Source organism: Manis pentadactyla, chromosome 6 (genome assembly GCF_030020395.1).
Source record: "Manis pentadactyla isolate mManPen7 chromosome 6, mManPen7.hap1, whole genome shotgun sequence".
NCBI classification, from domain to species: Eukaryota; Metazoa; Chordata; class Mammalia; order Pholidota; family Manidae; genus Manis; species Manis pentadactyla.
In genome coordinates, this window is record NC_080024.1 from 8,445,900 (window position 1) to 8,565,449 (window position 119,550).

Genomic DNA, 119,550 nt, shown 5'->3' on the forward strand with positions numbered 1-119,550 from the left:
GAAAGTCCCTCCATTAGTCACCACCAGCAGAGAGCAGGAGCTGTCAGCAGGGCTTACGAGTTGTTTGAGAAGCTCATCTTGCCTTAGAAGGCACTGGAACTGGTTTGAGAGGCGAGGAGCAGTGTGGGGCACTGTGTGAGTGGGTGCGGGGTAGGTGGGCAGTAGGCAGCCCAGCCCGGTGGTGGTGGCAGGAGTGGGGATTGGGGAGCTGGGCAGCCTCCTCTGTGTCCCTCCTTCCCTTCCCCACGCAGGGCCCATCCCCACATCACACACCCAGCAGTGTGGTTACTCATATGGGCTGACTTATGTCCCCAAAATGTTGGACTCCTAACCCCCAGGACCTCAGCATATGGCTGTATTTGAAAATGGGGTCTTTAAAGAGGTGATGATGTTAAAATGTAGGTGGGCTCTAATCAACATGACTAGTGTCTTTATAAGAAGATGAGATTTGGACAAAGACGGGGGGCAACTCTGTAAGGATGCAAGGGGAAGGCCCCAGCTGCAGGCTAAGAAGAAACCAACCTCACTAACTTGCTCTCGGACTTCCAGCCTCCAGGACCATGAGAAAATAAATGTCAGTTGTTTGAAGCCCCCAGTGTGCAGTGCTTGTGATGGCAGCCCTGGCTGACTGACGCCGGGGCCTCTCTCCAAAATGCTCTGTCTTCTCATCTGCCTCCAATCTGGGGTCTTTTCTCCTGGGTCCCCACCTCCAGCTTCCACGTGGCTCTAAGAATTCACAAATGCCACCTCTGGTCACGAAGTCTCCTGATCTACAGCTCTGCTAGAAGCTTCTGGAGAACGGAGCACTACTGAGTGCGGGCAGGAGGGCCCAAGAAGTCTTCCTGTGAAGGTGTGATGACAGCAAGCCCGTAACACCCTGTTATGAACTGAGCCATCCCTACACCCTGTTAGGCATTCCATGTGCCTGACAGTATCATGTATTGAAATATTAACTTGGGGTTCCTCTCTGCATGCCTGCTTTCACCCCATCTCCAGCAACGTCTTGGCCTTGGGGATGAGTGGTACCTAGAACAGCCTGTCTCCCAAAGACTTTGAAGGGTGGCAGACTGGCCAGGATTCCCTAGGAATCATAATAAACCTGGCAAGAAACCCCACTCCCCAGCTTCACATCCCTCCTTTGGCTACGTGGAAGGGGAAAACCTGAGAGAGCAGCAAGGAGGGGCAGTCGCCATCTCTCGCCCCCTTTGGCCCCAGCTCGGTGCCAGGGAGCCCCCAGGTGAGTGTGAGATGAGAATGCCACCATCTGCGAAAAGGAAGGCTGCAGAATGCTGGTGCACGGGGCCCTGTCTCTGAAATGACAGGGAGGGTCCGTGGTTAGAGAAGGGAAAAATCTACCCACCCTTGGCCTGCCCACAGCCCCTCCAGACTCAAGCCGCCAGCTCTGCCCCTCTCAGTTCTGGACTCTCCTGCCAGTCCTGGGGCCCTGGCTGCTGGTGGCAGTGGTCCTGGGTCAGGCTTTTGGCTCCGTGCTGGCCTCACCAGGGGTCTGATGTGCCACCTCCCCTTGCTGTACTGAGCTCGGCTGAGAGCGGCATTCTAGGTGCCTACCCGACGACTGCTTTCCCCTTTTTCCTACTAGCAGGACCCTGACTTGGGGTCCTGCTAATGCCCAGCTAAAATACTTCCTCAGATCCTTTGTAGCTAGTGGCGGCCATGTTGACCATCTCTGTCTGGTGGAAGGAGGGGAAGTCAGTGGGTGGATACTGAAAAAGGAACCGACTCAACTGGCATGTTCATCAGCTCTTTACCTCTGATTGCTGACTTCATCCTTTCTCCTTGCTACCTTCCTAGAAGATAGGTTAGATGCCTGGAGGTACAGCAGCCATCTTTCAAACAGGAGGATAAAAGCCAGGTGCTAAGTATGGTGCAGGAAGAAGATAAGGAGGGGTCTGGCTGGCACCCTTACACAGTGGCACTGGCCTTTGACTGCCAACTGTGAACTTGTTTTCTGTATGACATTAAAAAGAAAAAAATCCCTGCTTTGTTTAAGCCCTTGTTACTCTAGTTTTTAGTTATTTGCAGCTGAACATGGTCCTAACTGATACACAGCCTCCCTACGCAAAGTCCGGAAGCTCCTCTGAAATCTCAGCAGCTGCCCGAGCCAGCCTGGCTCCTGGATGGCTGTGCCTCTGTCCTGACCCCACCACCTAGAGGTGATGGCCCAGAAGAGTACAGCCTGTGGGGGCAGAGGCCCAGAGAGGTCCAGTGACTTGCCCTATATCACACAGCTAGTAAAGAGCAGAGTAAAGCATCAGGGATGTGGGGGTTCACAGCCCAATGAGTCTGATATGACCCTCTGGGAATAAGAACAGCAGCAACAGTATTAATAGATCAAAGCTTCACTGAAGGCTTTGTTAAATGTGGCCTCAGTGGGGCCTACTTTGACCACTGTATTCAAAATGCCAACCCCTGTCTCCTGAGTCCCCTTCCCTTGCTCTATTTTTCATCGCCTTCTAGCATTCTACATACTCTGCTTTTATTGTATTGGCTGTGTGATATCTGTCACTCCTCTCTCCACCCTCAGAGTAAGCCCCACGCAGGTAAGGGTCTTGCTCTGCTCTGGTCATTAATGCGTTCTAGCAGCCTAGGATGATGCTGGTATGAGGAAGGTGTCTGTTGAACTGAATTAAATAGTGATGTTTCCTGAGCACCAATTGTTATGGGCTGGCTTGTGTCTCCCCCCAATTCCTATGCCATAGTCCTAACCTCTGGTACCTCAAAATGTGACTGTATTTGGAGATGGGGCCTTTGAAGAGGTACTTAAGTTAAAATAGGTCATTGGGGTGGGCTTTAATCCAATGTGTCTGGTGTCCTCCCAAGAGAAGATCAGGACACAAACAGGGAGGACCACGTGAGGCCACAGGGAAAGGACAGCTGACTGCAGCCGAGGAGAGAGGCCTCAGAAGGAACCAGCCCTGCTGATGCCTTGATCTCGGACTTCTAGCTTCTAGAAGCATGAGAAAATTAATTTCTGTAGCTTGAGCCAGCCAGCCTGCGGTCCTATGTCATGGCAGCCCAAGCAAAGGAGTACAGCAGCCATGCCGCGCTCTGTTTGAAGGGTTTTGCGTGGGTGCCTCATTTGATCTTAACCACAACCCTAAGAGGTAAGTACTGACTTCTCGGATGCAGAAGCTGAGGCCCAGGAAGTGCCGAGGAAGGGGCCTGGGAAAGGCTACATCCTGGGGAGCTAGGCCCCACGGGGCGGGGGGACGAGGCAGCACTGGGTCCCCTCCTTACTGGAGTCCTGTGGGCCATCGGGCCATCCTCCGTCTGCCTGTTCCCACCCCCCACCCCAGCGGGCCTAGGCTGGGTCCCTTGCACACCAACTGCTCTACCAGCAGCTCAGGATCCTGTCTGACTCCAGTGCTGCTTCTCTACCGTAAGTGGCGCTGGCTGTATACCCGGCCACGTGCTGCCTTAGGCTATAGTCCCTGGAGAATGTTCCCCAGGCTCCTTGCGCTGGGCAGAGAACTAGGAAGGAAATCCGTGGGGAAGAGATGGAAATGCTGGCAGCAGCGTGACCGTGATGTGCAGTCCGAGTGGGTGGCCGGAAACCTCCCCCACTGATGGCTCTGCCTGGGCGCTGAGGGCGTCCCTCTGTCCGGCTCTTCCCCCATCAGGGCCACCCCGTGCTCCTCTCAGCCAGGTTCGCGGGGGAGGCAGTGGTGCCCCTTGCCAGCAGCTCCCCGTCATAGGCCGGTGGTTGTGAAGCACCCTAGCCAGTCCGCAGCAGAGGAGGGGAGGGAGTTTCCCACGGCTGGAATAGCCCAGGCCCTTCTAGGAGAATCAGCGCAGCCTGGGGACAGGTCCCAAGCGAACCTGTGGGCCCGGGCTGGTGGGCTGCTGTGCTCTGCCCTCAGAACCCCTTCCCTCTGGCCTCCAGGGCCCACATTCTTTTCCTCCTCAGCGACACTGCAGCCATTCCCCTTGGCGCGGAAAGAGCCCTGAGGAGGGGCTTTCTGAGGCCTTTGACCACCTGCTGTGTAAGCCCGGCTTCAAGCTTCAGAGCCTGGGACCCTCTGCAGGGTAGCATCTGGGTGCTGGTGAACCAGGGAGGGCCCTTCCCTCCTTCCACAGGCCCAGAGGGCAGTTGCCTGTGACCCAGCACTTCTTCTGGGGGTGAGAGTGGCAGCTTGGTGGGGGTGGCATGCCCTCCGTGTCTGATGTGCCTGCTTAGGGGTGGAGTGCATGTCGTCTGCTACTGTGCCTGTGCCCCTCCCCCCTTCCCCCGCCTCCAGGCCCTGTCACTGGTCCCTGGGTGGCTGACAGGAAGGCACTTGGTACAGGAAGAGGGCAGTGGTGTCAAGGGGCCGGGACACAGAGGCAGGTGGACTGGATGGCCTTGGTGGGAAGCCAGAGGGCATGAGGCGGCTGCATGAGGCCACGCCCACCTGCCTGAGTCTGAGGAAGTGGCAGGGCCCGGGCTCCAGGTACCCGCCAACCGCCTGGGCAAAGGCTGGCTGCACATCCGGGGCCTCTCAACCCGCGCCTGTGGGGGGCTGGGCTTGGCACCAGTGGCTGGAGCTGGGCCACAAGGAGGGCGAGTTCCTTATCCTCCTTTATGGGCTTAATGGGACCATACTTATCCTCCTTTGGAGGCTGGTTTCTGGGCTCTTCTTCAGAACAAGTCGTTTAACTGCCTTCCCTTCTGACCCCCCATAACCTACAACCCTTTGAAACCCCTATCTTTACCTATCAGACACCCAACACCCTGTTTCTCATTTTCTGGATGACTCTGCAGGTTTAGAAATTAGAATCTGCTGTGTTCTGAGAAGGAGTTTTCTGCCTTCCCTGGGAAGTGGGTGACATGTACCTTGTGACTCCATGGGTCACCTCTGGCTACTTAGAGCTAAAAGGGGTAAAATGAGAGGCCCCAGGGCCTGAACTCCTGCAGGCTGGGTTTCCTGGGACTGCTGGGCTGGGAGGGGCAGCAGGAGAGCTCGGGAGGGGAGCACTGGTAGTTTCTGGCTGGGCTTGGAGAGGCAGGTGCGGAGGGCAGGGAGATGGGGGAAGGGGGAGTGTAGCAGGGACAGCAGCAGAGGTCTGGCTACAGATGCTGGGGACACACCAGGCCAGGCAGAGATCCCTCACTGGGAGCTGGAGTGTGGGGCAGGTTCCAGGGCAGGGCTCTCCTGGGGGCCGTGGTCACCAGGGCTGTGGCCGAGGTGCCCAGGGCCACACCTGTGACTGCATATGAAAGGCCTGCTCAGAGCAGCTGCTGTTTGCTCCACGTCAGGACTGTTTAAGGGATCACTGGAGGCCTGGGCGGAAGCAAGTGGCCTGAGCCTCTACCTGTCATGCAAGTTTGCAGGTCAGGGTGCGGTCAGACAGGAGGATGAGGAACTTCCTTCTGGAAGGGCCTCAAGAAAGCAGGGCTGCTGCAGAGGCCCTGAAGCTGTGGCTGGGTGCTACGCCCAGAGTGAGGCTGGCGACCAGGGGAGGGGCTTCCAGCACTTCCAGGAAAGGGTCTCTGCAGGCCTTGTGCCATCCGGTCACCAAAAGGCTATGGCAGAGAATGTGGTTTGGACACAACACCACTGAGAGGTCAGCTGCCCCATCTGGGGAGCAGAGGCTATACCCACCCACTATTCCCTTTTGGGGACCCCTACCCAGCTGCAGGGCTTGAAGCAGCTCCTTCCAGATGCCTGCAAAGAACCTGAGATGTGCAAGACACCTTGTAGAGAAAGGTGAACAAGGCAGGACCCTGGTTTTGAGCCCCAACAAAAAGCAGAAAGGTCCAGGCACCCAAGCAAGTCTTTTTTTTAAAAAGACTCAGAGTGGGGACTCCCGAGTGGGGCCAGCCCGGTGGCCTGGGGCCAGGGAGCAAGTGGCCTGAACTTGGCCTCCAGGGCTGTATGGGCCACAGACAGGGAGACAGGGACAAGGATGAGGGCATGTGTCTGTGTGAATGGCTTGCGGAGTCACAATTAAAGTGACTAGAAGTAATTAGGGATTAGTAATTGTGCCCCCCGTCACTATGGGCTTGACACCAGAAGCTAAGTGCTGGCTCCCAGTAAGTGGTACTATCTCTACCGGACACAGCCCCCAGCAAACTGGGAAAGGTAGCCTGAGTTTTGAGCGTTAGCCTATTTTAGAGACAACCCGGGTGCCCTCCAACCCCTCCCCTGCCCCAGGCAGCCCTGGCCCCGCCCTCTTTAGCCCAGTTCTTCGGGGCTGAGGCCCAGGTGGTGGTGCAGCAGCCCCATTGCCTTGCCTGGTCCTCTCCCTCTCCGTCCTCCGGATGCCGCCAGCGTGGCCTCTGGAGAAATGACTTCACTGCCCTGGAGGGGGACCCTTTCCCGTTACTCCAATGGCAGCCCGAGAGACTCTGGACCGTGTTCCAGAACAGAGATGAAAACCCCCCACCTCACCTTCGCCCGGAGAAGTCAGGGCATCATTGCAACGATCAGCTGTGCCTCACAACCTGCTCTGCATCCGGGATGCGGCCCGTCACCCACCCAGCTCACCTCCTCTCCCCTCGCGACAAGCCTCCCGCATAGGTCCAGCTGACCTCCGTTCATCTGACCCTTTGGCCCGCTCGGTCCTTCCTCCAGCCATTCTCTCGCCAGCCTCTCCCTCCCAGGTCCTCCTCCAAAGAGCCAAACAAGAAACTTGTAGAAATCCAAGTGCCCCTGCCAGAGTTTCCTTTAATGGCTTTTAATTACCTTCTAGATAAAACCCAAATTCCATAGCAAACACCGCCCCCCGCCCTGTGGTTGGCCCCCCATCTCCTTCCCGCTTGTCCAGGTCTCTGACCTCAAGCTGGGGTCTAGTCCCATTGAATGTCCATCTGAAGCCCTGGGACCTGGCCCCATTCCTCAGCACCTGCTCCCTCCGCCTGGGACAACCCGACTCCTCCTCCCTCACCCTGACGCTCACCCGGGCACTTTTCTCGTGGGCAACCTGGAGCCTCCGATGAGCACGTCTGTTCTTGTCCCCTGATTTTTTATCCTCAGTACCCAGCAGATCCTGAATTATATTGAGTGCTTAATGAAGATATTTTAAAAAATACCTTGAGTTCGTATAGCAGCAAATCCTATTTCAAAGCTATAGACCCAAGCATGTGACTTAACAAAATAGTTTAATTACTCAACAACTCAACTTAGTCTCTATCTCCAGCCCCTTTCTGCCTCATGGTAGGTTCTTTAGCCAGTTCCAGGAAATCCACCGCTTCTGTGACTCCTTCCCCAGCAGTCCAGTTTATGCTTGATTTATTCCTTTTTCTCCTCCTAATTTCTGTAGCAGAGTGCCTCTCTGAAGTGTCCAGATGCTGGGGGGAAGAGGTGGGTCCTTGGGGGGCATTCTGAAGCCTAATTGGCATCAGCTCTGCCTTTTGTCTTGCAGTTGGCCTTTGTCCCCTGGCTTTTGCTGAGATGCATTCTCAGCATGTCGCAAAAGACTGAAGGGGATGACCACTGAGTCTGGGGTGAGAGAGAGAGTGCAGGGGCAGACTGGTGGCTTCATTCATATTAAAGAGCCCTTTCCCCTTGCAATTCCCAAATCTGCAGAGAATACCTATCTTGAGAAATAGTGCCTTATCGGTGGATATGCAGTAGTAATGTATCCATCCACTGTACACCTCCTTTCTCAAAAGTGGGGAGGGGCTGGAAGAGAGGGTGAGACTTGGAGAAGGTGCCCAATTATCTGGAAAAGCATGGTAATGACTGTTTGAATATGCAAAAGACCCTCTGAGGCCCAGGTTAGTGGTAGGAATTCCTTAGCAGGGAATTGCTCTGCATGATAAAGTGGGAAGGAACGTTTTGGAGTTGGAGCTGGTGTGGGGTTTGTGGTGGCAAAGGGGGGCAGCGGGGAGGGGAGAACACTGCAGGCGGAATGGCCAGGGGCTTTGTCACTGCAGTGCTGGAGGCCCCTGGCTTGTCACTTCAAACTCAGAAAGTGGGCTGCACCTAAATTGTAGAGTTCACCCTGGAAAGCGAAGGGAGGCTCTTTCCATCCCAAGTTCAGACTCCCCGCTCTCCCCTGCCCTTGGGGAAGCCCTAGGGGTGGTAGCCACAGTTATTACCCTGGAGGCTTCGACCCTAGTGTGACTGCAGCCAAGTGATCAGTGCCCCATGGAGCAGACAGTTCTGGGAAGGGGACACCTTTGAGGTCACCTGTGATGAGAGGGGTCACTTGGACAAACCTGGGGTGTGGAGGAGTCAACTCCCCACCCTCTTCTATGAGCATATTTGGCTCTTTAATCAGCACCTGGGGAGATTTTTTTGTTTGTCAGCAATCTGTAGAAGAAAAATTGTCCCTGAACAGGTCTGAGATAGAACTTTTTTTGTGTAATTAGCAATCAGCAATTTCCTTCTGGGAAGAAACCAGCAGTCCTGATGAAATGTAGAAGCAAATTTCTGATGAACTTCAGTGGAATTAAGGCTGGTGGGAACCAGTGCCCTGCCCACCCTACTACCCTGAGCGAGGCGGCGGGAAGTGGTCATGTCTGTGTGGCTGTGAGGAGACGTGGAAATAGCTCTTTCCCTACCTCTTCCACTAAGAGAGGCTGTCACACAAAAACATGTCCTAAGACAACAGTAAAGTATGTGGTAGGTTTCCTGGAGTCTAACCGGGACTCATGGGGATCTGTGACGTCAGGGATCCTGGAGGGGACACCGCACCCTGAGGGATGAGGGAGCCAAACACTGTGACCATTTGTCCACAGAGATGACAGTTGCCCTGCTTCCCTCTCTCAAAGGCTGGATGATCAACTGGGATAAAGGTTAGATGGGAACGTAGTTGGAAAAGAAGGCCGCTTATAAATCAGGGATTTATGATTATTCTCATCTAATTCAGAGATAATCTGCTCCAAGCCAGAAAACCTCAAGATGCAGGTGCTACGTTGGTCTCCCTAAAGAGACCTGCTTTTCAATGGCATTCAACTCCCCCATCACCCACCTTCTTTTCTAACTCCGATTGCTCCGGTTGTGAAGCCTTCCGAGGTGCATGGCTTCCTTCCTCTCTGTAAGAGCTTCCTGACTCCTCCCTGCGGCCTCCCACCCAGGCTCCCCTACACCAGGACCCGCACGGGCGCTCCCCAGCCCGCCACCACTGCTTCATTCTCAGCGAAGCCAAGGCTGCCAGGGTTGGTATCAGAGGGCAGGGCGAGTCCCCTTCCCAGCCTGGGGCTGTCCTACCCAGCCTTTCCCCGCCCCCAGCATAGGCACATCCCGTCTGTCTCTCTGCTGATGATGAGACGGCTCTTGGCTGTTAGGTCAGCTTGAATAAGCTCTTTTGTCCTGGAGATTTTTCCCATGTCAAACATTTAGTCTGTTGTGTTATGGGTCAGTGAGCAAGGAGATCAGTCTGAATTCTTAAACAACTTTGTGAACGCAAGACATCTGTCTGAAAGGGCAATTAAACAGCATATGTCACGCTGTCCCCCACTTTCAAGACCCTTTCTTAAAAGTAAATCTTATTTTGTTTTAGATCTAGAGAAATCCATTTTTGTTTAAAAATTTAAATGTCACAGAAATATATACTTTGGGAGATGAATCCCTCATAGATCTGCTCCTCCTTCACCCCACCCCCCAATGCCAGAAAACTATTGTAAATACTTTGGTGTATATTGCTCAGATTTTTTTCTCTGCACCTACTAACATAGATAATAGTTTTATTATCACCATCCTTTTCTTCATTGTGCCATAGATATTGTTTTGCAACTTGTTTTTTGACTTAACATTTCTTGAGGTTCTTTTCAGTATTAGGATCTCATTTTTTAAACAAGTGTACAGCATTCGATCGTGCCCATGAATACTCATTTACTGAATGAGTTTCCTAATGACAGATATTTGGAATTCAACCCCTTGCAACACAGTTTTTCTTTTACATGAACAATACTTCATCCTTGCACATGTTTTTGGAAAGCTGTGAGAGTGTCATAGTGTATCTAATGAATAGAGGATAGATTTCTAGAAGCAGAAATGCTGGGGCAAAGGTATAAACACTTAAAACTTAGTAGGCATTGTCAAATTGACTAGGCAAGCATGGTTCATTTTGTGAATTTCTTGAAGGTAGAATATGCCATGGGCACCTAGAGGGATCAGTGCCAGCTACAAGAGGAAGTGGCAGTTCATCTTGGGTACACCCAAGAGAGTGTTGCCCCAGCTGCCTGCAAGACTTTACAGCCTCTGTGCATGCGAGGACTAACCCAGGAGAGGACAGAGGCATGAACTATTGGTCGACAAAGAACCGCAGTCATCAGTTGAGTGAATTCCAGGAAAGGTGGGACCTGATTGAAGGGACATGTATGAAATTGTCTGTCAAGCACCCACCTGTCCTTTGGAAACAGCACAGCTCTTTGGCAGAGACTTCCTCCCACTCCTCAGCGCCAACCATTGGGTTCTAGTAGGGGATGCCTGTGCTATTGTTTGCCAGCCTATCCACGGGTCAGTAAGTACAATCACTGGCCAGTTAGAAGCCTTCCTTAGCATTTTTTGAATGGGAAAGAGAGGTCTTGATCAGGTGAAGTGGGTTGGAAATATGGGTCCCTCTGAGTACCACAGTTTCTGTGCTGTGGAGAATGACATTTGAGAGACTGGAGCTGAGTTTTAAATACAAGCTGAGATATGAGGAAAGGAAACTCCAGAGCCCAAGTAGTGTCAGGTCCTGATTCCTGCCATACCCAAGCCAAGGGCTTCCAGGCCCTTCCCAGACTTGTGATATGGCCAGAAATGAGCTTGGCCTGTTTTCAACCTTTGTATAAATGGAATCATACAATTTGTACCCATTTGTCCTGGTTTCTTTGAGACAACAATACATTAGTGAGATTTATTCATTTTGTCGCCAGTCGTGGTCATTTTTTCACGTTAACTGCTTTCTAGTTTTCTAAAGCTTTTGAGAGCATACCCATGAGAAGAATTTTGGGGCCACGTGCTGACTTCATGTTAACTTTTTGAGGAACTGCCCAATCATTTTAAGTGCCCAAAAGTAAAGTGCGAGAGTTCCAATTTCTCCACATTTACACCAATACTTGTTACTGTCTTTTTGGTTACAGCCATCCTAGCAGGCATGAAGTGGTGTCCCAACATGGTTTTGATTTGCATTTCCCTGATGGCTAATGATGCTGAGCAAACTTATTGTGCTTATTGGCCATTTGTATGTCTTCTTTGCAAAGAAGTCTATTCAAACACTTTGCCATTTTAAAATTAGGTATTTGTCTTTTTTATTGATGACTTTTAAGAGTTCTTTAAATAGTCTATACATTAAACCCTTATCACATACAGGAGTTACATATATTTTCTCCCTTTCTGGGGCTGACTTGTCTTTTCAGAAGATCACTGTGGTTATTATTTTGACAGCAGATTGTGGGCAGGGGGCAGAGCTGGGAGCTAGGAGAACAGATAAGAGGCTAATGCAGTCATCCAGACAAGTGCTGATGGTGGTCAAAATAAATTTTGACTTGATGTTTTGAGGCAGAACCATGGGTTGGCTCTAAAATCTCTATCTGTTCTGGCCCTGGCACTGTCTTTGACTCCCCCTGGCTCTGACCCATTTATTTATTTTTTACCTAGTTTTGCTTACCCCTGTCTGACTTCTGATATATCCACGTCCCCATTTTCCCTTCAATTTCCTTATATATTAATTTCATCTTGCCAAATTGTAGGCAGTTTTGTAAATCACCTCATATCCCCTTCCTAATGAGCCTAAAGCGTGGGAAAATCAAGAGGTAGATAGGGAGATGAGTGGACAGACTCAGGGCTTCTGTGGACTCACAGAGGCTAGGCTCCTGCTCCTGCTTGCCTTTCCCCAGTATTTATCTGGCCCTGATTTCTGGTTCCACCTCCTGGATTCCCAGTTGCCAAAGATGCACTGGGAGCCTGGTATGTGACTCGGAAGTGGAGGGATGCCGTAGATAAGAGAGCTTTGGGGGAGAGTCCACAAATCCCTGAAAGCACAGACATGACCCTCTTTTTCAGTCTGTGGGGCAGCCCCTTCTGCAGCTGTGTGTCCCTGAGCTCTTTCAGGCAGGAGTTAGCAAGGGTGCCCCACACTCCTCTCTGGGAGGTAAGCATCAGGGCCACAGAGGTGGCTGGATACAAAGTCAGTATGCAAGTTTGAAGTGAATTTTTATGTATATGAAACAAATTAGTAGAAACAAAGATTTTAAAGAAGCGTCACGTAGAACAGCCAGAGTTGGTTTGGGGTGGGGCTAAGCAGCATCAGGGTGTAGAATTTAAGGAATCACTCACTCACTCTCCTCTGCTCTTACTTCATTCTAGTCCTGACCTTAGGAAAGTATCAGAAAATATCAAATAGGGTGGACTCCATCTAATGAAAGACATTCAGTATTTCAACAGTGAATGCACTGAAAATTACTGAGAGAATTTAAGGAAGGACAAAATCAATGAAGATCTATACCTTGTTTATGGATCGGAGGAGTAAATATCGTTAAGAACTAGTTGTGTTGGTTCTTCCTAAATTCACCAGTGGATTTAGAGCCATCCCAGTAAAGAGCCCAGCTGGTTACTTTGTGGCAATTGAGAAGAAGATTCTAACATTTAAATGGAAATTCAAAGGATGTACAGTAGCTCAGGCAATTCTGAATAAAGACAGAGCTGGAGGACTTACACTACTTCATTTTAAGTCTTTCTATAAAGCTACAGTAATCAAGACAGTCTGGCAGTGGTGTGCGAATAGACAAATAGACTGATGGAATGGAAGAGAGTCACAAAACTGTCCTCACGTATATGATAGCTGGATTTATAGCAAAAGCTCTATGGCAAGTCAGAAAGGAGGGGATGTTTTTCAATAAATAATGTCGATCAACTGAACATCCATATGGAAAAAACTAATTTTGGCCTCTACCTTACACAGTGCACAGTAGTTAATTTGAGATAGATTGTAGTCCTAAATGTGAAAATTTAAACAATAAGCAGGATGGAATATTTTACCCTGATGATAATTATTTGACAGTATGACTTGTTAAAAGTGTCCACTTTGTGACAATTCATCCAGATACACACAAGTACACACATGCACACATACACATTTTGTGCTCTGTTAATCTGTTAATTATACTTCACTATAAAAATTTATTTAAAAAAGCAAAAAGGAAGTGACAGACCTCTACGTGAAAATGATTGACTTTTTCTATGTAGATTACACTTTAATAAGAAAGTGGGAAAACAAAGTAAGTAAGGCTTTTGGACTGTTGGGAGCAAGCTACCCTGACATAAATCAGCCACCAGTCCTAACTTCATGGTATTTGCCTTATGTGAGCTCCACCTGCCCCCATCCGTGTGCAGTTCATCCCATTCGAAGGACATCATGGGAGGAAGTGGAAAGTTCAATTGGCAGGAGGAAGTCAGAAAGTTCTGTGATGAGTATCTGACTCTATTTAGATTCAATTTCAAGATGTGATGAACATGCAGAGTAGAATGGGAAATCCCGCTGCCTCAGGTCCCCAGGTTTTAGGCAGGACACTTCTTCGTTATGAGTAAAACCAGAATGCCTGTGTGATTGACGTGTTGAATGGACAAGCTGCAAGGAACCATCTTTTCTTCTAATGCCAACTCCAACCTGCTCTTTGAAATCATCTTATTTTTTCCTGGTGTACTGGTTTGTGTTTCACCAGAAAAAAAGCCAGAGCCAGGAAGATGAGTGTAAGTAGTTTATATGGAGGTAATTTCAGGACCCTTGGGTTGAGGGGTGAGGAAGTGAGATGGGAAAGGCAGCAAGCTGGTCAAGAGCAAGTTTTCGGGCCAGATATCCCAGAGCTATCCCAGTTGGGGGGCCAGGAGCTGTGGCCCAGTCTCCTGTCCCTCATCGGTTGAGGACTGTCCTGGTACTTGAGCTCTGCTGCACTTCTCCTTGGCCCTGCTGCAGGGCTGGGCACCCTCCCTGGCCAAATAAAAGCCCTCAGCCAAGTTGCAGGTATTGGCAACACACAGCCTTCCTCCTTGGGGTTAGTGCTAAGGGACATGGGCATGACAGTGTCCTCTAAAACTGCTTAAAATCTGGGGAGGGCCTGTAGTTTTTCCAGTAGATTTTTTTAATCACAAGAAAAAACTCCTTTTAATAATCAGAAGTCTCATCTGCTCTAATATTTGATATTGTATCATACTTAAATCCTTCTGCCTGATGTTGGCTGCTTTAGTCTAGGGACCAGCAGGAAAATGATCTGACTGTTCTTCTTTCTGACTCAAACTTTTTCCTCCTTTACTACCTGTACTTCTTGGTCTACAGGGCTGAGCGTGCAGGGGAGGGGAGGTAAGGGACAGGGAAGGCTTTGCGTGATTCGTTCCATTGTAATTTGCCCCCAGTGGTCTCTGCATGGGTCAGATGCCCAGTTGCTAGATTATTTTCTCAGGGAGCATTTTTTGGAGGGCTGGTTGATGATTCTGCCATTGCTGGGTATCTTGCACCTACATTTCCCTCAAAGTGGGCATTGACTCCTCTTGCTTGGCCAACTGATTTCCAGCACAAGACTCCCATTTCCAGCACAAGGCCCCCTTTTCTGCTTTCTGATTCATTCCCTTGCTCTACTTCATGTGGTTCTGCAGGGCAGAGCCTCCCTTCAAGAAGATCTGGCCCAGCTCCCTTCAGCAAGCCCATCTCTGGCCTTTCAAAGATGCACATCCGTCCTTGTCCTGTCAGGCTCTCAGAGGGCAGGCCACTCCCACCGCAGCCATGTCTCTTTCTCCAGCTGCCAGCTTCCTGCGACTCATGGGATAAGTTCTAGCCACAGCCTCCTCCAGCTTTTAGATTCTGTGGGTGTGGTTCCAGCCCTGTGTCCTTCCTGTCTAATTCTCCAAGGGATTCTCTTAAAGCCCTTCTCACTGGCTTAAAGTGATGCATATGCCATGCGATGTCAGCCTCACGGCTAGGAAGCTTTGGGTTGCAAGGAATGCTAAATGCAAGTCAAACTCTTTAAACTGCAAAGCCTTTAACTGAAGATTGATTTGTTTCAGGGCAAACTCATCTAGTGCTTTAAAGATGGTTCCAAGGACCCAAGGCCTTTGCTTTTTTGTGCTCTCTTGCTCCCTCTGTTGGTTGATTTGAAGATGGCTGTTGGCAGATGACAATTCAGGCTTCGTATGTTTTGGTACATATCCGGTGGATCACTGAGAGCCTTCTGCCCACCATTTAAGTGAGAGTCCTGAGAATCATTCTGAGGCCCAGTTTAAGATACATGTCCCCCTGTGAACCAATGACTTATGGGTGAGGGAGTGGGAAATGAGCACTGGAGGTAGGTTACTTCCTCTGTAGTACATGGTGAGTGTGCAGAAGGAGTAAATACACAAATGAAAATGTGGGTATTATTAAGAGGGAGATGCTGCTGAATAGACCATTGTATTAATGTCTCAGGGTCACTGTACAAAGTCCTCAAAACCGGGTGGCTTAAAACAGCAGAAATTTATCATCTGACAATTCTGGAAGCTGAAAGTCCAAAATCCAGGTGTCTGCAGGGTGAATTTCTCCCTGACAGCTCTAGGGGAGAATCCTTCTTTGCTTCTTCCAGCTCCTGGTGTTGGCTGGCCAGGTGTGTTGTTCCCTGGCTTGTTAGTGCATCATTCCAGGCACACGGTCTTCTCCCTGTGCATTTGCACAGTGTGTTCTCTAGGTACTTGTCGGTGTTCACAAGACATTCTCTTCTCTTACAAAGACACCAGTCATACTGGATTTTTGACCCATCCTGCTGGAGTTCGACCTGATTTTAACTAATCTGCAGCCACCCCCTCTCCAAATAAGGTCATGTTCTGAGATATTGGGGGTTAGGACTTCAACATATCTTTTAGGAGGACACAATTCAACCCATAACAACAAACATCTGCTTACAACTACCTTCACAGCTTATTTTTGCACAAAATCGCTTCATTTGATCATATAACTTATTCATCACACTTAAAAGAAATAAATATGGACCATCTCTGAAGTTATTTAAAAAAAGTGATCTATTCTGAAGATAAATTCCAAAGAGGAATATCAGCACTGTTGCTATTTTGGCAGCAGCATTAGAAATAGAATATAGACTATAGGCAAAGCCTCCAAAGGGTAGTGTGGGCACTCATTCACTTGGATAAATACTGTAACTCTGGGGAGAGGAAATCCAGGGGCAAAGTACCTCTAAAACTGACATCAGTCAAAGGGAGAAATAAAGTTTAAAACCCATTTATTGCTTACAAACTGCAATCCAGGGTCATCTCTCTTTCCTGCTCCGGCAGAAGCAAAACCAGCATTCCCCCTAACCTTTCAGGTTCAGATAAGCCCTTGGTTGCCCAGATAATTACCCATTCATAAGGAGATGAACCTTTCTCCACCCCTGAGGAATGCTTATTGATATGCAAACACACTAAAGGCTATACTCTTCTCCACCCCTGAACGCCTGTTGATATGCAGATGCACTAAAGCCAGGCAAGATATTCTGGAAGTACTACAATGTGGGATTGATGGAATTAATACATAAATCAAGTAATATAGAAATCAAATGTACAAATGCATATGACCTGATTGTTTCTCCTACAACTCCTGATGCATGATCAATAACAAAATGAGTAAAGACAAAACAGTTTCTACAACTCGTGACCACCCTCACATGGTTTCGGTGTCCTTGAGGAGCATCACACCTTAGGGCTGGACTCAAGGTCAGATAGTGATTGTGTGTTGATCATGTGTTGAACCCCCTACTCAAAATTCTTTAGATGTTTGGGTTCATTTGCTCAATAAATATGAGGAGTGCCTTTTTGGCATTACTCTTGTGCTGTTACGCCTTGAGTCCCCTGGCTGGCGCTTTCAGATCTTTGATGTCTTATCGCGTCTCCTCCCTTATCTGTGGGTCAGAGGCAGGGAGGGACCGACATTACAATTTTACCCATAAATATCTTTTAGTGAGTTTGAGTCTCCAGGCTGCCAGCCCACCCTACAGATTGTGGACTTGCTAGCCTTGATGATTGCATGAGGAATTAAAATAAATCTCTCTCTCCCTCAATCTGTCTTGTTCCTATTGGCTGTTTCTCTGGAGAACGCTGACTGATTCATAGGGCTTCTGGCCTCAGCAGCACCAAAACCTGGTGGGAAGTTCTAATGTTTCATCTCAACAAATCATGTTCTAAAGAAAGCCTCCCTCTTCAGCAGGAGGAGGGGGAGAAGCAGAAGGATATCTCGGTCAACCTTTCAAGAGCAACTGGGATGGAAGAGGATTTTTCTTTGGCAAGGGGTTGATCCTAAATACAGTTGGCAAAGACAGGCCCTTCTAGAAAGATCATTATCACAGAGGTGAGCGTCCTGCCACACTTTCAGTGACACTTCTCATGACTGCAATCAGCTGCATAGAGTCCCAGTTTCACAAATATCTCCTCTTCATAGTTGTCTAATTAGAGGACTCTGTTAGTGTCCTATTGCTCCTGTTCACAAATTACCACAAATACAGCAGCTTAAAAGAGCACCCAATTATTGTCACATAGTTCTGTTGGTCACAAGTGCCAGCTGGGCTTGGCTGGGTTCTCTGCTTAGAATCACAAGATCAAAGTCAAGGTGTCAGCCAGCTGCATTCTCACTGGCAGGCTCTGTGAAGGACCTGCTTCCAGACCCTTTCAGATGGTGCGCAGAATCCACTCCTTGTGGTCATAGGCCTGATGTCTCCGTGTCACAGCGGCTGTCAGCTGGAGGAGCCTCTCAGCTTCAAGAGGCGACCTGCATTCCTTAATGTGGCTTCCTTTCTCCGTCTTCAAAGCCGACAATGGCATGCTAAGTCCTTCTCATGCTGCAAAGGTCTCTGCCTCCCCTTACTGATTTTAAGGGTTCATGAGATGATTTTGGGTCCTGTCTGATAATTCAGGATAATCTCCCAATTTTAAGGTCAGCTGATTAGTCACCGTAATTACATCTGCAAAGTCGCTTTTACCATGTGTCGTATCATAAGCATGGGCGTGACATCAGAGGGTGAAGGTCATGGGATCCGAAAATCTGTCTACCGTGGAGGGAGGAGGTTTTCCCAGACCAGAGGACTGGCTTGGTCTAAAAGTATGTCCAGACCTCACCTCTTGCAAGACAGAAAACTGGTTACAGCTTTCAACGGATCGTTTCCCCAACTTGGAGGGATCAAGAATTACAGCATCACCTTTGCGCAGCCACTGTTTCAGGCCCTAAGGACACATCGGGGAGCTCCCATCCTTTGGGCAGGGCCAAGCACACACAGGACAGTGCATGGGCACTCCAGGATGGTCTCAAAGTGCCATCAAGACATCATAACAGGATCTCAAATATGAAAAAGAATAACTCAAAGAGCTGGAAGTAATGTAGACTCTCAAAGGCCACGGAAGAAACCTTCTCTGTGGGCTGCATAGAGGTCTAACTTGAAGGAGAACGTGAAGGAGGCAGAAGAGAAGGACCTCCATTCATCCAGGGAGACAGGGTCAGGTGGGATGAGACAGCAGAGGGGGAAGGAGACACCCAGAGAAAGAGAAATAAGGGGAGAAAGTGTTGGACACAGAGCTGAAAGGACAGAATTGAAAGAACTAGGAGCAAGAAATGTGAGGACAGAAAAGTAAAGGGAAAGAGGAATATTCGAGAGAAAATTGCTGTGAATAGTACTGAAGTTTTCAGATGCTTGGGTGATATCCACAGCCATCAGAGGCAAGTGGTAGCTCATGGCTGACCTGTGATGAGCCCTGGCCCTTCCCAGCAGAGGCCATAGAAGTTTCCAGCTTCTCATGGCTTCCTCCCCCTGGGCTTGCTCTCTCCTTTCTCTGCCTTACAGATCTGGGCACAGTGGGAGCTGGCTGGGCTGCCAGCAGGAGGACTTGGGAATTCCCTGCAGTTGCCCCAGGGGCAGCCCCAGCCAGTGGGGTCCCCGAGTGAGCAGTGGCTGCCTGCCCCCTTACAGGCCACTTCCGGAGCTGCCCGGTTTCCTGGAGGGTTCCCAGCAGGAAGGAGGCCCAGATGTCCATTCCCTCAGGAACAGGCCTTCTGTTGGTGCTTCTCCCTCCCCTTCACTGTGTGTGTCCCGGCCCATCCTGCAAATACATGGCCTGTCCCCAAGTCCTGCCTCAGTCCTAAGTAAGGGAGGCCAAACCTCACCTCCACCCATCTTAGGTTTTCAGCTGAGCTCTTGATCAAAGAGACAGATTAACAAGAGGAACAGTTTATTAACTTGTGCAGGGCACATCATGTGGGCGAAACCTCAATGAAATGTAACTCAAAGAGGACGCTTAGAATCCTGGTTATTAGCATCTTCTTCAAAGAACAAAAATCTGCAGAGAAATGACAGGACAAAAGGGTACAATTTTAGGTTTCCAAGGGCAGTTCACTGTGTGAAGGTCAATATGCCCGATGCAACTGATGGAGTAATTTGCAGATTCCTCTGCTGTTGATAAGTCTGTCTCTACTACAAGGTGAATTCATATCCTCTTCAGGCTGAAAAAGGTGAGGGTAGAAAGAGCTCTTCCTGTGTTTGCTGCTTTTTTATTGCTTCCAGCTAAAAAAAAATTGCATATTAAACAGGCATGTTTTGGGGTGACACATTCTAGTTTCCTTTACCTGCCTCTGGAGGAAACTGAACTAGTACAGGGTAAAAGTCTCCCCCACTCCCTCCAAACTTCTTACAGTCAAAGCAAGTCTTAGAATGAATCCAGGGCGGATCACGAGAGTGCAGTGTACGGGGGTGTACTGTAGACCGGTTTGGTGATGGGTTTTTTCTGAACGACGTGGGAACCATTGGAGGGTTTTAAATCAAGAAGTGACAAATCTGACTCACACTCCAAAGGGTTTTTCTAGCTTTAGGTGAAACGGTTTGAGAATCATCAGCTCAGAGACAGTATCTAAAGCAGCTAAGGCCATATGAGATCTCTAAGGAATGAGCATAGTTAGGAAAGGAGTGAAGCCCAATAATTGAACTCCGGGCCATGTCTTCATTTAGAGGTCAGGTAGGTAGGGGGGAACCAGCAGGAGACTGGGAAGTGGCAGTTGGGGCGGTAGGAGATTCAGGAGAGGGTCAAGTCCTGGAAGTCAAGTGCAAAAGGCATGTAAGAAGGAGGGAGTGATCAATTTTGTTGAATCTGCAGGAAGATTCAGCAGATGAAGGAGGAAAGTCGAGGATTCAGTGATAGAGAGTTTGCTTCTGACCTTGACCAGAGCAGGGCTGGTGAGTGGTGGTTCCAGAGAGAAGGGGCAAGAGGAACTGGAGAAAGTGCATAGAAACTCCTCTTTGGAGAATTTTGCTATAAATGTGAGGAGAGGAATGGTGCAGTAACTGGAGGGGGAATAGGACAGGAAATGGTGTTTTTAGGATGGAGACATAGTAGTGTGTTTTTATGCTGCCGGAAAAGACCTAATATCGTGGAAAACCTGCTGGTGCAGTAGGTGGAGGGTAGACTTGCTGAGGTGATGCCCTTGAATAGATAGGAAGGCATGAGTTCCAGTGTGCATGTGGGAGGTGTGGCCTTAGCCAAGGGCACAAGTGAATCGTTCATGGTAACTTTTTCGGCAATGTAATAGAGTATGCACACAAGAGTTCATTGTAGACAGTGTGACAATGCCTCAAAGTAGCAAAAGGTGTATCACAGCCCTTTGCTTTATGGATGACTCCACTATGATGACGTAATTTTGCTAATGACAATTTAGGTGACAGCTCAAGTGTTACCTCCTTAAAGAAGCCTTCCCAGAGCCCACAGTCTATTGGATCATCTATGTTATTTTCCTAGTAGCCATATTCACCATCTGAAAATAGCTTGTTAGCCAATCAGTTAATCAATCAATCAACCAATATCAATCACCACCTACTCTCTGATCACCACCTACTAGGATGCATGCTCTACAAGAGTTATGACTTTGACTGTTTTGTTCATTACTGTGTTCCAAAAAATAGTAGCTGGCCAATGGCATACTGGTAAACCAAGTCTCTGAAACACCTCCCTCCCCCTGCCCCAAAAACAAAATCTGTAGCATTTGCTCATTACTGTGGTGTAAAGAAATATTCCTACTGTGACCAGTCTCCCTGAATGTGAGCTGGGTACTGATAAGCACAAGTGGCTTTCATGAGCCGGTGGAGCCTGCTGCTCTGTGCTTGTCACACAGGCAGTGATCAATGAATACTGGTTAAGTGAAAGAATGAATGAATGATCATTAGCTTGAGCCAGTATCCCATTCAGGGTAAGCCTCTGGAAGATTTATATTTTTTCTGTTGCCTTTTAATCCTTCATCTCTGCTCTTTTTTCTCCCCTGGGCATTCTGTATGTCCCCTGCATTGCCTTGTTGAAAACCTTCCAAGATGCGGCATGGACCAAACTTTTACTGAAGGTTTGAGGCAGTGGAGGGGAGTCCTGTCAGTCTTGACCAGGAGCAAGCATCTACCTACTTGACTCCAGCTTGCAGAGTTATTGCTCTAATCCGTTTCTTCTCTATCAGCTGCTTCTTTAGAAACTAAATGTTTTCCTCCAATCTGTCTCCAGGCCTGCCAAACTAAGCTTGGAGACCATCTTTCCATTGCCCCAGACTCATGAGTGTCCCCTCATTCCATAGGACATCTCTCTCCTCAGCATCTTCTAGCATCTTCGAGCATCACAGGGCACAGGGAGAAACCCTATAATTGTTTTTTTGTAATGGGCAGAGTTAAATTTGCTGTCAGGATTGCTTCTCTGATTCCCACCTCTTCAACTCCTCCCTTACACATCTTAGAAGGTAAAAATGACTTCAGTGAAGTTATTTTTTCTTCACTGTAAAAAAAAAAATCTTTTCTTTTTTTTTTAAACAAGAGGAAAAAGTGTAAATGGGTGGAGAAAGGCAATTGCAAAAACCATCCCTGGGAATCATATGGAAATGAGTCTACAGTTTTGACTGCAAGTGTCTGATGGTGTCTCTGGTCAACACGGCTGTCTTGGTATTACTCGGAGGGTTGTCTAACTCCAGATTCCAAGACAACAAAAGAATTCATGGCTACGGAAAGCCCGAAGCTGAGCTACTGATTCCTCTTCTTGAGGAAGAGCAGGGCACTGGGATCGTCACTTTTCTGGTCCCACCGTGATTTTTCCTTGGTCCTATTTCAGTTTAGCCAATTCTGTTCACGGGTCCTGTGGATATTGTCCTGACCTGGTCTGCCCTGCTTCCTGGGGACTCCATTACTCAACAGCAGGGGCATTTTGATCTCCACACCTGCAGCTGCTCCAAGGAAATCAAACTGTTACACCTGCGATGGAGAGTGTGTTCTGTTCTGGTATCCTCTGCAAAAAGAACTATTACCCATTATTCATAAATTTGGAAATGATTTTTTTTCCCTGCTTGCATGGTTCTCTGCCTCTCTTTAGCATTCTTCTTGCTGCCTTTGCATTTTCCTGTTTTTAGTTGTTCCCCTGGGATTTATAACTGTATTCTTTTCTCGTGAAAGGTGTTTTTTACACAATATAAAGGCCATTCAGCTTCTTGTATAACTCTTAAACCTCTTCCCTAATGTTAGAAGGATGTCTGTTTTATCATTTTACTCTAGAGCAAGCTGTTAAAACTCTTTGACAGCTTTATGAGCTGATTAAACACTCTTCAACTTTTCATTTCTTCTCCAAACAATAATGAAAATGGAGATACTGATAAAAAATAGTTAGTTTACTGAGTACTTATGACAGGTCAGGAACTGTGCTCTCTGCACATATTTTAAAATTTATTTCTCAGAACAACCTTAGAATTACTCCTGTTTTCATATAAAGAAACAGTCATAGAAAATAACGTGCCTCAGGTCACAGAAGGTAAAGACGGATCTAGAAATCAAGCCCAGGGCTAGCCCCGCCCAATGGGTGGAGGATTTCTACCTTTAGATCTCTCGGGCTGTGTAATAACTTTTATTTCATTGATAGGTGCCCATTAAGGTTTTTCCTTTAAAAATTGCTTACATGGAGATCCAAGGGATCCCCATCCCCGTGGAAGGGATTTATTGCTCTGAATTAGATGGTCAAGGTGACTGATGTTAGGGAAATGGACAGCGGATAGATGACGATGGTGGTGATGACGGTGACGGTGATGGTGGGGATGACTTTTTCGGTCTGCTTTCATTCAGTCTGGGTTTATTTCTTGACTCTATAACCAAGGTGTCAGATCTTGGACTTAGTGGTCTTCATTTCTCTGGAAGGTACTAAAGGCTATCTTTCTTGGTTATACCCAGTTTGTAATAAAGAGCCCTTTTTCTAAAACTGAACTATATTGCAGATGTATCTTCTTCTTGGGGAACTTTATAGAAATGCAAAGTTTTTGGTCTCACCCCTTCTACTGAGTCAGAGGCTCTGGGGGTTGAGCCCAGCAGTCCGTGTTTTCAGAAGCCCTCCAGGTGACTCTGACGCTTGTTCAAGTTTGAGAACCACTGGTGTAGACACTCACACTGCCCGTCTCGTCCCAGTTGCTCTCCTATGCTACTTTAACCTCTCCTAAAACTTCCAAGTATCTGCAGCCCAGCCTGCTTTACTCCACTCAGAGTATCTACCTGCTTAATGACATCGCTACTTAGATATCCCCTGGACCTCAAACTCAGCATCTTAATAAACATTTGGTTTCAATTTAAGTGGCATTTTCTCAATGGACTCAGGGGAAATAGAGTGTTTATGTGCCAAATCCAGACTACCACCTATTTTTGTAAATAAAGTTTTATTGAAACCCAGCTATGTCATTTGTTGTAGGTTATCAGTGGTTGCTTTTGTGCTACCACAGTGGCAGAGTTCCAGTTGCTAGAGACCTTCTGGCCCACAGAACCTGAAATATTTGCTGTCTGGTCCTTTATAAAACAAGTTTGCCCCAGGCCCACTCTAATGTGCTTTCAGAAAGGTCAGACCCAGGTGCTCTTCTGTGCTTTACTATGCCAAGCCTACAGGATGCCAGCCTGGCTCGCTGGGACTTCATGTGGCCCCACAGCTGGCATAAACACACCTGAGCAAAAAGCAGTATTATAGGGAAAAAATAACCTATAGACTCACTACTTTTAAACAAGCTTTAGCATTTGTATGGACATAGGAGGAAGATAATGCTCACAGCCAGAGGCTGGGGACCAACACGCCCCAGTTTCTTAATGCATCAAATTTATACATTCATTTCCTACACTATCCAACAAACTAGAGATTACTGGGTGTCCTTTTAGTGTAGTGCTGGGTTTGTTACTTTGATTGACCTTTTACTGTCCTGGGTATTTTATAACTCTAAGAGAGAGAGTTTAACTTGCAGAAAACTGATAATAACAGATAACAAATGATTCTTATCTGAAAGCCTTGTAAATGATTCTTACCCATAGTAATGAAAATGAATTTTCTCTGGGAGAGATGCAGTTGCTAACTGTCTGGCAGAAAAGATGACCTCAGATAGTTATGCCTAGGTGGATATTAACAAATTTTGCATATATTAGCAAATTCATTTCAGCATTCCTTCAACTTGACTGATTTAAATCTCAGTGCCTCAAAATCTCCTTTGAACCAATTTTAGTATCTTTCTGGGTCCCTCATTTATTAATTTAATAAAATCTTTCACATGTGTTTTATATTTGTGAGCTGCTTTTGTTTTTTTTGAAAATCGTAGCATGAATACAACCTATTCAGCCCTCCATGGATTGCTTTGGATTCAGCTGGGCAGAAGGGCCTCATGACAGTAGGTAAGGAAAATGAGATCTCCAGACACTTAGCAGGGACAGGACGGTGGAACATTGTGGTCCACAGTTAACACTCTTCAAAAAGGCCATATGGAAACAATATTATTAACAAACATTTGGAAAAGGTCACAATGTTTGTCCAGTAAAACATTTAGAATTTATGAAGAGTTCTTAATATTCGTGCCATGGGGAAACACATTAAAGATTTCTGTTCCTTGGGACTTTGATTTTCAGGATTTGTGACATGAAGGTCTTTTGTTCATGTAGGCTGCTTTCTTCTTCACAGCGCAGGGGAAACAGGTAACTCCAGGCGGGCACTGTACCACCTGCTCCAATCACTTGCTTGCCTCTGGCGGATGCTCTAGGCGGATACTAGAGCTATGCTGCCACCTTAGTTATGGTTGTCAATCTGAGCAGACCCACCCTGTCTCTGTATGGGACCCCTCACGAACACACAAAGTGTTTGGTTCTGTCTGTCAGCCACACATTTCACAGAAGGAACTCCCACTGGTAAGAAGGACCCTCTTTATGTCACCTCTGGTGGGGAGCCACTTCCCCACCACACATCACCTCCAGAGCAATGGTCAGGTGCTGTGCGTTAACTCATGCCAGAAAATACTTAGCTGCCGGGATGAAGCTCTCTCTGTGGTGGCTTCTAGTGAATTCATCCCACTTCACATCTCCCCAAGGGCAACTGTCTGCTGTGGTTATGTTCACCTCAAGACCCAGCTTTTTCTTCTCTGTTCAAGCCACCATTGACTTCACCTGCAGGAAGTGCAGACTGGAGGAGCTGTAGGGTGAGCCAGTGGCAGCCATCAGGGTCTCTGCCTTGGTGGAAGATGGGTATCCTACAGCCATCTCACTGCTCTGGAACAGCAGATACACCCTCCCCCCCCCCCCCCCAGCTCACTGCCTGAGGCCTCTGAGGGGAGCTCAGGGCACGGCATTCCAGCCAAGGGGAAATCCAGAGGCCAGAGATACTTGTCCTTGGGGATTCTCAGGCCCAATGAAGGTCTCAAAAACCTAGGTACTTGGGCAGCTCAGAGAGCCGGTGGAAAAGAGTAAAAGTCACAGGACCTCCCTCACATATTGATCCAAGACATCCGTCTAGGCCATAAATCCATTTATGGGCACATGAATTGCCAGATAGGAAAATCAGTTCATGCACCAATTCCTTACGTTATTCCGCTGTTATTGAGAAGGGAATAATGGCACTTCTAACCTTCATTTTGAGCTGTTTCTTTGGAGGGTTAAGGATGGACAACCGGAAGACTGGAGAGGAAAATGTGCAAATTACTTCTAAAGGAGACCATGCAATTGCAACATTCTTCCACCAGAGGACAGTGTAGACTTTCTGGAGAATTGGAGAGAGGCAAGGGGTACTGAGAGAATGGGACGTCAAATGCAAGTTTAAAAGTTTCACCTGCTAAAGTGAAAATACAAACCCACTAGCGAGCTCTCCTATCATCGAGTTCTGTGCGCTTCTGATGGGAACCGACGCCTGGAGAAGGCTGGAGCAGGTTTCCGGAGGACCCCTTTCATATCAGGTCCCTGACTGGGAGGGTACAGTGGGGTGGAGAGTTAAGGGGAGGAGGTGGCCAGGGCAACAGCAGGTGGAGGGGGACCCAATTTATCAGCTGGATCAAAAGTATGAACTGGTATCTTTAACTTCAGACACTCTCTGGCTCACAGTGTGAGTTCTCCGAGGGGAGTCTCACTTACCTCAGGGGAGTGAAATTACGAGGTCATATGATATTCCATGTTTAATTTTCAATGCATTAGGATTCCAACTCCTCCACATCCTCACAATACGTTATTTTCTGTGTGTGTGTGGTCTTTTTCTCTTTAATGTTTATTTTTATTATAGCCAATCTATGGGGTATGAAGTGGTATCTCTTTGTGATTTTTATTTACATGTCCGTAATGACTAATGATGCTGAATATCTTTTCATGTGCTTATCAACCATTTGTACATCTTCTTTGGAGAAATGTCTACTCAAGACCTTTGTCCATTTTGAATTGAGTCCTTTGTGGTTTTTTGTTGTTGTTGAGATTCAGGAGTTCTTTATATATTCTGAATAGTAATTCCTTATCAGATACATGATTTGCAAATGTTTTCTCCCTTTCTGTAGGTTGTCTTTTCATGTCTTTTTGATAATGTATTTTAATGCACAAAAGTTCCAGCTCCCTCTGGCCTCCCTCATATCCAAATATTTGGATTCTAACTTAACATTCATCAAGGTCACTAATGTGTCTGGCTAACTCACAGGCCTGAGATACTGGAAGTTTCTGGTTTTCCTTGTTCTGTCCCATAGAAATCTCTGCAAAGGGACAAGCAAACATGGAGGTTTACTTCCCTCAAATATAAGCTATGTCATTGCATCTAGGAAGAACTTTGGTTGATTTTGGCCAAATGGACTTTTCCACCCACTTTCCTTTGGATAAACACATGGCACCTTGTCTTTCGCTTCCTTTCTGCATGTCCTGTGCCTCCTTCCTTGGCTGTTTCTTCCCCTGGTTCTCCTGGCCTTGACTCTCTAAGTCTTTCTATTCAGTCCCCTGCTAGTACATTCTCTTGACTGTTGAAAAACTTCTTGGAGTTGAGAACGGAGATTAAAAAATATTTGTGGTCTAGGGAGGCAGGCCCAAGATGGCAGCACAGAGACAGCCTGAGCCCACCTCCTCCCACGTGCACACCAAATGTACACCTACACCCAGAGCAGCTCATCCTGAGGAAGACCTGAGGCCTGCGTGAGCGCCTTCTACACCATGAAGGATAAAAGACTACATAAAAATTGGCAGGAGAGATGGAGACAAGGGATCCCCTCTACCAGCCCAGCCCTGAAGTAGGTAGGGGTATCACCGAGGGACCAGAGCATAGACTGGTCTGCCCTGGGGCCCAGAAAAAAAGGCTGCAGAATGAAAGGGTTAACAGAAACTAATTTTCAGAACTAAAGCACCTGCTAAAGGGTGGGGGAATTGCTAGAACTCTCTCTGGGACCAGAGGTGCTGGGCAGCACTGTTGTTTATGTTCCCCCACATACTGACAGGACAGACAGAGGAGGATGAGCACCAGCGCCTATGTTCCTCCCCAAACACTGATGATGTGGAGAGGAGGGTCAGGTGCACACAGCAGCTCCGGATTTAACCAAGGCAGTCTCCTGACCCTGCCTGTGCCCAAACATGCCTGCCAGAGATCCAGCAGTTCCACCAAGGCCGTGCTAGCATGGTGCCCACACAGAATCGCCCTGCCCAGGCCCTTTCCATCCCCAGCCACCCTGTCTGCATGGCCCACCTGGGGGACTCCTGGACCATGCCTTCCAACCCCAGCTCAGTTGCCATTGCCCTCTGAACTGTGCCCCTCAGCATGGCCCCTGATGGCACCCACCCAGGGGACCCCTTGCCCATGCCCCAGGATCCCTGGGACCAGGACCCTCCAGCACATGCCCACCCAGTGTCCAAACAGCCAGCCCAAACTGCCAGGCATATGCAATCTACCCAGGGGCTGTTCCTACACAAGGCCACAACTTCAAGACTTGGAGAGGTGGCCCTTTCACCTAATCTGTAGAAACAAACACAGAAAGTCAAACAAAATTGGGAGACAGAGGAAAATACTTGAAACAAAGTGAGATGACAAAACTTCAGAAAAAGAACTAAATAAAACAAACTTAAGCAACCTTTCTGATACAGAGTTTAAAGTAATGGTTATAAAGATGCTCATCAGACTTGAAAGAGTGGATGAACTCAGTGAGAACCTCCACAAGAGATATAAAACATAAAAAGGAACTGATCAGAGATGAAGAATACAGTAAGTGAAATGAAAAATCCACTACAGGGAATCAACAGCAGATTTGAGGATGCAGAAGAAGGGATCAGTGGTGTGGAAGACGGAGTAATGGAAAGCACTCAAGCTGAAGAGCAGAAAGAAAAAGTAATAAAAAGAAATGAGGATAGGTTAGGGACCTCTAGGACAACATCAAACATCCTAATATTTACATTATAGGACTTCCAGAAAGAAGAGAAGAGAAAGGGGTGGAAAAAATTATTTAGCTGAAACACTCCCTACCTTGAGGAAGGAAATGGACATCCAGGTCTGGGGAACACAGAGAACCTCAAATAAGATATAAACCCAAGGAGGTCCACGCCAAGACACGTTATAATTAAAATGTTAAAGATCGAAGACAAAGAGAGAATCTTAAAAGCAGTAAGAGAAAAGTACTGTATCACCTACAAGGAAATGCCACAAGGCTATCAGCTGATGTTTCGGCAGAAACCCTACACACCGCAAGGGAGTGGCTTGATATTTTCAAAGTGCTGAAAGGAAAGAGCCTACAACCAAAGTTATCACTGAGAATTGAAGGAGAGAGAAAGAGCTCCCCAGATAAACACAAGTTAAAGGAGTTTGCCACCACTAAACTGGCCTTATAAGAAATGTTAGATGGATTTCGTTAAGAGGAAAAGAAAAAACCATAATTAGAAGCAAGAAAATTTTGAAAGGCAAAAATTTAATTGGTAGAAGGAAGCATATAATGAAGGTAGTAGAGCAATCACTCAAAAATCTAGCATGAAGTTTAAAAGACAGAAGTAGTAAAATCAATATCACTTCTAAAAATTAGTGAAGGGACTCACTAAATAAAAAGGTGTGATAGACATCATATACATGAAATGGGATGGTGAATAAAAATGTAGTGCTGTTAGAATGTGCTCAAACTTCAGTGACCACCAATTTAACACATGTAAGATGTTATATACATAAGATGTCATATATATACCCCACAGTCACCTAGAAACCAAAAACCTATAATAGATACACACACAAAATTAAAGGGAATCCAACCATAACACTAAAGAAAGTTATTATGTGCAAGGGAAGAGAGCAGGAGAGGAAGAATGGATCAGAGAGCAATGAAAAAAGCAACCAGAAAATATTTAACAAAATGTCAGTAAGTACATACCTATCAATAATTACTCTAAATGTAAATGTACTCAATGCCCCAGTCAAAATGCATCGAGTGGCTGAATGGACGGAAATGGGCAAGACTCATCTATATGCTGCCCATAAGACTCATTTCAGACTTAAAGTCACATGCAGACTGAAACTGAAGGGTTAGAAAAAGATATTCCATGCAAATAGAAATGAAAAAAAGCTGGAGTAGCAGCACTTATATCAGAGAAAATAGACTTTAAAACAAAGACAGTAACAAGAGACAAAGAAGGACATTATAAAATGATTAAGGGCTCAATCCCACAAGAAGATAACAGCAATTATAAATATCTAGGCACCCAACAAAGAAACACCTATATATAAATCAAATATTAACTGACATAAAGAGAGAAATTGACAGTAATATAATAATAGAAGGGGAATGTAACACTCCACTTACATCAGTGATAGATCATCCAGACAGAGAAGCAATCTCAGTGTGGCCTAGGCTAGCGCAGATGTCCTCCCCGTGGGGAGCCGCACCCCCTCACAGATCGTGCAGTCTAGAAAAGGGTGGGAACAGGAGGTTGATTTGTGGAGGCAGTGAATGGACCCTGGATTAGTCTATCTCCCTTCCTTTGTCATCTCTTGTCAATGTGGGCTTTCATATTTAGTAACTTATTTCTATCCATCCAGACTCATTTCAAAACTTCTTTGAATTGGGTTCTAAAACCAATTATACTATTGGAACGTACAAAAAAGTGAGTGACAAGAAATCAGGTGAAGAGTGGCAGGGTGAGGCGCTACCTACCTGACTTACTAACTTGCGAACGTTACCAGGTGTGTTGGAATCATTTGAATACTGAAGTCCCCATTTACTGGCTTTGTTTCCTTGGTTGATATTTCCTCATGACATCGAAATCCTCTCAATTCCCTTACCCTTTCCTTCTACATCAAATAGACAGAATATACTCAACATTTCTCAGAGAGCAGGTTGAAAAAGCTGACATCCCAGCTGAATTAGACTTCTGTTTAAACTCTAGGTGGTATGGCTGGGCCCCAGTGATTGCTCCTGAAAATCTCCCATTCTGAGCCTCCCTCATTCTTTATTTTTCTTTGGCTTATTTCTCCAAAGACTGACTTGATCTTTATTTGCTTATTGTCTCCCTTCCTGCAATAGAAGGCAAGTTCTATGGCAACATGGGATCCTCAGAAATGGGAGAAATGGAGAAATGTGAGATAAAAAGACCCCCAATTTGTCATATGGTAAGGGAAAAAGAATTTTCTTGTATTGTGGGAAGGACTTTAAAATAGTACAGCTCCCTTGCAAAAAGATCTGGTGGTTTCCTGTAAAATTAAATACATGCTCACCCTACGACCCAACAATTAGAGTCCTAGATATTTACTTAAGATAAACCAAAACTATGTCCACAAAAAAACTTGTGCAAGAATGTTTATAGTAGCTTTATTCATGATAGCCATGAACTGGAAACAACCCAAATGATTATCCACAGGTGAATGTATAAAAACTCATGATATGTGCACACAATGATTCAGCAGTTAAAAGAAATGTATTACTGATACATACAATCTCATAGGTGAATCTTAGACTTACTGTGCTGCCTGGGAGAAAGCAGACAAAATGAGCACATTTATATGACATTTTAGAACAGACAAAAAAAGAAAATCAGAATAGTTGTTGCCCCTGGGATTGGCATGATTGACTGGAAAGGGCAAGAAAGAAATTTCTGAATGATACACTTAAGGTTATGTTTTTAACTGTATGCATATTTTACCTAAAAAAGCATAAATACCTACTGAAGTCTAGTTAATGACACGTATACTGAAGTGCTTATGGGTAAAGTGTCCTGGCTGTGACTTACTTTGAAAAGCATAATAAAGATCAAAATTAATTGACAGATGGATAAAGAGATGGATTAATGGATAAGTAGGTGATAAAGCAATTATAGCAAAATATTAATTGTAAAAGCTGGATGTATAATTTTGTCAACCCTTCTGTTGTTTCTGATTATATTAACATTCTCATAATAAAATATTGGAAGAAATAATAGCAATTTCAGGTCCAATTTGCAGAGACATGTGTCACTGGCTCAGTCATGCACTTAAGGAAAAGTCAAAGAAAATGGAAGCTCTTGCACACCACCACGAAATCTCAGCAAAGGCAGGAAGAATTTCTAGGGCCAGTCATTTTCAGATGTCTCAGGGGGCAGCACCCACTGAGGTGGGACATGCTCTGTGTTGGGAGCAAAGAGCCCTTAGCTCAGGACATTACTGGGGTCTCAGAAACCAGAGCCAAAGATTTTGTTGATTGTTTATTTTTATTATTGAGATACATCATATATGCAGTTACATACATGACTCTAGTATATAATCCACTACTTCTTTTCATATGAATATTCTTGGTAAACTGCCACCCAGATCAAGACAGATAACATTTCCATGCTCCACTTGGTCCCTTACGCCCTGTCCAAGTCAAAGCCACACCCCACCAGGTAACTACTATTCTGACCTCTATCACTATGGATTAGCTTTGCCTTTTATTGAGTTTCATATAAATGGAATTATATGGTATGCACTCTTGTGGGCTGGCTTTTTATCACTCAATGCAAAGTCTTAGTTTTTTTCTTTTTTTACTCTTGTGAGATATTCCATTGAATGAGTATGCTATAATTTATTTACCCATTCTACTATTGATGGATATTTGACCCCACAGAGAGGTCATGGGTCAGGAGCAGAGCAAGCCCAGCCAGACCTCAGCTCTGGCAGTTGTCTAGTAAAAACTCCAGAGGTATAATGATTTAATTTCTCTTACAAAAATCAAGAAAACACTATTATGACACCTCAGTAGTGTCCTGGCACTCAGAGTTAAAAGAATTCAGAAAACAGTTAAAAGGACAGCAAAAACTAAAGAACCACCTCCAGGCTGGCCCCGCCCTCTCACTGACCAGCAGCGGAAGTCCCTGGAGGAGGTGGAGCCCCCAGCTGAGCAGCAGAACCACCAACAGCACCAGTTCCCACTGTGGTTGGGGGAGAGCAGCATCCTGTTCCTGAGGGCCAGGAAGCTAATAGCCTTCCGGAGGTTAGTGAGACCACTGAAAAACACCCCTCATGTCTGTTTGTTGTAGGTAAAAGCCAAGATGTACACAGTCATCCCGGGCAGCTTGGCAATGTGGAGTAACATCCATCTCAATTCCATCTCATCCTGATCAAAGTCGGCCACATCATAGGTGTTGTCACCAGTCGGGGGAAGCCTCATGATCAACAGTACCTATGAGATAGATCATGCCAGGAGTCTCCTCAGATTCCAGGGCGTGCCAATACAGGAAGGAGTCCAAAAAGAGGCCCTTGGAGAGGAACCCTGCTTGGGACATTTTTTTCTCTCTTGTTAGTGGTGATCGGTGATGGTGGCAATAATGGTAGTGTCTGGAGCACTGAGCAGGGAGGCATATTGTCTGCCACTACTTGAGTTTTATTGACATTTTGTTGAATCTATAGATCACTGGAGAGACTGTGCATCTCAGCAGTATTTAGTGTTCAATCCATAAACGTGGCATGCATTACCATTTATTTTAGCTTCTTGAATTCTCTCAAATTCAAAGCAAATGTTTTGTGATTTTTCAGTTAGTGTTCTTGCACATCTTTTGCTAGATTTATCTTTTTTATCGACAGTTTTTAAAGCTTTTGGAAATGGTATTGTGTTCTATTTTTTTCAACTTTGTTGTATGTATATAGAAATACAATTGATTTTTGCATATTGATTTTGAACCTAGTTACCTTGCTAAATTATTAATTCACTAATAGTTTGTCTACAACTTCTTTTAGATTGTCTAAGTTTACAAGCACCTATAAATAATGGTAGCTGTATGTATTTCTTTTTAGGTTTATTTAAAAGTTTTGTTTTCCTTGCCTATTGCATTGGCTAGGATTTCCAGTAAATGTTTAATAGCAATTGTGACAGAGGACATCTTTGTCTTGTTCTCAAGTTGAGTGAGAAAGTACTTAATGTTTCACTTTTAAGTATGATGTTAGGCATAATTGTTTTTGTTGTTTGGTATATACACTTTATTAGACTAAGAAAGTTGCTTTCTACTCTTAATTTTCTGAGAGTTTAAAAAATGAGCAGATGTTGAATTTTATGGAGTCCTTTTCTGGGTGTACTGAGATTATTGTATGGTTTTCTCCTCTATTTTGTCAATGTGGTGATATACATTCCTTGATTTTTGAATGTTAAAGAACTCTTGTATTCCTAGAAAAAGTCCCACTTAGAAATGATATATAATTCTTTTTACCTATTGCTAGATTTGATTTGCTAATGTTTGCAGGAACTCTCCCATCTGCGAGAAATATTGACCAGGACTTTTCATTTTGGTAACATCTTTGTCAAGGTTCGGTATCAGGATTATTTTGTCCTTCTATAGCAAGTTGGAGTGTGTTCCTTTTTTCTTTATTCATTGGAAGAGTTTGTGTATGATTGGTAACATCCATGTTTATTTTCTCATTTTACTTTTACTCTTAGGATGTTTTCAATAGACCAGAATAAGGAGAATATTTTCCATGAGGCCTTTTTGAATCACTTCAAGGAAAATAAGGTAGAGATGACAAATGCAACAACAAAGCTGTTCCCTTTCCCTGAGAGCCTCAGAGACTGTTCCTTCACCACTGAGAAAACCTACAGTGTAAGTGAAGTTTATTATGTCTCCCATGGTACTAAGCCCCACATTAATTTATGTTTGGCATCCTGGCTTCAGAGTGTAGTGTATCACTAAATGGCTGATAACCCTTTTAGGCTTTTCAAGGGAAGACCCTTCTAAGTTAGTTAATCATTCTGAAAGGTCAAGGGTAACAGGGCAACAGATATCACTAAAGCCACTTCTGATTGAAGCTCTTCTCTTCTGTAGGACATGTTAGAGTAAGGGTGGATGGTAATGATGCTATATCTCATTGAAACTGATATGCTCTGCATATGTATAGCAATTCATACAATAAAACAAAATTAAAATAATTAAGAGAATTAGAATTATATTCCATTATAATATCCACTTATGCCAAATGAAACCCAAGGGAATTTGTGCTGTTATAAATCAAATTTCTACCTTGTTGTTTTCTTTTCTTTTATGAAGGTATTACTGATATACACTCTTACGAAGGTTTCACATGAAAAGACAATGTGGTCACTACATTCAGCCTTGTTATCATGTCCTCCCCCACACCCCATTGTAGTCACTGCCCATCAGTGTAGTAAGATGCCACAGAGTCACTATTTGCCTTCTCTGCGCTACACTGTCTTCCCCCTGATACCCCTCACACCATGTATGCCAATCATAATGCCCCTGAATCCCCTTCTCCCTCCCTCCCCAACCACCCTCCCCCACCCCTCCCCTTTGGTAACCGCTCATCCCTTCTTGGAGTCTATGAGTCTGTTGCTGTTTTGTTCCTTTAGTTTGGCTTCGTTGTTGTACTCCACAAATGAGGGAAATCATTTGGTATTTGTCTTTCTCCACCTGGCTTATTTCACTGAGCCTAATATCCTCCAGCTCCATCCATGTTGTTGAAATTGTAGAATTTGTTTCTTTCTTATGGCTGAGTAGTATTCCATTCTGTATAAGTGCCACATCTTCTTTATCCATTCATCTACTGTGGACACTTAGGTTGCTTCCATGTCTCAGCTATTGTAAATAGTGCTGCAATAAATATAGGGGTGCATCTGTCTTTTTGAATCTGATAAATTGTATTCTTTGGGTAAATTCCTAGGAGTGGAATTCCTGGGTCAAATGGTATTTCTATTTTTAGTTTTTTGAGGCACCTCCGTATTGCTTTCCACAATGGTTGAATTAGTTTACATTCCCACCAGCAGTGTAGGAATGTTCCCCTTTCTCCACATCCTTGCCAGAATTTGTTGTTCTTAGTTTTTTTGATACTGTCCATCCTAACTGGTGTGAGGTGATATCTCATTGTGGTTTTAATTTGCATTTCCCTGATAATTAGTGATGTGGAGCATCTTTTCATGTGCCTATTGGCCATCTGAATTTCTTCTTTGGAGAATTGTCTGTTCATATTCTCTGCCTATTTTTTAATCTGGTTATTTGTGTTTTGGGTGTTGAGGTGTGTGAGTTCTTTATATATTTTGGATGTTAACTCCTTGTCAGATATGTCATTTACAAATATATTCTCCCATACTGTAGGAAGCCTTTTTGTTCTGTTGATGGTGTCCTTTGCTGTACAGAAGCTTTTTAGTTTGATGTAGTCCCATATGTTCATTTTTTGCTTTTGTTTCCCTTGCTCGAGGAGATGCATTCAGAAAAAAGTTGCTCATGTTTATATTCAGGAGATTTTTGCCTATGTTATCTTCTAAGAGTTTTATGGTTTCATGACTTACATTCAGGTCTTTGATCCATTTCAAGTTTACTTTTGTGTATGGGGATAGACAATAATCCAGTTTCATTCTCTTGCATGTAGCTGTCCAGTTTTGCCAACACCATTTGTTGAAGAGGCTGTCATTTCCCCATTGTATGTCCATGGCTTCTTTATTGTATATTAATTGACCATATATAGTTGGGTTTATATCTGGGCCCTCTAGTCTGTTCCATTGGTCTGTGGGTCTGTTCTTGTGCCAGTACCAAATTGTTTTGATTGCTGTGGCTTTGTAGTAGAGCTTGAAATTGGGGAATGTAATCCCCCCTGCTTTATTCTTCCTTCTCAGGATTGCTTTGGCTATTTGGGGTCTTTGTGGTTCCATATGAATTTTAGAACTATTTGTTCTAGTTTTTTGAAGAATGCTATTTGTATTGTAATAGGCATTGCATTGAATATGTTGATTGCTTTAGGCAAGATGGCCATTTTGACAATATTAATTCTTCCTATCCATGAGCATGGGATGTATTTCCATTTATTGGTGTCTTCTTTAATTTATTTCATGCGCATCTTGTAGTTGTCAGGGTATAGGTCTTTTACCTCCTTGGTTAGGTTTATTTCTAGGTATTTTAATTCTTTTTGATGCAATTGTAAATGGAATTGTTTTCCTGATTTCTTTTTTTGCTAGTTCATCATAAGTATATAACAATGCAGTAGATTTCTGTGTATTAATTTTGTATCCTGAAATTTTGCTGAATTCAGATATTAGTTCTAATAGTTTTGGAATGGATTCTTTAGGGTTTTTAATGTACAATATCATGTCATCTGCAAACAGTGACGGTTTAACTTCTTCCTTACCAATCTGGATGTCTTTTATTTCTTTGTGTTGTCTGATTGCCATGACTAGGACCTCCAGTATTATGTTGAATAAAAGTGGGGAGAGTGGGCATCCCTGTCTTGTTCCCAATCTTAAAGGAAAAGATTTCAGCTTCTCACTGTTAAGTATGATGTTGGCTGTGGGTTTGTCATATATGGCCTTTATTATGTTAAAGTACTTGCCCTCTATACCCATTTTGTTGAGAGTTTTTATCATGAATGGATGTTGAATTTTGTCAAGTGCTTTTTCAGCATCTATGGAGATGATTATGTGATTTTTGTCCTTCTTTGTTGATGTGGTATATGATGTTGATGGATTTTTGAATATTGTACCATCCTTGCATCCCTGGAATAAATCCCATTTGATCATGATGTATGATCTTCTTGATATATTTCTGAATTTAATTTGCTTATATTTTGTTGAGGATTTTTGCATCTATGTTCATCAGATTAATCTGCATTTTCTTTTTTTGTGGTGTCTTTGTCACGTTTTGGTATTAGGGTGATGCTGGCCTCATAGAATGAGTTTGAAAGTAATCCCTCCTTTTCTAAGCTTTGGAAAACTTTAAGGAGGATGGGTATTAAGTCTTCTCTAAATGTTTGATAAAATTCAGAGGTGAAGCGATCAGGTTCAGGGGTTTTGTTCTTAGGTAGTTTTTTGATTACCAACTCAACTTTGTTGCTGGTAATTGGTCTGTTCAGATTTTCTGTTTCTTACTGGGTCAGTCTTGAAAGGTTATATTTTTTTTAGAAAGCTGTCCATTTCTTCTAGGTTATCCTATTTGTTAGCATATCATTTTTCATAGTATTCTCTAATAATTCTTTGTATTTCACTGGTGTCCATAGTGATTTTTGCTTTCTCATGTCTGATTCTGTTTATGTGTGTACACTCTTTTTTTCTTGATAAGTCTGGCTAGGGGTTTATCTATTTTCTTCATTTTCTTGAAGAACCAGCTCCTGGTTTCACTGATTTTTTTCTATTGTTTTATTCTTTTCAACTTTATTTATTTCTGCTCTGATCTTCATTATGTCTCTCCTTCCTTCTACTGAGTTTGGGCCTTATTTGTTCTTCTTTTTCTAGTTTCATTAACTGTGAATTTAGACTGTTCATTGGGATTGTTCTTCTTTCTTGAGGTAAGCCTATATTGCAATATACTTCCCTCTTAGAATGGCCTTTTTTGTGTCCCACAGGTTTTGGGCCATTGAGTTGTTGTTTTCCTTTGTCTCCATATATTGCTTGATCTCTATTTTTATTTGCTCATTGATCCATTGATTACTTAGAAGCATATTGTTAAGCCTCCATGTGTTTGTGGGCTTTTTAATTTTGTTTGCATAATTTATTTCTAGTTTCATACCTTTGTGGTCTAAGAAGTTGGCTGGCACAATTTCAGTCTTCTTGAATTTACTGATGCTCTTTTTGTGGCCTAGTATGTGATCTATTCTGGAAAATGTCCCATGTATACTTGAGAGGAATGTGTATCCTGTTGCTTTTGGGTAGAGTGTTCTCTAGATGTCTGTTAGGTCCATCTGTTCTAATACGTTGTTCAGTGCCTGTCTCCTTAAGTATTTTCTGTTTGGTTGATCTGTCTTTTGGAGTGAGCATTGTGTGGAAATCTCCTAAAATAAATGCACTACAGTGTATTTCCCCCTTTAATTTGGTTAGTATTTGTTTCACATATTTAGGTACTCCTGTATTGGGTGCATAGATATTTATAATGGTTATATTCTCCTGTTGGACTGACCCCTTTATCAGTCTCTAATGTTGTTCTTTGTCTCTTGTTACTTTCTTTGTTTTGAAATCTATTTTGTCTTATTTAAGTACTGCAGCACCTGCTTTTTTTCTCCCTATTATTTGCTTGAAATATCTTTTCCATCCCTTGACTTTTAGTTTGTGTATGTTTTTGTGTTTGAAGTGAGTCTCTTATAGGCAGTATATAGATGGATCTTGTTTTTGTATCCATTCTGTAACTCTGTATCTTTTGATTGGTGTATTCAGTCCATCTACATTTAGGGTAATTATCAATAGATAGGTACTTATTGCCATTGTAGGCTTTAGATTTGTGGTTACCAAAGGTTCAAGGACAGCTTCCATACTATCTAACAGTCTGTCTTAACTCACTTGTTATGCCATTTCAAACACAATCTAAAGGTTTTTTTCCCCCTTCTTCTTTCTCCTCCACTCTATATATTAGGTGTCACATTCTGTACTCTTTGTATATCCCTTGACTAACTTTATGAGTAGTCAATTTAATTTTGCATTTGTTCAGTAATTAATTGGTCTACTTCCTTTACTGTCATTTTATTTTCTCTGATGACAGCCATTTTGCCTTAGGAGCACTTCCATCTAGAGCAGTCCCTTTAAAATACACTGTAAAGATGGTTTGTGGGTGGTAAATTCTCTCAAGTTTTGCTTATCTTGGAATTGTTTAATCCCTCCTTCGAATTTAAATGATAATCTTGCTGGGTTGAGTGTTCTTGGTTGGAGGCCCTTCTGTTTCATTGCATTGAATATATCATGCCACAGTATGGATACTGTTGATTGAGATGTGCTCTCTCAATGTTGAAATATGCTCATAAAATTGAGATCTTTTTGATTATCTATTGTCATGCCTATTAAAACTGAAGTCTAGACTTTATAGTGATTTCCACTCATTCTCTTCCACTTCATCTTTTGTGGAACACAGAAAGTTAAGTATTGGTCTCTTGGTAATAATGTTATTATCATTTCATCCAAACATGGAAAAGCTCGAAGTCCTGCTCTCAACTGTCTTTAAAAAGAAAGTATTCAAATAGCCACTGGCAAAATAGAGTTTTAGATTTTTATGGATGTCTTCCACTGAGTTGCCCTGATTTAATCAGTATAAGATTATCAGGGGCAAACAAGCCTGTAGTCCACAGTCAGATTTATTGACTCATTGCAACAAGGGAGAGGAACAAACACCAGAGGAACATGGGACAAAGTTCAGATAGAGAGACAAACAAATGTGTATTTGTTTGTATACAAAGACACAGATAGAGTTACTATAGGTTTTGGGAAAGGGTGAAGTTTAAGTAAAATATACAGGAAGCAGTGATTTGATAGGTTTAAAGCAAGACAGCGGTGAGCAAAGAGGTCAAGATCAGGTCTGGTTGTGAAATGGACCCTGGGTCCTGTTGCTAGGAAATGACAAAGTTAAAAAAATGTGGAATGTTGTATTCAGAAATCCCATATTGGAAGTTCTGTATTTGGATTGGAAATAAAAATTCTTTCTCTTTATCAAAATAACTTAGACTGTCCAAGCAAGAGTTAGATGCTTTATTCTTACTGATATCATTTCAAACAGTAAGTTTCTGATAGTGTGTGAATTTTGACAAAGTTTCTTACTGAGTAAGAAAGCAGTTGTCATTCAAAGAAGTGTTGTTATGACACTTTACAGCTGCAGCAGTTTCTTAGCAGATATGTTTTCTATTAACTTTGCAGCTGGCTTTCTTTGTGCCAATTACTTCAGCTTCATGAACGGCAGGGCAGATTTTTGCTTTCTCAGACTGAGCCAATTTCTACTTTTTCTAAGTCATTGAGTATGTAGTGATTTATCAAAGGTCTTTGAAAAAAAGCTCATTTTAACTTTAAAGGCAGAATAGATGTTGATAGCCCTGTTTTATGCATGAGGGAACCAAAGCACATAAATGTTTGAGGCTCTCTCCCTTTTTCTTATCTTTTCATAATGCCGAATAGGGAATTAAAAGAAGAGCTAGAATTCCCATCCTTGATTTCCAGAACTCAGTCCGATAGCAGTCTATTTTCCTTAGAAAGGCAGAGAGAAAAATGATAACACATCTCAATCCTGTGACTTTTGTGAAATGTCAAGATTTACCGCTTTTCAATGTACAAATTACTGTTTTCCTCTCCTTGCTTTATAGAAGCCATGGAGATTGGAAACACTTCTTCTCTGAACATACTTGTTAGGAAAGAGATATGTGCAAATTAGAATTCTTAGTATACAAATGAGTCTTTAAAAAAATTTCTATGAAACAATGAGTCTGATTGTTTGCTAGATCATTCAAAAGTAAGGTAATAAAATTTAAAGAGTCTAGATAATCCTTTTTATTAGTTATGTGGGCTATCTGTTATATGAAATAGACCCTGAACATTTGTAACTGATGAAAGCGGAAGCTTTTCTTGCTTGTGGGACCAATCTACAGTACTCCAGGCCCTGAGCGGGAGGATGGGTACTGGGAGAGAGGATAGGGTGGCTGTGCCCATCATAATCATTCAGAGACCTAGGGTACTAGAAGCTCTGCCATCTTCAACACTTGTCTTCCAAGATTATGGGTGAGAGACAGAAGAAGAACCAGAAGAGATGTATAGAGACAAGTAGGAAGAATAAGGAGCAGAATGACAGTAAGGTATAGGAAAATCAGAAGTGAGACAAACCAGAGCTGCCCATCATAGGTAAATTTTTCTGAATCTGTGGTGATAGCACTGCAGCAAAATTAACCTCTATAGGTGAGATGCCTCTGACAGTCACTCCAGGGTGGCCTCAGGTAGGCATAGTCCTACTCCTAAGTTCTTAGACTTCCCAGGTCATCCCTGGCAACCAGTTTTGTTTTGTGATTTGCTTTTGTGTTGGCTCTTTGGGCATCTATTAAGACCTCCACAGGATTTCATTTTTCTGTTCAGAGGTTAGTAGGGACGACTCTATGGAAGTCAATAGGGAAAATCCTCAGAAAGCCTCAAACTTGGCACTGAGAAGTGGTCCAGTAAGGAAGATGCCAAATGTACATCAATAGGCATTGGAAATCAGAAATACTGTCTCCTGGTTAATTGAAAACTATTCTTCTAAGATCAGGAACAAGGCAAGGGTAGTCACACTTACCACTCCTATTCAACCTAGTCCTACTCTGAGCAATCAGGCAAGAAAAAGAAATAAAGGCATCCAAATCAGAAAGGAAGAAGTAAAATTTTATCTGTTTTCAGATGACATGATCTTATACATAGGCAATTCTGAAAACACCAAAAATATGTTAGAACTAATAAATGAATTCAGTAAACTTGCAGGATACAAAATCAAAATACAAAAATCAGTTGCATGTCTATACACTAACAATGAAATATCTGAAAAAGAAATAAAGAAAACAAGCCCACTCACAATAGCATCAAAACAATAAAATACTTAGGAATAAATTTAACCAAGGAAGTGAAAGATCTGTATACTGAAAACAGTAATACTTTGCTAAAAGAAATTGTAGAAGACACAAACAAATGGAAAGATAAGTGTGCATGGATTGGATGATGAATTAATATTGTTAAAATATCCATACTACCTAAAGCCATCTATAGATCCAATCCAACCAAAATTCCAATGCAATTTTTCATACAAATAGAGAAGAAAAATCCTAAAATTTGTATGGAACTATAAAAGACCATGAATAGCCAAAGCAGTTCCCAAGAAAGAACAAAGCTGGAAGCATCACCCTTCTTGTTTTTAAACTATACTACAAATCTATAGTAATCAAAACAGCATGGTACTGGCATAAAAATAGACACATAGACCAATGGAACAGAACTGAAAGCCCAGAAAGAAACCCTCACATATACAGTCAACTAATTTTTATAGGAGATCCAGGAATACTCAATGGGGAAATGATAATTCTTTAATAAATGGTGTTGAGAAAACTAGATAACCACATGAAGAATGAAAGTGGACCCCTATCTTATACTACTCACAAAAATTAACTTTAAGTGGATTAAAGACTTAAATGTAAGACCTGAAACTAGATGACACTTAGAAGAAAATATAGGGAAAATGCTCTTTGACATTGGCTTGGCAATGAGTTTTTGGATATGACACATAAAACACAAGCAACAAAGCAAAAATAAATAAATGGGAATATACAAACTAAAAAGCTTCTGCAAAGAAAAAAAAGCAAAAAATGAAGAGGCAACCTATGGATTAGGAGAAAATGTTTATAAACTGTAAATTAGATAAGGGGTTACTATCCAAAATGCATCAGGAACTTACAACTTAATAGCAAAAACATAAAAAAATACAAAACAATCTGATTAAAAAATGAATATTAGAACTGAATAGACATTTTTCCAAAGAAGACATCCAAATGGCCAACAGGTTTATGAAAAGGTGCTCAACATCACTAATCATCAGGGAAATGCAAATCAAACCCACAGTGAGATATCATCTCACATATGTTAGAATGATTATTAATAGAAAAGACAAGAAATAACAAGTATTGGTGAGGATGTGGAGAAAAGAGAACCCTTGTGCATGATTGGTGAGAATACATATTTTTCATAGTGTAGTCACTATGGAAAATAGTATATCAGTTCCTCAAAAAAAATAAAAAGAACTACCATATGATCCAGCAATCCTACTTCTGGGTATATACCCAAAAGAAAGAAAATCACTATCTTGAAAAGATGTCTGCACTCCCATATTCATTGCAGCATTTGTCACAGTAGCCAAAATATAAAAACATCCTAGTGTTTGAATGGATAAAGGAAATGTGGTATGATATACAATGGAATATTATTCAGCCATAACAAAGAAGGAAATCCTGCCATTTGTGACACCATGGATGGACTTTAAGGGCAATATGCTAAGTGAAATAAGTCAGACAAAGACAAATACTGCATTATCTCACTTACATGTGGAATCTTAAGAAAAGAACCTCATAGAAACAGAATAGAATGATGGTTGCCAGGGGCTGGGGGATGGAAGAAATAGGGAGATGTTAGCTGAAGGATACAAACTTCCAGCTATAAATGAATATGTTCTGGGGACCTAATATTCAGCAGGGTGACTATAGTTAACAACACTGTATTACATACTTGAAAACTGGTAACAGAGTAGATCCTAAATATTCTCATTTCACACACACAGACAAATTTGTAATTATGTGACATAAGGGATGTGTTAACTAATCTTACTGTGGTAATCATTTTGCAATATGTACAATAAAAAATAATCTATTGTTATGCTCATGATGGCCCTTTGGATCTCTTTTTATCGTTGTCACCTTGAACCCTCTGTACAATGCCTGTGAATGAGCTGCCATTCCCCTTTTCCAACTACACAGGCACTGGGGTAAAAGGCTTCAGTCCCTTTGGGGAAAAGACTGAGGATTATTTGTTGTATATTCTTGTGGCATGTAGTCTTTCAGTGAATGGGCTCCACATCTGTGAACTAGATTAAATGTAAAAACTGGATGAGTAATCTCAATTTCCTTTTGTGGTAGTGGACATAAACTTTCTTTCTTCTTGGAACACTGTGGTTGTGTTGCCATAAATCCCTATGAATTAAGGCACCCCAATTGTCCCTCTGCCTTTGTTGCCCATTATTGTGATTACGTCCACCTGGTCTCTGCTGGTTCTGTGGTACTAACTGGTATTTCCCTTCTGAAATACTCTCATTTCCTTTTATAACAGGACTTTCCATTACCTGGTACCACCACCTACTGTCAGCTCCAGTTTACAAAGGACAAACAACAGGGAGGCTTCCCGAAATGTCATCCCTCCCACACAGTGCTCTTCTTATTGCTTGAGTAAAGGGAATGTCCTCCTGGCTTATATATGCCATGTTTTCTGGTCTCACGTAATATACCCATTTTAACATTCCTTCCCCACTGAACCTTCTGACTCCTTCAGTACTATGCCAAGGCAGCTGGGGCATGTCCACCTAATTTACTGATGCTACGCATTTGTCCAAGCTTCTGGGAGCCAACACAGTCATCGATTGGACAGTTGCAGGTGCCCTTGCCTGTATGTTACACCTGATACAGAGCAAAGAGTTCCATGTCAATGAAGTCTCCATGATCCAATCTTATATTCTGCCCCTCCTGGTTCTACACACTAAACATCCACTCCTACAAGTGTTTTTCTATTGTTTCCAATATGTATTAGCCAGGTCTTGCTAGGTTAGGCTGTGGCAATAAACAGCCCTCTAATTCCAATGGTTTACACAACAAAGTTTACTCCTTGCTTACTGGAGGCCCACAGTGGACCTGGGTGCCCTTCTGGGGTGGAAGGGAATTCATGTACCAGGCTGTGTCAGTCTTTAGGTTCTGTCTTCTCAAAACAAGGACTCCACAATCACTGTGGCGGGAGAGAGGGTGCATGGAGAAGTGTCACTACTCTTCTATGAATCAGCTTGCAAATGTATGATAGCCTCTGGAAGATAAGGTAGGAGTGGGAAATGGCCTTATAAGCCACTTCTCACAAGCCTCCCCTGCTCCTGTGTTCTGGAAGGATCAGAGGGCATTCCACCAACACTTGTATCAGGTCAGTTGCAGTTGCCTATGTGGTGATGTGCAAGGGCACCAGTATGCAGTGGCAGAGAGCCATTCCCCAAGACAGACAATTCCCCAAGAATTGTCAGAGGCTTTAGTACCCAATTAAAGCATGAGTCCATCAGCTGTACCAATTATGATTCTGTGAATTGGAAACTAGAAACGCGATGTGCTCATTGTGGGCTCCCTGATGCCACTGGGCATGCGGCAAAAAGGATGCTACCCAGTATTCAGTCAGGTCATCAGTGACCAAAATATATGACAGTAGCTTTCTATAGCAGGCAATAATCAGTAATAAAATATATTGGGAAAACGGTCACTTTCACAATCACAAGGAAAAGTATAAATACCTGAGTGTAAAAAAAAAAAAAACCAAACCAATCAAAAAACCAAGAAATGAATAAGTCCTGTGTAGGGAGAAGAGAATACTTAAGAACCTAATAAAAGTTTCAAATAAACAGAAGCACATAATATGATCCTTTATAGAAAGATCCAAAATTTTCTACTAAAATGGAGTGTAAATTTCACTTCAAATCATTCAACGGAGAACTTGACAAGACAGGTTTAAATTTTATTTTAAAAAATCAAAGAGTAGGAATGGCAACAAAAGATTTCGGAAAAGAAGTGGGAGGTGCTGTTTGCACAGCAACGGGCAGGAGGGTCAGTGTGACCACAGGCACTTATCAGGCAGCTGCTGGAGGCTCTGAAGGGGACCAGACACGGGCCTTGCTATGGAAGACTGGGCTTGCACGGAGAGCTATCTTTGCTTCTTTCCTGAATTGCAAAAATGTTTCTGAAATTATTCTCAAATTCTACCTCCAGCTGATGTCCCAGCATGATGAATTTGCTTTTATTCTGAAAAAGCAAAGAGAAAAACAAGAATAGCCATTGCCCGTGAATTGAGATTCCCATTGTTTCAGATAATCTGGAGTTCATCTTAGACTATCCCAAATGTTAAGTGAGAATTAGTCCAGTTAAAAGTGGCTTATGTTCCCTGAAAGCTTTATCGTTTCTCTTTTTCTAGAAGACAGAGGAGCAAAAATAGTATTATACCACAGTCTAATTCTTCATCAGGAACTTATTAATTTAGAAAATTTTAGTTATTTGATGTTCAAACACAGCACATACCTGAAACACTATGAGTACAGAAATATCAATGACAAACTCATGGGTGTCCATTTTTTCCTTCATTCTCTCCCCTTGAAAGTTCTAATTCTTGTTAACTTTGGATATACCACTAGGAAGTATGGATGTAAAGAAATTCAAGACTTCAAAATTCGAGAGACTTGATTTGGTATGTTCCCTTAGGGCGGAGGAACACTAGTTGCCTTTAAAATGCCCTTCTAGCCAGTGAGAGGCCTGGGAGGTCTAGCTACTAGAGGCGTCCATGAGCATCTTCCCCACAAGCACTGAGGCCATAAGGGTTCTGCCTGTAAGGAACTTCCCATGCTCTCCATCGAGAGCAGCCCTAGGAGCAGCTGGAAGCAGGCAGATGCCTGCCTGGGTGTGAGGGGGAGGGCCCTGTCCACACATTCCTGAGGGCCTGGATGCCAGAGGGCAGGGGCGCTGTGGCAGCCTGCATGGGAACGTGCCCCGTGCCTCAGAACCTGTCCCCCAGGAGGTGTTCCTGGAGTCTAGACTAAGGATAGGAGCCCAGGCCAAAGGCAGGGACCTCTGGGGCACATACTGTGCTGCCCGAGTCCAGGAGAAAAGCATGCGCTTCCATTTCTTGTGGAAGGAATCAGGCCTGCCACCTACTGTTGTCTGTGGGTGGAAATGAGCTGCCTAGAAGTGAGTGAGCGCTGACGTCCTGCGGTGATGTTTGTAATGACGCTGTCCAGTGTGTTATTGTTTTCTCCACCGTAGACCTCAGGGGTTTTAGGATATTTCCAGAATTTTTACTCGTGGGGCTTGCCACATGATGTGGGAAATTGTAACATGTACCTCGTCTGAGAAGATGAAGGGCAAAGGGACTTAACTGGAGGAAGCAGGGATGCAGGGCGAGCCACTTACCCTGTAAATTGTCCTGTGGTTCTGGAAGATGAGGCGCATGTCCCTCACAAAGTCCTGCACTTGGGGGTACAGCTTCTTCTTCAGCTTTTCCTTAATTTTGTTCAACCACATGGGCCTCTTTGGGCCCTGAGATGTCGCTCTACTCTGTTGACAAGAGCGCCGAAGGGCAGGCTATTAGCATGGTTCCCGTCTATCTTGTTCAGACGCCCAGTGTATGGGCTGAAGGTTCGTGTCCTCTCTAAATTCATCTGGTGGACACCTAACCTGCAATGTGATGGTATTAGGAGGTGGAGCCTCTGGGAGATACTTAGATCATGAGGGTGGAGCCCTCAGGGAGGGGGTTCCTGCCATTTAAAGAGAGGCCCCAGAGAGCTCTCCCGGATTCCTGCATGTGAGGATATGGAGAAGTTGGCAGTTGGCACCCTGGAAGAGGGCCCTCCCTAGACCAGACCATACTGGCTCTCTGATCCTGGACTTGCAGCCTCCAAGACTGTGAGAAATAACTTTCTGTTGAAGCCACCCAGTCTTCCGTACTTAGTGAGAGCAGCTGGAACTAAGGGCTGACTAAGCCACCCATCAACAGGCAGAGCTAATGGCAGCCTGTACCCACCGGATTCAAAGTGACAAATGACGCTCCTAAGCTTCTTGCTGTTACTTACATAATGTGGTTTGGCAAAAAAAGGGCTTTTTGAAGAGCTGTAGACCTTCAAGAGGAGGAATTCACATTTCTGCAAAAGATTGAAGATATTTTAAATGAAAAGCAGCTTGGGGAAAATGAGCTGTTACGTGTGCTCAGACAGAATGCCACATTGTAGTCCTGTGCCCCATGAAACATGCATGGGGTGGGAATTTTCTTTGGAATATGAATTTTGATGTTAGGTCATGTGATCAAAGTAGAGCAAGGGAGAGCAATTGGCCTTTGGACGCAGTTCCTTCAGCCCCTGTAAGATCGTGCTTCTCTCATGTCAACCCACAGAAGGAAGCTTCAGGTTTACATTTCAACTCACCAACTGCTCCTCATACAGCATCTGCCTCTTCAGGACGTCTGATTCCTGATGACATGCTTGGTTTTCTGGGCACTTTTTCTGAATAGCCTCTATCCTGCAATAGATGCAACTCCAAGGGTTGCTGGAAGGTCAGGCATGAGGTCAGCAAAGGAAGGTTCTCTGTGACTCAGCCACTGTTTCTACAGCTGCTAAAGTCCTCTGTTCAGGAGTGACTGGGGGCTTCCACCTCTTATCCACCTTCTCTTGACTGGACACCCCTCTGCCCTACAGCCCCATTTGGGCTCAAATGCCAGACATCCCTCCCATCAGTAGCAGTAGCAGGACAGGCAGTCTGTTGAGTGAGGTGCCACAGTGGGTGATGGACTTCCGTTCATCTTCAAGCTTAAGGTTCTCATCTAAGCCACTGTGGGCTTGGTAATGGGCCTTGCATATCAGAAATGAGGGTTGAAAAGTAATAACATAAGCACCGGAGTCTTGGTCTTTGATGAACCATCAGACCACAGTAAAAATCAGGAAACCAGTTCTTATTTCTTAACTTTGCTGAGTAAGCACAGAGAACGAGTTATAGGCACGCTCTCCTCTGGCATTGCCGTATCTATATATAGAATTCTTTATATGAAGAACAGAACATCAGGTATCTTCCATTTGCTCCTAGATTCATTCTTCACTCTTCTCTACCAGGTTCTTGTGCTGGGGGCTCTCAGACATCAGACGGATGCAATGATCCAGCCCAGAGATGTCATTCAGCCTCTCTCCTTGGTCACCTAGAGTTTGCTCAAGGTGCCCATTGTAAAGTGTCCCTGGTGCAGGGATGGGGACTAACCACGGGCTCAACAGAAGCACAGATCCGTCTTCTGCCTCTCAAATTTCCCTGCTTCAGAGGTTTACCTTGAAACCACTGGGGCCACCTGGGAGCAGGTGGGTTATGTTACATTCCTCCTGTTACAGAGGAGCAGTGCTCTGTCCTCAGAGGGACAGACACAATCCTGGTAGAGACCAGCCTCCTTGGCCACAGCAGTTCTGCTCCCCACACCCCACTCACAGGATGCCTTATCAATCTCCAAGTTCTCTCTCAGATATCACCTCTGACCACAGGTACACTTTATAGCAAAGGAAATGCAGCAGTGAGCTCATGCCCACAGAATTCATTGCCTTGTTGTGTACCTGTGACCCAGGGCTCACTGACTCGATAGACTGCTGTGATAGCCTTCTGAGGGCTCACCACAGTCCTAGCTTTGTCAGCCTTGTGATGTTCCCATAGCAGGTAGAATATGCTTTAAGCCAGCAGCTCACATATGGTGTCATCAGCCCACCAGAGTCCGTGGGTCTGGGAACGAAGTGGAGAGGTGGGGCTTATACTTCTTTCTATCACACCTAATAACCAGTTGAGTTTCTGCTTCCCATTAATCTACTACTGCCAGCACCACTAAACAGCTCTAGATCACATTCTGGATCCTGATACTTAAAAGATGCTGCTCCTTCTGCATCAAGGCACATACAACCAGCCACAGATTTTGCAGGCTGACTGTGTACGGTAGGAGGAGTTGTACCACAGGAAGAAAGGGCAAGAGGGGGCTGGTCTCACTAACCTGTGAACATCTATAGGCCGGATGTGGCATTCCTTATGAAAAGATCTTGAACAAGTATCACAGCAGAACAACAGTCCAGTTCCACGGCACACCTTACATAAATTTGAATTTTGGGGCTAGAAGGGGAGATAATGTACACATCACTGGGATCAGCAAGATCCTGGAAGGCTGACCCACTGGTCTAGAACACACAGCCTTTGCTGGTACCAAGGGGACACATAAATTTCTCTCCTCAAAATATTAAACAACATGGAGTAGAGATTGCAGAAGAAGACATTCTCATCTGCAGCGAAGTTCAGAAGAAAGTGGCTGTGTGTCAGACTACTGAAGTTTTCTTTATGTCAATGTTCTGACACAGAAAGGCTAGCAATGAAAAAAGAATGAATAAAACATAACCTAAGAAATTTATTATTCTGCTGGCAAAACCTGGCTCAGGAATACAGTGTTGTCTAGTTGTCTACATTGCATCACTTAAATTGACTCATTGAGGAGCAGTTTACTGAGAATTTGATATGATGGCATAAACAGATATCACTGCACCTCTTTTTGGCCATAAGTTCCCCATGAGTTGAAGGGCCCGGGGAAAAAGTTCATGAACTATGGATTCTTTGTCGGGAGGGCCCCATGGCCTGTGACAGGGTCTCTGGGTTGGAAAGATCAAGCACACGGATGACCAGGTGCACACCAGAGAGGACAGAGTTCTTTGGCTCTGGGAGCCTGGGGAAAGATGCCCTACGACTTGGCTTGGCATGTAAGGTATTGAGGTACCATCTCTGAATAGCCAAGAAGTGTGGTTACAGCAAGCACTGGGGTTGAAGGTTGAGGCCCTTTATCCTCATTTTCTGAGTCTGTGGAAGACCTGGGGCTTTGCTCTATATAAGGAAGGGGAGGGGCCCACAGAACTGACTGATGCTGGACGTTTCATCAATCTCAATATGTAGGACCTTCAACCATATTTAACTTCATTTAATGAAGTTAGAAATGTGACCGTGTTTGCATCTAAGTATTGTGGAGTAGCAAGCACATGTGAAAAACAATAGAATTTATAGACCAAAGTAAGAATTAGTTAAGGAACGAGTCCATTGGGGGATAAGGAAAATCACACTTCTCCTCTTTTTCTTTGGTGATAATCTATGTGGCAATAACATGTGAATCCCTACATACCATCATTTCTTGTATGAGGGCTGTGTGTGTCTGTGCTGGAGAAATGCCCAGAAGGGTGGGCACTTGACTCGACTCCCGGGACAAGCTGAGCTGAAAGAGAGCCTCTGAGGAGCTTTGCTTCCCCTGCTCATTTTTGAGGAGAAACAAAGAAATAGGAAATTTCCCTGAGCAAAAGGAAAGGATCTTTCATGCAGACACCCAGCCCTAGAGCCGTCGACCTGGCTGTTCTCTGCTTATCACACGCAGCGACGTGCTCCAGCTGAGAGAGAGCGTGCTTCAGGGAAGCACAGCAGTGACACAGATAATGTACTGAGGGAAAAGGCCTGGGTCATTCGGGGTTACGGGTGGAGGGAGTACTTACATAAGGGTCAACTAAGGTATTGTTGCGAGGTTCTGGTGTTCTCTGTAGAAAAGAAAGAAAGACTGAGTGACAATATTGAATGTGGTTTTTCATTGATCACACATCTGAGCAGACTTCTTTCTGTAAAGGATTCATGCCACAGCCCTCCCTTTGTTTCAAATGTGCTGTTTTAAGTCTGGATGTCTAACTGCAGAATAAAGAAGCACGAAGTTGTTTTGTCAGTGGCAGTTTGGCCCAATGCAAGCCCCATTCCCTAGATCGCAGACCTGAGGCGGACCTTTGTGAAGCCACAGGGAGGCAGGCCCCGGACTCCACAGCTGGAGCTGCAGCTGCTACGAGAGCACCGGGCTGAGGACTGGATACCCACAGCTCCCGGCCCCCACAGGGCCCAGAGCCCTGGACCCACGCAAGTGTCCCAGAGGAGACCTCCACCGCTGTCTGCAGCTTGCTTAGGGCACAGCCCCGCAGATCAGATGGGCCCAAGGCAGCTCTCCTCCCCAAAGCTAAGCCCCTCTCCACTTTACCCTGAGTCCCAGGGGCTTGCGTTGATCTTGGGCATCTGTGGGTTGACTTGGCTTCCTTCTGGTTTGGAATAATGAGCATCTCAGTTTTTCCCTCTTACCCAGGGCAGAGACAAGCCACCCAGTGTGATTCAAAGCCCAGCGATCTGGGAGGTGGCCAGGGCCTGTCTCTGAGTGGCTGAGAACCTCCCCCACCCCCTGACCCAGTACTTATTCTCCCATGTTAGATAATGAAGTTGAAGCAACCCTTTTAGTCTGTCGTTTCGGCATCCTTATGCCACTGGCCAAGCACACCACCTGGCACTTAGTAGTTGCTCCACAGTTGTTTGTTGAATGAATACATATGTGCACAGAAAAGAACACGGTTGTCACTCGGGAGATGAGATGTGTCAGCAGCCGGTGAGTGATCAGCTTGGAGTTTCATATCTTGGGTCTTGGAGCCCCTCAGCTATCGCCAGTGGGTTTAACAGGAAACTTATGAGCAGGGAAGCTGCCAACAGAACCACCTGCCGCTTGGCACTGACAGTGACACAAGGGACAGAAGCGAAGAGGCCAGACAAGGAAAAGACCCTCTGGGAACTGAGCTGCAAGCCCAGAGGGCACCAAGGGAGGCCGTGTGTGATGCAGGGGTAGGAGACAGCCAACTCCATGGTTAGCCCAGACGGAGCACCCTAGGCCCCCAAGGACCAGGCAGACATGCTTACACTTAATGAGCAGGACAAATACTGTCTCTTTCTCCAGAAAACCCACAGGATTGTGGAACCTAGTCACTGAATCTCTAGCACAAAGTTATTGGAGCAGGAAGCCCCAGAAATGAGCTTGGCAAAGATGTGACTTACTGGTGTGGCAGAGAGGGCAGAGGTCACCACTGTCAGAGGTTAGCAAAATGCAAGTTCTTCACCATATGGGTTTTTTCTCACACCCAGTCTTGGAGGGACCTTGGAGGATGCCACCTACCTCCTGCCTTCCCTGGAATCCACATCACATGGAAACTCCTGGCCCATGACCCCACACACTACTTTGAAGGAAAGAAACTCTCCCCTCACAGATGGCACTGAGGTCTGCAAAGTCCCCCTGGTGGGGCCACAGGGCCTCCACAAAGTTGCCGGGTCAGCAGCCTCTCCCACAGGGCACATCTGCCTCCCAACCACTCCTTTCTCTAGGGTGTCATCTCCACAAAGGAAATACACTTTCCCCGGAAGAAGGACTCAGTGTGAGTGCGTGTGTGTGTGGGGAGGCGAGGGAAGATAAAAGGGAGAGAATGTGATTTTGGTTGTTGGCCTCACCAGCTGACATACTGCTATGTATCCAATCCAACAGGGAATTCTCCTCTGTTAGACCAGCTGGAGTGACCATGGGACGTTTCTGGGGAAATTTGCCACATTCCTATTTCATTAAAGCTAGAACTGAAAAAACGCAATGACCAGAACAGTCCGTGTTGCAAAGGCGATAAATCACGAAGTGTATTGTTTTGTGCCTTTCAAAATCCTGCTTTGCCAACTCCAGTACCCTTGTCTATGTTTAATTTTAAGACAGGATGGCATTCACATATTTTTCTAAACCAAACATATGCCAGTTCTGTCTCATTTCCTATTTTTAAGGATTATTCCCACCCACCTCAAATGTTTTCATGCTCCAAGAAGTCCTGGCCTCACATACTGCAATGTTTGAAAGTGTCAAGTGCAAAAGCATCATGTTATAAAATCAAGTTTCATCACAATTGGTTAATTTGGGAACTATAAAAAGGCCAGAGAGATGGGAGATAGACAAGAGGAGAGCTAAGACATTGGTGGAAGGTCATGTGATAATCACCTTTTTCCTTTTTCTTGATGGGTTTGGTAGAAATTCTTTCTGAAAGAGAAACGAGATTAATGTTGAGATTGGTTCTTGTTTGCACTTTGTGAGCTTGGTACTTGCAGCTGTCTGCTGCGTACGTTCTATTGTCAACACAAATTCAAGGTGTCTTCCTGGAACATAACCTTCCTCTCCAAACAGGTTGCTCTCTGCTCTCCCGACTCAGCTTGAAAAACTGTGCCTTGTCCCTTGCTCTCCTTAGAAAGTCTTGCCAGATTTTCCTTGCCAACCTCCTACACCCACCTCTTCCTTTCCTCTCCCCCCAGTGCTTCTCTGGCTTGTGTCTTCATACCTCATGAACCACAGCTGCTCCACTACACACCCCTGGTGAGTGACTGACAGGTGTCAGGCCCCATTAGTGGCCGTGGGCACACAAAGGTGTCCAGGCCTTTGGGGAGTCTTACAAGAGGGAAAGCGGGCATGTCATGGGTAAGGATGATGAAGTGTAAACTGTGCTCTCAGAGTATTTTGGGATCTAGAGGTGCATGAGGGTGGTAGGCTGAATAATGGCCCCCCAGAGATGTTCAGACCTGGGAATATGTAAACTTAGGTGGTAAAAGGGGCTTTACAGATGTAAATTAAGGACCTTGAAGTTCTGATTATCTGGATGGGCCCAGTGGAATCACAGGAGTCCTTCTAAGAGGGAAGCAGGAAAGCCAAGGTAAGTAGTAAGAGATGTGATGCTGGAACAAGAGGTTGGAGGGATGCGAGGAAGGGGCTTCTGGGAGCTGGAAAAGGCAAGGAACAGAGTCCCTCTGGAAGAGCCCAAAGGTCCGCCCTGCTGACACCTTGACTTGAGCCCAGTGACACTGATTTCAGACTTCTGGCCTCCAGCCTGTAAGAGGTTAGATTTGTAATGTTTGAAACCACTAAGTTTGTGGCAAGTTGTTCCAGCCGCAACAGGAGTCAAATGCAGCGAGTTTTGGAGGACTTCAGAGTGTGCCATTCGAGCCAGACCTCGCAGGTTGAGTGGGGTCATAAGCCCCTAAGGTAACACCTTGAGTGGAATGTTAGTACCAACATTTGCACTGTGATCTGGGCAAGGGGGCTCATGATGGTTTTCTGGACACTGAGAAATCTGCTAATGCCTGGAGTTGGTGAACTGTGACCTTACACCCTTGATTCAGACCCTTTGTCATTAGATACCTCAATCAGGACCTTCAGGGGCCATCCGCCACAGCGCAGGCTCAGCTTCCAGTTCTTGGATGATGCGTAGTTCCCTTCGATTTCGAATTCCCTGAGGGTGAACCACCTTCCATCCTCACTCTGTATGCATTTGTCCAAGACGCCTGTGAGACCAGGACAAGCTGAGCTCCCTGTGTCTCCAGGGAGTGCCCCCAACTGTGAAAACCCCAGGACTCAGCCCCCCACCACTGGATCTGGGCCACCCACTTGGGCTCAGAATCAACAGCAGGAGAGCTGACTTTCCTTTCGGGGGCCCTAAAGCGGCCTGAAAGGTGAGGGTGGGGGAGACTTCCTGCCTTGTGTGCACATTTCTTTGACCTTCATACAATGAGAAGAACAGTTATTACCAACATTCACTTTTAAAAAGTTCTTCACTATATTCAAAAGGGGAAAAAAATGAATGACTGAAGAAAAACGAGCAGGATTCTTTCCCTTCTCTGAGACCCGGGATAGAGTCAGGCTGGGTTTCAGATGGGGCAGATGAGGGCACACTGGTGGCCACGTGGTGTCTGTCACCACAGTACATCTGTCTCGTCTGGCTCAACAGCTAATCATCCCGCTAATAGCCATCAATTATTTCTCATATTTTGGACTCATGGCTATTTTATGTTAAGAGTGATTATAGACATATTATTAAGTGGGAAAAGTTAAATAATACATCTGCAATATAATCATAGGACAAACATTTATACTTGTTGGTGCCCAAAGAACTATACTGTGTGTGTGCTTGGGACGATTGATCATGACAGATTTGTACTGTACTTCAACAATTATGATTTGCAAAGTATTTTGTATCTATCTCATATTACTTTTAATATTTATTATACTATATCTCTTTTTTTCTTATAATAATATGGCGAGGAAGCTTTTATTATTCTGATTTTGTAGAGAAGGAAGTTCAGGATGAGAGAGACTGAGTAACTTGGCCCAGATGAAAGAGATGCTCTTGGTGAAGCTGAAACATGAATTCAGGTCTGGCTCTAAACTGTGTGCTCCTCCCAGTTAGTATAAAGCTGTACAGAATTATAAGGACTGGGGCTCTAAATGCCACTGGATTTCTCGAATGTGTACAGTCTCTACCCTTCTTGAAGGTAGATGTTGAAGCACTTGCTCTTGTATTGGGTGCTGGGTGGGCATCCTTTTCCTTGGTGGAAAGAGGAGAAGGCTTGTAAGTTAATGTTTATTAATTTAAGAATGTGAAAATGCCATCTTTCCCCTCTCCCATCTGGGATGCTGTGCAGGAAAGACCCAATGGAGCAGATTCATGGCTGCTATCTTTCAAAAGATCTAAACTTCTGGTATGTGTGAGGAAGAAGGGGCTTGCATAACAAATCCTGATAAAACCCCTGGAATTCTAGGCTCCAGGCAGCTCCCCAAAAGACAGCCTTTCACATGTGTTGTCACAACTCATTGCTGGAGAATTAAATGCCTCTTGTGTGACTCCACTGGGAGAGGATTCTTGGAAGCTGGCTTCTGGTTTCCTTTGGATGTTGTCCCATTGCTGATTTTGCTTTGCATCCTTTCGATTTTAATAAATAAATCATAGCCAAGAGTTCACTATATGCTGAGTCCTATGAGTATTTGTAATGATCACCAGACCTGGGGCTGATCTTGGAGATCCCCAGCCCAGGTATCTACCCCTGAACAATGTATTACTCACACAGGCATTTTCCAGTTGAAAAGCGTAAAAGACCATAAGACTCACCTTGTTTCATTTTCTCCTTATGTAAAATCCCCTTCACTTTGCCACAGGTCACAGGAAGCTCAGGAAGTCTAAAATCCATATTTTTATCTCTGGGAATTCTTGGAACTGCAAGGGAGCATTATTTTTCTCATTCCATTCTCCTCTACAACTGTGCACCGTCCCCTCACCCATCTTGAGATCCTTCTTTTGTGACTTAAAGTGTATTGGAAGGATCCCCCCATGAGTTAGTCACATTTCTAGGTCCTTCCTTATGGCAGACTAGATACATGAAGATAATGACATTCTCCAAAATCCCATGTAAAAGCCTTGTGTCAAAGGGTCTGAATTCCCAAGCTTTTTGGCCACAACTACTTATTACACAGTGATTTTCCTCTGGCTGTTTTGAGGGAAATTTCTAGTCATATTACTACTTTGAAGTCATGTAAGTGGGGAAATAATCTTCAATTTTATTTTTGCCCCCCAGTTTGGGGCATCAACTGAGAAACAAAGCAGGTCTGCAGCGGGGCCCCAGCAGGGCCAGTCTACCCTCCCTCCTTACTCTCTGCCTTGTGTCACTTCCCCTTCGTGTCAGCTTTCTTTATGGCTGAAGGGGACACCAGGGTGAGGCCCTCTAGAAGCAACTGTAACTTGCACAGGGAGAGGGCCTCTGCACACCCATGGGTGGGACTGCCAGGATCTGATCCCACTGAGGCAGGTATTTAAAGTCTTCACATGCACTTCAGTAGCACTTGCTCCTGCCCTCTGGCCAACGTTGAGGGGGGCCCATTAAAGACACATTTGGGGGCTTCTGTCCAGATGGGAAGGGTGGGGGCTCCATGGCGATCCAGAGCCAGTTTCATTAGAGCTGTGGTGGGCTAGGAGGCCACTCAGTCTAATTCTTTCTACCCACTCACTTACAGAACAGGAAATTGAGGCAAAAAAGACTGTGACAAGCCAAAGTTGCACAATCAAAGGAGGCTTCGAAATTAGAACCCAGGTCTTGTGTTTACCACCTGGGGTTCCCGTTGGTGGGCAACCTTGGCTCTCTATGTGGATAACAGAAGGGTCAGCTAGTATCATGTGAGTCACACACTTTATACTTTCACTTTATATTTCCCTCCCCCAAAGATGTCAGTGCAACAAAGGGGGCCCTGCCCAGGCCCAGGGAAGCCTGGGGCCTCCTTCAGACTGACTAGCTAATCAGTGGAGGACGTTGTCCTCAGCCTGTCATGTTGTCAAACTAAGGCTGATGAGTATCCTAAGGTTTGTTACCGGCTCCTTATGTCAATTAAGAAAGTTGATCACTTACAACACTCAGTGTAAAATAAGAATTTAGATGCTTAATTACTTAAAGTGTATTAATTATTTCTTTTTACCTCTTCTTCTGATTCTTTTCAAAGACCCAGTGTTAACAGGTTTTCTCCCTGAGGAAATAGAAAAAGAACATAAATCTCTCATATTTATAGTATGACACTGCAAATAGTCTTTTACAAAAACACCATTCAAACATAACTTTTCTGTCTTGTACTTCCAAGAAAACAAAAACAGCAAATGCCTAGATTGGAAGTTAAGGACATTTTCTGTAAAGGGCCAGACGGTAAATATTTAAGGCCCATCATTTCTGTTGTGATTGCTCAACTCTGCTGTTGTGTCGTGAAAGCATCCATGATACGTAAGTGAAAAGATGTACCTGTGGCTGTCTTCCAACAAAACTTATTTACGAAACATTCAGTGGACTGGGTTTGCCCTGTGGGCCAAAATTTCCTGAACCCTGGCCTAGCCTATGTTACACAGATGATTCTTAACTGAGATTCATTCTCTATTTCTTTTACTAATATCTCCAAGTCATTCCAAATAATTTTGAAGTAGCATTTTATGTATTTCCCAAGCAACACGGTGGGAAGAATAGTGAAGTAAGGCATCCGTGGCGAGCTTACTGTGTGCCGGAACCATCATTAGACCTTGTCTCTACTAACTTCATCCATAGAACAAACTGATCAGACTGATCCTTAGGACAAACTAATACTATCATCATTTTACAAGAGAGGAAATCAATGCACACAGATAAAAATACTAATTAAGTAAAGGTGTGGAAGATTTCCTTTGAAAAAGAGACAGAGAGAAAAGGCAGTAATGTAAAATCATGGGGGAGACCTCAGGGTGGATTTTACCATTAACTGGTCAGATATCTGCCATGAACTTAAACTTGAAAGATTTTTGTACTGAAAATGGTGGTGAAAATGAGGAAGGACTTCAAAAATAATCTATCGAAGGGGAACTTATAGAAGTTATTGCCCAAGTGCCTAGAAACAGATGTAGAGGTCTTAAAATGATCTTCGAAATGATGCATTGCTATTCCTGCCCTCCTAGTCAGTGATGCGGGGAATCCATTAAAGATTTGGGAAATTCATTAGACACTCCTTGGGTTCCCTGTTTACAATGCAGAAGAGAAACCTGCCCATGGCCCCAGTCCAGGGGTCGATCCACAAGATGCGAAGGTGTATGTGAAGGTGGGATGGGCCTGGGAGGGCAGTCCGTTTATAATTATTTGTCTCATTTTGTTTTACTTTATAGTTGGGTAAACTGAGGCAGAAGAGGTGAAATGACAGACCCAAGTCTAAACGGTTCCCTGAGGGTGATGGACACGAGGAAAGACGGCCACATCACTTGTGAGTAACACGGTGTGTTCTTCGGCTACAACTCTTTCCAGCCTCGAGAGCTGTCAGCGCAGCAGCGGCTACACTGGTGGGCCTGGGCTCTGGGCTCTGGTTGCAGATTCGTCCCCAAGTTACTTGTTGGTGGTAGTATCACCTTTCTATCTCTGTCACGTTTTGGAAAGTGACTAAATCTGATGTATTTCTCAACAGTTAGTATTGCTACCTAAAGCAATTATGGAAATACGTTGTTAAAAGCCCAGAACAAAGCATGCACATTAAGGTGTTAAGTTATTGCAAATGTACGTTCTTTTTCTTTTCTTTTTTTTTACCTCTTGGTCTGTTTCTTGTCCACGAGGCTCTGTTACTCTGAGTTTGGGTTCTATGTCCGCCTCTCTTTCCCATGAAGAAAATAGGAAAATAGGAAAATGCTAAAATATAAAATACAAAAATTTTTATTCTATTTAGCCACAAGTGATGTGGCCGTGCCTCCTCATGTCCATCACCCTTAGGTAACCATGTAGACGTGGGTCTGTCACCTCACCTCTTCTGCCTCAGTTTACCCAACTGTAAAGTAAAACAAAGTGAGATAAATAATAAAATATAAAACATAAAAATGCCAAAAAGTTATGCTGAATACAATAGTGCTTTAAAAATTCCATTTTAGTTTAAGGTTTTAACAGCCTAATGCACAAAGGAAAATATATAACCCATAGCTTTGCATTTACCAAACCTTGGATGGTTAACCTGGATTCATTCTGATTTCATATTCTTTACCCTCACACTAATCCAAATTCATTTATGTCTACATTAACAATTAAAAAAGGAATTTAAGACAGAGTTTCATTTCTTGTATCTTAAGAAACACAGTGAGAGGAGTAATACTGAGACCTAACAGTGGTTATATGATTATTATATGCTCGACACAACTACAAGACCCTTACATCTACTAATTTATTTATGAGACAGTTACCTTTACTCTCCCCATTATCCATGAAGAGACTGAAGCATCCAGAAACTTAAAAATTAAGTGAAGCAATGCAGTCTTCTTCTGTTCGAGAGATGGAAATCCAGGGCAACAATGCAAGAACTTGGCTTGTCTAGACAGACATGATGTGAGCTACACAAATGAAATGCTAGCCATCATCTTAGCCTTGATGAGGGTTTTGGGGCTGAAAATAGAGTGCAAGTGAGCAAAGACCTTGATCACATGAGTTTCGACAAAAAATTAGGATCTAAGGAACTATCCGAGAAAATATTGCCCAAGGGGAACTTACAGGAATAGAAGTTCAAGTCCTAGAAACCTTTAGTGTTGACGGTATTGAAGAAGGGCTCATTGAAACCCTAACTCAGGGGATTATGCTCTTGGGTTCATAGGGCGACGGGGTGTGGGTGGGAGGAGGGGGAGGCCCGCGCAGAGACAGCCTCCGAGAGCCACGTTCAAACACGCCGATCTGCGAGGCAGGGCCACGAAGTGCCCGGCCTTCCTCCCGTCCTCCCTCCTTCTCTCTCTCTGTCTTTCTCTCTTCCTTCTTTTTTTCTTCAGTTCTACAGCTAGACTGCAATTTGGGCTTATTCAGCCAAAGATATCTTAGAAAAACACACCGTCTTTTTCTGTCCCTGTTTTTTCCTGGTACTGCTGGATTCACCTTTATTCAAATCTGTTGAGGCCAAATGAATTAAAGGTATAAAAGTCGTCTAGTTCAGCTTACCAGAGCTCTCCTCCCTGGCAGATTTGGTGCTTAAGATCTGCTAATTATACAGAGGCACTGGGCTTTCCTTAATAATTGTTGTTTGTGAATTTTCTTGCTCAAATACCCCCACAGGAAGTAGAGTGGCTGTTCTTAGGTTCCCTGTCCAAATACTGTCCATCGACATCACAGACTTGCTATAGAAGTTGAGTGAAACGCTCTTCTCCTCTTAGGGCGTGTGAGGAGGCTCTAGCCTCCAGCAATCGATCTGTGTCTCCGGGAGTTATGGGGGAGGCAGAGACATTTAAATAAGACTCCAAGCTGGAGGGGTAGGGAGGGCAACTACACTGGGAGCCAGCTAAACGCCCACTAGGAGGGCTGTGAAGAGGTGTGGGAAAGGAGGCGAACTGCCCACGCCGCTCCTGTCATAATGGCCAGTTTTGAAGCTCGTATACCTCACCCCAAATGGGTACCTTGAAGGAAGACTGAGTTTTAGTGACCGTTAGTATAGATGTGGTCTGATTCACAAGGAAGCTGTGGGAGGTTTGGGAGTGTGCAACGGGTACAGAGAGCATGGATAAGGAAGCATGATGAACCAGTAACGATGAGGTCTGGTAAACAGAAAGTGGATAAAGAAGGGTCATCATTATTTGTAGATAAAAGCAAGAGTGTGGAGAGTATTGGCCTTTAAGTAATAATGCTTATAAAGTATTATATAAGATGTAATCTTTCAAAAAAGATATAAACATCCTCACCTAAGTTCTGAACAAATCATTCACATTATGTTTTTAGGTGAAGACAAGAAAGAAAATCTGAAAATAAAAATATAGGGGATCTCAAGCTGATTCAGATTTCAGCAAGAAGATGGGAAGCTGTAGTACAAAAATCTGTGCACCTTCTTTTACTGTTTTTATTTTAGGTAAGATCCTTTTCAGGCTCTTCTCTATTTCTGACAACAAAATTGAACTCTATGGGTTTGTGTTTCTTGTAACGCTAACTAATGAGATTCCAGAGATCAGATTTTAAAAATGAAAAATCTTTATAACTAACAAGGAATTATGGAAAGAGATGGAAGGGAAGTCCCCTCAACCCCAAGCTGTGGAAGGACAGAGTTTTCTGTGCCATACGACTAATTAAAGATTTATGATTTGACAAGATGTTAAATTGAGAAATTTCATAATAAGATTAAGTCCTGTTCCATACAATATGGAGATATGTCTCTTGTAATTGCCATCAATTTGTTCTGTTTCTGTTAAAAAAATTTGTCCTTGGAAAAGTTATTTGGGTCTTGTAAAATTCCCCCAAATTAGAAATTATCCCTACTTCTCATGAACCCAATTTCCACAGAAACCTTAATTCTGATTGACTGTCTTGATAATTTGGGGACATAGTCATACTATTTTAAGTGACATCTGGATCCCTAAACTGCATAAAAGCTTTCAAGATTTTATATGAAACAGAAAAAGATCCTTGGCATTATGACTTCCTCACATGCAAGTAGGTAATAAAATGACCATAGATTTTTCTATTTAAATAGAGATTTTGAGAGACTTCTCTCATTTAAATTCACAGCAGCTATTATGTAATAGGAAAAAAAAAGATATTCATTAGCAACAAATTTATACAACATATAAAACTTTTAAAAAAATGTAAGAAAATTCTTAGTGAAAGAACATTAAATAAGACATGAATAAATGGGCAAAAGTTTCTGTTCTCCCCAGTTAACCTGCAAATTCAATGCATTTCTAATCAGAGGTTCCAATAAACGTGGGAAGGAGGTGGGGGGAATCATCTTGAGTTGATTCTAAAATTCACCTCCAGTGAGTCAGGACGGTGCTGCCTCTGGGTTCTCCTTTCTTTTCTGTATCCCTTCAATTGCAAAAGAAAACCTAGTAGCTAGGTAAAGGCCCTGTATGATCCAAGTGGCAATTCACATCATGATGTAATAATGTAGGGAATATTTTTACATTGCCATTTCCCATATGCACAGGGAGGCAAAACCCACAGGATTATAGACGTCAACATTAAAAATGACCAGGTACTTCAAACATTTGATTCTAGAATCAAATATAGAAAACTATCTTTAAAATCTTCAGCTAGAAATGGCCATTATAAATATGATGGGAAACTCAAGAATCAGAGAAAAAAAGAGCTGGCAAATTTGACTACTTAAACATTTATAAGTTTGCGAAGACAAAGGATTCCCTTAACAAACCTTAAAGTAAAACAAACGGAATAACATATTAGCAACATATACAACTAGGGTTTAACAAATGTGTCATATAAGGATTTCTACATTCATTCAGCAGTGCCAGAAAAAGAAAAACACCACAACAGGAAACTGACAGCATTCTGAGACAGAGTTCTACGATGAAGAAAAATGAATGACCAATAACAAATGAAAAATGCTCAACCCACTAGAAATGAAAATTGTGTGTTAAAAGCACCCTTAAATAAGACTATTTATTGTTCAACTGAAAATGCTAAATATTTCTGTTGTCTAGGTATGATATATTAATTTTAAAAAGCAAGAAAAGGAACAGTATGTACAGAATTACCTTACTAAGATAAATGAAAATCTATTTGAAAATGTATTAATACATGCATCGAAGAATTATGGAAAGATATGCACCAATGTTTATAAGAAATATATATTTTAAAAACAATAAAAAGCAACATGAAGGTCTGAGCATCTTTGAAAAAAATAGTTACTTTAAAAGGCATGCATTTTTTGTCTTCTGAAAGATACAGAAAATAACAATAATAAATGTTAGCATTGAAATAGTTCATTTATAACATAAAAATCAAGTCAATTCTTAATTCATTCTTACTTCTTTTCCCATCGTGCGTTCCCAAAGTAGAATTGTTTCCATTATCCATGGTATCTAGGCAGTAATAAACAGTGGTCAGAGAACTATAATTTATAGCTAAAAGTTACAAATCTTATGATTGTAATTTCCAAATTCACATTGTGGAAGGTTTGAGTTTGTAATGATGTTCCTTCTAAAGGAATCACATAGGTACTGAATTCAGATCTAAGGTGTTGCTTTGTTTCTCTGAGACTTTGAGGAAGTTCTTAATGACTTAAGTGCCTCGGTTTCTTATTTGGAATGAGGAGAGCAACTGTTTCCCTGTTCAGGCCTTAAATTTTTTATGAAGATAAAATAAGATGTTGTTTGCAAGTGTTAGTAAGAAATCACCATATAAATCAATATATGCCGGAGGGCATCCTTCAAAACTATACATTGAGTTTGAGAATAGTTATCTGAGGTCTTTTTTCCTGACAGGTCGCAGGACCATCTGTCCTTTGAGGTCTTTCCAAGGTTGTGACAAAGTAACACTATTGTTATCTGCCAACAGAAGAACACTTGGATTTCTTTGTTCCATAGACAGGGGTGGAAGTCACTATATAAATCTGACACTTCAGTATTAATGTGCTAATACAGTACTCAAGGTACTGCCATTTTTACCAATGGATTTCTACGACAGCTTCCATGTATAATCAACAGGGCTGATCCTGTTAAACAGAGCTTATAAAGGTCTCTTGCTTCCCTGCAGTTCCCAAAAGGGTCAGATCAGACAAACACAGAGACTGGGATTTGGGCGTGGGCTGATCCCTTCCTTTTCAAAGTGTGCTCAGAGGCAAGGGCAGCAGGAAATGGAGCTCTGACTATAGACCCCTGATACCCGGCAGCCAGGGCCCTGGGACCCTCGCCTTCCGACCCTCGTCCCCTCCCGGCTGGTGAGCTGTCCGATGTTCTCCTTGACTCTGACCCCCTACCCCATACCCACGGTTTGTGGTAGCCACTGAACCACCTCTCCAATAAGGCCCTTGGGCAGCCTTACCGATCACGTCAGAGGCTTGGCTACTTTCCACGTCAGAGGCTTGGCTACTTTCCGTCCTTGCTCCTTGGCCTCTTGGCACCCCTTCTGAGAAACACATGACACAGGAACACTTCTTGTTTTCATGTCTTCGTAGCTCTGCTCCTAGTTATGATTTGTAAAGAGTTTTCATTTGCACCCCCTCCTTCCCACTGACCTTCCTTTCCCCCCTCCTACATCAAAGCATGGCCCCAACACGGAAATATTTCTTTTATTGCTCCTCCTTGTCTCTGTCCCTTCCTTTCAGTCTTTTTTTTTTCTTTTCACCAAATCACTATCATTTTCTAATTTCCCGTTATATGCTTCTCTCATTCATTCATTGGTGACATTTTGTGCATTACTTTCATATTTACTTTTATGTGAAATGTTTATTAAGTTTATATGAATACACATGTGTATATGAAGAATTAAATTATTAACATAATTTTTGTAAATATTTTATATAAATGCTATAATAAACTAACTTTGCCAGACAAATTTCCAAATGTTGGACTACAGAAAGTGAAAAATTTTTTCTCACCCTCTCAACAAATGTGCTAAGCTTTTTCATGTGCCAGGTGCTGAGATGGGCACTGCTGATAGCACAGGGCACAAGCATTGGTTCTTGTCAATCTTATGAGCACCCAGGGAATTGACACACAAATGAGTGAATATATTGACATATGAAGAGTGTTAGGACACAGATCATGCAGTGAACTCTGGGGAGGCAGGCCAACGCAAGAACTAGCCTCTGATGAGCGCACAGGGGTATCACAGAAGCAGGAGTCAGCTAGATTAGGTAGGAAGGAGTCAAGACAATGACTTCAAATGGATGCAGAGGCATGTGCAGAGGTCTAGACTCAGTGAACTCAAGTAACCAAAAGGAGTTTAGCATGTTCGAGCATGGAGTGAGAGAATGAGGGGCAACAGTGAGGATGGATAAAAAGGCAGGAGGTCTGAGGTAGGTGGCTTTGGAAGACTTAGTCCTAAAGGAAATTAAAGAACTTTGGATTTTATGAAGGAAGCAGCATGAATATGTATGCATTTTTGAAAGATCATTTTAACTAAATTACTTAGGATACATTTGGTGGGATCAAGACTACAAGGAGGACAAACAGGAGCCTGTAGCTTTAGCTCAGTTGTGAAGTCATGTAGATATAGATTAGAGTGACAGCATGGGAATGGTGATAAATGGACAGATTGGAGACATTTAAAAGGAAGAACTGATAGAGTGAGGTGGCAGATGGGGTATATCAATTGAGGAGTCAGTGGTGTTATGAATGACTGAGAATTTCAACTTGAAAGCATGGGGCAATTATTGGTTTGTTTTGGAGATAGAGAACCCTGGAAGAGCAGATGCTGGCTTAGGGGGAAAGATGATGTGCTCAGTTTTAGAAGTGTTAAGTTTGAACATCTTGATAGACATCTAAGTGGAGAAGGCTAGGACCTTCAGAACTTTGGACAGAGGTCTTTCTGCCACTCGGATGAATGAGTTTAGATGCTGAGCAGACGGGGCTGGGCTGGTTATATATGTTTAAGAACCTTTAAGTTGTGGGTGGTGATGGATGCTATGAGTGGATGAAATGCCCCAGTGAGGAATTGTAATCTGGGTCAGTTACAGGGGACACTTTGATACCTGGGAACTCATTACCCTGAAAAATTACTGCTACTGTGAACCACGTCTTGTGCCACAGTTTCCTTCATCTCATGATCATTTCAGATCTCACAATTTCCATCTCTCTCCTCTACCCTTAACACCCTCTCTCTACTGTTTTCCTCTCATCTTTTAGCTCTTTCTCTTCCTAGTTCTCTTTGCAGCTTCTCTTTACTCCTCTCCACTTATTAACCCATCCATGTATGTGTCTCAGTCTATCTATTTTTCTATGTTTCTATCTCTGGATCTAGTTTTATTATTGAAGTAATCCTCTTTCTACTGTCACTTTGCTTTCTGCTTTCTCTTTGATTCTAGTCTGTTTCTCTCAGTCTTATCTTGATCGTTTGGCTGTTTACAATTACAATCTTTGTCTTTATCTGTATTTTCTTCATCTATATTCACCTTCCTCTCAGAGATTACTACTTTCATCATCACCAAATGCCTGCTCCTTTGTCACTGACTCCCCTATCGAACACTATTACTCTTGCCAGGTCCCTGTGAACTTTCTACATTACAAACCTGTCAGTTAGCCATGGACTTTACTACCATGTTTCTGGCACAACTTCTGAGAGGTATCTTGAAAATCATCACTCTTACCTCACAAAAATCTCCAATCTGGTGATATTGAGACTCCACATCTACTTGGAAAAACTTGAAACTTACTCAGATATCTTTTCATTTGGAGACCCAGGCTATCTTTCCATTCTTTCTCCTTACATTATCCACTGAGTGTCACCTTGCTCCTTTCAGGAGCCCCACTCTTCTTTCTCCTGGCTCCCTCAAGCCTGTTGAAAGCAGTTCAGGTCTGTGCACAAGTCTCTGTGTCTAGGAATGTGCATGTGTTTGTGTGTGCACGTACATGAAATGTTTTTGGGGAGAGACAAGGTAAAGAAGGAAGAACTTTTCCTCTGTGCAGATAGGAAAACAAAGATAATTTATAACTGGCTTCACCATCACATGCTAACAGGCTGGCATCTCTTCTGACTTTTTTCCTCTATTCATCTGAAGAGCTTTGAATTCACAGGACAATGAAGGGAAATAAGGAAATGACCTACTCTAGACAGTGACCAGCGAACACACTTCAAGGTGGTCGTGCTCATGTGTGTTCATTGCTCAGATGAGCTGAGAAAACACCTACTCTAGTAATTACACCTTCTGTCCAACAGGGATTTGTTCTGTCACCTTTTCTATCTAGCCACACCTATCCTCTTCATTTCTCAATTTTCTGCCCACTGCCCTGCACATTTCCATTCTGTCACTTGATTCTGCGAGCTTCTCCCTGATTTCTCTGGTTCTCCATGTTACTTTCTCTCTTTTCATCAATGATGATGCTTGTAATTTCTGTTCCTTTTTATTTCTCTACCCTTGGCTCTATCCATCTAGATATTTTGTATATCTAAGAGCTTGCTCCATTCCTACCCTCTTTGGCTCCTCATGATTTTCATTTTTATATCAATCTATCATCTATTATCTATCTATATCTTTCCAATATCCACACCAATATTGGTGGTTATATATCCACCAACGTATTATATACTTGTCAAATAAGTTTTCTTATATCAGGCATGGATACGTTCCACTGGGCATATGCCAGGTCCCTGGTACCTCCTCTTTGGGTTTTGATTATGTGACTCAGCTTTTATCTTCCTGCCTGTTACTTACAACAGTCACCCTTTTTGACCCTTATACATTTGTATATCTTTTTCGTTATCCCAAAATGGGAATAGCAGAGTTAGCCTGTCTAAGACTTAAGGATTTTGTGATGACAAAGTAAGATCTTATTTGCCAAAGTACTTTGAAATAACATGATGTAATCCAATTACAATGTGATAGACATCTGTCACAAACTGTATTAAAGTTTGAGAGTTTTTGATCTGGAGCTTTTATTTCTGTCTAAAATCACATAGCAGAACCAGTTGTCTTTGAGGCTTTTACAATTACAAATGACATTGGTGTTAGTCAATATATCACTGTAGAATCTAAGATCTTAGTGTTAGTAAGCATGGCAGTAGGTCTTTAAAAAGATACCATCATTTTGCTATTTATTTCTTCAACAAGAGCAATACGTAATTACATACATTTGGTCAATAGGACTCATCCTGTTAAACACTAATTTATAATAATTTCCTGCCTCCTTCCATTTTCTAAAATGCTGATAAGGAGTTCCCAGGGTTAACTGGATACAAAGTCTTCAAGGTGCTCAGAACAAAATGTGTCAGGAAACGGTAGTTTTTAATTCCTGACACTCTGCAGGCCAAGGCTGGGCATCCTAATCTTCTTTACCTGACCCACTTCTTAGGGCTGAGCTAGAAGTTTCCTGAGGCTCTTCTCCATTACTCAGTTGTGAAAAGTCACCACTGCCGATCCCTGCAAAAAAAATAAAATTCCTTAACAGTCTCAGTCTGTGTCCTCAGAACCAACCCAGCACCAACTTCTTTTTTTTCTCATTTATTTATTTACCTGTGAGACAATTTAAGGTCCACTCTTTTTCTTTTTTTTTAAATGAAAGGTATTATTGATATACAATCTTATGAAGGTTTTACATGAGCAACATTGAAGTTTCAACTTTCACCCATATTATCACGTTCCCCCCCACCCCACTGCAGTCACTGTCCATCAGTGTAGTAAGATGCTATAGAGTCATTACTTATTTTTTCTGCGCTGCCTTCCCTGTGACCTACCTATACTGTGAGAAGCACCAAATTCTTTAAAAGGAAAATTGGAAAGGGGAAGCTTGTGTAGAAGGAGTAAGAATATTCCTACCGCCAAGCTCTATTGACCTGTTGGTCAAGGTTGTTCCAGGATCCATTCCCAAGGACTGGAGACAACATCTTACCTTCTCTATTTGTCGGCATATATGTCTGCTTCCAGATTTTCCTCTTACCCAGGGAGGCTGTGAAAGCAACATTTTCAAGATGTCAGAACTTCATCAGCTGGGACGTTGGTGATCATGTGGGCAGAGCACCCTTCCCCCCCAGGAGTTACTCTATCCTATTCATGTGAATGAAGAATAAACTTGTATGGCACTTGTACCACTGAACATTTTGAAGCCCACATGTTATATCAATTTGCCTAGCCCACCCAGTTAAAAACGCATGTCAATCATCTAAAATCTTAATTTAAAAATTTTAAATGGTATAATAAAAAATTTGAATGAAGCTTTTGTAGCAGAACAAGATATTTGTTACATCAAGAGCTTTAATTGCTCCTATGTATTACCCCCAAAAATAGATTTGTTCCCAATATCTGCAGGATCTAGACAGTAAAGGAAAACACCACCAGTAATCTAGGATTGAAAGGTTCGTAAGTCTATGACTACACCCCCGGTGGGCAGGATTTGGACTAGAAAGACTGATCATTTCTCTCTTCCCATCTACTAAATGGAGCAGAGACTTAGAATCCTTTGGCTCTAAATGCAAAATCAAAGAAGTTTTACCACTATTTTTTTTCTTAGGTTTATGGCCAACTAATCTGGCAGTGAATCTAGACTTGAGCTGCCATGAGTCTGTGTAAAATCTTTATTTATCATATTTGGTTGAATTCACACAATTTGTTGCAGGAACATTAATATGGTATATTTAAGAATGGATTCTGTCCCAGACCAACTGTGAGGTGTTTTATGATATATAGGATATAAAGCACATTGTCTTTCTAAAACATTACTATTTTACATCTGGTTTGAAAGGTTTTGGATAAGGGATTATGGCTGTTTGCTAGGAGTCCAGGCTGTTAGTTCTGCCTCTTCTGGTAACTTCCCATATGTGATGTTTAAAAGGTCCTTAAATGTTTATGTGCTGGAGTTTCCCCATCTGTGGAATGGAGGAGAACAACAGTTATCTGACTTGCTTTTTAGGTTGCTGTCAACATAAACTGTTACTTATTGTGAAGATATTTTCAAGTATCATGTAGGTCAATGTCGTGTTGGGATCATCTGTCAAAAGCTATAAACTAACGACAGCTTAATCACCAGAAGCTTGCTTTCTGTCAGTAATTAGAGTCTATGCTCAAAGTCTTTTAAGTTTTTAACAAGTTTGTGACAAAATCAAAGAATGGCAGAGAGCTCCACTTTCTCTACTCTCTCCAAAATAGGGGGTGGGCAGGGTTGAGAATCACTCTATAATCCAATACTTTGCATCAATAAATCTGAGAGCATGTAATTGCAACAGTACCCTGTTCAATCAGAATCATCTTGCTAAACCTGAATTTATAAGGGATCCTGGGCTACAGAGTGTGCTGAGTAAAATGCACCAGGAGACAAGAGCTCAGAATTCAGACTCTTGATGTCCCAGGGCCCAGCAATGGCAGTCCTTACCTTCCTCGTCAGAATCACTTCTCAGTGCTGAGCTGCAGGCTCCCGGCGGTGCCTCCTCCTCACTGGACTCGGAAGAGTCATCGTATCTTTTCACTGCAGAAGGGGCAAATGTCCCTTGAAGGCCTCAGTGTACCAAGGAGCCAAGAGAGGAGAAATTTAGGAAGCTGAAAATCCAGGGTAAGAATGTCCCTAAGACAGTCTTTGCAGTCTGGTTGAGGAAGGCAGGTCTCCCACTTGGCTGCTTCCCTATATTCTTTCTGAATCAGAGCCCCTCCCCTCCCCCATCTAAAGCTTCTTAGAGTGTTTACTTGCAAACAAAAATTTTAATTTTATTTTGTTTGACTCCTTGATTCCTTTGGGTTTATTACAGTCTTTAGCCTAACTAACTAATACAAAAGACTAAATAGGAACAAATTAAAGCAAATTTATATTTTACTTTGAAGGATATGGCAAAGAATTAGAATGACTCTTTTGTAGAAGAGACTATTCATTTGCAACCCCAAAGAGTCTTTTCCCCCTTACCTCTTTTATAAATATAAGCTCTTTTTCTGGATGTAGGCAATTTTCTGAAACCCATGGGCTCTATAAAGTAAAGGGGAGGAAACAGTACAAAAAGTCTTGCAAGTTCTGTGACAGCTCACACAGCAGACCGGCTTTTGATCATAATGATGTTTTGATGATCATTTCCCTCTCCTTCCTTTAACTGAACCCAGTTCTGGTGGCCCAGGGTCATAGTACTGGGGCCCTGCCTGGCTCTCCCTTTTACACTCCATGCGAATTGGTAAATGACTCTTAAACATTACTAGCTCCGGTTTCCTCTTCCATAACGTGGGATAACTTGTTACTCTATCTCCCCATTAAGGATTTTGTGAAAACAAAATGAAGCTTTATTTACAAAAGCCCTATGAAAAATCACAACATAAGCCAATGGTTTAATTAATTCAGGTTTGAGAGGAGTTGATCAGACACCATTTTCCCACCAAATAATCAAAGAGCAGCACAAATTGTTCTTTGAAGACTTTCTAAGTTTGGGACTAATGACAGTATTGTCAACAAAGAGGTACACTTGCTTACTATTGTTGATGGAATAGAAAGCATGTTGTAGAAAAGAAGTACATTATTTCAACTCTTTAGCATTAGTAGACATGTTAGTGTGTAGTAAAAAAGACTGTCATTTTCCTAGAAGATTTTTGCTACATTTTCTGTATATCAATCAGGTGGGCCCACAACAGTTTATAATGCCTTCTTGCTTCCTTCCATTTCCCAATGAAAGCCCGAGAAATTGAATGCAGAAAATGGTATCCTGGAAGCAATAGAATCAAGGCATATGGAAAATGCTCAGAATAAGACTCACGAGGAAAACAGAGCTCTGAATTCCGACTCTGAATATTTGTTGTCCAGGCTATGATCCTAACATTCTCACCTGGTGTAATCTGAGTTTGTGAGCAGGTGGCTTCTTGGGTTTCTCCTTCCCCACTCGATTCTAATGAGTCGAGGTTATTGATCACTGCAAAGAGGAATAGGAATCTTTACGGGTCTTGATGTGTGACCAAGAAACAGATTCAACAGGCAGTTTCCTGATAAGAAAATGTGGAAAAATCTTGACAAACCATGCAAATCATGGCCTGCAGCTAGGTGACACTGGTCGGCCCTTCTAAGTCACCTGCCTTGTAGGTTAGTCACGCTCGGTTTGCTGTCCCCAGCGGCAAGGGGAACCTCTGTTTGAACCTCACTTTCCAACACTTCTCTCTCTTCTGCCTCTTACCACTATTGTCATTTCACATTTCCTTCATCTCTGCTGTTTCTCATACAAGGAGACCTTGGAAATCTTGTGCTGACCACAGCGAGTCTTATCTGTCCCCATCAACCTGCTGCCTCCCTGAATGTTGGCAAGGCTACGAAATCTCTTGTGTCCAAGCTGTAGTCATATTTTGGGACGACCTTTTTGAGCAGTGTGCCTACACTGAGGTGAAAATTAGCACCCTCTTAAAACTGAAGCAAATGTACATTGTACTTTCATAGATCTAGTGAGCAATTAGAATGTATCATTTTAAATACTGTTCTTTTGTAACATCAAGACCATTTTTATTTGTTCTTAAGTTTTCCCTAGTATTTTTCCCCAAAAAGGCATGTCTTTAACATCCTAAGTCTAGAAAGTAGAAAGGGCAAACAAATCACCAATTCGCACACTAAAGAGTTACAAATCTTATGACAACTTGTGCTACACACAGGATTGAGAAGACACAACATTCTGATAATCATTTTTAGCTCTAATTTTACAAAGGAAAAATGCAGAATCCAGGATACTAGCCTTGTCTTTACCTTTAATTCTCCATGAGACTTCCTAGAAAACTGTGAAATGTGTATGTGATTGTGCTTTCTCATCTAGAAAACGATAACGATGTCTATTTCACTTAGCCCTCAAGATTATTGTAAAGGAAAAAGTAAAGTATTATTTGCAAAGTTCTTTGACAAATCACTATATATACCCTGAGTAGCTGAAGAACTCTGTCAAAAACAGTACTTTGGGTTTCAGAGTCTTTTTTCTGCTAACTAGACAGCTGGGTGGGTGAGTTGTGTTTTGAAGCAATTTAAAGTTTGTGATCAGATGACAATATGACTTTCCAATGGTGGAATATGCAGCTTTCTGTTTCCTATAGAAATCATTGTATAAATCCAACACTTTAGAATCATAGAAACTAGTTAGTTTTAAAAACAAACTCATTACTTTGATAGCCTATTTCTACTCTGTAATCAATATACAGGTGCATATATTGATTAATAAGGTCCATCAATGAATAGGTCTCTCTCTCTACACACACACACACGCACGCACGCACGCACGCACGCACGCGCGCGCGCGCACTGATTTCTTATCTCCCTACATTTCCCAAAAAAGCCTCATAAAATAAATGCAGAAGGATGAGATTCCTGGATAAATGATGCACTGTTTAGAATGGGTTTAGAAAAAGATGCATCAGGAAATAATAGCTCTTAGTTCCGATTCCTGCAGCCCAAGCCTGTCTCCCCACTTCCTTACCAGGCTCACTTTGCAGTGCCCAGGTGTAGACTTCTGGGGGCTCATCTGCATCACTGGATTCTGCAGAATCCTCACTGGTGATCACTGCACAGAGGAGCAAAACCCCTTAGAGTTTCAGGGTTGGGCCCCTGAGCCCACATAGCAGGAAACCCTAGGAAGACCTGGAAGCTAAGGTAACTCAAGGCACCTAGTCTGTGCTTGAAGGTGTCTGACACGCAGGTTACTCCAGGTCCTAACAGATGGAGATGGAAAATTTATGCACAGAGGGCAGCTGCCCATCCTGTGAACACTTCTCTTCCCCCCACCCCCCTGCCGCCTTTCTCGGTTCTCACTGTACCTCGCTTTCCTCTCGGCCCCGCCCTTCCCCCTACTTAGGCCTCTCTTTCTGGCAACGGTCTCTCTTTCTACTTCCCTTTGCCTTATGTGTTTCTTCCTCTATCTCTTCTCATAAATTTTTTGACTTCCCGTTTTTTCCTCTTTCCTTTCACTCCCATCCCCGTATTTTCCTCTCTTGCTTTAGAAACAGTCTCAGACATCGATACTGCAACCTACCGCTTCTCTCCTTTGATGCTTCTCTGATTCCTGGGATGCTCCCCTGTTGAACCCGCTGCACAAGGCATTCCTTTCCTCCCCTTCTTGCCTCCGTCCCAGGCCCCCTGGGCCCGGCCCCTTGCCTGGCGCCTGTAACCCACATTACCCGTTCTTTCCTTACCTATTACGTCAGGTGCCTGGTTACAGCTCGTCCTTCCTTCTGCTTGCCGTTCAACTATTGGGTTAAAAAATGGCTTTTCCTTCTTTATATCCACCAGATTTACAGAGCAGGAATTTATTTGGATTCCATCACTGAGCAGCCTTGCTTCTGAATCAAAGGGTAATGAATGAAGAATTTTCATTTGCCTTCTCAAAAGAGACCAAGTACCCTCCCCTGCTGTTAATAAGTCCCTCTCTCCCTGTAATTACGCTGCAGGGTTTTTGCCCCCACCCTTCTCCTCTCCTGCTGCTCAGCTCTGTCCTTTCTTTTGTGTCTCTCTTAGTTCTGAGTTTTTTGGGCTTTGTTTATTTGTTTTTACTTTCTCTTCTCATTCTTTGATGAATAACTTTTTGAATTTTTCAAAGTAAAAATTATATTTGCAGTATAATGTACATAGAGAAAAGTGGGTAAATCATAAATCTTGAGTTACCAGAAAGTTAGCATATCTGGGAGTCCATCATATTGGTCAAGAAATAGAAGATAACTAATGCCCCAGAAGCCTCTTAGTAATGCTTTCCCACTAAGGGTCCCCACCATTTAGCTCAGGTTATCCATTGCCTAGATTTGTAACACCACCAATGATTAATTCTATCAGTTCTGAAATGTACACAAATTTGTATAAGTGAAAACATGCTTCTTTCTGTTATTCACTCTCTCTGTCTCTTTGTTATTGGAGATGAAGGGGATCTGGCTTCCTTTCTCAATATTATGTTTGTGAAAGTCATCCATATTCATTTGTATATTTTTCACTGCTGTATAGTGTTCTGTCATAGAAATAAACTTTAAAAATAAAACCATGAAATGTCTGGTTATAGTTTCAAGATTTTGGCTATTATGAATAATGCTGTTTTTCTATGTGTGGTTTTTTTCTTTTTTTTTGGAACATAGTATGAATTTCTTTGGTTTCTGCTGAGGAATATAATTGCTGAGTCACAGACTCTCTGTATTTTCAACTTGGGAAAATTATACCAAACTGTTTCTAAAAGCATGCATGAGGACAGAAATATATTGGAGAGAGCTTGGCAAATTCAAGTAACTAAAAGCAATTTGGTGTGCTGTGAAGGAGAGGCACGTGATGGGGGAACGTGCAGCCACGTGGTAGGTAACACTGCACACTCCATACCATGTAGCTTCATCCTCATGCTGAGGGCCACAAGAGGGCAGTGGGCTTGAATAGGAAAGCCATGTGACCTTGTTCACATTTTTGGAAGGTCCATTGAGCTGAAGGACAGAGACTAGATCTGAAAGGTACAAAATGGGCAGGAAGAGGTCAGCAGGGGACTGTTCCTCTATTTGAAGTGAGAAGTGATAGGGGTCTGGGATAGAGTGAGTATGCTGGGGATGGAGAGAGAGAGATAGGTTGGAGATGTTTTAAAGTCAGAATTTACAAAAGTGGCAAATAAAGTCATGGCTGTTTCAATCCATTAAAATTTGGGATTGTTTGTTGCATATTAGTAGATAACTGATACCACTTCTAAACAGAGATGTCCTTCTGATCTTTGAATAAAGGTCTTCAGGTACTTGGAGGAATGAATCTAGAGGACAGATCTGGGATGGAGATGTGTGTTTAGGAATCAATAAATCACAGATGACTACTGAAGTCCTAGTGAGGATGAGATGCCTGGGGAGAGGCCTATTTTTATCTGAGGGGCTTATAAGGCCATTCTGATCACTGCAGGCACTTTACCCTTCTTATTGGTATTAGGCAGCCCCTGGTGCCTCTTTCCAATGACTACCTTCTCAAGTCAATGTCTTCATTTGTCTTCTCTCTTTTTACTTGGTCTACTCCCTACTGATTTTTCATTCAGTGTCCTGTACCTCATTCTCTACAAAATTCTCCTTGAAAACCCCCCTATTTTTTCCTATTTGTTGGTAGTCATTTCCCTCTGTATATTTCTGTATTCATATTCTTTTCCTTTACATTTTTTTAATCACTGTCTCCCAGGGCCCAGCAGGGTCTAAGGTGAGACAGAGGAGATGCCTAGGGTGCAGGAAGGCGCTGAGAATGAGAGATCTTTCTGATATGTGCCCTGGGGCCTCCCTGCCACACCCGAGACTGGCCCTGCTTTTCTCTACCTGATTTTTCAGTTTATCCAGTCTCTGTTATATTTGCTACTTTCTCCTGTCCTATTTCTGTTTCTTAATTATTAATGTGACCTTATGTTGCCCCTTCTACATTAATTTTTGTCTTTCTATACATTTTTCATCATCTAAAGCATTCCAACCATCACCAAATTCTCCACACTGAGTGCCTCCACCTGGCACCTCCTTTCTAAGGGTCCTCTCTCTGGGCTTTCTTACTGGCAAATCTGACCAGCAACATTGTACACAATTTCCATGTTTCTGCTATAACTTCTGAAAAGCAAGTTGCACTTACTTCCACCAACTCCACAACATGGCACTGTTTGCAGTCCGTATCAGTTCATTGAAGACCTCTCTCACCCCTGCACTTTCATTTGGTGTCCCCCAGTCCACCTTTTTCATATTCTCTCTCCTTGCAGTCTCCCCCTAGGGACATCCCTCCACTGAAGAGCACAGCTCTTTCTCCCTTACATCGCACACCTGCTGCTAGCAGCCAGAGGTTGGGGTCTTGGAGGTGTTAGGCTGGAGAGGGAGAGAGGTGGCCAGTACTGGAGAACAAAGGAAAGCTTTTGCTCTCATAGAAAAGCAAAGGTATATGAGAAAATTGGTAAGATAAGTAATAATTACTTTCTTTTTCCCAGGACAAGGGGCTGGGTATCTCCTTCCTTGCATCTCCGTTGTTCACATGGGTAGGTTCTTGTTCACAGGAGTCTGAGGACAGAGAAGACCGCAGGTGAGATCCCACACAGCCATGCTCTGCCCCATTCCCATTTCGTCACACCTCTCCTGGCTTCTTTCCATCTTGGGTTTCTATGCACAGCCTCTCTGCCTTGTGCCACCTTCACCCCATGAAAGTGTGGGTACTCCATCCACTCTCCGGCCAGCCTCACCCCAATTCCCTTTGACTTTTCTTTCTGTGTCTCTTCCCCACTGAGGCACTGCAACTCTTCACCCTTTGTCTCTTAGTTCTTCCATCCTGATTTTCTCCCTCCAGGTCTCTCCGACCTGTGTGTCAGGCTCATCCCTGCCCTCTGTGTCTGCTGGGCTAAAGGATGTCTCCAAGCTGTGCCTTACCCTCCCTGCCACCAGCAAGGGGGTCCGGCCCCTCCCACTCAGGCAAAGCCAGGCCGGCAGTCTCACCTGCTGTCTCCGACTCTGGGGCACAGTGTTCATTCACTTCTTGGCCTTCTAGTGCCTTATTTTTGTCACTTGTTGCATGTTGTTCTTTTGCATTTATCTGTTCCGTGTCACAGAGGTGCTCTGAGGGCCCATTTTCCGGTGGGACTGTACCTATCAATTAGGGTCCAACAAGGAAATGCAAATCACTTTAAGCTTTTAAAATGGAGGGAATGTAATTCAGCAGATTGGTTACACAGTTGATGGAAGAGTTGAGAAGTCCAAATACAAGAATGTGCCACCCCAGAGTCCACAGGAAGCTGTGGGAGGGACCGAGGCAGAGCCCAGAGGCCAGGGCCTCCAGGTGGATAGAAACTGGACCATGGCTGGCCTGCCTGGCAGGAGGTGGAGTCATGCATGAGATGCAGACACTGCCAGAGGTAGTGATGGAAAAATACCCGCTTCTCCCTTGCTCATATGCACGGATCTCTTGCTAGCGTCTCCCACGTCAGGAACCCAGCAGGAAGCCAGAAAGCAAGGGAGCTAGGGCAGAGCAGGGCAGGGAAGGGTGAGGAATGAATCCCCCTGCAAACACCACAGGACCAGCACACGCTTTCCGCCCCCATGCAAACCTTCTCTGTTCATTATCAGTTCCATCCATCCACCCCACCCTGTTCCTGCCAACCTCAGTAATGTATTAATGGATAAACGTATTTTTCTGTGCAGTTCATTTTTTTTTCCTTTGGTGCTATTTTTCTAAACAAAGTACTTTATGTAAAATATGATTTGAAAATAATTCCCAAAGTTTTAATATAGAGCGTGGGCCCTGAGCATGTTCTGGGCCACATCTGTAGCTCCTTGGAGCCGCCACTTGGGGCAGGAGGGTGAGGTGCAGCCCTTCCCTGGCCTCTGCTTGCCACAACCAACCGTGCTGCTGGGTCAGACCTTGGACACACTTACTGGTGGCTGAGGCTGTATCATTTGGGGTGTACATTGAAATTTCTCTCTTTATATTTTTGATCCCCATCGCTGAGGTGCTCTGGGACTCCATTTCCAGGCAGGGCTGCCCGCAGACCACACTGTGAGTTACAAAGGATTCGCCTCCCCCTCTGGTGCTCAGCACCCACACTGAACCCCTTCTCCTCTGCTCCCCACTAGTCATCCACACTCTCACCTATTCCCACCAGCTGTGCTAGTAGATGAGACGCTAAGAATAGGGATTCATGTGTGTTGTTTTTATGTTTTTAAGTTAATTTTTTGGAAAAAAACATATTCATGAAAAGTATAACTCTGCTTTCAAAAATCACTTCAAAAGGGTTTTTTCTTTTATAAAAATGTAGTACTAATTTAGAATTGCCTCTCTTAAATAACACATCCCAGTTGGAAACTGCATACTGGGGGCCTTCCGTGGTGCAGGAAGTTCCCTGAGAGCCTTCATGTTACTCATTTCCAAAGGACAGTCATGGAATAAAGACATAAAATTTATTACAGAGTAGTGGCCTCTAAGGGGGGAACCTGCCGCCCTCAGTTTATGTCCCTGGTCCAGAGCTTGGGACTGCTCCTTCAGCCTGGGGAGTAATTAAATCCACAACGGACATCTGTGAGAGATGAAAAACCCAAAGTTTACTGTAATGGTTAAAAGCTAAGACTGGCGCCAGATACAAATAATGATAATTCAACATAGTAACAAGTGCATGGAACACCGAGGGACACCAGACATGATTGTGCATGCTTTATGTGACAAAACTTGCTTAAAATCCATCACTCTGTGAAAGAGGTTGTAGTATCACATCCATTTTACAGATGATGAAACTGAGGGACAAAGAGGGGACGTCACTTCCGCAGGAGGACAGGACAGAATTTGAAGCCAGGCTGCAGGACACAGAATTCCTGCTCTGACATCGCCTTCCAGCGGCATTCAGTCCTAATCCTCAAGGGGGTGAATTTGCACAAACAGGCACTCTTGCACCTGCTTTTTCCTCTCTGAAAGACAGGGATGATGTACCATCATTTAAAAGTTTTTGAGGAGATTAAGTGAAATATTGCCTGTATCACTAGGTGGGCTATTGTGACTCATTAGAAAATTAAATCATCATGATGAATGTCTTGAATTTATAATATTTTAAATGATTTAATAACATGATTACAAATACTATGGATTAAGGGACAGTCAAGAGTTAGAGAAATGGTTATTGTTTGCTGAAGCACCCACGATTTTTTCCCAGAGGCCTGCCTGCTGCCCTGGATGATGGGGACGGTTTGCATGGGGAGCACATGGTATCCTCGGGTTTAGCATCCTGCCCCAGCAGGAGCATGTTCCTCCCTGTCCCTGCCCACATGTGCTGCTGCACTGGCCGAGCTGGTGTGCAGTCAAAGCACTGAGGTGGCAGCATGCAAGACGGAGGCAGAGAACTGAAGCCAGGAATGTGGACAAAATGTCCAGGCCCAGAGGCATCAGGAACTGGCAGCAGGTGCGTTTAAGGAATGTGGAAGGAGTGAGTCTCCCAGGCAACCCAGAATACAAAGAGTCTGCGATTTAGATCCTTGGGGAAATCGGCAGATGCAAAGGCTGACCATTCTGGGCAATCAGTGCTACAAAGAAACAGGTCCCTCAACCCCCACATTCCAGAATGGGGCAAAAACAGCAAAGGATCACAGGATAGCATCAACAGGAACAGACCTTTGTGACACGAGTCTTCAGCCTGTGACCAGGTCAGACTTCGATATGAATTTTCACCAGTTCCTAGGGGGAAGAAATTAGAAGTTTATTTCAGAAATTGAAGTATGGGTTGTGCCAGTCTCCCCTTATTTCTTTTTAATAAAGTAGGAGTTGAAGACCCCCTCCAGGTATCAATACAGAGACCATCTGGACTTAGCAGGTCCCACTGAGCTCTTGCTGTCAGACTCCCTCCAGCAGGGTGGGGACTGGGGTCAGCTGCCATCACACTGTGTGCCCCACACAAGGCACTTGGGTAACTGGCAATGGCGTATCTTGATTCCCGTGGCCACAGAATCTGCCTTTGTCCCCAGAGCTGCCCCTGACTGGAGTCCTTGCCTTGGTTCCTACAAAGCCCTGGTGCCTCATCCCCACCCTCTTACTCCACATCCTCACCCTCTTACTCCACATCCTCCTTCTACATATCTGTTCACTCAGCCTTGTTCGTCTTTCCATGAAGATTCATTATCTGACTCTCCCCCACTTTCTCCAGCTACTGTATTCTTTTTTCTGTATTTTCCTTTGCATGCATTTCACAATTTTGGGTTTATGCTTATTAGATTACCGGGGTGGCAGGATGGGGGTAGGAATGCAGGCTGTGACATGATAGCCCAAAGTTGGAAACAACCTTTCATCAAATGATGAGTGAATCAGCAAAGTGTGGTTTATCCCCACAGTGGAATGTTATTCAGTAACAGAAGGACTGAAGCTTCATACATGCTACGACATGGATAAGCCTTGAAAACCTTATGCTAAGTGAAAAGAGCCAGACACAAAAGGCTGTATGTTATATGATTCCATTTTTATGAAATATCCAGAATAGGTAAACCCCAAAAGACAGAAAGTAGATTAGTGATTGCCAGGAGCTGGGGAAGATGGGGCCAGGAAGTGAGAGTTAATGGGTGTGGGTCTTCCTTTGGAGGTGATGGAAATGTTTTGGAACTAGACAGAGGTAATAGTTGCACAACTTTGGGAATGTACTAAATACCACTGAATTGTACACTTTAAAATGATTAATTTTATGTTATGTGAATTTACCTCCATGAAAAATAAAAGAACACAGGCTCTGGGTTCAGAATGCCTGGGCTCATCCTTGCTCATGTGACCCCAGGCCAGCCACATGCGTGGTCTCTAGATTTCAGTGTTCTTATCTGCAAAACGGGCACAAAAGGAATACTGACCGCCAACGGCAGCCGTGAGCTGTGACCGGTGAGCTGTGGGCACCCGCTCCACCAGGTGAGATGTTAATAATGCAGTTATTCCTGTTGTGGGTTATCCCTAAACCCTCTCCCCTCTCTCGTTTCCCCTCCTCCTTCTGTCTCTCAGAGTACCCGCATCCTCCTCTCCACATCTTCTCCACTTCCTCTTTTCTCTCTCTCCATGACTGCCTTTCTGCATGAATATTCCTGCTCTTGGACAACATCCCCACATTTAAATCAGTCCCTTCTTCTGCCACCAGCAAGGGTCTGCTCCGTGACGCAGTCCTTAGCCCTTCGCAGTGTCACACGCAAGGTCTGCTGCAGGCCCTTTCTGACTCAGGACGACTCCAGTCGCCAACCCCTCCCGTCTGGGTTCCCGACACGCCGGTCCCCTTCCTGTGCGGTTCCTGGGCCTTTGCGGCAGGGTCTCTTGTCAGGACCACGCCTCCGGGACTCAGCCTCCGGCTGGAGACTGACGCAGAGCCACCCCACCCCAAGCGCCCCCTGCTCTGCTGTCCTTCAACCTTTCCTTCCCCGATTCCCCACATCTGCTGGGGACTTGCGCTCCCACCTCTTTCTGCTTTTCCTCTCGGCAGATGGAGCTGGTGTTTCTCAGGCTGCACTCACCTATTCCCATGCTTGTTTGGTCATTCGGCCTCTGCACCCTCTCTTCTTCCTCAGTTCTTTGATGAAGTTTCTCTTGGATTGCTGAAGCCAAGGGGAGAGGAAAAGGCGCTTAGAGATCTCCATCAGAGACCAGGGACAACGTCTCACACGACACGGTTAACACTCTCCAGTCCTGGGTCAGTCGGAGCTCAGGGGCTCCTGTCCTCGCTGTAAGTTTCTCCCATCGCCCCTGGGACGGAGAAGGGACCTCTCGACAAGGGGCCTTTATGCTCCCCACACAGAGGAGCCGCTCCAGCATGAGGAGAGGGAAACGTCACGAGCCTGTTGCATAGAACATTTTTTCAGATAGCCACGAAAAGCATTTATCAAAGTAAATAACAGGAGTGAGATGGGTTTCTGAACCGTTCAAACTGTAAGGAAGAAGCAGAGGGATTTCCTCGGAGAAAAGCTAAGGTCCTAGAGGGATGCCCGTGTAGAACAGAGAGCCTGGCAGCACTGACCATGCACTGGGCAGGAAGAGGGTCGGGCTTCCCAAAGAGGGTGTGTTTCCCAAAGAGACAGAGGACACTGGACCCATCCCAGGAACAAAGCAGGACACTCCGAGGTTACAAGTGGGGCCCGCGTATTGCGGCGTGGGTGGCCCCGAGACGCCTGGACCACGGGCTGGGGGGTGGGGGTGAGGGCACCTGCCAGGGCGCCTGCCTGCAGGTGACCCAGCCGGCGTGGGAGGAGGGAAGTAACCAAGAAAGGGGCTGGGGGCGGGGGGTCCAGGGAGCAGAGGGCCCCGCTGCTCCAGGGCTGCTTGCAGGGCCCGCAGGGGTGAGAGTGCAGGACTGTGGGAAGCACAGGACACGGCTCCGAATCCCGACAAAAGCAGGTGGAAGATAGAGGAGCAAAGGGCCCAAATCTCTGTACGCGGGGGCTTCTGCACCCCGCATGGAAGTGGGTACCGTGCCGTGCCCTGCAGCCCTTGGCCTTGAACCACTGACCCACAGCTCTTGTGGACATCAGGGTCCGGGAGAAGGCAGCTGCACCTCCTTCTCCGGCTGCAAGTCTAAGTGTGGGATCCCCAGAAACTAATACGTGGGCTGTGGACACCACGCCTGGGGAGGGGGGTCCCCGCAGTCCATGGAGAGGCCCTGAGTCCCTAAGATGCCTGCCGTACCCCTAACTGCCCTTCCCTTCCCACTGTGGCCTGGGGACATCCTGGTTACAAATGTAATACTGACTTGACGTTTGTGATGGTAAATACTGGAAGGTATTTAATTTCCTTTGTTCCTTTTCTGACTTGACTGAGCTGCTATAGAAATTATTTTGTTCTTAATTAGCTACAGTTACTATTGATACACATCAACAAGCCACATGCTTTATACCTGCTTTTTAATTTTTTCCCCTTGCTTATAAACTTGTTAATATCCCTTTATTTATAAGTTGAGTAGTAAACTTCAAATTGCTTAGCGTTATATGCTAGATTTTCCAAAATTGTCTTCAAATTTACTTATCTCGAATCACTCTTACAGTCTGTTTTTCACTCTCCGATTGGACCAATCAAATTTGTCCCTGTTTTGAAGAAACCCTGTTACACTCTATGCCTGGTCCCTAGTGCCCACTCTCCCCAGAATATGTGACCATTTTTATTTGATGTCTCTATTCCTTGTTGGGAGAACTCCATTAAGAGCAACTGTGTTGGAATAAAAATGTTTGCAGGCAAGTTAAGCACTTTCTTAACTATGTACCATTAAAATGATAAAGATTATGCCTTCTCAGGAAAAGAATTGAGAATCCAATGTTAATTTTGTATAGCACAGAAAACAGTTCCTGGCAGAGCAATTGGTTCTGTGATTATTTGAGTAACACTTGTTTTACCTCTTGTGGAGAGAAGGAGTTAATAAAACCAACTCTTCTTTAAGGGCAAATTTGACCTTGGTTTGACTTTCTTGTTTGTTACTCTGGAAACCTGCTAGAGGTGGCCTTTCTTCTGTGTTCTGGGCCTGTGTTTAACTGGCCCAGTTAAAACCAAGTTTAGCCCTCATGTAGAGTTAAAAATGACTGTGAAATTGCATGTGGCCCGGGAGGGACTCTCCATTGGACTATGAACTATCTTGGGCCTTTCTTCAATGTGATGACTGTTATAATTCAGCTTGTCCCTCATGGGGTCCCCAAAAGTTAGGACTGCAGAGTAGTCACATGAGACACTGACACCCATGGACATGGTGCTGCTAAGCCAGGGCGGATCCTGCATCCACAGCTCAGCTGACCCTTGGGTAGTAGTCAACGCGGTGGACGGCTATGTGGATCGTGGTGAGGGCTCTGCGGAAGAACAGCAACAGATGCTGCCCCGTGGGAATGCTGTACTTCCTGTCATTTGTCCTTCTTGGTAAGTCTGATGCCACTCCGGCTCTAGTTGTCTTGTGAGTCTAGATGCCTAGTTAAGCAGACCTCCAGGTGGGTGTTGTACTACAGCCGTTATACCATTAAGCTCCGAGAAGCTTCGTGCGAGAAGCTCCGAGAACCTGTGTTCTTAACTGCTATAACCCCACAGCCCAGTAGCAAGTGGGGCACATGGTAGGAGCTCGATATATACTTGTTTAAAAAAATATTGGCCCTGGACTTCAAAGGTAGATAATAAACTTAATTACCATTTTTGAAGCTTCTATGAATGTGATTTAAACCAGGGTATTCCTGCATGTTGACCTCGCTGAACACCGCTTCCAGAAGTGACAGGTCAAATGTCTTCTCCAGTTCATTGAGAACATTGTACACCACTCTGTGTACAGGGACCAGATTTCTACAAGAATCTTGACAGTCCTTTAAAAAAAATCAAATGAAGAAACTATAAATACAGACTTTCAAGTAATAAAACAAGCCCTAGAAAGTGATTTTATGGGTAAGGTATTCTAATTTCCCTATATAGGTATATCTTCTCACTTAAAGTTTTAGAATTTCTGTATATTTGTATGGCTCCTAAGTGAAATAAGCAAATCCTTCCTCTTTAAAAAATACCTGTTTGTGAAACTGATCTCCTCACCTTCATTTACATTAAATGTAAGAAGGAGTCATTTTGACAAATGAACAAAATAACTTTGACATTTGTTCAAAGTTAAGTAAAGTATAGCCCTATAACAGCCCAGACAAATGTTTTAGGAACAGGCTTAGCAGTATGAGTGCTGTTCTGCTGACTGGACAAGATTCCCCAGGACTGACTTGGCCTGGATACGCTCAAGGAAGCCAGGTGACAGCTCTCTCCTGTTGTGCATTTGGCCATAGGGAAAGCATTTTCATTGGGCAAAGAGAAGATTTGCATCTGTTTCTCCAGCAACGCCTATTGCTAAAATTAAATTCTAAGACTCCGGAAATTACACACAGAGAAGGGGTGAGGGGAGGGAAGGGAAGGGAAGGGAAGGGAAGAAAGAAGGAAGGAAGGAAGAAAAGAAAACTGAAAACTAATTGTTGGAGAAAGAACAGCAAAGATCTACTCCCAGATTTTTGTCCTAACACGACATTCAATTCTCTGTAGGTTTTAGTGTTCTCAGATCTAAGAACTCAAATTGATGTCCATTGAAATGAAATGTGCCAACTATTATATCATTAAATCAACTCATTTAACTTATTCATGAATTCATTAAAATTACTTCCATTTCTTAGATTTGCTCTATTGTATGCGTCTCTCCAAGGCGTCATACACGCGGGGCACTCTTGCTTCAGGCCCAGCCTACCTGCAGCGCTGCCCAGCCCGACTCCATGCGTGCTGCGGAGCACCATTCCTTAGAAGCAACCCTGTGTCTGGTGATGCGGCGCTTCCTCTCCCTTTTTACCTACAAGGTAAGCTCCCTGGCAGCCATACTTGAAAATGGCCCCCTCATAGGAGGTTCCTCAGTTGGCTAATTGTGCCCATCTGATGTTTGGGTCCAGGATATCAAAGCATAACTTCATTTGGGGCCAGTGTACCAGACTGTGACATAATAAATTTCACTTACATCATACATTTTATTGGTGATGAATTCACGGTCACGGAGGCACTCAAGAAAAGGAAATGTCTTTTTTATTGCATTTGAAATCTCCACTTTATGTCTTTTGAAGTAACTGAATACAGCCTCATAGATCAGCCTGTCATCTGTATTCTGGTCTTCTGCGGACATCCTGGGGAGGAAGGATACTGTGTGGTAATGATCGTCAAGGCTCTGGGGTGCTGGTAGAGGCTGTAGGATTTTATCTACGAAGGACAGGTTGTGAAGAAACAACATATGTCAAATAAATGGTCCTGAGAAGAGGCCAGAATAAATGAAACTGAAGTAATAAGCAATAATATAATGAAGAAAGCATAAAGGTTAAGAAAGACTTAAACACAAGACTGAGAAAGTATATTCTACTCTGTCCCAATTTAGGTATTGTAAAAATATCTTCACACATCTGGAATTTTTTTTAATTAAAAAAATTTTTTTAATTTTAAAAATTCATATAAAATCGAGCAAAACAGGAAAGAAAACAATGGCATAGAAATAAAATCTAACCTTGAAAATGCTGCTTAATTAATAACTAAGAGAACATAAATATCAGAAAGACAAAAAACAAGCTGTCTCCTTTCTAACCTATGGCTGTTAAGAGAAATAACTACCGTCTTGCTTTACAAAATTAGTTCTTTAAGACAAGGTGTGGTTAATAATGACATGATATGGTATAAACTGGTAATTTTACAAGAATATCAACCATTTCTCTGTGACAACTAGTTCTTCTTTGTGTTAATATAAATCTGTCTGGGCTATCATTGTAAATAGCAAATTTTTTAAGGCAACTGAATTTCAGAAATTGCTGCTGTTTCCTGTGAAAGTAATTTTAAACCTGAGTCTGCAATTCTGGTTTTTAGTTGAGCATTTTATTGCTCTGATAATAATGTTTTAATCAATGTCTTGTATTCCTAAATGTTATGAAGATTCATAAGCTTTCTTTGTCAAACCAGAAGAGAATTATTGGCACTTCCCAATACCCAATGCACATCAGGGAATAATAATGTCACATTATTGCATCAAATTCCTGCAAAAAAAAAAAATGTTTCTGGTGAAAGACTGCAGATTGAAGAGAAGCATTTGTCTTCTCCTTCATTAAAAACCACATTAGAATGCTAATAAAGAAATTGGATTCACAGTGACATGACAGAGGGCGGTGAGCTGATGAGAGATTTCAACCAAAATTTGTAAGACAAAAAGTAAGGAGCAGTAATTGCGGTTGTAGGTGGGGGGTGCTCCCAGGTGTGGAAAGTGTGCCCTGCACAGCCAGTGGTGATTGCAAGGGAGACACCGTGCTGAGAACAGCCATGTTCTTTGAAAAATTAGCAGAACCCCTCAAGGCACAAGCTGACTGCCTGGAGTCAGGTGGTTGTCCCTTCTATCGCCGTATGTTAATTGCTCCTGTTACTGGGTTTCCTACACGTGGAATAACATGCCAGGCATGTTCTTGTATCTGACTTTCACTCATCATCCATGTTGTTGAATGAATAGAAGTCCGTTCCTTTGTATTATTGGGAGTATTCCATTGTGTGGACCTACTAAAATCTGTTTATTCATTTTCCTGTTGATAGACATTTGGATGGATTCCACTTCGGGACTAATGTGAATAAAGCTGCTGTTCTTGTACAAATCTTTAGGGTGAGATGTTTTCATTTCTCTTGGGTAAATAACTAGGAGTGGAATTGCTGGGTCATGGTGTATGTTTAACCATTTTAGAACCCATCAAACTGTTTTTCAAAGACTATTAGATGTAGCTTTTCTAATTTTAGCCTATCTAGTGTGTGTGATACGGTATCTCATAGAGTTTTAATTTGTATTTCCTTAATAAAATTGAGCACATTTGCATGTACTTATTGGTAATTCATGTATCTTTTATGAAGTGTCTGTTCAAGTCTTTGGCTCACTTACATTACTGGGTTGACTTTTACTACTCACTGGTTTATAAGAGTTTGTTACATATCATGGAAAGAAGCGTTTTGTTTGATTTATGTGCTGTGAACATTTTCTCCCGGTCTGTGGTTTGCCTTTCATTTCCATAGCTCGGTCTTTTGATAAGAAATTTTGAATTTTGATGAAGCCAAATCTAACATTTTTTTCTTTTGTTGCTTATAACTTTAGTGTACTACCTAAGAAGTTTTTGTCTACCCCAAGTTAATGAAAATATGCAAAAAGCAATTTAAGCATGGGTCTATTTCTGGAATTTCTATTCTGTACTGTTGATCTATTTGTCCTTATGCCAATAGCATATTGGCTTGAATACTATAGCTTATAGAAAGTTTTGAAGTCAATTAGGGAAAGACTGTCTTGGATTGTATAGGTCTTTTGATTTTCCATGTATCTTTTAAAATTAATTTGTCAATTTCTACAAGAAAAACCTTTTGGATTTTTAGAGGGTTTGCACTGAACCTGTAGGTTAAATTTGGTGAGAACTGACATCTTAATGGTATTAAACTTCAATCTGTAGCTCCACTTCTGTAGCTCTCCATTTATTTAATTTTCCTTAACTTTGGGTAGAAGTGTTTAAAGTTTTCAATAAGGAAGTCATAAACCTCCTTCATTAAACTTATTCCTAGTTATTTTATTCTTTTTGGTGTTACTTTAAATGGTATTGCTTTTTAAGTTGCCTATTATAGTTGTAGGGAAATTGAATTGGTTCTCAAAAATATTAACCATGTAGTCATAACCTTGTTAAATTAATTCTGGTAATGTGTTTGTAGGTTTCCTTTGCATTTTATAGAAAATAAACAACCATGTCACCAACAAGTAAAACTCTTTTACTTCTCCCTTTCTAACAATTATTTCTCTTTCTTTCCTATTGCACTGGTTCGGAGTTTAAATGCAATGTTGAGGAGAAGTGGTGGAGTGGACTTCATGGTCTTGTTTTCAGTCTTAGAGAAAAAGCATTCAGTATCACCATTCAGCATGATATTTGCTGTACTTTTTTTTTTTTTTTGAGAGGGTATCTCTCATATTTATTGATCAAATGGTTGTTAACAACAATAAAATTCTGTATAGGGGAGTCAATGCTCAATGCACAATCATTAATCCACCCCAAGCCTAATTCTAGTCAGTCTCCAATCTTCTGAAGCATAACAAACAAGTTCTTACATGGTGAACAAATTCTTACATAGTGAATAAGTTCTTACATGGTGAACAGTACAAGGGCAGTCATCACAGAAACTTTCGGTTTTGATCACACATTATGAACTATAAAGAATCAGGTCAAATATGAATATTCATTTGATTTTTATACTTGATTTATATGTGGATCCCACATTTCTCCCTTTATTATTATTATTATTATTATTTTTAATAAAATGCTGAAGTGGTAGGTAGATACAAGATAAAGGTAGAAAACATAGTTTAGTGTTGTAAGAGAGCAAATGTAGATGATCAGGTGTGTGCCTGTAGACTATGTGTTAATCCAAGCTAGACAAGGGCAATAAAACATCCACGGATGCAGAAGATTTCTCTCAAAACACGGGGGGTGAGGTTCTAAGCCTCACCTTTGTTGATCCCCAATTTCTCACCTGATGACCCCCCTGCGACTGTGCCTGTCTTAGGTTGTTCCTCCCTTGAGGAATCTTCCCCGTCTCTGGCTAACCAGTCATCTTCCGGGGCCATACAGGGAAATGTAAAGTTGGTAAGTGAGAGAGAAGTTATATTGTTTGAAAAGGTTAGCTTTTTACTTCTTTGCATATTTATGCCCTGTGGCTTCTATGCCCAGCATTTGTCTTGGGGTATCTTTACCACTTGGAGGAATTATGATACTCGGTAAATTTGATATGAGGCACGAATTCTATTTAAGGGTTGTAATTAGGAAGGAAGAAGAAAAGCTATAGAGGTAGCAGACAGAAGAAAACATGGGAAGATTGATTATTTCTTTGACATATCTTCTTGTAGAGTAACTTCAGCATGGATAGGTTTTAAGCTACTACTTAAATTGCGCACACACATTAACATAATAGGAATACAGTTACATAACCAAAGCAGATCAATAATTACCAGCCATCTCCAGTGAAGCCAAGAAAACCAGTTAGGCACCCTAGGCATTTGGGAAAATTTGTCTATGATATAATGGATATTGTCCAACTGTACTTGAACAGTCAGAGAGAAATCAGACAAATTAAAACAACCCATTCCTGGGGACTGTTCACATCCCTTATGTTCTTTTAACAGTAAATAGTCTGTAGTTGTAAGACTTTGGAGTGCTACAATTTGCACTTCTCCTAATTCTTGTTTGAGTTCCAACAGTATAGATCCAGTCAAATTTGTTGTTTTACTGTATGCACAGGCCAGCTTAGATATCTCCTTCCTCATTCCCATGGCAAGTCCAGGAACCAGTGGGATGAATGCAGCTACAACTGCAGCATCACCTGGATCTTTGTTGAGGTTTTTTGATGATCATCTTCTGGTATGACTCTTCCAGAGAGTGCTGATGTTGGAAGTTCTTCTTCATATCATATCTTAGTTCTTTTTCTGGGTTTGCTGTACATTTTTGTATGTGTATTTTTAATAAGACTGAGGAACTTCATTTGCTGAAAGTTTTATCATGGGAAGATGTTGAATATTATCAAATGAATCTCCTGAGATATTTATGTGATTTTTCCCCCTTTTTATTCTTTAATTTGGTGAATCACATTGATTTCCAGAGCTCTTTCTTTTTAAAATTTATTTTTAATTAATTTAATTTTTTTTTAGATCCAAGGCCTCCTCTTAAGTAGGAACAGATAACCACCACAGGTCAGCAGACCTGCACCCTAACCTGCATTTGCTACTGTGTCGGACGTATTATTTTATTTCTTCTCAATTTATGTCGTTCCAAATAAAATATCTGCAGACTTTTTAGGAAATTCTGGAATATCAGAAAGAAAGAATAACATTAAAAAAGAGAGAAAAATGTCACCCCAACCTGATAGTTACAGAGTCAATTGATCCCAGTTTCTTAAAACAGAAGTGTATCTTTAAAGAACAGCTCATTAAAAAATGCTCCACTTTTCACATTGTTTCAAATTTTGATTGGTAAAATGGCCCTGCATATTTATTTCACTAAGAGTACAGAGACATAGGAAAATAGTTCCCCAAAAGGTGCATTTATGAGCCTGTATTTTTCAACATAAAATGCTAAGAGGTGAATAAGGAGACCCGGGGATGTCTTGAGCTGTAAATCTTGAGACCCCCCAACACTGAGGCTGGTCTTGGAGTTCAGCATTCTGAGGTTTGGAGTGATTGGCTTTCTTAGGTCCAAAATGATTATCTAAGGTGGCTGGATGCCTATGCAGGTCATCTGGTGTCTCACCTGTGATGGCCAAAAGGATTTTTCAGCCACTTCTGCTTAACCTCCTCAATGACTACAGCTAATCTGTGAACAGATTTGAACTGGGTCAATTTGAAACGGTCTGGCAAATCTGCACTTCTTGGCATATTGTCCACAGTACAGCCCAGAAGTGGAATGGTGGCCCAGGCTCTGACATCCCGGGGGCCACCCCACCTGTACAAGCACAAGAGGGTCTTGTTTGGGAATTATACACCAAGCTTTCTGCCAAAGTTTTGGCTTCTCCATATTGAAGAAAGCTGCATACCACACTGTTTCCAGATACTTCTGGTGATTGACTCTCCAAAATTCCTTTTCTTTTCTTATCTGTCTGTAGATCCACTTATTATTTGTTAACAGTCTTCACAAACTCTGCTCGGTTTGCCACCATCACACTCACATTGAGCTTTGTAATCAGAACACTTCCAACAAACCACATGTCCACACACCCAAAAATGATGCCTTTTTCTTGTCAGTGCATTGAAAGACTCTTTGCATTTCCTGCACATATATCATTACTTCATTTTCTCAGATCCATCTCGGGGCTCTTTTCCCCAGCTCAGCAGTAGAAACCTTGAGTGAATGTCACTATTCTCTGCAATAGTATTTCTGAAGGCTTCTTGCCTCATGGCAAGCATCCACAGTTTCTTGAAGGGCCTCCATCCATTCTTCTTTGTCTTGCTCAGAACTAGTTTGCAGTTCCAGTGTTCTGTCTTTCTCAGATACCTGCAAAGTATGTGGATATTCCTCATTTTGAGTCTCTACAATTTTCATCGCCTCAATACCAACCCTGGTTTGAACTGTGAATTTGGAGCCCATCAGGCTGAATCTTGGTGCACAGTACAGCAACATGTTATTGAATAAGAAAAGGTAGTGTTCTTGAGCTGGTACGTTCTGAGCAGCTAGTCTGAGGATCTGTCCTTTTATTAGTTCATTTGAAGAATTTTCAACGTCGTCTTCTCCTGCCAACATTTCATAAATGTCTAAGAATGTCTTTATCTCCATTTTTCTTATTGCACTACTAGAGTGGCTTGCCGCTGTAGATACAATTTCAAGTGTGTTTGCTTTTTTTTTTTTAAACATCATTCCAGTATGGAGAATCAGGGGGCAATTTCCTTAGGTAGTCCTGAAGAGCATCTCATACCAGGGAACCGCTGAACAAGCTCTGGCATGTGATGCTGCAAAAAAGTCCAGCTCCCACAGACCTTCTACTTCTGAATTGTTTCAACTACTGATTTGAACTGGGGAATACACTCTGTCATGTTTTTAACCAATTCCAATGATTTATCAAATCCCTTCACATGTTCTCCATACATGGAAGGAATGGAACCCATTTCTGAAGGATGTCTCCAGTTTTAGGGGTAGTTCCCCATTCTTGCATTCATTTCTCCATCTCTGTCAATAGTAATTTACTGTGGAAGGCATTTATTGATGAAATATTAGAAAAGATTTTATTCAAACTCTCTGCTAAAAATGAGCCTCAAACAGTTTGCAAAAAAGTACTTGATCTACAAGGTCAAGTCATACTTCCTGTCAAGAACCTGCACACTTTCCCCCTAAGATCAGGAGTGAGGCCATGATATCCCCTAATACCACTCTTATCAACATTGCACCAGAAGGCAGCGCTAGCTCAAAAAAAAAGAAGAAGAAGAAAAGGAAACTTGAGGTACAGAGTTTGTGAAGGAAGAAATAGAACTGTTTTTGTTTGCAGATTACATGATTGTCTATGTAGAAAATCCCAAAGAACTGACTAAAAAGAAAATCTCCTGGGACTAATAGGTAAGTACAGCAAGGTCAAAGAAAAAAATATACAAAGATCAACTGATTTTGCAAATACCAGCACTGGAACAATGGAATTTGAAATAAAATAAAATAATACCATTTACAATAGCAGCAGAAATATGAAATACTTTTGTGTGAATCTAACAAAATATACATAGGATCTACATGCAGAGAATTATTCTAGGAAGAGAATTTTTGCAAAATAGTATAATAGTAATTATTTTGATGTAAAGCATCAAATTATATAGACAAACTTCAAGTGTAGACCTGAGTGGGAGAAATTTGAGTTAGATTATTTCTTTTAAATATCTAGCTTGAACAACATGGTTTCAAATTCAATTCTAAAAAATACAGAAATATAGATTTTAAATTATTTTGAAAAATTGAAGGTAACCACTGGTTGAGTGAAATCAGACTATAAAACCTTATGAAACACTAAAAAATAAAAGACAAATAAAACATAGCTTGCATTTTTAAGAGAAAAAATAAGGAAAACTATAGGAATTCAAAACATGAAACAGAAAAAGGTATGAAAATATATTACTTAAAACACTACCTGTAAATGAAAAAAACTGACATTGAAAGGCACAGGGTCAAAAACAGAATCCAAAAGAGACACTAGAAAGAGGAAGTGACAAAAAATTTTGTGAAAATCAAAGATAGGCAGGTTATGGTGTTCAAGTGAAACAAAACAAAACAAAAGGGTATCTATCCATAGCAAAGCAAAATTCAAGAACTAAATAATGGGACAAATGTTTTAGGGCTATTGAAAAATAGTTCACCTCTAGTTTTTGATTTTTCACATATTCAAAAACTGATCAAAATATACAGGTTCTAGATAAATTAGCAAGAAGGACTTAATATTTAACCTTGTGACCTAAAAACAAGGGACACACCATATTTCCCCAATATCCTTGAAATGTTTAGTAATATGGATCATAATCTTGGCCATAAAAGAAGTCTCATTAAATTATAATCAGCAGAAGCTAAACAGGCCATGTGTTAAAGAAAATAAACCACCCAGAGATTTTACAAATGGGTCAAAGATGAAATACAACTTGTGGTTAGTGGCTTTTCAAAAAAAGAAGACGAAAAGGAAAATAATAAAATATGGAAGGAATAAAGTAAAGGTGGTTCAACATTAGGAGATCTCTTTATACAATTTACTACATCAACAAACAAAAGGAGAAAAAAGTATGTAAATAAATCTAAATGATTTTAAAAGGGAATTTGATAAGACCTACCAGCTGTTTTTATAAAAACTACATAAAATAGACAGGTGCTAACATAATATAAAAATCCCTAAAAATAACAAAATTATAGTAAGCATTGAGATGATGCAGTCATTTAAATTGAAAAGAAGACATGGATGCCTACCATTACTATCAATGGTTTATACATATTTTTAGAAGTTTTAGCTTGTGCAATAGGATAAGAAAATGAAGTCAGTGGTAAATACTAAACAAGTTACATGTCCTATGATTATTTACATAGGAATCCTTAGAGACCTAAAATTCACAGGAATTACAAAAAGAATTTGCCGACATGCATGAAGAAAATATAGGTACATAAAACTAACAGATATTTTATTTGGAACAACATAAATTGAGAAGAAATAAAATAATATGTCAGACACAATAGCAAATGCACATACATGTATTTATACTCCTCTGAAAGGTATGGATTTATGTGAAGAAAACTATAAAATCTTATTGAAGGAAATTAAACAAGATCTAAAAAAACAGATATATAAGGTGCCCCCAATTAAGAAAACAATAATTTCAAAACAAAATCCTTCTGAAATTGTATAATTGTGGTGCACTTGCAACTGGTGATCCCACTGAAAGTGGATAAAGTGGTAGTATAAAAGTTTACATGATAGAATAAATATCTGAGTCAAGCCAAGAAAATTTAAAAAAGAAAGTAGTTAGAGGAAGATTTGATAGATATACATGTTTAAAAAAGCAATGCACATACTAAAGACAAGGTAGAAAAATATTTTCAACACATGACAAAGGGTTAATATATCTGATGGACAAAGACACCAGCCTACTAATAAAATATGAGAAATAACCCCAAAGAAAATGGGCCTGAACGGGCAACTCAGGGAAGAGAAAATGAAAATGTCCAATAAACACATGAATACATAAAAGCAAACTACAACATCAATGAGAAGCCATTTCTCCCTCATTAGTTTGGCAAACACAATTCCCTAAGTGATGCAGCTGCATGGGAGACGATTCAGGGAAAGACATTCATTGCTGGTGTGAGCATGAATTGCTAAAGTCTTTTCAGAAAAGATCTGGGAGTATCTACCAAATTTTAAGATACGCTATAGATTGACCCAGCAGTCAGTCCCACTCTTGGAACCTATTCTATGAAAAGAAACACACCAACATGCATCTTATCAAAACAAGAGCTCCAGAATTTTCAGGGGTCTTCATTTTCCCCAGAGTAAAAGCCAAGTCCTTAACAGTGTTCAAAGGGCCTGAAATGATCCAGCCCTCATCTCCTCTCCCCTAGCTCACTTCTCTCTAGCCACACCCTCCTCTTTGCTCTTTCTTGACTACACCAAGCACACTCTAGTCCTATAAAATTGGTGCTAGCTCTCTCCGCTGTGTGGCGTGTTTTTGTCCAAATATCCACATGGTAAACTAACTCCTTCATCTCCTTAAGGTTCTTCTCGATGAGGCCAGCTTTGACCAACCTACTTAAAATCTCTACCAGAGCCCACGTAGTTCTCTTTCTTTTTTCCATGTCCTTATCACTCCCTAACATACTAAATTAACTAATTTATCATTTTATTCAGTGTTATTATCTTATTCATATGTATATGTATATTCATTGTATGTATATGCGATAAACACAGGAATTTTGTCCCTTGATTTTTCTTGAATACCTGATATGTACAAGCTCCTAGTAAATATGTGTTGGTTAGAGACCCATACATACCAAAGTTTTTACTGAAGCATTGTTTTTTCATAGCAAAATACAGTGCTTGACCCCTCCAAACCTGAAAACAACCTGATTGCGAATGGTTGAGTGAATTATGGTAAATCCATACTGCTACAATATTTCATACCTATTTATTTCTAGTAATTTGTATGCTAAGGCATAGTTTCATTGACTAATAAAAACATCATGTTCAGATTGCTATATTATGACTCCATTTTTATACAAATCAAAATAATAAAAATCTTTATATGTATGTAAATGTTGGAATAGGCATGGAATACTACATCCAAGGCTATTAACACTGGCTTAGAGAAGAGTGTCAGGGTTCCACCCAACCCCTTTCAGATTATATCCTTTGATCATTTTTTGGTAACATCGGAAGAAACAGAAATAGTAAAGCCAACAGAACAAGACTTTAGAGTAAGTATGTTTACTACCCTGACAGCTTAGGAGAAAATATTATTTCCTACAACAATTAACAAAGAAATTTATAAAATTAAAGTTGCATTTTCAAATTCAAAAGGTAGGCAAAAGAATAAAATATTTAGAAATAAATGGATTGTCAAGTCTTACATGTTAAAAACTACAAAACAATGTCAAGAAAAATTAAAGATCTAAAGAAATACAAGCACTCCATGTTCATGGACTGGAAGACACAATATTTTCAAGATAGAAATGCAATTCCTATCCAAATCCCAGCAGGTCTTTTTTCAGAAATTGAGAAGCTAATCCTAACCTTTACGTGGAAATGCAAAAGACGCAGATTAGCCAAAAAAATCTTGAGGAACAAAGTTGGGGGACTTATACTTTTTAATACTTATTATAAAGCTACATTAATCAAGACAATTATAGTACTGGCATGAAAATAGATACATGGATCAACAGAACAGAATTAGAGTGAAAAAATAAACCCTTATCTTATTGGTCAATTGATTTTCAACAAAAGTGCCTAGGCAATTCAAGGAGGAAAAGATAGTCTTTTCAGCAGGTGCTAGGACATTTGGATATCCACATGCAAAAAGATTAATTTATACCTTTACCTCACACCATCCACAAAAATCAACTCAAAAGGCATCATAGGGCTCAGTGTAAGAGCAGGGCCAGTCTCAGGGGCATGTATCCTATGCAGTCACACAAGGCCCTGTGCTTGCTTTAAATGCCCTGCTTTTACTCTGTTTGGAAATTCTTAAGGATTTGTAAACAAGGATTCCCCCTACCTTCATTTTTCACTGGGTAGCACAAATTATGTAGGATCCTGTGTTCAGAAGAAAATGATATAAGTTTTCAAAGAATATATAGGAGAAAATCTCTGTGACTTTGGATTAGACCAAAAGGTAGCTGCAACACCAAAAGCGTAATTCATAAAAGAATAAACTGATAAATTGGAATTCAACAAATTTAAATCTTTTGTACTTCAAAAGACACCATTAAGAAAACAAAACACTAGTCCCAGACTAGGGAGAAAATATTAGTCAGTCATATTTTTAATAAATGACTTGTATACAGATATGCAAAGAATTGTCATAACTCAATAATTAGACAAAGAACCCAATTATAAGATAGGCTAATGAGTTGAATAGCTATTTTCCCAGAGGCACATGGAAGGTAATAAACATGTGATAAGATGCTCAGTGTCATTAGTCATTAGGGAAAAAGCAAATTAAAGCCAAAATGAGATACCAATGCATTCCACTGGAATGGCTACAATCAAAGACATAAAATAAGTTTTAGCAAGATTGCAGAAAAACTGGAACCCTTATACATTGCTGGTGGGACTATAAAATGGTCCTTTGGAAACATCATAAGATAGTTTCTCAAAAAGTTAAGCATAGTGTTACATATGACAAAATAATTTCATTCCCAGGTATCTACATATGAAAACATATGTCTACACAAGACTCATATGCAAATATTCATGACAGCATTTTCCCTAATAGCCAAAAAGTGGAAACAATCCTAATGTTCATCAACAGGTGAATGGATAAATGAAATGTGGTAAATCGATCCAATGGAGTACTACTCAGCAATAAAAAGGAATGAATTACTGATACATGCTACCACATGCATGAACCTCAAAAATATTATGCTCAGTGAAAGAAGCCAGATGCACAAGACCATATAATGTATTGTTCTATTTATATGAAATATCCAGAAAAAAGGGAAATCTACAGAGACAGATAGTAGATTAGTGGTTACCTAGGGCTGGGGGACAGTAATAGGGATTGATTACAAATAGCCATAAGCAAATTTTGTGAAGTAATGAAATGTTTTAAACTTAGATGTGGTGAAGGCTGCAAAATTCTATCAATTTACCAAAAATCACTGAATTGTACACTTAAAATGGGTGAATTTTATATTATGTAAATGATACTTCATTAAAAATGTTTAAAAAATTAACATAGGCAGTTAATAGCTGAAAAGACTCAGCTGAAGAAAAGTCAGTTAACTACATTTTACTTCTGGAATGTAAGAAAACAAGATATAGAAAATATGAAAAACATTAAGATATACTGCATAAGCTGGTGTTTCAAAATTCTGCCAATGGGAATTCCAGGAAAGACTAGAAAGAAGGAGAACAAGGCGATGATATTAAAAGGGGAAAACGTCTCAGAATGGAAACTAGAACTTTGGATTAAAAAGGCAATGCAGAGAATGAATATTGAAAACCTATATACCTAGATATATTTTGGTGGAAATCTAGAAAATCAAGGATAATAAGCAAATAATAAAGTTTCCAGAAAGTAAAAGCAACTTACCTACAAGGAATGAAAACCTGATGGAAGTTGGGATTTTCATATGCAAAACTGAATGTAGAGAGGCAATGAAGAAAAATGTGCAAATTTTTAAAGTGAAAAATCATTTTGAACCTTAATTCTAAGCACAGCCAAATATTCATTCATGTTTAAAAGTCAAATGAAGATATTTTCAGACTAAAGGACTCAGAAAATTTATGGATGGAATAGGAAGATAAAGAGAAATAAAACCAGTTTTTAACTTAGGAAAAGATACCAAATAACTCCAGACACTGAGAGAACAACAAGCCTAACTGTGTTTATTAAGAATGCAACTTCAATTTAAAAGAAAAAGAAGGTATTGCTTCCAGTGAATTGGAGGCAAAATATGGAGCAAAGGAAATACAGCCCATTCAAAACAGGTAAGAAAGAGGGTGGGAGAATAAGAAGAAATTCTTGTAGAGACCAAGAATAATTAAGATTAGCAGCAATAAATACAAAGACACTATGTGATAGAAATGAATGTTAATGGAATCAACTGACATAAAATACAGAAATATATATTTTGGCTAGGAAACAAATTTCAGCTATACTCTTTTTTAAATTGAGGTAAAATTGGTATATGATGTATTAGTGTCAGGTGTACAACATAATAATTTGATATTCATATACACTGCAAAGTGATCACCACAATAAGTCTAGTTCTCATCCATCACCATACAACTGTCCCCCTTCACCCATCTGCCTACCCCTGCCAACCCACTTCCTCTCTGATAACCGCAACTCTGTTGTCTGTATCTATGAATTCTGTTTTGTTTAATTTGTTTGGTTGGTTTTCTTAGATTCCACATGAAAGTGAAATCATAGGGTATTTTTCTTTTTCTGACTATTTCCCTTAACATAATACCCTCTAGGTCCATCCATGTTGTTACAAATAGCAAGACTTCATTCTTTTTTTTATGGCTGAGTAGTATACAATATAATATGTAGTATACAATATATATTACTATTTATAGCATAATATATATATTTTCATTCAGTCACATCTTCTTTCTCCATTCATCCATTGATGGACAACACTTAGATTGCTTCCATACCTTGGCTATTGTAAATAATGCTGCAATGAACATAGGGGTGCATATGTCTTTTTGAATTAGTGTTGTTGTTTTCTTCAGATAAATACCTAGAAGTAGAATTGCTGGATCATAGGTAGTTCTGTTTTTAATTTTTTGAGGAACTTCCATACTGTTTCCCATAGTGGCTAAACCAATTTACATTCCCACCAGCAGGGTAGGAGGGTTCTCTTTTCTCCACATCCTCACCAACACTTGTTGTTTCTTGTCTTTTTGATACAAGCCATTCTGACAGGTGTGAGGTGATAGCTCATTGTGGTTTTGATCTGCATTTCCCTGATAATTAGCGATGCTGAACATCTTTTCATGGGCCTGTTGGCTATATACATGTTTTCTTTGGTAAAGTATCTATTTAGATCCTCTAATTTTTAATTGGATTGTTTGGGGCTTTCTGCTTTGAGTTGTTTGAGTTCTTTATGTATTTTGGATATTAACCCCCAATCATATATATGATTTGAAAATATTTTCTCCCATTCAGCAGATTGCCTTTTCATTTTGTTGGTGGCTTCTTCCTCTGTGCAGAAGCTTTTTGGTTTGATGTCTTCCCATTTGTTTATTTTTGTTTTTACTTTTGGAGTCAGATACAAAAATTCAACACCAAGACCAATGTCAAGGAGGTTACCACCTATGTTTTCTTCTAGGAATTTTATGGTTTCAGGTCTTGCATTCAAGTCTGATCCATTTGAGGTAATTTTGTGTATGCTATATTCTACTTATATGGAACATATAACTCAGCTCAACAAAACTGAAAATAAAGGGATTGGAAAAGACATGGAGATGCCTCAAAAATGTTATGCACTAAGCCACAAAAGAAATTATACAACAGACTCTCAAATTAACATCTTAAGGGACACATTTTCAAACCACATATGATAAGATTAGAATGAACAATAAAATGAGAATAAACCAGGACAAAGGAAGATTTCCCCCAATCTTATCCACTGAGAAATTTTCAAAGCTTCTTCTAAACAGTCCTCAGTTTAAAGAGCAAATCAAAATAGAAAATTCAGATAATTAAGAAATAAACTCCAATGAAAACAAATATAAACCACAGACATACCCAAAGTGGTATAGAAATGAATATTCATGGCCTAAGATGCATACAAAACAAAGAATATGGAAAAATAAATTAAGCTTTAAATCAAGATATTAAAAAATATCAAGGTAATCTCCCCAAGGACATGGACTGCAAGGAGGAAAGACAAAAATACATATATGATAATAAAAGGCAGGGTTTAATTAAATCTCAAACAAAAAATAAGAGTGAAGGATCAATACAACCAAAAGGTGATTCTTTGAAGAGAACAACAAAATGGAAAGTTTGACCAAGAAAACAAAAGAAAGACACAAATAAACAATGATAGGAATAAGGAAAATAATATGTCTGTAATTAAGGAAAAGATGAAAACAGTATAAATGAAATCCTATGTATTTATCTACAAATAAGTATGAAAATCTAGAAAAAATGGTTACATTTTAGGAAATATGAATGACCAAAACCGAGAGTTAATATGAGAATTAAATAGAACCAAAAATAATAGAAGAAATGTATAATGTGCTTCCAGACCTACCTTAACCCTTGCATCTCCCCACACCCACACACACAGATGTCAGTTTCAAAGAGTTTTATGGGTAATTTCCAGCAATCCTTCAAGAAACAGAAAATTTCCATATTAAAAAAACCATTTCAACACATTTTCTTAAAAAATTTCAAATCACTCCAAATTATCATAAGTCTACTGCATTTCTGTTATCAAAACCAGATAAATACAAGATAAATGAAAATCCTCAACCAAGTATTGATAAACAGATTCAATAATACATTTAAAGTATCATATACCATGATCAAGTGGGATCTATTCCAGGGAAGCAAAGATGGTTAGATACCCACAAATCAATCAATCTGATACACCACATAAACAAAATGAAGGATAAAAATCACATGATCATATCAATAGGTACAGAATAAGTATTTGACAAGATTCAACATCCATTTGCGATGAAAAATCTCAAAGTGGGTACAGAAGGAACATATCTCCACAAAATAAAGGCATATGTGACAAACTCAAAGTTAACATTAACATCATACTCAGTAGTGAAAAGATGGAAACCTTTCTGCTAAAATCAGGAAAAAGATGAGATGCCTATTCTCACCACTTACAGTTGCATCAATTAAAAAAAAAATACCAAGAAACAAATTTAAAGAATAAGGTGAAATATCCATACTCTGAAAATTTTAAGACACTGATGAAAGAAATAGAAGAGGACACAAACAAACAGAAAAATACACCATGCACATGGATTGGAAGAATTGATATAATTAAAATACCTATATTACCCAAAGCCATATATAGATTCAATGTAATCCCTACTAAAATACCAATAGCGTTTTTCACAGAATTAGAACAAATAATCTTAAAATTTGTTTGCAACCATAAAAGACCCCACAAGGCCAAGGCAATATTGAGAAAGAATGAAGCTGGAGATATCATGCCCACAGATTTCAAGCTATACTATAAAGATATAGTAATTAAAACAATATGGTACAGGGACAGAAACAGATGCATAGAACCATGGGAAAGTATAGACAGCCCAGGATTAAACCCACATTTATGTGATCAATTAATCTATGATGAAGGAGGAAATGACATAAAATTGAGAAAAGGTAGTCTCTTCAATAAATGGTATTGGGAAAACTGGACAGCTACATGCAAAAGAATGAAACTGGACCACATTCTTATAACATATACAAAAATGAACTCAAAATAGATTAAAGACCTAAGTGTAAGACCGGAAACTATAAAACTCCTAAAAGAAAACATAGGCAATAAACTCTTGGATATCAGTTTTTAGCAATATTTTTTGGATCTGTTTCCTTAGGCAAGGCAACAAAAGCAGAAATATGTGAGACTACATCAAACTAAAAAGCTTTTGCACAGTAAAGAGAACTATCAACAAAATGAAAAGGCAACCTACCAAATGGCAGAAGATATATGCAAATCATACAGCCAATAAGGGGTTAATATCCAAAATATAAAAAGAACTCATATAATTTAACACCAAAAAAGCCAACAATATGAATAAAAAATGGGCAAAGAATCTAAATTGACACTTCTGCAAAGAAAACATACAGATGGCTGACAGACACATGGTAAGATGCCCAGCATCACAAATCATCAGGGAAATACAAATCAAAACCACAACAAGATATCAACTTATATCAGTCAGAGTGACTAATATCAACAAGATAAGAAGTAACGAGTGTTGGCAAGGATGTGGAAGAAGGGAACCCTTAGACATTGTGGTGGGAATGTAAAGTGGTACAACCATGATGGAAAATTGTATGGATGTTCCTCAAAAAATTAAAAATAGAAATAACTAGGAATAACCATGCAACCCAGCTATTCCACTTCTGGTATTTATCTGAAGAAAATGAAACACCAATTTAAAAAGATATATGCCCCTCTATGCTCATTGCTGCATTTTTTACAGTAGCCAAGATAATGGAAGCAACCTGTGACCATTTATAGATGAATGGATAAAGAAGATGTTATTAACACACACACACACACACACACACACACACACACACACACACACTAGAATATTATTCAGCCATAAAAAAGAAAGAAATCCTACTATTTGTAACAACATGGATTGACCTAGAGTGTATTATGTTAAGTGAAATAAGTAAGACAGAGGAAGATAAACACCATATGATTTCACTTACAGGTGGAATATAAAAAACAAAACAAATGAACAGACAAAAGAGAAATAGATTCATAAATACAGAGAACAGACTGATGGTTGCCATGGGGGAAGGGGATGAGCTAAATAGGTGAAGGGGTTTAAGAGGTACAAGCTTCCAATTATTAAAAAAAGAATAAGTCACAGGGATGTAAAGTACAGCATAGGGAGCATGATCAATAATATTGTAATAACTGTATGGTGACAGATGGTAACTAGATTTATGATGGTGATCATCTCATAATGTATATAAATGTTGAAAAACTCTTGTAAACATGAAACTAACAATATTGTATATCAACTATACTTCTATAAAAAAATAAACTCACCAATTCAAGAAACTCTACAAACCCCAAAATGATAAATGCAAAAAAAAAATCAATCAAAAAACCAAAACCCAACACAAAACAAATCTAGACTTACTACAGTAAAAATGCCAAGAGAAAAATCTCAGAGGTATTCAGAGGAAAACTTCCTGAGCCTCAACCAAGCTTCAAGCTATAAACTTTGAAACAAGGCAGTTAACCAACCAACCAATGCATAATGACCGTAAGTTTCTGGTGTGATGGGACAGGATTCTAAAAATCTCAGTCTCCCCAGCTGTTATAACAAGCAGTACAGCTTTCTGCTGAAAAAACTTAAAAGCTGGAAAAATCTTTAAAAAAGGTTACTGAAGAGATCAAAGTACAGCTAAGGATTAACTCAGCAAAAGCAAACAGAAGGCCAGAACTGGAGAGGTAAGCGAGCACAGCACTACTTAGGACTGGAGGGTATTTGCTGATCCCAAAGACTCAGAATCTCAGGATGGACAGCCTCAGGGCTGAGAGGGACAGAAAGAATCCTGAGTCCACCCGGGGTGGAGGGTCCCGCAGAAGCCCAGACCATGACTGGCCTGCCTTCACAGTGAAAACAAAGTGGAGGGGACATCCCTGGCCTGGAATTGCCTTCCCAGTGAACCACTTGGGTTCTTCAGGTTCTGAGCTTGTGTTAAAGCATTTCTGGACTGGTTGTATCCTGGATGTAGCAAACAAATGCTTTCCAAAGGCTAGTACCTTCACTGCAATCTTGTACTTTACCTATAAATAGATTTTCCAAGTACAATGCTAGTATCCAATCAAAGATGACTAGCAAAATAAGCAAAATAATCTTTGTGAATAGAGTGTGGAAAGGGACAAATAGTAACTTTATAGTGGAGAAGCTTGGCACCCACCACCTTAACCAAATGCTCAAGGTCCACATCCCTGGTGAACTCAGGGTGATATGTCCCCTGATATGCTGTGAATGGAGAGCCACTTCACTTCTGTGGTCTTCTTTCATAAAGCCCAAAAACCCTACCTAACATGTGAAAAACAGCAAGATAAACCCAAAGTGAAAGATGTTCTACAAAATGCCTGTCAAGGACATGAGAGACAAGGAAAGACTGAGAAACTGTCACAGACCGGAAGAGAAGAGATGGCAGGATGGCTAGATGCAGTATGGTGTCTTGGATTGAATCCTGGAGCTGAAAACCAACAATAATGGAAAAACTGATGAAACTGGGGTTTAGTTAACAGTGATGTACCAGTACTGATTTTTTAGTTTGACAAACATACAACAGCAATATAAGAGGATAATGTCACAGGAAAATGAAACAGGGTGTGCAGTATACAGAAACAGTATACCATCTTTGCTACTTGTCTGTAAATATAAAATTACTCCATAATAAAATATTTATTTTAAAAAATATTTGTGCATGAAAACTGGCAGAAACATCAGAAAAAAGGGCCATGAACTCTCACATACTGAAAGTATCAGGACCTAATAAATGTATTCAGCAAAGTTGCAGGATACAAAATTAATATACAGAAATCTGTTGCATTCCTATATACTAACAAAGAACTAGCAGAAAGAGAAATCAGGAAAACAATTCCATTTACAATTGCATCAAAAAGAATAAAATACCTAGAAATAAACCTAACCAAGTAAGTGAAAGACCTATACTCTGAAAACTATAAGACAATCGTGAGAGAAATTAAAGAAGACATAAGTAAGTGGAAATCTATTCCATGCTTATGGATAAGAAGAAATAATATTGTCAGAATGATCATCCTGCCAAAAGCAATCTAGTGGTTCAATGCAATCCCTATCAAAAAACCAACAGCATTCTTCAGTGACCTAGAACAAATAGTTTTAAAATTCATATGGAGATAGGGGGCGGAAGATGGCAGTGTGAGTAGAGCAGCGGAAATCTCCTCCCCAAACCACATATATCTATGAAAATATAACAAAGACAACCCTTCCTAGAATAAAGACCAGCTCCCGGCGGAAAAAGAGCAGGCAGAGCGGGAGGGAGACGGAGCCCAGGACTGCCGAGCACCCAGCCCCAGCCATCCGGGCCAGAGTGCAGGGCGCTCGATACTAGGAAAACAGGGCAGCAAGAACAGTGAGCGGGTACTGGAGGCTGGGCGCCGGAGGCCATAAGAAAAGCACACGACCAATTTTTCTTTTTTTTTTTGCTGTTTTGTTTTGGTGAGTGCTTTTTGGAAGTCTTAAAGGGATAGGGACCCCAATACTAGGGAAACAGGGCAGCAAGACCGGTGAGCAGATGCCTGAGGCTGGTGCTGGAGAATAAAGAAAAACGAGCGGCCTTTTTTTTTTTAATTAAAAAAATTTTTTTTTTTTTTTTTTTTTGGTGGTCGTTGTTTTGTTTTGGCGGGTGCTTTTTGGAAGTCTTAAAGGGGCAGGGCGGGACACTTAATCCAGAGGTAGGGAATCCGGGGATCTCTGGGCACCCTAACCCCTGGGCTGCAGGGAGCAGGGAGGCCCCTTACGGAGATAAATAGCCTCCCAGCCGCTCCTGCTCCAACGCGACTCCACCATTTTGGAGCAGCTGCCCGAGCCAGGCCACGCCCACAGCAACAGCGGAGATTAACTCCATAGCAGCCGGGCAGGAAGCAGAAACCCTGTCTGCGCGCAGCTGCGCAGCACAAGCCACTAGAGGCCGCTGTTCTCCCAGGAGAGGAGGGCCACAAACCAACAAGAAGGGAAGTTCTTCCAGCCGTCACTCGTCCCAGCTCTGCAGACTATTCCTATCACCATGAAAAGGCAAAGCTACAGGCAGACAAAGATCACAGAGACAACACCAGAGAAGGAGACAGACCTAACCAGTCTTCCTGACAAAGAATTCAAAATAAGAATCATAAACATGCTGACAGAGATGCAGAGAAATACACAAGAGAAATGGGATGAAGTCCGGACGGAGATCACAGATGCCAGAAAGGAGATTACAGAAATGAAACAAACTCTGGAAGGGTTTATAAGCAGAATGGATAGGATGCAAGAGGCCATTGATGGAATTGAAACCAGAGAACAGGAACGCATAGAAGCTGACATAGAGAGAGATAAAAGGATCTCCAGGAAGGAAATAATATTAAGAGAACTGTGTGACCAATCCAAAAGGAACAATATCTGTATTATAGGGGTTCCAGAAGAAGAAGAGAGAGGAAAAGAGATGGAAAGCATCTTAGAAGAAATAATTGCTGAAAACTTCCCCAAACTGGGGGAGGAAATAATCGAACAGACCACGGAAATATACAGAACCCCCAACAGAAAGGATCCAAGGAGGACAACACCAAGACACATAATAATTAAAATGGCAAAGATCAAGGACAAGGCAAGAGTTTTAAAGGCAGCTAGAGAGAAAAAGGTCACCTATAAAGGAAAACCCATCAGGCTAACATCAGACTTCTCGACAGAAACCCTACAGGCCAGAAGAGAATGGCATGATATACTTAATGCAATGAAACAGAAGGGCCTTGAACCAAGGATACTGTATCCAGCACGACTATCATTCAAATATGATGGTGGGATTAAACAATTCCCAGACAAAGAAAAGCTGAGGGGATTTGCTTCCCACAAACCACCTCTACAGAACATCTTACAGGGACTGCTCTAGATGGGAGCACTCCTAGAAAGAGCACAGCACAAAACACCCAACATATGAAGAATCGAGGAGGAGGAATAAGAAGGGAGAGAAGAAAAGAATCTCCAGACAGTGTATATAACAGCTCAATAAGCGAGCTAAGTTAGGCAGTAAGATACTAAAGAGGCTAACCTTGAACCTTTGGTAACCATGAATTTAAACCCTGCAATGGCAATAAGTACATATCTTTTAATAGTCACCCTAAATGTAAATGGACTGAACGCACCAATCAAAAGACACAGAGTAATAGAATGGATAAAAAAGCAAGACCCATCTATATGCTGCTTACAAGAAACTCACCTCAAACCCAAAGACATGTACAGACTAAAAGTCAAGGGACGGAAAAACATATTTCAAGCAAACAACAGTGAGAAGAACTTCTGTGGGACGCAGCAAAAGCAGTCTTAAGAGGAAAGTATAGAGCAATCCAAGCATATTTAAAAAAGGAAGAGCAATCCCAAATGAATGGTCTAATGTCACAATTACTGAAACTGGAAAAAGAAGAACAGATGAGGCCTAAGGTCAGCAGAAGGAGGGACATAATAAAGATCAGAGAAGAAATAAATAAAATTGAGAAGAATAAAACAATAGCAAAAATCAATGAAACCAAGAGCTGGTTCTTCGAGAAAATAAACAAAATAGATAAGCCTCTAGCCAGACTTATTAAGAAGAAAAGAGAGTCAACACAAATCAACAGTATCAGAAATGAGAAAGGAAAAATCACAACAGATCCCACAGAAATACAAAGAATTATTAGAGAATACTATGAAAACCTATATGCTAACAAGCTGGGAAACCTAGGAGAAATGGACAACTTCCTAGAAAAATACAACCTTCCAAGATTGACCCAGAAAGAAACAGAAAATCTAAACAGACCAATTACCAGCAACGAAATTGAAGCGGTAATCGAAAAACTACCAAAGAACAAAACCCCTGGGCCAGATGGATTTACCGCAGAATTTTATCAGACATACAGAAAAGACATAATACCCATTCTCCTTGAAGTTTTCCAAAAGATAGAGGAGGAGGGGATACTCCCAAACACATTCTATGAAGCTAACATCACCCTAATACCAAAACCAGGCAAAGACCCCACCAAAAAAGAAAACTACAGACCAATATCCCTGATGAACGTAAATGCGAAAATACTCAACAAAATATTAGCAAACCGAATTCAAAAATACATCAAAAGGATCATACACCATGACCAAGTGGGATTCACCCCAGGGATGCAAGGATGGTACAACATTCGAAAGTCCAACAACGTCATCCACCACATCAACAAAAAGAAAGACAAAAACCACATGATCATCTCCATAGATGCTGAAAAAGCATTTGACAAAGTTCAACATCCATTCATGTTAAAAACTCTCAGCAAAATGGGAATAGAGGGCAAGTACCTCAACATAATAAAGGCCATCTATGATAAACCCACAGCCAACATTATATTGAACAGCGAGAAGCTGAAAGCATTTCCTCTGAGATCGGGAACTAGACAGGGATGCCCACTCTCTCCACTGATATTTAACATAGTACTGGAGGTCCTAGCCACGGCAATCAGACAAAACAAAGAAATACAAGGAATCCAGATTGGTAAAGAAGAAGTTAAACTGTTACTATTTGCAGATGACATGATACTGTACATAAAAAACCCTAAAGACTCCACCCCAAAACTACTAGAACTGATATCGGAATACAGCAAAGTTGCAGGATACAAAATCAACACACAGAAATCTGTGGCTTTCCTATATACTAACAATGAACCAACAGAAAGAGAAATCAGGAAAACAACTCCATTCACAATTGCATCAAAAAAAATAAAATACCTAGGAATAAACCTAACCAAAGAAGTGAAAGACTTATACTCTGAAAACTACAAGTCACTCTTAAGAGAAATTAAAGGGGACACTAACAGATGGAAACTCATCCCATGCTTGTGGCTAGGAAGAATTAATATCGTCAAAATGGCCATCCTGCCCAAAGCAATATACAGATTTGATGCAATCCCTATGAAACTACCAGCAACATTCTTCAATGAACTGGAACAAATAATTCAAAAATTCATATGGAAACACCAAAGACCCTGAATAGCCAAAGCATTCCTGAGAAAGAAGAATAAAGTAGGGGGGATCTCACTCCCCAACTTCAAGCTCTACTATAAAGCCATAGTAATCAAGACAATTTGGTACTGGCACAAGAGCAGAGCCACAGACCAATGGAACAGACTAGAGAATCCAGACATTAACCCAGACATATATGGTCAATTAATATTTGATAAAGGAGCCATGGACATACAATGGCGAAGTGACAGTCTCTTCAACAGATGGTGCTGGCAAAACTGGACAGCTACATGTAGGAGAATGAAACTGGACCATTGTCTAACCCCATATACAAAAGTAAACTCAAAATGGATCAAAGACCTGAATGTAAGTCATGAAATCATTAAACTCTTGGAAGAAAACATAGGCAAAAACCTCTTAGACATAAACATGAGTGACCTCTTCTTGAACATATCTCCCCGGGCAAGGAAAACAACAGCAAAAATGAGTAAGTGGGACTATATTAAGCTGAAAAGCTTCTGTACAGCAAAAGACACCATCAATAAAACAAAAAGGAACCCTACAGTATGGGAGAATATATTTGAAAATGACACATCCGATAAAGGCTTGACGTCCAGAATATATAAAGAGCTCACATGCCTCAACAAACAAAAAACAAATAACCCAATTAAAAAATGGGCAGAGGAACTGAACAGACAGTTCTCCAAAAAAGAAATACAGATGGCCAACAGACACATGAAAAGATGCTCCACATCGCTAATTATCAGAGAAATGCAAATTAAAACTACAATGAGGTATCACGTCACAGCAGTAAGGATGGCTGCCATCCAAAAGACAAACAACAACAAATGTTGGCGAGGCTGTGGAGAAAGGGGAACCCTCCTACACTGCTGGTGGGAATGTAAGTTAGTTCAACCATTGTGGAAAGCAGTATGGAGATTCCTCAAAATGCTCAAAACAGACTTACCATTTGACCCAGGAATTGCACTCCTAGGAATTTACCCTAAGAATGCAGCAATCAAGTATGAGAAAGATCAGTGCAACCCTATGTTTATCGCAGCACTATTTACAATAGCCAAGAATTGGAAGCAACCTAAATGTCCATCGATAGATGAATGGATAAAGAAGATGTGGTACATATACACAATGGAATACTACTCAGCCGTAAGAAAAGGGCAAATCCTACCATTTGCAGCAACATGGATGGAGCTGGAGAGTATTATGCTCAGTGAAACAAGCCAAGCGGAGAAAGAGAAATACCAGATGATTTCACTTATCTGTGGAGTATAAGAACAAAGGAAAAACTGAAGGAACAAAACAGCAGCAGAATCACAGAACTCAAGAATGGACTAACAGGTACCAAAGGGAAAGGGACTGGGGAGGATGGGTGGGTAGGGAGGGATAAGGGGGGGAGAAGTAGCGGGGTATTAAGATTAGCATGCATGGGGGGGTAGGAGAAAAGGGAGGGCTGTACAACACAGAGAAGGCAAGTAGTGATTCTACAACATTTTGCTATGCTGATGGACAGTGACTGTAAAGGGGTTTATAGGGGAGACCTGGTATAGGGGAGAGCCTAGTAAACATAATATTCATCATGTAAGTGTAGATTAGTGATACCAAAAAAAAACAAAAACAAAAAAACAAACGAACAAAAAAGAAAGGGCAGTTCCTGTGTCGTAACCTCCAATGAGTTCTACACAAGGGTATAAAGGGCATATAAAAGTGTAGGCAAAGGGTCTGTTTGTGTTTATACAGAGGATCAAAGCCTAATTGGGCTACCCTGAAAATGAACTAAGATACGATATGAAAAAGAACTTCCAACATCAGCACTCTGGGGAAGATGCATGCCAGAAGATGATCATCAAAAAACCCCAACAAAGATCCACGCACTGCTGCAGCTGTAGATGCACTCATCCCACCAGCTCCTGGACTTGCCATGGGAATGAGGAAGGAGATATCTAAGGTGGCCTGTGCATACAGTAAAACAACAAATTTGACTGGATCTATACTGTTGGAACTCAACCAAGAATTAGGAGAAGTGCAAATTGTAGCGCTCCAAAATCTTACAACTACAGACTATTTACTGTTAAAAGAACATAAGGGATGTGAACATTCCCCAGGAATGGGTTGTTTTAATTTGTCTGATTTCTCTCAGACTGTTCAAGTTCAGCTGGACAATATCCACCATATCATAGATAAGTTTTCACAAATGCCTAAGGTGCCTAACTGGTTTTCTTGGTTTCACTGGAGATGGCTGGTAATTACAGGTATGCTTTGGTTATGTAACTATACTCCTATTATGTTAATGTGTGTGCGCAATTTAAGTAGTAGCTTAAAACCTATACATGCTGAAGTTACTCTACAAGAAGATATGTCAAAGAAATAATCAATCTTCCCATGTTTTCTTCCGCCTGCTACTTCTATAGCTTTTCTTCTTCCTTCCTAATTACAACCCTTAAATAGAATTCGAGCCTCATATCAAATTTACCAAGTATCATAATTCTTCCAAGTGGTAAAGATACCTCAAGACAAATGCTGGGCATAGAAGCCACAGGGCATAAATATGCAAAGAAGTAAAAAGCTAACCTTTTCAAACAATATGGCTTCTCTCTCACTTACCAACTTTACATTTCCCTGTATGGCCCCGGAAGATGACTGGTTAGCCAGAGACGGGTAAGATTCCTCAAGGGAGGAACAACCTAAGACAGGCACAGTCGCAGGGGGGCCATCAGGTGAGAAATTGGGGATCAACAGAGGTGAGGCTTAGAACCTCACCCCCCATGTTCTGAGAGAAATCTTCTGCATACGTGGATGTTTTATTGCCCTGGTCTAGCTTGGATTAACACATAGTCTACAGGCACACACCTGATCATCTACATGTGCTCTCTTACAACACTAAACTATGTTTTCTACCTTTATCTTGTATCTACCTACCACTTCAGCATTTTATTAAAAATAATAATAATAAAAAGAGAAATGTGGTATCCACATATAAATCAAGTATAAAAATCAAATGAGTATTCATATTTGAACTGACTGTTTATAGTTCATAATGCACGAGCAAAACCCAAAGTTTCTGTGATGACTGCCCTTGTACTGTTCACCATGTAACTTATTCACTATGTAAGAATTTGTTCTCCATGTAAGAACTTGTTTGTTATGCCTCAGAAGATTGGAGACTGATGAAAATTAGGCTTGGGGTGGATTAATGATTGTGCATTGAGCATTGACTCCCCTATACAGAATTTTATTGTTGTTAACAACCATTTGATCAATAGATATGAGAGATGCCTTCACAAAAAAAAAAAAAAAAAAAAAAGTACACATTTCCAATGGTAAAATAAATAAGTAACCAGGATGTAATGTATAGCGTAAGAAATATAGTCAAGATATTGTAACAGCTTTTTATGGTGATAGCTGGTACCTAGAATTGTCATGTATATAAATGTTGAATCACTATGTTGTACACCTGAAACTAATGTAATGTAATACTGTGTGTCAACTACCCTAATAAAAAATAATTATCTACAAAAAAAAAAAAAAAAAGAAATAACAGCTTTATTCTTACAGTTACATATTCTACACGTCGTATTAAATTGAATATGGAAAAAAAGAACATTAAAAAAGTTTTAATCCTGGCAATCTTTGTTCAAATAATACCTTTAAAAATATTCCCTAAAAAAAATAAATAAATAAAAATAAAAAAATTCATATGGAATCACAAAGGACCCTGAAATGTCAAAGCAATCCTGAGAAAGAACAAGCTCCCTGACTTCAAGCTCTACTACAAAGCTACAGTAATCAAAACAATTTGGTACTGGCAGAAAAAACAGACCCATAGATCAATGGAACAGAATAGAGAGCCCAGGTATAAACCCACACATATATTGTCAACTAATATATGATAAAGGAGCCATGAACATGCAATGATTGATGAATGGATAAAGAAGAGGTGGTACATATACACAATGGAATATTATTCAGCCATAAAAAGAAAAGAAATTCTTCCATTTACAACAACATGGATGGATCTAGAAGGTATTATGCTCAGTGAAATGAGTCAGGTGGAAAAGACAAATACCACATGATTTCACTTATTTGTGGAATATAAATACAAAGCAAAACAGAATGAACAAAACAGCAGTAGACTCATAGACACTGAGAAGGGACTGGTGGTTACTATGGGAGAGGGGTTGTGGTGGTTGGGTGGGAAGGTTAAGCAGAATAAAGGGGCACAAAAATTCTCAGTCATAATGTAGGTTGGTCACAGGGATGGTAGTGATGCTGTAACATCTTCCTATGTTGACAGATAGTAGCTGTAGTAGTGGGGGAAGGATTTAATAATATGGGTGACCACTGAATAAATGTGTTGCATACTTGAAGCTAATATAAGATTGTATGTCAACTATACTTGAATAAAAAAAGACTGTAAGATCATATACCAAACTATTAACAGCAAAAAATAATCAGATGCCAACTATAAGATTTCTTTAATTTGTGTAAATCTTTTATTAAAAAAGAAAACCTACAGCAAACATCATCCACATTTGTGCAATGATAAAAGCTTTCCTCTTGGACTGGGATCAAGATACAGATGGTTACTAACACTGCTTGTTTTCACCATCTACAAAAGTCCTTGCCCACAGAGTAAGGCAAGAAAAAGAAGCAATTGGTATAAGGACTGGATTGGAAGAAACAAACCTGTCATTATGATTATAATTTACATTATGTAAATCCATATATACATATATGTAAAGTCATTATAATTAAAAAGCACTTCACAAAGTTTCAATTTATTTTTATATCTTAGTAATGAGCAGAAAGTTGATTTTAAATTATGTTGATTTGATAGCATAAAGATATCAAGTATCTATGAATAAATCTAGCAGAAGAGTTAAGACCTCTAGGCAGAAAAAAACTTTTTTTCTAGAAGATATTTTAACATTGGTTATATACATTTACCATATTAATGAGCTAGAAGACACAATATTATCAAGATGTCAACTCTCTTCAAATGGATCTATATATTCAATGCAGTCCTAAACAGACTCCCAGCAAGATCCTGACGAGGTGATTTGGAGATGCAAAGGAATGCAAAGATGCTTTGGAAGTAGTAAAGGGGGTGGGAAAATTACTCTCATAGGTATCAGTAGTTCACACGAAACTGTCCTCTCTAGGACAGTCGGTACTGCGCAAGGAGATCCCCTGCGTATGTGGTCACTTGGTTAATGAGAGGGACAGCACTGCAGATCATGGGGAAAGAATGGCTTAAGCAATTAGGGGTTCCTCAGAAAGAATTGATAAGAAAAAAAAAATAGAGTCTTCCAATTGTATATCAGATGGGAGGCAGTTGGGTCTCAGATAAGACAGGAGGCTTGAAAATCAAACAAACAAAAATAGGTGCCCAGATTAAGACTGTGTAAACTAGGGGTGGGGGGCGGCTGCACTCTCCAGCATGAGAGAAATGGGCTGTAAAACCATGGCAGGCACATGTGAAGGAAAGTGAAGTCATACAGAAGCCAAACCGCAGACAGAGCCAGTGGGGAAGAAAACCTAGCGGATGAAGAACTCATCGCCAGTGCACTTGGCACCATAAACCTGAGAACAAGAGCAGGAGCAGGAAGACGGAATGACGGAATAAGAAAACGTGGTTCAAAGTGAGGCTTGCAGAGCTGTAGAACTCAAATTAAGACCCGCTCTCCAAGTAGACCTAGTAACTTCAAAAAAACTAGAAATGACAAGAGACTGAACAACAACTAAAAATTAAGTAATTGTCATGGAAAAAAAGTTAAGAGACAACTACTATGAACAGAAAGTAAAAAGCTAAAGACATGAAAATTTAGAGGCCAATAAAAGCTATGAAGGCTAAAGCTGCTCCAGCAGGAGAATAGTTTTGCCCAAGATTGAAAAAGAAAAAGGTTTTGGAGATATTAGAGAAGAAATTTTCCCTGAAATAAAGGCAGAATTGAGTCTTGCATCTCAGGAACACAAGAACTATGGCTGGCAGTGTACATGGAATTCATTAGTAATTTTCTGCATTGCTTCATTTATTTTATTTTATAAAATTAATACTATAATATGTCTACATTAAAAAGAGCAAAAAGTATGTCTATTTTATAAAATCAATATTATAATATGTCTCTATACCATAAAGTTTAGGCTTTAGTAAACTAAAGTCACTCTAAACAAAGTTAAAAGGCAAGGAAAATATATTTATAACTCTCAGAATATTTAGCAAATTCTTCCTTATCATTAAAGAAAGGACAGTCATTTCAGCTGAATAACACTGGCAACAAATAAACCAGTGGTTCATAGGAGAGGCAATTTAAGTGGCCAATAAACATGAAAAATTGATGGACTAACAGTTACCAAAGGGAAAGGGGACTGGGGACTGTGGGGGGGAAGGGAGGGATAAGGGGATTAAGGGACATTATGATTAGCACACATAATGTGGGGGGCACAGGGAAGGCAGTACAACACAGAGAAGACAGGTAGGGACTATAGCATCTTACTGTGCTGATGGACTGTGACTGTAATGGGGTGGGGGTGGGGACTTGATAATGGGGGAATCTAATAACCATGTTGCTCATGTGATTGTATATTAATGATACCATAATTTAAAAAACATGGAAAACTGTTCAACCTCCATGTAATCAGGAAAATGCACATTAAAACAAGATGCAACTCTTTTATCCACCCCCTTTGTGAAGTCTGGGTATGTGAAGTCTCATTTGCTCTTGGTAGGAGAATATATTGGTTCAGCTGTTAGGCAATTTGGATCTGTAAACAAGTAAACATTAGTACCCTTTGCCTCAACAATTCCACTTTTTTTTAGTCATTGACACAAGACAAATACTTGTAAATGTGCAAAAACATAAAGAAATAGATAATCGTTGTTTACAACAGCTGATTGGTTAAAGTGAACTGAAAATAACCTAAATGTTCATTAGTGGGGGCAGGGGGTGGGGGAATGGTTCAAAAATTATGGTACATCAATTCTATGGAAGTCAACAGCATGTAGCTATTAAAAAGAATGAAATAGATCTACGTGATTACTAAGGTGGTCTCTATGATTGTCACAAGTTAAGTGCAAGATGCAAAGTGGCATATACAATATAATCCCATTGATTAAAAAGCAAGGCACAAATTATGTATTCAGGAAAATATGTTATATGTGTAAATGCACAGGAAAAGATCTGGCAGGCTGTGCGTGCAACACTTTCCAAGACCTGGATGGATTGGAAGCTGCAGGAGGGGGTAGGCAGGGAACGGGCCTTTTTCTTTATTTATACTTCCATTTTGTTTGAAATGTTATGAACAAAAATGTGTAATATATTTATTTGTATTGAAAAATAAAATTGAAAAAATATTTGGTAGTGTTATTTCTCATCACTAGAGAAAAGATAGGATTTGCTCCCTGGTCCTTGTCAGAGGTATAACCCTTTCCAGAACAGAAAATCAAAGGAAAAATGAAAACAGCCTGCAGGCGTCTTTGGCTGGCTGGAACCTTTCTCTTCCTTTTACTTGATTTGGTCAGAATCATCGGAGGAAGCCAGACCCCCAGCCAGACATGCGAGCAGCGTCAGACCCGAATGACACACTCACGGACAGGTATCAGACCACAGCACCTGCGTTTGGACACAAGTCCTGTGTTTACCCTGACTTACCTGTTTTCTAAACTGTGTTCCTTGAAATGATCTACATGAAGAATGACTGGGCCTGGGAGAACCGAGAGGGTTCAGAGGTCAAGAGGAAATAACAGCTCCCTCCAGCAGGCCTCCCAAAGGACAGCCCCAGGCCTGTCAGCTGAGCAGCAGTTGTGAAGCAATTATGTGTGCTGTGGCCGGCAGGCTGGGCTCACACCAGCAAGCCACCCGCTGCCGTTCAACAATCCCATTTCCTCATCACGCATTCCTGTAATTTATTACATTGCAATTGAGGTTTAATTTAGTATCTAAACCAAAGACCCCGAAGAGCATGGCCGGAGAGAAAGGGTGGAGGGAAGGAGGTAAAGACTGACCTGGTGCTGAGGTTGATGCCCCCGTGAGCCATCTTCCAGCCTGGGCCCTGAGCTTGGCCTGGGGCCCCTCCAGTCCCCACGGCCTGGGTACAGGGTGCTGAGCAGGAAGTCTGCGAGCTGACTGGCCAGAGAGGACTCCGCCCAAAAGGGGAAAGGAGAAGTGAAAGTATCTGGGTGTCTCCCTCCTCCGGCAGCTGCCGGGCTCAGGGCCTGGAGGGCCAGGGAAGGAGGACCCCGGGGGACAAGCTCAGGAGTCTGTGTGAGCCCGACTGTCCTCAGCTGCCACTGCCTTCTGAGAAGGTATCAGGGTAGGATACGGGGTTAGGGGTGTAAACTCCAAGTTTGCCCCTTTCCCCTGACAAGCTGACTCTGGGGGGAAACAGGGACAGTCCCAAGCACCCAATCTTCTCTCCTGCCTTGAATCCCACTGAGTTAGCTCCGGACACCGGGCTGGAGACAGCCATGTGCAGCATTGCAAATCCAGGAGAATGTTCTTAGCATTCCTGGAAATCAGCCAGAGGTGAGAAACAAATCTGCAAGGCCCTGGGGCCAGAGGCTGGAGACAATGGTTAACATCTTAGGTGCCAGGGTGTGAGGTGCGCTGACTGTGGGCCAGCTCCAGGGACGACCGGGAGAAACCTGGAGAGAAGGCACGGGGAGGCTGAAAGGGAGGCTTCCCTCTGGGTGGAGATGGAGCTCAGCACCAGAGGACCTACCTGGACATGAGAGGGAGGCGACCCCAGCTGGGAGGGTGACCCTCGACCTTGGAGTTGTGTCTGCCCACAGATTATTCATCTCGATTCGGAGTCATCATGCCACAAAGGATGGGAAGTGGTCAGGAAGACTTACTCGCGGTCAGCAGAGAAGCAAATGAAATGAGAAAGTGCAGGGAACAGGGTTTCTACCCTCTTTCCGCTTCAGTTCTTTCTTTCCCTCCAAGGAGCAAACATCAGCCTGGTTGGGAGAGATTCCAGGACACTGATGGGGACACCTTGTCCCATGCATAGGGTCTCTGTGTTTAGCAGGTGCCTCTGGCCCTCTCTCCCTGCCTCTCTCTCTCTCTCCTTCTCCCCTTCACCTTGTGGGCAAAGAGGCCAGTGGGCTGAGTCTCTGTTGGGCATGGCTGTCCTCTGCTCCTGGCCTCCGTGGGGCACGTGGCCAGACAAGGCCTGACACAGACAACATCAGCCTTTCCTAGCGTCCTGTCTCTCGTCTGTCCTCAGGCAGCAGGCCGATCTGGACCACTGCCTGGCTGTGTTGGTATAAATGCGCTAGCTTTTTCTGGATCTGCTTAGGGTCACCAGGATGAGCATGTGGAGTCTGAGGCCCTCTAGCAGCAGGCGGCTGGGGGTGGGGGTTGGAGGTGGGGTGGGAGGTGATGGGGGTGAGAACTCCCATGCTAGGGCTGCTGCTGGAGGATGCAAGATGCCTTTCCTGTGGGTCTGGGGGAAGCCGGGCACGCGCCTCACTCTGCAAGAGCAGCCCCGTTTCTGAGGAATCCAGAGGCCTCTGTGCAGAAAGCAGTTTCATTTGATCCAGAAAATGCTCCAGCTGCCCAGGTTAGGAAAAGGGATAGGACGAATATAAGAAGCTGATTGAACTCCACAATCCTGCTGGACTGATTTGCAGAAATAAGGGAGTGCCGGGCACTTGTGGCGAGGACAGCTTGCCCGTGGTCAGGGAAGTAGCCCAAGCTACCGGCCCTCGGAGAGCTGGTGACTGAGGAGGGGCCTCG

General features: G+C 42.1%; 1 protein-coding gene and 1 pseudogene across 8 annotated transcripts; both read right to left on the reverse strand.

Moving 5' to 3' along the window:
- Window positions 1–45,584: 45,584 nt before the first annotated feature.
- Window positions 45,585–117,963, reverse strand: SP100 (SP100 nuclear antigen). Of its 8 annotated transcripts, none has more exons than XM_036912635.2 (28): window positions 117,816–117,963; window positions 101,599–101,675; window positions 86,085–86,247; window positions 84,747–84,915; window positions 82,108–82,188; window positions 80,246–80,308; window positions 77,590–77,739; window positions 77,077–77,160; window positions 74,329–74,475; window positions 73,617–73,700; window positions 72,000–72,083; window positions 71,099–71,158; window positions 70,577–70,669; window positions 69,101–69,157; window positions 68,548–68,631; window positions 64,596–64,736; window positions 63,581–63,634; window positions 59,391–59,489; window positions 57,781–57,828; window positions 56,426–56,530; window positions 54,682–54,824; window positions 53,494–53,532; window positions 51,161–51,202; window positions 49,636–49,751; window positions 48,047–48,167; window positions 47,699–47,767; window positions 47,040–47,183; window positions 45,585–45,881 (listed from the first exon to the last, which is right to left on the reverse strand). In XM_036912635.2, the coding sequence occupies exons 2-28, from the start codon at window positions 101,610–101,612 to the stop codon at window positions 45,756–45,758; spliced, it is 2,580 nt and encodes an 859-aa protein (XP_036768530.1). In that variant the 5' UTR covers window positions 101,613–101,675; window positions 117,816–117,963; the 3' UTR covers window positions 45,585–45,755. The 8 variants fall into 8 exon arrangements, with proteins under 8 accessions (XP_036768530.1, XP_057359425.1, XP_057359423.1 ...); XM_057503442.1 differs by having other exon boundaries at window positions 64,620–64,736; window positions 70,577–70,699; XM_057503440.1 differs by having other exon boundaries at window positions 70,577–70,699.
- On the reverse strand, window positions 90,504–95,964 carry LOC118925393 (FYVE, RhoGEF and PH domain-containing protein 4-like; annotated as a pseudogene).
- Window positions 117,964–119,550: the final 1,587 nt, after the last annotated feature.

Excerpts from the sequence above, each read along its gene's own strand:
- SP100 (XM_057503440.1), bottom strand. Across the intron at positions 72,084-73,616 it reads GGCACTGCAAAGTGAGCCTG|TGATCAATAACCTCGACTCA; the intron begins GTAAGGAAGTGG and ends TCCTCTTTGCAG. Across the intron at positions 68,632-69,100 it reads TATGCCGACAAATAGAGAAG|GGATCGGCAGTGGTGACTTT; the intron begins GTAAGATGTTGT and ends TTTTTTTTGCAG.